General features: G+C 40.6%; 1 protein-coding gene and 1 pseudogene across 2 annotated transcripts; one reads left to right on the forward strand and one right to left on the reverse strand.

Annotated features, from left to right (window-relative positions):
- Nucleotides 1-34660: 34660 nt before the first annotated feature.
- On the reverse strand, nt 34661-37662 carry LOC307097600 (elongation factor 1-alpha 1-like; annotated as a pseudogene). The gene is made up of 3 exons: nt 37329-37662; nt 35616-36239; nt 34661-35376 (listed from the first exon to the last, which is right to left on the reverse strand). The product of its transcript is annotated as an elongation factor 1-alpha 1-like (transcript).
- KIF5B (kinesin family member 5B) lies at nt 37431-121626 on the forward strand. Its single transcript, XM_079768600.1, has 26 exons — nt 37431-37993; nt 55465-55552; nt 79591-79664; nt 80678-80782; nt 81275-81323; nt 83321-83376; nt 83467-83554; nt 83706-83830; nt 84021-84125; nt 85213-85358; nt 86009-86157; nt 86589-86782; nt 87610-87678; nt 90263-90469; nt 90899-91042; nt 102360-102548; nt 103169-103286; nt 103816-103881; nt 103977-104082; nt 104518-104619; nt 106465-106525; nt 106641-106712; nt 106882-106986; nt 111059-111275; nt 112387-112540; nt 115983-121626. The coding sequence occupies exons 1-25, from the start codon at nt 37868-37870 to the stop codon at nt 112518-112520; spliced, it is 2895 nt and encodes a 964-aa protein (XP_079624726.1). The 5' UTR covers nt 37431-37867; the 3' UTR covers nt 112521-112540; nt 115983-121626.
- The last annotated feature ends 9284 nt before the right edge of the window (nt 121627-130910 follow it).

The following is a 130910-nucleotide window of genomic DNA, read 5'->3' on the forward strand; positions in this document are numbered from 1 at the left end:
CCCTCTGTCGCATGCTCTCATCCCCCCGACCCCCGCACAGTGTCTTGCGTCCATTGGTTGTGCTTATATGCAAGCATACAAGTACTTCAGTTGATCTATTTCCCCCACTCCCAAACACTCCCCAGCCTTCTACTGTAATTTCACAGTCAGTTCGATGCTTTACTGCCTCTGTATCTATCTTTTTGTTCATCAGGTTATAATGTTCTTTATTTTCCATTAATGAGTTAAATCATGAGGTATTTTTCTTTCATTGCCTGGCTTATTTCACTTAGCATAATGCTCTCCAGTTCCATCCATGCTGCTGCAAATGGTAGGAATTTCTTCTTTTTTTATAGCAGCGTAGTATTCCATTGTGTAGATGTACCATAGTTTTCTAATCCACTCATCTGCTGATGGGAATTTAGGCTGTTTCCAAAGCTTAGCTATGGTGAATTGTGCTGCTATGAACATAGGGGTGCATATATCCTTTCTGATTGGTGTTTCTAGTCTCTTGGGATATATTCCTAGAAGTGGGATTACTGAGTCAAATGGGAGTTCCATTTTTAGTTTTTTTAGGAAACTCCATACTGTTCTCCACAGTGGCTACACCAATCTGCATTTCCACCAGCAATGCACAAGGGTTCCTTTTTCTCCACATCCTCGCCAGCACTTGTCATTTGTTGATTTGTTGATGATAGCCATTCTGACAGGTGTGAGATGGTACCGCATTGTCATTTTGATTTGCATCTCTCAGATAATTAGTGACTTTGAGCATGTTTTCATATGTCTCTTGGCCTTCCTTCTGTCTTCTTTCGAAAAGTTTCTATTTAGGTACATTGCCCATTTTTTTATTAGATCATTTATCTTCCTTTTATTAAGTTGTATGAGTTCCCTGTAAATGTTGGAGATTAAACCTTTAGCAGTGATAACATTTGCAAATATGTTCTCCCATACAGTGGGCTTTCTTGTTGTTTTGTTCATGGTTTCTTTTGCTGTGCAAAAGCTTTTTGTTTTGATGTAGTCCCATTTGTTTATTTTCTCTTTAGTTTCCATTGCCCTAGGAAAGGTATCGGTGAAGAAATTGCTTCGACATATGTCTGAGATTTCTCTGCCTGTGGCTTCCTCTAGTATTTTTATGGTTTCCCGTCTTATGTTTAAGTCCTTTATCCATTTTGAGTTTATTTTTGTGTATGGTGTCACTTGGTGGTCTAGTTTCATTGTTTTGCATGTATCTGTTCAATTTTCCCAACACCATTTATAGAAGAGACTGTCTTGGCTCCATTGTATGTTCATGCCTCCTTTGTCAAATATTAATTGAGCATAGTGATTTGGGTCAATACTGGGTTCTGTATTCTATTCCATTGGTCTATATGTCTGTTCTTGTGCCAGTACCAGGCTGTTTTGAGAACAGTGGCTTTGTAGTACAGCTTGAAATCTGGTATTGAGATCCCACCTACTTTGTTCTTCTTTCTCAGGATTGCTGTGGCTATTCGGGGTCTTTTTTAATTCCAGATGAATTTTTGAAGAGTTCTTTCTAGGTCTGTGAAATATGCCATTGGTATTTTACTGGGGAGTGCATTGAATCTATAGATTGCTTTGGGTAGTATGGACATTTTAATGATGTTCATTCTACCAATCCATGAACATGGTATGTTCTTCCATGTGTTTATGTCTTCCTCTATCTCTTTTTTCAGTGTCCTGTAGTTTTCCGCATATAGGTCTTTTACCTCCATAGTTAAGGTTATTCCTAGGTATCTTATTTTTTCTGGTATGATGGTAAATGGGATTGCTTTTTTAGTCTCTCTTTCTGTAAGTTTACTATTGGTGTATAGAAATGCCATAGATTTCTTGGGGTTAATTTTGTATCCTGCTACATTGCTGAATTCATTTATTAAGTCTAATAGTTTTCTGATGGAGTCTTTCGGGTTTTTTATGTACAATATCATGTCATCTGCGAATAAGGAAAGTTTTACTTCTTCTTTTCCAATTTGGATGCCTTTCATTTCTTCTTCTTGTCTGATCACAATGGCTAATACTTCCAGTAATATGTTGAACAGGAGTGGTGAGAGTGGGCATCCCTGTCTTGTTCCTGTTCTTAGGGGAAATGGTTTTAGTTTTTGCCCATTGATTATGATGTTGGCTGTGGGTTTGTCATATATGGCTTTTATTATGTTGAGGTATGATCCTTCTATTCCCACCTTGCTGAGAGTTTTTATCAAAAATGGGTGTTGGATTTTGTTAAATGCTTTTTCTGCATCAATTGATATGACTATGTGGTTTTTATCTCTCAATTTGTTTATGTCAGGTGTCCTCAAACTACGGCCCGCGGGCCACATGCGGGTGTTTTTGCCGTTTTGTTTTTTTACTTCAAAATAAGATATGTGCAGTGTGCATAGGAATTTGTTCAAAGTTCTTTTTAAACTATAGTCTGGCCCTCCAACTGTCTGAGGAATAGTGAACTGGTCCCCTGTTTAAAAAGTTTGAGGACCCCTGGTTTATGTGATGTATCACGTTTATTGATTGCCGATATTGTACCATCCTTGCATCCCTGGGATAAATCCTACTTGGTCATGGTGTATGATCTTTCTGATGTACTGCTGGAGCCGATTTGCTAGAATTTTGTTGAGGATTTTGGTATCTATGTTCATGAGGGATATTGGCCTGTAATTCTCTTTCATTGTGTTGTCTTTATCTGGTTTTGGTATTAGCGTGATGCTGGCTTCATAGAATGAAGTGTTCCTTCCTCTTGAATTTTTTGGAGTAGTCTGAGGAGGATAGGTTTTAGTTCTTCCTTGATGTTTGGTAAAACTCCCCTGTGAAGCCGTCTGGCCCTGGGCTTTTGTTTGCTGGAAGCTTTTTGATGAGTGCTTCAATTTCTTCCATAGTTATTGGCCTAATGAGATATTTAGATTCTTCCTGATTGAGTTTAGGAAGGTTGTATTTTTCTAGGAATATGTCCATTTCCTCTAGGTTGTCCAGTTTGTTGGAATAGAGTTGTTCATAGTATTTTTTTTTTTAACAATCCTTTGTATTCCTGCAGGGTCTGTTGTTATTTCACCTCTTTCATTTCTGATTTTGTTTATTTGGGTCCTCTCTCTTTGCTTCTTGGTGATCCTGGCTAGAGGTTCATCAATCTTGTTTATCCTTTCAAAAACCAGCTGTTGGTTTTGTTGATTTTTTTTTTTTTTTGGTGTTTGTTTTTTGGTCTCTATGTCGTTTATCTCCACTCTGAGCTTTATTATTTCCTTCCTTCTGCTTACACTGGGCATTTCTTGTTGCTCTCTTTCTAACTCTTTGAGTTGTAGGGTTAGGTAATTTATTACCATTGTTTCTTGTTTTTTGCAGTAGGGTTGTAGTGCTATGAATTTCCCTCTCAAGACTGCTTTCACAGCGTCCCATAGATTTTGGATTGTTGTGTTTTCATTGTCATTTGTTGCCATGATGATTTTTATTTCTTCTTTGATCTCTCTGGTAACCCAGTCATTGTTTAATAGCATGCTATTTAGTCTCCATGTGTTTGATTTTTTTGGATTGTTTTTATTGTAGTTGATTTCCAGTTTTATGCCATTGTGATCTGAGAAGATGCTTGATATGATTTCTATCTTCTTGAATTTGAAGAGACTTTGCCTGTGACCCAATATATGGTCTACCTTTGAAAATGACCCATGTGCACTTGAGAAGAATGTATATTCTGTGGCTTTGGGGTGAAATGTTCTGAAGATGTCAATTAAGTCCATCTGATCTAGTGAGACATTTAGGATTGATGTTTCTTTGCTGATTTTTTTTGTTTAGAAGATTTGTCCAATGGTGATAGTGGGGTATTAAAGTCCCCTACTATGATTGTATTGCTGTCAATCTCTCCCTTGATATCCTCCAGGAGTTTTTTTATGTATTTGGGTGCTCCTGTATTGGGTGCGTATATGTTTACCAGAGTTATTTCTTCTTGTTGGATTGCTCCCCTTAGTATTATGAAGTGGCCTTCCTTATCTCTTTTTATGTTCTTCACTTTGAGATCTAATTTGTCAGATATAAGTATTGCTACCCCAGCTTTTTTTTTCATTTCCATTTGCCTTAAAAACCTTTTTCCATCCCTTCACCATCAGTCTGTGTGCGTCTTTTTTTCTGAGGTGGGTTTCCTGTAGACAGCAGATATATTGGTCATGTTTTCTTATCCACTCAGTTACCCTATGTCTTTTGATTGGGGCATTTAATCCATTTACATTTAAAGTTATTATTGATAGTACTTGTTTGTCACCATTTTTATTCTTTACCCCTGTGTTCCCTCTTCACTTCTTATTTCTTCTTTTTACAGCAGACCCTTTAGCATTTCTTGCATTGCTGGTTTGGTGGTAATAAACTCTGTTAGTCCTTTTTGTCTGTGAAGCTCCTGATTTCACCCTTAATTTTGATTGATAGCCTTGCTGGGTACAGTATTCTTGGATTCAGACCCTTCCTTTGCATGACTTTGTATATTTCATTCCATTCCCTTCTGGCCTGATGTGTTTCTGTTGAGAAATCAGTTGCAAGTCTGATGGGGTATCCTTTGTAGGTAATTTTCTGTCTCTCTCTGGCTACTTTTAATATTCTTACTTGTCGTTGGTGTTTTGCCAATTTAATTATAATGTGCCTTGGTGTCAGTCTTTTGGGGTTTATTTTGTTTAGGACTATGTGAGCTTCTTGGATTTGTGGGGGGTTTTTCTTCCCTATATCAGGGAAGTTTTCTGTCATTATTTCTTCAAACAGGGTTTCTATTCCTTGCTCACTTTGCTCTCCTTCTGGCACTCCTATTATGCGGATGTCATTTCATTTTGTGTCATCCCAAAGTTCCCTTAGGCCCTCCTCCTGCTTTTTAATTTTTTTTTTCTAGAAGCTGCTCTACTTTGGTATTTTTTTCTATCTTGTCTTCTAGCTCACTGATGCAGTCCTCTGCTTCTTCTAGTCTACTGTTGATGCTTTCTATTGAGTTCTTTATAGCAGCAATGTCATTTTTTATTTCTTCTTGGTTCTTCTTCATTTCCTCTTGGTTCTTACACATATTGTCAAATTTGTCTTCCATTCGTTTCATCCACTTTATGACCATTTCTCTGAATTCTTTCTCTGATAGGTTGCTTGCCACCATTTTGTTTAGTTCCTTTTCTGGTGATGCCTGCTTTTCTTTCATATGAGGGCTGTTTCTTTGTCTCCCCATAATCTCTCATCTCCGAGTGTCTGGTTATGTAGTTCTCTCTCTCCTGCGTTGATTTTAAGTCACAAAATACAACACAACAAGGCACAACGCACAAGGCATTGAACACAAATGTATTCACGATATTAATAACCCCAAATAAAGGTGACCACCAGAGAAAGGCGAATTAGAGGATAAGAAAGAAAGAAGAAGAGACAAAAAAAAAGGACTGCAAAAATGAAATCTGAAAAAGGACAAAAAAGTAAGAGAGAAAAGACAGAGAATAAGAAAGAAGAGGGGACAAAACTATTTATATGGGGAGAAAACTCCAATAGAACAGCCACTAATCCCAACAAATGCAAGCAACAAGTACCTGGAGATGAATGCAAAGTACAAACAACAACTAATATCAAGCTAGGCAAGGGAAAACAAAAGCAAAAAACAAACAAAAACAAAACAAAAAAAAGAACAAGCAAAACAATCTCACAAACAAGCATAAAAATTCGATATAATCAACAATCAAGCAAACAACAACAAAAGGACAGAGAGAAAAATAATGTGGATAGTGAAGAAAGAGAGGAGAGAGGTGTGTATGGACTTGGAGCAGGGGATTTGAAATTAGATATATATATATAAGTAGGGCGAAATTTTAACAGGGGTTAAAAAGAAGGAATAGGGAAAATCTAAAGCAGGAATAGGGTAAGAGAAACAGGACAACCAAAGGGGAAAAGTTAGGAAGAGAGTGATGGCATAAAGGTAAAGTTGAGATAGAATAAAATGATGCTAAAGAAAGATGAAAATAGAATGTAGAACATTAATCCCAAAGTAAAATATAGAGAAAATAAAATGACACTTTTTTAAAAAAAGGTAAAATAGTGGTAGTAATAATGCTGTTTGAAAATAAAAATGTAATAATTAAAAAGGTAAAATCAAGTGTGGAAAAAAGAAAAAAATTAGTTTCTTAAGTAAAAGATGAAAAAAAAATGTGCAGTAGTGAAGGTCATTCACTCCTTCTACTGATCTGTTTGGCATGCCTGTTTCCTAGTCAGGACAGTATTGAAGTTCCCTGAGTTCCACTACTCCTCAGTGTTGTAAGCCAGTCCTGATTTTTAAGCAGGCAGTGCATCTTAATTTCTTGTATTCCTTTATTTGTGTTTACAAAAGAGTCAATTTGTGATTCAACCCCTGGGTGGCAGTGTTTCTGGATTAACCTCCAGGTCTATAGGTCCTCTCTATCCAGTGCTTAGATCCTGCTTTCCCTGTGGCACTCAATACCGATTTGTGGGAGTGGGTTGCCCCAGAGCTGATTCTCTGATGGTTATTCCCCGCTCTGATCCCCACGTTCTAGAAAAACAACTTTCCCCTGCAGTCTCTTAGGGTGTCCCCAATTGGGTGATCCTATGTATTGGGCTTAGTAATCAGAAGCAAGGATTTAAAGAGGAAAAAGACAAAAGGAAAAAGGAAAAAGAAAAGAAAAAAGAAAAAAAGAGAGCCAGCGTAAGTGTGTGAACTCTGGGGCTGTGCGCAAGTCTGTGCAGTCTTTTTTTCCCCTTGGGTCTAAGCAGCTGGCACACTTTAAAAATGTTTAGGCTGTTCTTTTGCATCAGATCAAAATGGGTTGCTTTTTAGAGTTCCCTTCTGTTAGCAGCTCTGAGGACCCCCTACCACATTCACGGATCACTCCAGTCCCAATGGATACGGATTTTTCTAGGCACAGACTTTCCCAGGTTCTCCAGCTCCTGCCATGCACACGTTTCTCTCTCCTGCCGGGACCACCAACCTCACCTTATCCCAGGCGAAATTTGACTTTTCCGTGAGGGAGTGTAGAGCTCCTCTAAATCCACATGCTTGCACCAATTGGGGACCGGTGTTCTCGGGTTCACAGCTGTTTGGTGGGTGCTGTAGTTGCAGATTCCCTGGGCTTTTCAGACGTCCGATAACATCCACTTTCCCCTTCAAGATGGTGTGGTCTCTGCGTCGAGCCGTTCGCTCCGGGAGGGAACCCAGCAGCAGTGGGGGCTGCCTGGTCAGGGGAGCCCCACCCAGCAGTCCCCCACAGTTCCCTGGAGTATAGCTGTCCCTCAACTCACCAACCAACACTCCCCGTGCGACCACACACTCTCCCTTTGTTTTCTCACTCACACACTATCTTGCAGTCTGCCTTCCTGTCGGCAGCCATCTTCTTCTCCAACTTTACTTAATCTTAATGACCACCTCCTTAAAGGCCCAATCTGCAAAGCTTCAACATTTGTATTTTAGGGGGAAACAATTCGGTCCAAAACACAAAAATTTTCAAAAACATAAACATAATATCATTGTCACACCTAAATTTAGTAACAATAATATCTTAATATCAAATATTTAGTGAAAGTTTAACTTTGCCCAGTTGTCATATCCTATATAATAAAACCCTAATATAAAAATTGACTAGATGGCAGAATGACCGGTCGCTATGATGTGCACTGAACACCAGGATCTCAACACAGGAGCTGTCCCCTGGTGGTCAGTGCGCTCCCACAGGGGGAGCGCCGCTCAGCCAGAAGCCGGGCTCACAGCTGGTGAGCACAGCGGCAGAGGTGGGAGCCTCTCCTGCCTCCACTGCAGGCGGGCAGTAAGGAGCAAGGGGTCCCAGACTGAGAGAGCCCCAGACTGCAAGAGGGATGTCTGACTGCCGGCTTAGGTCCAATCCCCCAGAGAGTGGGCCTAAGCCAGCAGGCAGACATCACCTAAGGGGTCCCGGACTGCAAGAGGGCAGGGGCCAGGCTGAGGGACCCCTTCCAGTGCACAAATTTCATGCACCGGGTCTCTAGTATTTTTATAATAGCTTCAAATTTTAATCTTTTTGATAGTATAAGAGAATATCTTGTTTTTACCTTTAAAAATCCATCAACAGCCCAGCCAGTGTGGCTCAGTGGTTGAGCATCAACCCATGGACCAACAGGTCACAGGTACCACTGAAATAAACATTCCCAGTCAGGACACATGCCTGAGTTGTGGGCTTGATCCCTAGTAGGGGGCATGCAGGAGGCAGCTGATCGATGCTGTTTCACTTTCATCAATGTTTCTATCTTTCTTTCTCCTTCTCCCTTCCTCTCTCTCTCTAAAACAAATGAAAAATAAATCAATAAAAACGTATTTTAAAAAAATATTTATTGTTTATAGTGTTAACATATGTCCCCCTTTTTTCCCATTGACCCCTTCTAGCTTGACTCCACCCACCACCTCAGTCCTTCATCACACTATTGTCTGTGTCCATGGGTTATGCACATATGCATACAAGTTTTTTGGTTGATCACTTCCCACCCACTCACCCTCCATTGCTTTCCCTCTGAAATTCCACAGCCTATTCTATGCTTCTATGTCTCTGGATCTATTTTGTTCATCAGTTTATTTTGTTCATTAGATTCCACATATGAGTGAGATCATATGATACTTGTCTTTCTCTGATTGGCTTATTTTGCTTAGCATAATATTCTCTATGTCCCTCCATGCTGTCTCAAAGGGTAAGAGATCCTTCTTTTTTACTGCTGCATAGTATTCCATGGTATAAATGTACCACAGCTTTTTTATCCACTCATCTACCGATGGCAGCAGATTGTGAAGGCTCCAAAGAACTAAGCTTTAATATGAAGCAGAAACTCTGGACACTAGCCTTTGTTTTGGCCTTGCTGAAGACACCGTTGGACTTTTTCTAGGGCAAGACAGACAGAGATAGGACACTGGAAACCTAGGGTTCTGCTTCCAACCAAATAATCCTTGCCACAACACAATTTCCAATGGGTTGCTCCATGAAATGCTTTTCTAGAGATCTTGGGGAAGTACCTGATTTCCACCAACACATAAAGATTATATTTCGTTTACAGAAACTGGCCTTTGTAGTCAACTGATTTAATACAGATATTCTGCAAAGCAGTATACATAACTATATTTCTGTATATAATTACATTTCCATATATAACTATATTTCAATACTAAAAAGAGATTTTAATTAAAAGTTTTAAAATGGCAAAATTACCATATGCATAATATAAACAATAGTATTCTGAGAGAGATACAGTGAAAGAAATTAACTTTGTAAATTGAAAAATAAGTTTTTCTGATATTTTCTAAAAATCAGTGTAAGTTTTAAAATTATGTCTTAGCCAATGCTATAAGATCTAATTATACAGACAAATGCTACACAGTATAAAGGAAATTTAACTCTAGTTATTTTTAGCTAAGTGGATTATAAAATAAATCTAAGACCTCATTGGAGGCCAAGTTTTTTGCAAAGATATAAAAATTGAGCTTTGGTTGGCAGAGACATATGTGATAGAATTTTGAGAAACCCCTCTAATCTATGAGTCAGTGCCTCTAGAATTCTGGAGAAGAAAGAATGGCAGTAATCAATGCAAGATGACACAAAGGCATGTCCTCTGTGAGCTGTTCCAAGTCTATTTTAGTAAGTGCACATGTTTCCAAAATGAAAGATGCTTTCCAAATAGTCAAATGGCATTTGGATCATACAGGGTCTTTAAAAAGTCTTTTCATATCATCTCACATCTAACTAGACTCTCCAAAACCTTTAGTAAAAGAAATAATTTTTAAAATTTAGAAAGGAATTTAAGTTAAAGGCTATATTGGGACTAGAGTTTTTCATATAAATATTGGCATTGTCTGTATTTAGTATTATTAATTGAGGATATTCCATAAACATACATGATTTTGATTAATAAAAAAGCAGAGAAAACAGACTACACCTGAAGTTATGATTTTGTTTGGTGATTTGCCAGAAGGATTCAAAAACTCAATGGCAAATTATACTCATGCCTGAAATTTATTACAGCAAAGGATATTTAGCAGAGGCAGCAGGAAATAGATGTGCATTAGTGGAGTACAGAGAGAGGTTCAGTATAGGTTTTTGATGACCTTCTTCATCTCAGGCCACACAGGAACACTTTCTCTCTGGTTATACTGTATGTGGAATGTCTCTGACCAGGGAAATCCATTTGAGCCTTTATAAGGGGCAGGTCACATTGGTTCATTTTGCTACACAACCAGCCATGACAACCAAAATGAAGACTCACAATAAACAAAGGTGCATGTAATCATTCTTGAAATTTGTGCAAACCAACTTGACAAGCCAGGATAGCATGGGCCATTCCTCTAATTGTATATAACAAAATGATCAATCGCTAACAAAGATTCAAGGGACCACATTCGTTGGTGCTGGCCAAGGGTCAATCATGGTTCCTTCAGAGGCATGTAAGGAATAAGCATACAGAACTGCAGTGATAACTCTTTCATCCTTTCATCAAGGATATTTTTTAATGAGCAAAGGGAGCAAGCTTGCAAGATGGTATTACTCCTGAGAGCATGTCTGGCATGCTCCACAACTCTGCCTTTCCCAAAGTTTCTCCCCCAAAAAGACTGTCCTCCACTTCATCTCCTCTCCTCATTTCCAAATACCACATGCCCTTCAAACTCCCAAGGTATTGGCTGATTACCCAGGGATCCATGTCCAGCTGGTAGCCATCATTTGGGCAGCTAGGACCAGCTACATAATATGTAGGGTCTGATGAAAATACTGGGGGGCTCCTTGTTCAAAAATTATTAAGAATTTTAAGGTGCTGACAGCAAAGCACTAAAGCAAGAGTAAGGCACAGCACATAGCCCTGTAAAACTACATTGGTTACAGATCCATGAAGTTAGTCCTGAGTGCAATGATTATCTTCTGCAGGTTTGCCTCTCCCAAGACACCAAATTATTGATCAAAAGATGACTTGGTGCCCTAGCCATTTTGGCACAGGCCTGAAGAGACCTGGGTTTGATTCTGGTCAAGGGCACATACCTCAGTTGCAGGCTCAATTCCCTGGCCCTGGTTAGGGTGTGTGCAGGAGGCAACCAATCAATGTGTCTCTCTCATCAATGTTTCTCTCTCTGTCTCTCCCCCTCCCTTTCATCCTCTCTAAAAAAAAAAATGTCCTTGGGTGAAGATTAAAAAAAAATGTTGACTTGGTGAGCCTGGAGTCAGATGAAGGTAATCAGGTGTTTCTGAGAAGCTGTTGGTGCCCCGTTAACTTAGTGTCATGGGTTTTCTACTGTGCCTGTTAGACAGCTAAGGGGCAGTGAAAAGTATGTTCATGTCAGAGTCAGATCACTCCTAGTTCTGCCCCTCACTGTGAGTGTGACCCTGGAAAGTCACTTGGCCTCTCAGACTCCATTATCTCCTCAATAAAACTGGAGTGATAATCATACTGAGTTTATGGGACAATTGTGAATATTGAAAGAGAGAATATACATGAAGGCACTTTGAAAATTAAAGTATTATGCAAATGTTACTAGCCTTCTCTCTAGTGATATTTTCATCTAGAAAATGAAGAATATTGGTCTATTATTTCCTCTTTCATGGATAGTACTGGAGACACCCTGACAAACACTTTTCCAACTTTGTCTAAGACATTAATGCTTCTGTCATTATGGCATTATCCTATGTAATAAAAGGGTAATATGCAAATTGACCATACCTCCGCTACACCCACAAGCCATGCCCACCAGCCAATCAAGAGCAAGCATGCAGATGAACCCAAACCAAGATGGCTGCAGCCACAGAGCAAGCAGGAGGCTTGGGTTTCCCCAGTAATGGAGGAAGCCAAGCTTTCTGCACACCCTGGCTGGCCTAGGCCTCCACTCAAGGCTACAAAGTTTCAATTATAGAAGATAAATAAATCCCAACAAAAATGGCTGTGGCCACGGAGCAAGCAGGAGGCTTGGCTCCGCTCAAGGCTACAAAGTTTCAATTACAGAAGATAAATAAATCCCAGATACCAGGGCCTCCGCTTGGGTCGCTGGGGGGCGTGGCCACCCTGCAAACCACCACAGGCCCCTCACTCAGGCCGCCCCATGCCCCAAGAGAACCCCCACCATGATCTGGGACACCCTTCAGGGCAAACCAGCTGGCCCCCAACCATACACCAGGCCTCTATCCTATCTAATAAAAGAGCAATATGCAAATTGACCATCACTCCAACACACAAGATGGCTTCTCCCATGTGGTCAAAGATGGCTGCTCCCATGTGGACACAAGATGGCCACCACAAGATGGCCAGCAGGGGAGGGCAGTTGGGATGGACCAGGCCTGCAAGGGAGGGCAGTTGGGGGCAATCAAGCCTGCAGGGGAGGGAAGTTAGGGGTGACCAGGCCAGCAGAGGAGGGAAGTTGGGGGCGACCGGGCCTGCAGGGAAGGGCAGTTGGGGGGGGGGGGACCCAAGCCTGCAGGGGAGAGCGGTTGGGGGGGACCAGGCCTGCAGGGGAGGGCAGTTAGGGGTGACCAGGCCTGCAGAGGAGGGCAGTTAGGGGTAAACAGGCTGGCAGGGGAGCAGTTAGGCATCAATCAGGCTGGCAGGGGAATGGTTAGTGGGTGATCAGGCTGGCAGGCAGAAGCGGTTAGGGGCAATCAGGAAGGCAGGCAGGCAAGCAATTGGGAGCCAGCAGTCCTGGATTGTGAGAGGGATGTCCGACTGCCCGTTTAGACCCGATCCCGGTAGGATCGGGTCTAAACGGGCAGTCGGACATCCCTCGAGGGGTACAAGATTGGAGAGGGTGCAGGCTGGGCTGAGGGACACACTCCCGTGCACGAATTTCATGCACCAGGCCTCTAGTACATAAATAACCTCATATGTTTCCCCAACTCACAAAATACAGTTACAGCTAATGTTTCAGGAAAGACTGATATACTTATATCATCCAGGTTGAGTAACTTCGACAGATGGCTAATCTTACATACTTTATGTTTTGTTTCAATTAACTTCAAATTCAGAGAGTGGCACTTGAAAAACTTGTCCCTAAATTGTGGGTCTGCCACATTATATAATACCTGCAGTCCCCTATATACAAAATACTCTTTGCTTTTGTTAGTCTCTTGGCTTCTTAACTATTGCTATGTGCACATAAAGATCTTGATAAATATTTGCTAAATGAATAAATTACTGAATGAATAAATGAAAAGAGCAGAAGATCATAGTCCAGATATACCAATGCTGAAACTTGTTTATAATAATCAGACATGATTTCTTTGATGTCAGAAATAATGGTTCCGCCGGGCTAGTGTGACCAGTGGTTGAGCGTGGACCTATGAACCAGGAGGTCATGGTTGAATTACCAGTCAGGGCATATGCCCAGGTTGCAAGGCTCGATCCCCCGTAGAGGGCATGCAGGAGGCAGCCAAGCAATGATTCTCTCTCATCAGTGATGTTTCTATCTCTCTCTCCTTCTCCCTTCCTCTTTGAAATATATATATAGAAATAATGGTTCTCCTAGTTGCTCCCTAAAGATTTCAAGCACAGTGAAATGCATCCAGATAGTTGCAATACTTCTCCCAGGAAAATGCAATTGTAGTGATAGCAGCTGCTGGGGCTGATGATGGAAAAGAATGGAATGACAGGAACCACTGATCAACCCACACACATAAGCCTTCCCCCAATGGGAAAAGAGCTTCAATCTTGGGGTTCTGAATCTGTTTCAATGTGGTTAAAGAGCATTCTGGGGCCAGATCTGGATGCAAGACCAATCCAGGCAGGGCCAGTCTAAAATGGGTCTTTTCACTTCATGACTTTACTCCTTACATTCTATTTCCCCCTATTCTTCCCTCTACTCTACAACAACCACACAATTATGGCTACTATTGATCTCTCCAAAGCCAGCTCCAAACCATGAGTCATCTCTAAAACTGTCCTAATTCCCTCGGAAATGAGTTGAACTGGTCCTCTTAGAGGAAGTGCAGCATGGCTCTGAAAGACTAGACTAGCTTTTGGAGGTGGATTAAAGGAAAGAAATAAATAGTTTCCATTTCCAAACTTCTATTTCCTATATATATTTGGGCCAGGTATGTAATAAAGATAATAAATGTGGGTTGACAAGTTGAATTGAGCTCCCACTCTGGTCAACTCACAGAAATTGAGTTCAGAATGTGACTGTGCTCTTCCAAATAAGTGACTTCATCTAGATATTGGAGGCAACCCAAGAAATTTCAATAAAAGTAATTGCTTGCTCTAAAAATTGAAGTATTCAATTTTTAATGTTATGAAAGAAATAAGTGAATGACTTTGAGCATTCAGCCTTTAAGATGATTGAGAAACACAAAATTATTGTGACACTAAGCCCTTAAATGAGAATTAAGAATCCTCTGCAAAACCTTTAAGCAAATTAAAATCTTTATTGTTTGTGCTCCCTAGGTCCCTAGAAATCAGAGTGAATATAATTAAAGCATGGTTTTTGCAACTCTGAGAGCACTCTAATTGTGAAGGTGATCTTCAGCTCCAGAGAGTTCAAAATGCTCAGTTATGTACTGATTTAATTAACTAATTAAATAAGTCAAAACATGTCATTTGAAGGAGCTCATGTTTACTGGGAGTGGATTTGATGAACTGAATTTTCAGCAGTTAGAATGAGATGTTTCTTCTTGTTGTGAGGAGTGTCTTTTCTCATGTAGACAATGATGGCAGTCCTACTGTAAGAAAGTAGAGTGTCATAACTTGGTATGTTAAAGTGAAAAAATTAGTTTGAACTTTTCACTTTAAAAAAGACATATTTTAGCTATATCATCATTAATTTTGGTCCCACAGCAACAGAAAAGCACATTTACTTACTACATCTTTTGCTCCCTGATACTATTCCCCACCAATAGGAGAAAGGACTTCTGGATGGTACCTGATTCCACGTCTTGGTGCCAGAAAAATCAGGATGGTTTTGGAACATCATGTCTTCAAAAAAACAAGAATGATTTGCCAATGTTATCACCGATAAGGGTTTAATTTCCAACATTTACAGGGAACTCATACAACTTAACAAAAGGAAGATAAACAACCCAATCAAAAAAATGGGCAATGGACCTAAATAGATACTTTTCAAAAGAGGACATAAGGAAGGCTAAGAGACATATGAAAACATGCACAAAGTCACTAACCATCCGAGAGATGCAAATCAAAATGACAATGCGGTACCATCTCACACTTGTCAGAATGGCTATCATCAACAAATCAACAAATGACAAGTGCTGGCGAGGATGCAGAGAAAAAGGAACCCTTGTGCACTGCTGGTAGGAATGCAGACTGGTGCAGCCACTGTGGAGAATAGTATGGAGTTTCCTCAAAAAACTAAAAATGGAACTCCCATTTGACCCAGTCATCCCACTTCTAGGAATATATCCCAAGAAACTAGAAACACCAGTCAGAAAGGATATATGCACATCTATGTTCATAGCAGCACACTTTACTATAGCTAAGCTTTGGAAACAGCCTATGTGCCCATCAGCAGATGAGTGGATTAAAAAACTGTGGTACATCTACACAATGGAGTACTACACTGCTCTAAAAAAGAAGGAATTCTTACTATTTGCAACAGCATGGATGGAACTGGAAAGCATTATGATAAGTGAAATAAGCCAGTCAAAGAAAGAAAAATATTACATGATCTCACTCATTTGTGGAATATAATGAACAACATAAACTGATGAACAAAAACAGATCCAGAGACAGAGAAGCATCGATCAGACCATCAAACCTCAGAGGGAAGGTAGGGGAGGGTGGGGTAAGGGAATGAGATCAACCAAAGGACTTGTATGCATGCATATAAGACTAACCGATGGACACAGATACCAGGGGCATGAGGGCAGGAGGGGGGTGGGGGGGGGGCAATGGGGTGATAAGGACACATATGTAATACCTTAATCAATAAAGAAAAAAAAGCAAGAATGCTTTTAAGGATGCCAGAAGCAGGGCTAAAGGGCAAAGTAATGTGCTTAAACAGTTTCCCACTGTGGATAAGAGCCTCAGCAAACAATAAATGCTATTATGAATGTAATCAGGACAAGTTGAATCTATGAGAGACCATAAGACCAAAGGACATATTAACATAAACTATACAAAATGCAATTGTAGTCCAAAAATGAGTAACTATAAAAGGATATGTTTTATTTGTATTGATTTTAATAAATAATAGAGAGAATGGTGTGTATTTTCTTTCATTCATTAAGTTTATGCCTATTTATAAAGTATGGATATATACATGCTTCTGTGGGAGTAAAAATGGTGAATACAAGATACTATAAAAAGTCCAGGAAATTGTAGAGACTATATAAAGGACAGGAAGGATCACTCATTCCTAGTGGTTACACATAACATTTAATCACTACAGGTAGTCACACTCAAGATGCACACAAAAAAAAGGGGGGGGGGCTCAGTAGAGATAAATGAACCAAATGTCCTAAAGAGGAAGGCTAAGTATGCATCTCCTAGGTAGTGAAGCCTCTTGATGATTCTACTAGTTATAATGAAATACTAATCTTACCTAATAACAGACAAACATGTAAATTGACTGCACCTCCGCTACACCCACAGCCAATCAGAGTGAGTATGCAAATTAGAAGGCCAAAGATGGCGGCCGCCCAGCTGCTCCAGGCGTGGAGTGGCCAGGTAGGACGCCTACTATGAGGGCGGGTGTAGGGAGGGGGTGAAGGAATCTACAGGAGTGGAGTGCTGCAGCGAAGACGAAGATGGCAGACTCCAGCCGGAGCGAAGGCCTGGGTCCTGGGTGCCAGAGGAAAACGGTGCTGGAAGCCAAGGAAAGGAAAGCCTATTGCATGAATCTTTTTGTGCAATGGGCCTCAAGTAAATAATAAATACAGTTTTAATAATGGTAACAGATGAGGTGAATATATCTTAATGGAAAAACATATCTAACACTAACCAAGCAGGACTTTAAAAGTAAACCATCTTGAAGTAATATACCAAATTGCAAAAAAAATCAGTGATCTTGAAAACTTTTACTGAACTGGTAAGTGGAGCATGACTGTAATAAGAAGCTCAGTCTGGATGCCCAAGGGCTCAGGTTTGACTCACCTCAAGTCCTGTATTCCCATCAAGGATTAGTTGATAAGCCACATCATATAAATGGTCTGGTCTGGGGAATATTCTTTTGGGTTTGGTAAAATTACTACAATCCTGGGAAAGTATTCAAATAAAGTTATGAAAATATAAAAATAAGAATATAACCCCAAAAAGATATAAAAACAAATACAAAAATAATGAAGAAACAGAGTAAACCGATTAGGTTGATGTCTCAGAAATAATTTAAGTGTAATAATATATTTTATAATACTTGTGTATGTTTTATCAACTGAAGGATTTGAAATGTTTTTAAAATCAGTAATACTAATACATATATTTATAATTACAATTTAAATTGTTTAAGGGAATATAGTTAATTAAATTTTATTTTTAAGTTCTCAAGAAAATTTAGTTTTCTGAGTTTTATTAATTATATGAATTTATTAATCTGGGCATTAAACAAAGTACAAATAGTGTGAGTATTCCTCTCCATGTCCCAAAGTCCCTGGGCATTAATGAATCTAAACCACAGTTGGGAGGAGTGATATGTGGCAGGAATAACTTGGACTGATGAAAACTCAGTGGGGGAGGTAGAAATCGGTGGGGAGGGAGGCCTCCCTTATACCAAGTTTATTACTTGAACTAGGCTTTTGGGCAAATAGGTGTTCATATTATTATGCTCTATACATTCTTTTGTGCTGAAATGTTTCAGAATAAAACAAATTTATAGTTGTACTTAATGGAAGAGAAACTGATCAAAAAGGTGGTCTTAGTCCAAAATGAATGACTAGATTGTTTCAAGTGACATTGAAAAACTTCAGTACCTTGTAATCTTACCTCCAAAGGCAGAATTTTGCAAGTTCAAGACCATTTAAACAATTACTGAAATTAGATAACCAAATTGCAATTAGCCTTAACATTTTATTCCAATGGCATTAAACATTGTATATATACTAGTGGCCCAGTGCACAAATTCATGCACATTGAAAGGAAATTAATTAGAAGAAATATTTTAATATTGCTATTTGCCACTTAAAATAATAGAAGTGTCAACCAAATTCACGACTGACAATTGCAGATCGAAATACACATGTGCGATTGGCACCAGTGAGAGCTTTATTTGTATCGCGTATGCACGAGTCAACTTAGCCTTTTATATATATACTAGTAGAATAAACTTGCCTAATTAGACCTGATTTCTGATTTAGCTAAACTTTTTCCAGCCCAGTGAAGCACCTCAACTTCTCTTTCAGGTAATTGTCAGCAACACAGCAGTAAATATCAACATGAAGCAGATTATTATGGTAGATCACGCAGGGAGAACAAAGGGTAAGATATTTAACTGCAGGAGTATTTGACTATATTCTGCACAGTGAGAAAACTTGAAGTCATTTTCAAGGTCCGCCATTTCCTCCTTCTTTTTAGTCGGGTCAAGTTTCTAAGCTTTCTAAATCTCTGTTTTCTGGCTAATAAAAAGAAAATAGGATTCCACCGAGTCTCCCATCTACCTACTCCAGGACTTCTGTGAGGATCAAATGAGATGAGGCTCGGGTAAACACTTCACAGACATTTGGTTAAAAGTGTAAAATGTTTCCACCTGGGTATAAAGCAAGTTGTGTTTCTGGGCTGAAGAAACTGCAAGGAGGCTAGTGGCTAGGGAGAGAAAGCTGGGCATTGCTACGTGATGTCACTACCCAGACGGACACTTAATATATTAACCTTTTATATATACAGATTAGTCTATAACATTTTAGATTTTCATGGCACTGCACGATATATTTTCTAGCAATTAAGGCATATTGCCTCTGTGGACTTTTGGCTTGTGCTGTGCCTTCAAACACCATATGTATTTGTGGGAAAACATTTACTGAACTAACAAATGTTCCATTTGTTGAGTTAAACAAGCAAGTTACTAGTAGTAAGTTATTTTTGCATTAACTTTAGGAAGCAATAGCATGATGGAAAACAAAAATGCAACTAAATCACGGTGATAAATGACTAATCTTTTAGTGCAATATAATATCTCTTCTCACAAGAGAAGAGAAATATAAAATATATAGGTCTAGTGATATCCTGTACCTAATGTAGAACTTTGCAATGGTCCCAAAGCTATCATGACATTGGCTGGAAATTGTGCAATCTAGGTCACCTACTAGGCCATTGTCAACACTGGTAATTCTGTGTTACTAAGAGCCACTTAAAATGGGTTCTTCCATAGCAGTCTTCAGAAGGAAACTCTGTCTAGAAGGCATTGGCAGGGCTCATGTATAAATCAAGAACTCAAAATCTCTGTGGTACATTTACACAATTCAATACTACTTGTCAGTAAAAAAGAAGGGAACCTTACCCTTTGTGGTAGCATGGATGAATCTGGAGAGTACTCTGCTAAGTGAAATAAGCCAGTAAGAGAAAGACAAGTACCATGTGATTTCACTCACATGTGGAATCTATTGAACAAAATAAACAAACAAACAAAATAGAAACAGACTCATAGGTACAAAGAACATGTACAGCTGTCAGAGGGTAGGGGGCTTGGGGAGCTGGGTGAAAAAGGTGAAGGGATTAAGAAAAAACAATAACTCATAGACAGAGACAACGGTATGGTGCTGACCAGAGGGAAAAGGAGGGTGGAGGGAGGTAGAAAAAGATAAAAGGGCGATAAATGGTGATGGAAGGAGACCTGATGTGGGGTGGTGAACACACAATATAATATATAGATGATGTATTATAGAATTGTAATCCTGAAACCTATATAATTTTATTGATCAATGTAGCCCTGATAAATTCAATTTAAAATTTTAAACCATAGCAATTAGACAAGAAAAGAAGAAGAAAGAAAAGAAAAGAAAAGGCATTCAAATTGGAAAAGAAGAAATAAAACTGTCATTATTCACAAGTGACATGATATTGTACATAGAAAACCCTAAAGACTCCATCAAAAATTTATTATACACTGAGTGGCCAGATTATTATGATATCTGAATGCATAATAATCTGGCCACTCAGTATATATATATTAGAGACCCGGTGCATGAATTTGTGCATGGGTGGGGTCTGGCCAGCCTGGCCAGGGGGAGGGGACATGGGCAGTTGGCCGGCCTGCCTGCTGGTCGAACTCCTGGTCCAGGGGACAATTTGCATATTAGCCTTTTATTATATATGATATACACTGAGTGGCCAGATTATTATGCGTTCAGAGATCATAATAATCTGGCCACTCAGTGTACTTAATAAATGAATTCAGCAATGTAGCCGCATACAAAATAAACAGTCAGAAATCTATGGCTTTTTTATATACCCATAATGAACTTACAGAAAGAGAAAAAAATTTAAAAATCCCATTTACCATTGCACCAAAAAAATTAAGATACCTAGGAATAAACTTAACTTTGCACCAAAAAAATTAAGATACCTAGGAATAAACTTAACTAAGGAGGTGAAAGACCTGTACTCAGAAAACTACAGGACATTGAAAAAAGAGACAGAGGAAAACATAAACAAATGGAAGAAAATATACCATGTTCATGGATTGGTAGAATCAACATCATTAAAATGTTCATACTACCCAAAGAAATATATAGTTTTAATGCAATCCCCATTAAAATACCAACAGCATATTTCCAGACCTAGAACAAACTCTTCAAAAATTCATATGGAATCAAAAAGACCCAGAATAGCCGCAGCAATCCGGAGAAAGAATAACAATGCTGGTGGGAATGCAGGCTGGTGCAGCCACTGTGGAGAACAGTATGCAGTTTCCTCAGAAAATTAAAATTGGAACTCCCACTTGTCTTTCTCTTACTGGCTTATTTCAGATATCAAGCTATATTACAAAGCCACTGTCCTCAAAACTGCCTGGTACTGGCACAAAAAACAGACATATAGACCAATGGAACAGAGCAGAGAACTCAGAAATCGACCCAAGCCATTATGCTCAATTAATACTTGACAAAGGAGGCAAGAGCATACAATGAAGTCAAGATAGTCTCTTCAATAAATGGTGCTGGGAAAATAGGACAGATACATGGAAAAAAATGAAACTAGACCACCAACTTACACCATACACAAAAATAAACTCAAAATGGATAAAGGACTTAAATGTAAGATGGAAAACCATAAAAATCTTAGAAGAAACCACAGGCAGCAAAATATCAGACATATGTCGTAGCAATATCTTTACTGATACAGCTCCTAGGACAATGGAAATTAAGGAAAAAATAAATAAAAGGGATTATATCAAAATGAAAAGCTTCTGCACAGCAAAAGAAACCAACAAGAAAGCCCAATGAATGGGAGAACATATATGCCAAAGTTATCTCAGATAAGGGTTTAAACTCCAACATTTACAGGGAACGCATATACAACTTAACAAAAATAAGATAAATAATCCAATCAAAAATGGGCAAAGGACCTGAATAGACACTTTTTCAAAGAGGACATCAGGAAGGCCAAAAGACAAAACATGCTCAAAGTCACTAATCATCTGAGAGATGCAAATCAAAACAACAATGAGGTAGCATCTCACACTTGTCAGAATGGCTATCATCAACAAATCAACCAACGACAAGTGCTGGCGAGGATGTGGAGAAAAAGGAACCCTTGGGCACTGCTGGTGGGAATGCAGGCTGGTGCAGCCACTGTGGAGAACAGTATGCAGTTTCCTCAGAAAATTAAAATTGGAACTCCCATTTGACCCAGTCATCCCACTTCTAGGAATATATCCCAAGAAATCAGAAACAACAATCAGAAAGGATATACACACCACTATGTTCATAGCAGCACAATTTGCAATAGCTAAGATTTGCAAACAGCCTAAGTGCCCATCAGAAGATGAGTGGATTAAAAAACTGTGGTACAGCCCTAGCTGGTTTGGATCAGTGGATAGAGCATAGGCCTACGGACTGAAAGGTCCTGGGTCGATTCCAATCAAGGGCACATGCCTGGGTTGTGGGCTTGATCCCCAGGAGGGGGCATGCAGGAGGCAACCAATCAATAATATTTTCTCATCATTGATATTTCTATATCTATCTCCCTCTCCCTTCTTCTCTGAAAATAATAAAAATATATTTAAAAAAACAAGATATAGAAACCAAGATGGCGGCATAGGCAAACACCTGAACTTGCTGCCTCGCACAACCACTTCAAAACTACAACTAAAAGATAAAACAGACATCATCCAGAACCACAGGAAGGCTGGCTGGGTGGAAATTCTACAACTAAAAGGAAAGAGAAAAGCACACTGAGACTCAGAGGAGGTGCAGAAGAAAAGTGTAAAGGTACAGAGGCGCACGCATGCAGGAAGGGGCTGGCAACTGAGTACATGGTTGTCTTTTTCAATCGGGAGGAAGACACAAGCTCCTGACTGCTCTGAACTCCAGTTCCGGGCGAGATTCTGGGGACCCAGACTCATACAGGGGGAAACTGGACTGTCTGGCATTGGGCAGAACACAAGGGCGGCTTTCTCTCAAAGGTGCTTGCAGTGATTACCGTGGGACACTGAGACCCGGAGGCCTCTTAGGGCAGGGCTGAAGATCAGCTATTGCTGTTTGCTCCACACTGTTGATTCCCTGAGACCCCACCCCACCCAATTTACAACCCCACCCCAGCTGTGGGCAGAGGTTTTTGCATATGAATGGCCTGGCCCTTTGAAATCTAAAATTACCTAACAAACTGCAGCTGGGTCAGAGAGACCCAGAACTTCCAAAAGAAGGCCCAAGGCTCCACAGCAGTTTGCATTGCTTCACAGCTGGGCCTCATCTGGGCACCTTCAAAACCCAAACAAAGAAGAGGAACCTGCAGATCTCTCCGTAGCTCCTGCTGTATAGCCTCAGGCAGAGGCTAAATTTGCACCTCCTTGGAGATCCAAGAGCCAGTGTACCCAGTGGTCAGAGTGGGACCATCCAGATTTCAACTCCTCAGATCCATAAGGGACACACTCAGGGGGCAGACTCAGTGAGCACCTAAGCCCCACTGAAGCAAGTCTTGCCCCATAAGGGTGTCTCCAGCACAGAAGTTCTCCCATAATAGACACAACTGATCCTCACAGCCATTGGCCTGGAGGTCAATTCCTCCCAGTGATATCAACAACATTCAAGGCTTAACTACAACAAGACTGTGCACACAGCCCACGAAGGGGTGCACCAAGAGTGTCCACCTCAGGTAACTGGGGAGGCTGAGCCACTGGGCCCTATAGGACACCTAGAACACAAAGCCACTCTATCAACACAGGGAAGCAGCCAAAATGCAGAGACCAAGAAATGTGTCACAAATGAAAGAAATGGAGGAAAGCAAACGACTGGATATAGAGTTCAAAACCACAGTTATAAGGTTACTCAAGAATCTTCTAGAAAAGGCCAATAAATTTAGTGAGACCCTTGAGGATATGAAAAAGGACCAACTAGAAATTAAGCATACACTGACTGAAATAAAAAATAATATACAGAGATCCAACAGCAGACTAGAGGATCACAAGAATCAAGTCAAAGATTTGAAATACAAGGAAACAAAAAACACCCAACCTGAAGAGCAAAAAGAAAAAGAATCCAAAAATGTGAAGATAGTGTAAGGAGCCTCTGGGACAACTTCAAGCGTACCAACATCCGAATTATGGGGGTGCCAGAAGAAGAGAGAGAGCAAGATACTGAAAACCTATTTGAAGAAATAATGACAGAAAACTTCCCCTTCCTGGTGAAAGAAATAAAATTACAAGTCCAGGAAGGGCAGAGAACCCCAAACAAAAGGAATTCAAAGAGGACCACACCAAGACACATCATAATTAAAATGCCAAGGGCAAAGACAAAGAGAGAATATTAAAAGCAGCAAGAGAAAAACAGTTACCTACAACGGAGTACCCATACAATTGTCAGCTGATTTCTCAACGGAAACTATGCAGGCCAGAAGGGAGTGGCAAGAAATATTCAAATTGATGAATAGCAAGAACCTACAACCAAGATTACTCTACCCAGCAAAGATATCATTCAGAATTCAAGGTCAGATAAAGAGCTTCACAGATAAGAAAAAGCTAAAGGAGTTCATCACTGCCAAACCAGTATTATATGAAATGCTGAAGGGTATTCTTTAAGAAGAGGAAGAAGCCGAAACCGGTTTGGCTCAGGGGATAGAGCTTCGGCCTGCGGACTCAAGGGTCCCAGGTTCGATTCCAGTCAAGGGCATGTACCTTGGTTGCGGGCACATCCCCAGTGAGGGGGGGGGTGCAAGAGGCAGCTGATCGATGTTTCTCTCTCATCGATGTTTCTAACTCTCTATCCCTCTCTCTTCCTCTCTGTAAAAAATCAATAAAATATATTTTTTTTAAAAAAAGAGGAAGAAGAAGAAAAAGGTAAAGATAAAAATTATGAACAACAAATACATATCTATCAACAAGTGAATCTAAAAATCAAGTGAATAAAAAAAATAAAATAAAATAAAAATCAAGTGAGTAAAAAGTCTGATGAACAGAATAAACTGGTGAATATAATAGAATCAGGGGCATAGAAAGGGAGTGGACTGAAAATTCTCAGGGGGAAGGGAGTGTGGGGTGGTGCGGGAAGAGAGTGGACAAAAATCGTACACCTATGGATGAGGACAGTGGGTGGGGGAGGGCAGAGGGTGGGGTGAGAACCAGGTGGAAGGGAGCTTGGTCGGGGGGAAAGAGGAACAACTGTAATAACCTGAACAATAAAGATTTATTAAACATAAAAAAAGAGAAAATACTATGAGCAAGTGTTGGAGACCAGGTGTAAGCTGACATGGTCCTTGCACCTGAAGGGGCTAGCAAGGCTAGCTCCCTACCCACACAGTTTTCCCAGACTTGTTTAGATGGCGATTATCAGTAGAATGAGAGTAACCCTTTCATGGCTTGCCAAGAAGTCTGTAACTATTTACTGAGAATCTGCCTGATTTACTGTACCAAGAATTTGTCCTTCTGCTCTGTCTCTCCCTTAGAGATTAAGAGGAACAAAGAGTACATTCCTCTTCACAGACCTCCTATTCAGTGATTTGTGTATAAAAGGCATTACAGAGTTAATAAACGCGCTACAGTCTCTCGAAGACTCGTAGACCTCCCGATCCCGTTGTCCTGTCTTTCTTTCTTTTCTCAAATCCCACCTCCCTACCTCAGCCCGGTTCAACCTGTTAGGCTGGCCCTGACAAGCAAGTATATGCCAACAACCTGGACAATGTGGTTGAAATGGACAAATTCCTAGAAAAATACACTCTCCAAAAACTTAATCAGGAAGAATCATAAAACCTAAAATAGGCCAATAACAATTGAGGAAATAGCAGCAGTAATCAAAAAACTCCCAGCAAACAAAAGTCCTGGTTTGGATGGCTTCACAGGGGACTTTTACCAAACATTCAAAAAAGAACTAACACTGATACTCCTCAAACTATTCCAAAATATCCAAGAGGAATTAACACTTCCAATCTCTTTCTATGAGGCCAGCATTATCTTAACTCCAAAACCAGATAAAGACACTACAAAGAAAAAGAACTACAGGTCAATATCCCTGGTGAACATGGTTGCTAAAATCCTCAACAAAATATTAGCAAATTAGATCCAACAATATATTAAAAGGATCATATACCATGACCAAGTGTGATTTACTCTGGGGATGCAAGACTGGTACAATATTCACAAATCAATAAAAGTGATACATCACATAAACAAACTGAAAGACAAAAAACACACGATCATATCAATAGATGCAGAAAAAGCATTTGACAAAATCCAACACCCATTTTTTATAAAAACTCTCAGCAAAGTGTCAATAGAAGAAGCACATCTCAGCATAATAATGGCCATATATGGCAAGCCTAAAGCCAACATCATACTCAATAGGTAAAAACTAAAACCATTTCCCTTAAGAACAGGAACTAGAAAGGGATGTCTGGTTTCCCCACTCTTATTCAACACTAGAGGCCCGGTGCACGAAATTCGTGCACGGCGGGGGGTTGTCCCTCAGCCCAGCCTGTACCCTCTCCAATATGGGACCCCTCAAGGGATGTCCGACTGCCCGTTTAGGCCCGATCCCTGGGATCGGGCCTAAACGGGCAGTCGGACATCCCTCTCACAATCCAGGACTGCTGGCTCCCAACTGCTTGCCACCTGCCTTCCTGATTGTCCCTAACCGCTTCTGCCTGCCAGCCTGATCACCCCCTAACCATTCTGCTGCCAGCCTGTTTGCCCCCAACTTCCCTCCTCTGCCGGCCTGGTTACCCCTAACTGCCCTCTCCTGCAGGGTTGATCACCTCCAACTGCCCTCCCTTGCAGGCTGGGTGCCTCCCAACTGCCCTCTCCTGCTGGCCATCTTGTGGTGGCCATCTTGTGTCCACATGGGGGCAGGATCTTTGACCACATGGGGGCAGCTATATTGTGTGTTGCAGTGATGATCAATCTGCATAGTACTCTTTTATTAGATAGGATAGAGGCCTGGTACAGGGGTGGGGGCCAGCTGGTTTGCCCTGAAGGGTGTCCCGGATCAGGGTGGGGTTCCCTTGGGGCGTGGGACGGCCTGAGCGAGGGGCCTGTGGTGGTTTGCAGGCGGGCCACGCCCCCTGGCAACCCAAGCGGAGGCCCTGGTATCTGGAATTTATTTTCCTTCTACAATTGAAACTTTGTAGCCTGGAGCAGAGCCAAGCCTGGGGCTCCCTCCGAGGCCCGCAGCCATTTGTGTTGGGGTTATAATTGAAACTTTGTTGCCTTAAGCGGGTGGGCCCGGCCAGGGTGTGCGGAAAGCTTTGCTTCTCCTGTTGCCGGCGGCAATCCTGGCCTGCTCTCTCAAGCTCCATTCTGCTGCCATTTGTTTGAAATTGTTTACCTTGTATAATTGAAACTTTGTAGCTTGAATGGAGGCTTAGGCCTGCAATGGCTGGTAGAAAGCTTGGCTTCCTCTGTTACCTAGGAAACCTTGCTCTCTGTGGCTGTAGCCATCTTGGTTTGGGTTAATTTGCATACTCGCCCTGATTGGATGGTGGGCGTGGCTTGTGGGCGTGGCTTGTGGGTGGGTCGGAGGTATGGTCAATTTGCATATTTGTCTATTATTAGATAGGATAGTACTGGAAGTCCTCGCCACAGTTATCAGAGAAGAACTAGAAATAAAAGGCATCCAAATTGGAAAGGAGAAAGTAAAACTCTCATTATTTGCAGATGACATTATATTGTACATCGAAAACCCTAAAGACTCCACCTAAAACTACTAGATTTAATAAAAGAATTAGGCAATTGTAGCAGGATAAAAAATTAATACCCAGAAACCAATGGCATTTTTATACATCAATAATGAATTCTCCGAAAGAGAAACTATACAAACATTCCCATTTACCATTGTAGCAAAAAATAAAAATAAAGAACAAGATACTTAGGAATAAAGGATATAGTAAAAGACTTGCACTCAGAAAACTATGGGACATTGAAAAAAGTGATAGAGGAAGATATACACAAATGGAAGAATATGCTATGTTCATGGATTGGTATATTAACATAATTAAAATGTTCTTACTACTCAAAGCAAGTTACAAATTCAATGCAATCCCTATTAAAATACATACAACATATTACACAGATTCTGAAGAAATACTCCAAAAATTTATATGGAACCAAAAAAGATCCCAAACAGCTGCAGCAATCTTGAGAAAGAAGAACAAAGTTGGAGGGATCACAATACCAGATATTAAGTTATACCACAAAGCCACTGTAATCAACAGTCTGGTACTGGCACATGAATTGGCATATAGATCAATGGAACAAGAACAGAGACCCAAGAAATCGACCCACGCCACTGTGCTCAATTAATATTTAAAAAAGTAGGCAAGAACTACAATGGAGACAAGAAACTCTCTTTAATAAATGGTGTTGGAAAATTGGATGTGCAAAAAAAATGAAACTAGACACCATTGTGGGAACCGTGCCAGGTCCCCAGATAGTCAAGGCCGGTGGGAGCACAGAGGTCTTGTTATCAGTACACCAGAATGGCCAAAGGCTGCTCTGGGCATGTGCCTACACAGGATGTTCAAGGACTCTAAGCCTGGGAATCCTAATCAGGTCAAGATACCATGAGCGGGTGCAAGGACACACGGTACACTGTGCCCTTCAGTAACCAATATGATTGATGTCACTATTGGCAGGAAGCCTTCTTTGTCTAAGTAGGGTCAAAGCAGGTTACTGACCAGCTAGTTTACTGGAGTATGGAGAGAGGGCAGCAAGCATGGTGTGTGTGAAGAAGTCTGCTAGAGAGCAGCTGGGCAGGAGAGACAGGAGAAGCTGCTGAGCTGGAGAGCTCAGGTATCGCCAGGATATGAGGCAGTAAGTCTAGGAAGCAGCATGTGGCTGCTCAGATAATAGCTGTGGGTACAGAGATTAATGCTGCTTTATGGGAAAGATATGTATTTACCAGCCAGTGTCCAGCTGCCTGCTTTTATGGACTTTGCTGTAAGGACTGTTCTTTTCTGATGACTATGTGGCCACTGGCTTCAGCAATAAAGACTCATTCTTATACACCCACAACTTCTCATGGCTTCTCTGTCTCCTAAAAGTCCCTGCCAAGCTCTACACAGACTCACAGCTACTCAGAGCACTAGAGCTCATACAGGGGCCTGGCTGTGCTCTGACAATCATACACAAAAATAAACCAAAATGGATAAAAGACTTAAATGTAAGTCATGAAACCATAAAAATCTTAGAAGAGACTATAGGTGGCAAAAACTCAGACATCTCTCCTAACAATATATTCCCGAATACATCTGGTAGGGCAAAGGAATCTAAGGAGAAAATTAACAAATGAGACTACATCAAAATAAAAAGCTTCTGCACAGCGAAAGAAACCATCATCCAAATGAAAAGGGAGCCCACTGTATGAGAGAACATAAATTGCAATGATACATCTGATAAAGGGTTAATATCCAAAATAAATAAGGAACTCATACAACTTAAAAAAAGAAGACAAATAATCCTATTAAAATGGATATAGGACCTAAATATACACTTCTCCAAAGTGGACATACAAATGGCTAAGAGACATATGAAAAAATGCTCAAAGTCACTGATCATCAGAGAGACGCAAATTAAAACAATAATGAGGTATCACCTCACACCTGTCAGAATGGCTACCATCAACAAATGACAAGTGCTGGCTAGGATGTGGAGAAAAGGGCACCCAAGTACACTGCCAGTGGGAATGCAGACTGGTGCAGCCATTATGGAAAACAGTATGGAGTTTCCTCAAAAAATTAAATATGGAACTGCCATTTGATCCAGCGATCCCACTTCTAGGAATATATCCTAAGAAATCCAATACACCAATCAGAAAGAAAGTATGCACGCCTATGTTCATAGCAGCACAATTTATAATAGCTGAGATATGGAAACAGCCCAAGTGCCCATCAGTAGATGAGTGGATAAAAAAGTTGTACATTTACACCATGGAATATGAGGCAGCAGTAAAAAAAGAAGGATATCTTATCTTTGACATGGCATGGAGGGACATGAAAAGTATTATGCTAAGTAAAATAAGGCAATCAGAGAAAGACAAGAATCACATGATCTCACTCATATGTGGCATCTAATGAACAAAATAAACTGTTGAACAAAGTAGATCCAGAGACATAAAAGTATGGAACAGACTGTGTACTCTCAGAGGGAAGGCAGGGGTGGGTGGGTGGGAAGAGGTCAACCAAAAAACTTGTACGCATTTTTGCATATTCCATGGACACAGACAATCCTCTCTAATAAAATGGTAATATGCAAATTAACCATCACTCCGCTACATAAGCCACGCCCACCAGCCAAGCCACGCCCACCAGCCAATCAGGGCGAGTATGCAAATTAACCCCAATCCAAGATGGCTACAGCCACAGAGAGCAAGGTTTCCCAGGTAACAGAGGAAGCCAAGCTTTCCATAGCCGTTGCAGGCCTAAGCCTCCACTCAAGCTACAAAGTTTCAATTATAGAAGGTAAACAAATTCAAACAAATGGCGGCAGAATGGAGCTTGAGAGAGCAGGTCAGGGTTGCCGGCGGCAACAGGGGAAGCAAAGCTTTCCGCACACCCTGGCCGGGCCCACCCGCTTAAGGCAACAAAGTTTCAATTGTAAGTTTGAGGCGAACGTGATAACCACTACACTACGGAAACTGCCAAAGTTTCAATTGTGGAAGGTGAATTAACTGCCACAGAAATGGCTGCCGGAGCCCCAGGCTTGGCTCCGCTCCAGGCTACAAAGTTTCAATTGTAGAAGGAAAATAAATTCCAGATACCAGGGCCTCCCCTTGGGTTGCCAGGGGACGTGGCCGGCCTGCAACCATCACAGGCCCCTCGCTCAGGCCGCCCCACGCCCCAAGGGAACCCCCACCCTTATCTGTGACACCCTTCAGGGCAAACCAGCTGGCCCCCACCCGTGCACCAGGCCTCTATCCTATCTAATAAAAGAATAATATACAGATTGATCATCACTGCAACACACACTATAGCTGCCCCCATGTGGTCAAAGATCCTGCCCCCATGTGGACACAAGATGGCCAGCAAGAGAGGGCCAGCAGGAGAGGGCAGTTGGGAGGCACCCGGCCTGCAAGGGAGGGCAGTTGTGAGGGACCAGGCCTGCAAGGGAGGGCAGTTGAGAGGGACCAGGCTTGCAAGGGAGGGCAGTTGGAGGTGATCAACCCTGCAGGAGAGGGCAGTTAGGGGTGACCAGGCTGGCAGAGGAGGGAAGTTGGGGGCAAACAGGCTGGCAGGGGAGCAGTTAAGCATCAACCAGGCTGGCAGTAGAGTGGTTAGGGGGTGATCAGGCTGGCAGGCAGAAGCGGTTAGGGGCAATCAGGAAGGCAGGCAGGCAAGCAGTTGGGAGCCAGCAGTCCTGGATTGTGAGAGGGATGTCCAACTGCCCGTTTAGGCCCGATCCCACCAGGATCGGGCCTAAACGGGCAGTTGGACATCCCTCCAGGAGTCCCAGATTGGAGAGGGTACAGGCTGGGCTGAGGGACAACCCCCTGCCGTGCACGAATTTCGTGCACCGGGCTTCTAGTAGGGTGATGGAGTGCAAGGCAGGCAATAAAGAATCAATGGGATATATATAATATTTTCAACAATAAACACTTTAAAAATAAGTAAATAAATTAATTAAATTAAATACCTATGTACTTCTCTTTATCTTCATGCATTTGAGGGTTCCTCTCTGTGTTTCTTTCTTTTTTTAAAGATTTTTAAAAATTATTAAATTTATTGAGGTGACATTGGTTAATAGAATCAAAAGGTTTCAGGTGTAAATTTCTATGTTACAAGATCTGTATATTGCACTGTGTGCTCACCACCCAAAATTAAATCATCTTCCATCACCATATATTAGGCCCCCTTTACCTCAAACTCCCCCACTCTTTTGTTTCTAATAGTGTATAGATTTTATTTTATTTTATTTTTTATTGATTTTTTTTAGAGAGACAGGAAGGGAGAGGGGGAGAGAGATAGAAGCATCAATGATGGGAGAGAATCATTGATTGGCTGCCTCCTGCACGCCTTCCCCCACCCCCTGGGGGGATTGAGCCCAAAACCCAGGCATGTGCCCTTGACTGAAATCGAACCTGGGACCCTTCAGTCTGCAGGCCAACTCTCTATCCACTGGGTCAAACCATCTAGGGCAGTGGTGTATAGATTTTAGATTTTACTTTTATGATGATAGCTTGAATAGATGGAATAAATTCTCTTGTATTTAACCCTATCTGGGTGGACATGTGATCATCTAAGTAACAATTCACACCAGTGAACCAGACCCACTGTTATATTCTTATATTTGTAAAGAATTATGGCAAGAGATTTAGTTATTGAAGGTTTAAACTGTATCATGTGGTGGAATCTTAGAGGGAAGGTGGAGGTGGGTGGGTGAGTGGGTTTGTCTTCCCATCCCTGGTTCAGCGTGAGATTTTTTTAAAGGGAGGGGAATCTCTTCCTTATATTTCTTCTTCTTCTTTTTTAATCCTCACCCAGAGATATTTTTTCCATTGATTTTTATACAGAGTGGAAGGGAGGGAGAGAGACACACAGAGAGAAACATTGAAGTGAGGGAGACACATCAATTGGTTGCCTCCTACACATGACTGAGCCTGCAACTGGCGTACCAGGTATGTGCCCTTGACCAGAATCAAACCCAGGACCCTTGAGTCTGCAGGCCTGCACTCTATTCTCTGAGCAAAACTGGCTAGGGCCAGAGTGAGATTTAAGGGGTTGGGGAAAACAAGCTGGTTTGCAGAAGCGCTGGCAGGGCACGTTTCAACGGCAGAACTTTGGAACTTGAGCATTTATGGTAAGACTAGTGGCCTGGTGCACGAAATTCATGCATGGAGGGGGGTTCCCTCAGCCCAGGCTGCACTCTCTCCAATTGGGGACTGCTGGCTCCTAACCGCTCACCTGCATGTCTGCCTGATCACCCCTAACTGCTCTCCCCTGCCAGCCTGATATCGCCCTCAACTGCCCTCCCCTGCTGGCCTGATCTTGCCTCCAACTGCCCTCCCCTGCCAGCCTGATCTCGCCCCCAATGGCCCTCCCCTGCTGGCCTGGTTGCCCCCAACCTGTCTCCCCTCCCGACCTGATCTCGCCCCCAACTGCCCTTTCCTGCCAGCCTGATCGCCCCTAACTGCCTCTGCCTGCCTGATCACCCCTAACTGCCCTCCCCTGCCAGCCTGATCTCACCCCCAACTGCCCTCCCCTGCAGACCAGATATTGCCCCCAACTGCTCTCCTCTGCTGGTCAATTTGGTTCTGATTGGTCGGTTTCTATGCAAGTCAGCATCAAAAGCTGTGCCTCCTGGGCCATTGGCTACTCACAGTTGACCCAGATTTGGTTCTGATTGGTCAGTTTCTATGCCAGTCAGCGTCTCTGGGCCTATCAACAGGGCCTGATCATAAAGGCGGGGCTGATCAGCAGCTCCGGTGGAAGCCTGGAGAGAAATGGAGGCATGGCTGCTGGCCCGGCCAGGAGAGAAAGAGAGAGGCAAGTGCTGATCAACAGTTGCCACACAAGCTACAGATCAGACCCTGCTTCTCTCTTCAGGTCTCTCTCCAGGCCTGATTTGAGCCCCCTCAGCAGTCAGTGCTGGGTCACCACGGCTGCAGGACTGACTTCCGGTTGGTCGAGCCTCCAGTCATGACGGACCCAGGGTTTTTATATATTAGGATATGGTAAGGGACTTTAGCATTGGATCTTCCTGGAAAACAGATTCTTAGCTTCTGAAAGGGGTCCTTTATTTCCTTGGGGGAGAAGAGGGGAGAAAGGTGAAACTTTGGTTCCAGGTGTTATCAGAGGTCAAAATTCCCTCCTCTACTTAAGCTTGTCCTGTTGTCTCTGAAAAACAACTCAGTATCTTGTTAGGAACAGAATAAGACCAGTTTGAACTGATTCTGCAGTTACACCTGTGGTGTTTTTTCTTCTTTAACACTATGAAAATACAGCTTCATTTAAATTTTTAAAAATATATTTTTATTGATTTCAGAGAGGAAGGGAGAGGGAGAGATAGAAACATCAATGATGAGAGAGAATCCTTGATCAGCTGCCCCTTACATGCCCCCATTGGGGATTGAGCCCACAACCTGGGCATGTACCCTTGACTGGAATCCAACCTGGGGCCCTTCAGTCTTCAGGCCAATGCTCTATCCACTGAACAAAACCAGACAGGGCTTAAATTTTATGTGAACGCCACACTTTCCCCCAAAACCCTATAATAACTCCACCTTTTCCTTTGTGAACCCTGAGGACTAAGAAGTGTTCCTGGTGGCTAACTTGGCAAAAAGAAAAAAAAAAGAAAAAAAAAAGAAAAGAAAGAAAAGAAAAGAAGGAAAGGAAAGGAAAGGAAAGAAAGAAAAGCAAAGCCTAGCAATAATTTCTGCACATGGGTTTTCTCAGCAAACTGCACTTTGCAGAGAAGCCTCTACACTAAGCTGACTGCCTCTGAGTTACTAAACTGTTTGCCTGAACTGGGTTTCCGAGCCAGCCCTTATAAAGAAGTTTCTGGAGTCCTAGTTCAACTCATAAGACTGAAGCTTTCCCCATCCAATCAGAGCTGTGAAACTCTGAACAATCAGAGCAGCTCTATTCTGACCAGTCAGGGATCAGGGGCCGGGACTTCTATCTATATAAGTCAGCTCCTTACTGGTTTGGGACCAGCTCCGGCTGGAGCTGGCATGCCTACTGAGAAATTTGAAGTGGGCCACACAGACAGACAAGCAGGTATGGGGTGGGACAGAGCAGAGCTGCCTAGCTGAAGAGGGGCCTGGCCCCAGGGACCCCTGGCCTGCGCTGTAACACTGCAGAGTATGGCAAAAACAGGTTTACAAGTGTGAATATGCAGATACAGATGTTTTTCTTTTTTCTTATTAAACTTGGTTTTAATGGTCACAAAATTCTGTGACAGATTTTGGTCAAGTCGTTTCCATTAAAAAGTACTGATTTTAAAAACTAACACCTTAAAAACTGTCCCCCCTCCCCCAACCCCACACACACCAAAAAAACACAAATGGTCCACAAAACTTTCTCTTTTCTTTCTGAAGGTTTTGTGATGCATTGTATTCAATAACCAGCCTTTTACTATTAAACTTAAATGCCAATTGAGAGAAACATTTCTGAGGCCATTCTTCCACCACTGATTAAGAATTGGTGTGGCAGGTACAGGGGATAATATTCATTTAACCTTCTGAGCTTTCTGGGCAGACTTGGTGACTTTGCCAGCTCCAGCTGCCTTCTTGTCCACAGCTTTGATGACACCCACAGCAGCTATCTGTTTCATGTCACGAACAGCGAAACGACCCAGAGGAGGGTAGTCAGAGAAGCTCTCAACACACATGGGTTTGCCAGGAGCCATATAGATGATGGCAGCATCACTAGATTTCAAAAACTTTGGGCCATCTTCCAGCTTTTTCCCAGAAAGATGATCAATCTTCTCTTTCAGCTCAGAAAATTTGCAAGCTGTGTGACAATCCAGCACAGGTGCATATTCAGCACTGATTTGGCCTGGATGGTTCAGGATAATCACCTGAGCTGTGAAGCCAGCTGCTTCCATTGGTAGGTCATTTTTGCTTTCACCAGCCACATTGCCATGACAAACATCTTTGACAGACATGTTCTTGACACTGTCCCCAGGAAGAGCTTCACGCAAAGCTTCATGGTGCATTTCAATAGCCTTTACTTCACTTGTAACGTTGACTAGAGCAAAGGTGACCACCATGCTGGTTTGAGAACACCAGTCTCCACCTGGCCCAGAGGGAGAGTAGGCATATCACCAGTTTTGTAGACATCCTGGAGGGGCAGATTCAGGGGCTTGTCAGTTGGACAAGTTGGTGGCAGGATGTAATCCAGATCTTCAAGCAGTGTGGTTCCACTGGCATTGCCATCTTTTTTTTTTTTTTTTAATATATTTTATTGATTTTTTACAGAGAGGAAGAGAGAGGGATAGAGAGTTAGAAACATCGATGAGAGAGAAACATCGATCAGCTGCCTCTTGCACACCCCCCACTGGGGATGTGCCCGCAACCAAGGTACATGCCCTTGACCGGAATCGAACCTGGGACCTTTCAGTCCGCAAGCCGACGCTCTATCCACTGAGCAAAACCGGTTTCGGCTGGCATTGCTATCTTTACAGTGACTTTCCATCCCTTGAACCAAGGCATATTAGCACTTGGCTCCAGAAATTAGCACAAATGGTACTGTGTCAAGATTATAGCCAATTTTCTTAATGTAGGTGCTGACATCTTTAACAATTTCCTCGTAGCTTTTCTGGCTGTAGGGTGGCTCAGTAGAATCCATCTTGTTGACACCAACCGTCAGTTTCACACCCAGTGTGTAAGCCAGAAGGGCATGCTCCTGGGTCTGCCCATTCTTGGAGATACCTGCTTCAATTTCACTAACACCAGCAGCAACAATCAGGACAGCACAGTCTGCCTGGTATGTGCCTGTAATCATGTTTTTTATGAAGTCTCTGTGTCCTGGGGCATCAATGATGGTCGTATAATACTGGCTGGTCTCAAATTTTCCTGGGGAGGTATCAATGGTGATATTCATCTCACATTCAACTTTCAGTTTATTCAAGACCCAGGCATACTTGAAGGAGTCCTTCCCCATCTCGGCAGCCTCTTTCTCAAATGTTTCAATGGTTCTTTTGTCAATCCCACTCTCATTTGTAGATCAGATGGCCAGTAGTGGTAGACTTTCTAGAATCTACACCTGTCCAATGATGAAGATGTTTATATGTGTCTTTTCCTTTCCTATTTTGGGTTTAATTTAGTGGGAGTTTTCACAACATCTGTGTTCTGGCAGCAAACCCTTTGCAAAAAAGCCACAAGTTTATTCTCATATTTTGTTCATAATTTACTGCATTATTTCCCATACAAACAACTGTAAACATACTTTTGTATTGAGCTGTTCCATAGCAGTGTTGTTTTCACAGCTATACTGTATTACTGTTGAGCTGTGGCACTAAATAAAGTTTTCTTCTTCACTGCATCCCAAATTGGGGGGTCCCATTGATATTGCATTGGCACCAATGACCATCGGTTGACACCTTCGTTTGGGTAGATGCCCCACAGATCCCCTGGTGAGACATTTCCCTCATTGTGGTGGATCAAACCTGAATCTGTTGAACAATGGTTTTATTTTTAGAGGTATTTGGATGATTGAGCAAGGGCAATGAGCATTGAAGGTTTTCATAGTCCGATCCTACACACAAAATCAGAACCAGAGGAAGGGTTTCTAGTTACCTTTTGCTGTTCTTTCATAGCACTTCAGAGCCACTTTCATGGGAGAGCCATTATGGCATCCTTCTAAAAATAGAAGGCAAAATCAACTGCGGGGTGGTTTTCTTTAGATATGTAACCCACAAATTTATCCCGGCCCTTTGAAACTATCTTTACACTCCAGGGTCCTCATTCCTCCGGTGTTGAAACTGGTAAGTTCCATTTGTTCATTACTGAAGAGGAAGGACCTCTGATTGAGAGCCTTCTCCCACCTCACCCTATTTATTCTTCCACATTTCTCCTCAGAAGAAATTTCTTTTCTTTTTTTCCCCCTGTCTCCCAAAACCACTCCCTCAGGAAAGAACAACTGTTAAACTAGCGAGCATGTCCCACCCTTCATTCAAATCTTCCCTTTTCGGGCAAAGGCTGGCTTGCAATCAATTTTATCTCCAGACCAAAGAGAAAGCAAACATTCCTTGTTGGAATATAGCATTTTCCTTAAACAAATGGGGGGGAAAAATGACAACGTGGTTTTAACAAATCTATTGTTCCCTAAAGAAAGCTAAGCGCGTCTGTCTGCCTTAGCTCGGGATGGCTGCCAGCAGGGGCCGGTGACTAAACTTGAGCGAGCCGCCAGCAAAACTTGAATCTGCGACCGCCGGGCGCGGGCCGGGATTGGTCGCCGAGCCGGGCCCCCGCGCCTGCGCAGTGCTGCTCGCGCGTCGCCCCGCCCGCCGCCGCCGCGTCGTGGGTCTGTGGCTCTAGAAGTGACGGGGTCAGCCGTCCAGCAGACAGCCGAGCGAGGAGGCGGTGGGCCAGCCTGCTCTCTCCAAGGAAGGAGGGGACCACTTTCCTGGTCTCCCAGGACCTGCAGTCTGTTCAGGCCGGTGAGGGGGAAGCTGAGGAGCTGCGCCGTGGACGCTCCACCCGGTGCCGCCACCGCCTTGGCTGCCATGATGGATCGGAAGTGAGCCTCTGGGCGAGGCTGCCGGCGCCGGCGCTCCCAGGCTCCGTCCCCCTCCGCCCCCTGCGGGGAAAGTGCGACCCCGGGGACTTAGTCTCTCGACCTTCGCGACCCTAGGCCCTCAGCCCGGGCCTGCTTCCTCCCGGACTGAGCGGCGGGGAGTGGCTCCCGGCCTCCGGCCCCGGCGGCGAGGAAGATGGCGGACCCGGCAGAGTGCAACATCAAAGTGATGTGTCGCTTCAGACCTCTCAACGAGTCTGAAGTGAACCGCGGCGATAAGTACATCGCCAAGTTCCAGGGAGAAGACACGGTCATGATCGCGGTGAGTTGCCGCCTTCCCGCTCCTGCGGGCCTGGCTGGGCCTGGGAGTTCCGGGGAGCGGTGGGGTGCAGAATGTAGAGGGAGCTGTCTTGTCCCCGACTGTTCCTGGTAGAGTTTTCCGGGTCAGATAACCCGGCCCCGGGAGACTGCGCTAGCTCCGCAGGTGTTCCTGGGTCCCCCCCACCCCGGTCTTCGGTGCTTCCGAGCTGGGTGACGGGAGGCGCCTGGGCTCAGTCGGGGACACTCCCTCACCTGGGGCGCTGGAGGAACTGTTTGGGGAGCAAGCTGAGTGTGTGTTTGCCTGTATTTATGTGTGTGTGTTTACTGTTGCTGGGGTTTTGGACTACCCCCAATTTATCATATATAAAATATCCAAGATTAAAATTCAGCTGGTAGCGTGGAGGTATGAGACCAACCCTACTGTATCTTAAATACTAAAGACAGTTTTATAGAAACTTATGTGTTGAGCCCTATTGTTTTCCCCGCGGGAGGAGGAAAAACTGCCAAAAAACCTACAAATAATACCTTTACCTCAAAATGTTTACCTACCCACCTTTTATTAACAATTGAGAAAGACTAATAGGAACTATATAAAAAGAAATAGTGAATTTTCTTTTAAAAATCGGAGTGGTCAATTTTGTTGCAAATGTGGCCACTTCAGATTGGGTCAAACAAGTGCTCAGAGAGACCCATAATCTCATTCTTGCTGGGTTTTATTTGGTAACAGTCTAGGTAAGAGTGTTAACTTTTTGTGTGTATATCAGAGTAATGTAAAAGGAAGGTTTTGTTTTTTTTAATGTATTTTTATTGATTTCAGAGAGAGAGGGGGAGAGGGAGATAGAAACATCAGTGATGAGAGAGAATCATTGATTGGCTGCCTCCTGCGTGATGCCTCGAGCCCGCAACCCCGCAACGTGCCCTTGACCAGAATCAAATCCGGACCCTTCAGTCCGCAGGCTGACGGTCTACCCATTGGGCCAAACCAGGTAGGGCTAAAAAGAAATTTTTTTTAAAAGGTAAAATTTGACCAATAAACTAGATTTCATGTTGGTATTCGATTCCTACTTCTGTAATTAATATCTACCCTCAAGAAAGTTGAGCCCTAGCCCGTTTGGCTCAGTGGATAGACCTTGGGCCTGCGGACCGAAGGGTCCCGGGTTCGATTCAGGTCCAGGGCACGTAGCTCGGTTGCAGGTTCCTCCTCGGCCTGGCCTCTGTTTGGGCTCTTACAGGAGGCAACCAATAGGTTGGCTGATCATTGTCAGGGAGACGAGAATGTAAAGTTGATTCTTTTCCTTTCTTTTCTTTTTTTGAGATCATCTCTGGTATTGACAAGTCTCAAATAGCACTCCCAGTTCAAGGAGGTTAAAATGGATACTAAGATACTGTATACAGAGCAGTGTAATTAAAAGCTAAATCTTTCTTAGTTATGCCATGTAGCAGGACTTTTTTCTACATTGTTATCATGGTACAAAATTTTAATGTTAATTTTTCCTAATTGCATTTCATATTTAACGTATTATTTGCACAGTTTAATTTGGAAATAGGACAAAGGATTCATGGGACAGTGATAATTAAAAGCGTTGGCATATTATACAGGACTAAAGTTTAAAGTTCTTTATAGTTTTTATGTGAAAGTTTAAGTCTAGTGAATGAATGTTGATCCATATTGCTTGTTAGGCATTTGACAAGTCATTAGGTTACTAACAACTGCCAGTTCTGTGTATAGACTGCAAGCTGGTTCTTTAACAAACTCCAGAAGAAAAACTCTTGTTATAAATGACATCATAGTGAGGCCAAGAAGTTAAGCACAGTAGTAGTCATCCTTTTCCTTTAGAATGATGTATTTTACATGGAATCAGAAGGCGTACAAGGCCTGGATTGTTAGTTGGCAAACGTGAGGCTACTAGTTTCTCGAGTTTGTGTGAGTACTCAACCTCAACAGTGCTTGACATAAAGCTGTTTTCCTTTTCGACTTGTATTAGGAATGATTTTTAGTGTGTGCTTACACAAATCTATAAGTATAACCAAGTTGGGTTTTTTTAATATTAGAATTTAGGATTCACAAAATGTTTTAAGATTAGGTTAGAAGGCAGCCCCAAAATGACAAAAGCTGAGGAAATAGTTAAAACAAGTGATTACCACAAGAAGCACATATTTATGCTTGGTTGTTGCCTTTGGATAAAGTTATTTAAGTGTCTTACATGTTTACTTAGTAATGTAAATATATATAAATAATGGATAGATGATAGAGCTGTGAAACAATGAACAGTTAAGTTGGCCATTAGGCAAGCATTTTAGTCTAGTTTTAAAAATTTGTCTAAGCGGAAATACATTACAACTGAGTGACAAAGCCTTTAGAAATATAAAACAATGTGTTTAGTTCATTATTTTCAGGAACTAATATTTTGCACATAGTAATATGTCATTAATTACTCAGGTCTCATTTTTGTTCACTTTTTAAAATGAATTATTTTTTAAAGGTTGTTTGGGAATTTATGAGGGCTACTGGGGAAAGTAAATTAGAAAGTCTCTAAATAAAATCTTCTCAGTTCATTTTGTTTGGATCTTGATCCTGATTCAAAATATATGGTTTAAGAAGGAATTGCTGCAATGCAGAATTTAAAACTAAATTATTCTATACATTTTTAAAGTTTTTAAAACATTTATTTCTATTGATTTGAAAGGGGGAGAGAGAGAGGAACATCAATGATGAGAGAGAATCATTGATAGGCTGCTTCTACCCAGGTATGTGCCCTGACCCAGAATCGAACCATGACCTCCCGCTCAACCACAGAGCCCCACTGGCCGGGCCATTTAAAAAGTTTTTACTGTCTTCTAGTTGAATCAAAATTTAAAGAATAAATATTTTGGTTTATAATGTTACTGAATTATAAGTATGATCAGTGCTCATGTAGAAAATTATTTTTAAGGATTCTGATTTTTGTCTAAGTTTGGTTTCCAATATTTTGTCCAAATTTTTTCCTGTTACTCAAGTAATTAGTTATTTTTAATACTAGAGTCCCTCAGCCTGGCCCGTGGGTATTGGGCTGAAACCGGCTCTTTGACATCCCCCGAGGGGTCCCAAATTGCGAGAGGGCAATTCTCAGGTGACTGCACCCCGGAATCGGGCCCCTTCCTCTCTGGTTCCGGATGTGTCACCCAAGAACTGCAGCTGCCAAGTCACCTCAGCTCTGCAGCTCCTGTATCGAGCGTCTGCCCCCTAGTGGTCAGTGCGCGTCATAGCTACCAGTCGGACAGTCGCTTGGGCTTTTATATATATAGATTATGTGACTGCATGGCAGGCAAATCTTGTAATCTTATTGTGTTTCCCCGTTTTGCCATTTTTCATACAGTTTTGTTTTTAGTTTGGAAAGTGCTATAATTATCACATATTAAATGAAGTAAGTGAATTCTTTTAGGAAAACCTTTAAATGATACAAGCAGAATATATTTGCTTTAAATAAAAAAACTTGATACCTCAAAAGGAGGATAGGGAAACTCCTTTTGCAATTCTCATGAACCTGCTGAAAGATGAAAAAAAATCAATCGAAAAAAATTATTCCTATATTTATGTGTTATAAAAGTGAAACATTTACACTTGTGTTAAGTGTCTTTACTAATGATTGTTCTTTATATAGTACTAGAGGCATGGTGCATGAAATTCGTGCACTGGGGGGGGGGTCCCTCTGCCCAGGCCTGCGCCCTCTCACAGTCTGGGAACCCTCAGGCGATGTCCGACTAATGGCTTAGGCCCGCTCCACCCTGGGAGCAGGCCTAAGCCGGCAATTAGACATTCTTAGCACTGCCATGGAGGCGGGAGAGGCTCCCGCCACCACCGCTGCACTGGCCAGCCATAAGCCTAGCTTCTGGCTGAGCGGCACTCCCCCTGTGTTGAGCATCTGCCCCCTGGTGGTCAGTGCACATCATAGCGACTGGCCGTTTTGCCGTTCGGTCAGTTTGCCTATTAGCCTTTTATTATATAGGACTAGAGGCCTGGTGCACGAAATTCGTGCACTTGGGGGAGGGTCCCCTCAGCCTGGCCTGTGCCCTCTCACAGTCCGGGAGCCCTGGGGGGGATGTCCGACTGACGGCTTAGTGGGCCTAAGCCGTCAGTTGGACATCCTTAGCATTGACATGGAGGCGGGAGAGGCTCCCACCACTGCCGCTGTGCTCGCCAGCCGTGAGCCTGGTTTCTGGCTGAGCAGCGCTCCCCCTGTGGGAGCACACTGACCACCAGGGGCAGCTCCTGCGTTGAGTGTCTGCCCCCTGGTGGTCAGTGCACATCATAGTGACTGGTCATTCCAGCATTTGGTCATTTGCATATTAGCCTTTTATTATGTAGGATTCTCGGTAGATGATGCCCCCTAGAACCATAAGAAATGCAAAAAATTCACTGTAAACTCATTCTCAAATTGCCCTCATTTAAAATCAAATACCCCTCCCCCCACCCTCGTAGGGTGTTTGCTGCATCTTGGGAACCAGTGGGCTTGACACTTTTCCTCTCTGAGCTTCATTTCTGAATACATACCCATATACCACAGGAATTGTAATCTCTTCTCTGCCTACCTCACTGGGTTGTCATGAGGAGGTTCTGAGCTAATAAACCTAGAAATGTTTCATCAAGTAAGTGATGTCTAAACAGGAAGGGATTGTTATTTTTAAGCTCACGTGTACCCTCACAGGTAGCAGGTGCTGATTAGGAGAGGAGGGCATGATTGTTTCCTGGGATTGTAGCTATGGACGCTTTGCAGAGGGTTCCACAGGCCTTGGAGGGGGGGCTCTGGCCAGCAGCCCTGTAGCGGTGGTCGTCCCTGGAGGCGCTGGGGGGGGAGGCAGGGAGTTAGGGGGGCGCTAGGGGGGGTGGCGAGGCTGAAGGGGAAGTAACTGTCAAACCTTCCCACTTGGCACCATTCTTTAAATTGTACGTGGCTGTTTCGCAGATGTAGCTGCTCAGGGCGGGGCTCCAATCTCTTGGAGCGGGGTGGGGGCAGAGCCAGGTGGGCTAGGAGGGCAGGTTTAGCCACATCCCCAGCGAGGTTCAGCACGTTTCCTCTGCGGAGACAGCGCTGCTGCTGTCAGGGGGAAGGGTCTGACCCTGGAGGGCCGCTCAGGCCTGCCTCCACCCAGGTCTGGAGTTGTAGGGAGGAGAGGCGTGCCCAGCCCCAGTGGAGGGGGCCCCTGGTGCCTTGGGGGCGCTGACGGGTGGTCGCCCGCGTGCTATTGTTGTGGGTGCCCCTGGTGGGAGTGGTGGGGGAAGAGATCGGGAGTCGGAGGTGCAGGCTGCAGCTACCCCCAAGGCTGGGTCTTCTCCCTATCCAGTCAGCCTCCCCGTTCTCCTGGGGGTGCGGGGGCTGGGTTGGGGTGTCCATGCAGGGAGATTGGAAGAGCTCCCCGTGGCCACTTTCTCTTCCTTCTTTGCAGTCCGGGCTCCTGTCAGGAACTGTCCTCAGACCCCTGGGAATTTGGCTCCGGCTGCCCACTCCCTGCTGCACGTGCATCAATATGCAAATAGGTTGTTACGGGGGACACCGTCATGGACAAATTAGCATGTTACCTCTTTATATATATAGACTAGTAGCCCATTTGCAGGAAGAATCCTGCAAGTGGCTGCTGCGGCCGCATGCACTGCCGCTGCCGCCGCCGATGCGGGTGCCGCACCTGCACCCACGTGCCGCTGCCGCCCGCCCGCTCCGCCCCGCCCCGCCCGGGCTTTCCCTCTGGCAGCCACCTTGCTTTCCGCTTTTCCTCCCTCTTCCTTCTAAGTTGTCTTCAGTCTTCACTCCTCCCGCCCTCAGTGTATGCAAATTAACTGCCATCTTTGTTGGGTAATTTGCATACTCGCCCTGATTGCTGGTGGGCATGGCTTTGGCTGGTGGGCGTGGCTTGGGCGTAGCGAAGGTGCGGTCAATTTGCATATTACTATTTTATTAGGTAGGATACTGTATAGGCTGCCAGAACCAAAAACAGGCTGTTGTACTTTAGTTCATTGAAAGTAGAGAATAAACCTAATTAGATTATCTTGCCCAGTTTCTTGCCTTCAGCACAATAGGATTTCCCTTTTTAAGTGAATGATGATTTGGTGTTTGATCCTGTTTACCTTTTTTTCAAATTTAAATTTGTTGAATTTAGAGAGAGAAAGGTAGAGAGAGAGAGAGAAACATCAATGTGTTATCCCACTCATTTATGCATTCATTGGTTGATCCTTGCTGCCCTGACCGGGGCTCAAACCCACAACCTTGGCAAATCAGGGGGACATTCTACCCAACTGAGTTCCTTGGCCAGGGCTGATCCTGTTTACCTTAACAGTGAAAATTAAAAGAGAATAAGGAGCCATCTTCTCATACCTTTACAATTTGGGATGTTAGCCCATAATCTGTGTCAAACTAAGGAAAATATAGTATCCTATAATCTCTCGTGATTACTATTCAGAATTCCAAAAAGGGGTATATCCATGCCAGAAGGGTTCCTTTGTAATCTGATTTGGTGTTTAGCCTAGTCTGTGCAGACTCAGACAGGAACCACTTCACTTAAAAAATCTAAGGTATGGTTGCAGTTCAAATAAACATTTCTATTTCATTTTGTCCCCTTGAAGTCTAAGTCACATGTCAATGAATCTTGTGACTTGGAGTGTCTCTGAAGATACATAGAAATAGAGAGTATGTTTCAGTGCCAAGAACCAGGTTTTAAAGTATAGATGTCAAAAAAAATTTTTTTAAGAAAAAAAAAACATATAATATACAGATTAGTTTGGAAATGTGCCTTAATTATAGACCATTAGAAATAGATTTTGTTTCACAAGTCGCATTTTTCATCCCAGGAAGCCAGGGTCAGTTAGTAACTTTATGGCTAGATCTCTAATAAAAAATTTGCCTCAATAAAATTTTAATTTAGCCTTGGAATTAAAATTTCTTGACTTGATACTAAGCACAAAGTTTTTATTAAAGAGGATATAATTTCTAAACAAATCACTCAACCTCGGCTTGATTATTTTTGTTTGCATATTCATAGTCCTACTTTAATAAGGTTGTGTAGGTAGTTTGCATTTTTGCTATGTGGTGATTCCAGAGTAAGTAGCTACATAATGTATTTTTGAGGCAGGCTTTACTATTACCTATTATTTTTAGCATATCTCTTTCTAAATAGTTTATAAGAACTGTTGTGTGTTTTTAATTGATGTAAAAATGGAGATAAGGAGTTAAAGTTCAGTAGTGTTCTTTCTGTTTTATTAGATGTTTATTTTAATAAAATTTTGTTATTTGATTTATTTTGGAAGGATCAGCTGTCTTCATGCTTTATCTTTTCTATTGATTAACTTGTTTCTTGCAAGCAAAATTAGAATTAGTGATTAGAATTTTGCTTTCATACTTTTTTTTTCTACATTTGTTATTAAATGTATATTTGGCTAGTTGCAATCTATTCTTGACTCCTTTCCAGGTTGTGAGATCTTTAAAGCTAGAGACTATCTCCATTTCAAGTCAGTTATCATTACTTGATCACTTATATTAATTAGTATTCAAGACTATTATTATCCTCTATTCTTTGAACTCTACAGTCTATACTAAAATATTATTTCTAAAGTTATTATTTACAGTATCTGTTGCCTTCTAGGTGCTAAATAAATGTTTGCTGGATAAATGAAGAGGGGAAATTATTTTCTTTTTGCATAGAAAAAAATAGCATGGTTTATCACTGGGTGGTGATTGTTCTTTTGAATGTATTTGTTTTGTGTTTGTTTCCAGAATTGTTTATTATGAATACATCTTGTATAATCAGTAATAGATTGGCGCTTTTGTGGTTTTTTGTTTTTTGTTTTTTTGCCACACCTGTAGGCTTAAATGTTAATGTCTCCGGGGTATCTTAGCAAAAGGACACTTTTATGTATGTCTTAGCTAAAGAGTAATCAGACATTGAGATGCTTTTTAATTGACGCCAGAGCTGATCATCTTAGTATATCCGTCAGGAATGCTTTCAGTTGCAGAGTGAAAACAAACAACAAAGAGAGGTTTAAATAAGAGGTTATTTCTCTCATAAAAAGTTTATATATAGGCCTTTGCTGCTACTACTTATTGATTCTTATCCTTTGTCTTCCTTAGTTATTGACTTTTCATCATTTTTATCATGTTTGCAAAATGGATGTTACAACTCCAGACATTTATTCCAGAAAGGAGAAAGGGCAGTCTCAGCTGAGAATGGTTCTTTTCATCAGGAAAACAAAACTCTTCTCCAAGACCTTCCAGCAAACCATCACTTACTTCATAGTATCCAGAACTGGGTCAAGTGGCCACTAGTTGCAAGGAAACTAGGCTAACAAGTGGTTAGCTTTTCAGCCTATCTAATGGAAATTGGTAAGGGGAATTGGGAATGGCTTCACATAGCCTTCATTCTTACTTTGAGGAGGGGGATTGTGGAATAAAAAGTAAGGTTTGGGGGTGTGTGTGTATGTGTGTGTTTTAAGATAAGACCCAGGAAGTATTCTATAATGTTAAGGATTTTTTCTGGAGTCATGATTATTTTGTATATTAGGGTCCAGCTCCCTTCTCTTTTCATCTATAGATGCTTACTTTCCTATATCAGTAGCTTGTTCTTTTGAGCATTAAAACTTGCTCAGGTCTTGCCCATCTTTAAAAAAATATCTTTCTTAGATCCACAGCCGGATAGAAATCTACTTGGTTACCTTCCATTCTTTTTTCAACCCATTACAATCTGATCTTTGTCTTTTGATACTTTTCAGTTTTGTCTTGACCTCACAGCTATATTTGACACAAGCAGTCCCTCCTTGAAAGTTCCTCCTTGATTTGCATGGACATTAAATACTCTTGATTTTTCATTCTATGTCTCTTGCTCCTCAGACTACATAAGCAGTTCTCTAAATGTGGTCCCCAAGGTGGAGTCCCCAAGATCCTTTCTGAGTGCCCACAAGGTCAAAACTATATTCAAACACTGAGATGTTACTTGCCATTTTTACTGTGTTGGCATTTGCATTTGAACTTTGCTTCTTAGACTTTAAACTAGAGGCCCAATGCACAAAATTTGTGAACAGGTAGATCGCCTTGCCAGCGATCAGGGCCAATCAGGTTGGCGATCAGGGCCAATCAGGTTCCCTGCCTCCCCGCCTCCTCCTTCCCTTGCTCCCTCAGCACCCCACGGCCACCGCTGGTCACCCGCCCTATTCTGCACTGCCCCTTGGTGGTCAGTGCTAGTCATAGCAAGCAATCAAACTCCTGGTCTCTGGGTCAAACTCCTGAGAACGTTACTTCGTTTGGTTTCTTTCTCTTTTTTTAAAATATATTTTTATTGATTTCAGAGAGGAGGAGGAGGAAGAGAGAGATAGAAACATCAACGATGTTTGCACACCCCACACTGGGGATTGAGCCCACTACCCAGGCATGTGCCCTGCCTGGGAACCAAACCTTGACCTCCTGGTTCATAGGTCACTGCTCAACCACTGAGCCACACCGGTCGGGTGTCATTTGGTTTCTTGAATGCTACAAGCTCCTTTATACCTTAGGATCTTTAAGCATCCTATTCCCAGTGCCTGGAGTACTTACCCAAACTCACCCTCTCTCATGACTAACATTGAAGAGAGTGACAGTGAGCTCTAGGTGCTTTTTATTCTGCAGTTCTGAAATATCCCTTCTCCATTATTTTCCTGATATTCTTAGGCCTTCCCCCAGACTCAGGTTTCCTTTAAAGGCTTTCATAGTGTTGTGGCAGAATGCACGGGAGAACGATCTGTTAGCACTGAGGGAGGAAAGTTTTAACCTTTATTTCGCAGATCTGCTAGTCCAGGGGAATTCCGGATCCAAAGCCTGAACTGAACTTGTGGGGAGGCTCTGACCTATATATCTCCTCCTGTGGTGGGCCCCTGAGGGTCCCTGCAGCTCCTCCCAAGTCAGTCTTGGTGGGGTCTTGAGGGCATGCTCCGCAGCTCCACCCAAGTCAGCTGTGGTGGGACCCTGGGGTTAGACTCTGCAGCTCCACCCAAGTCAGTCAGAGTGGGGAAGTAAGAATACAGTTTTAACCAGATACTGAACTAGGTTGCAAGCTCCCCCCATTTTCCTTTTCATTCCCTCCTCTTGTTCCACAAGCATTTCTTAGCCTTGAGGATTACAAAAGACTCAGGAATTGGGGATAAGGTCAGCGACCACTCTAGCTACTTCCTGCTAAGGGTGGGGTGGGTGGGACAAAAAAGTGGGTTCAGTATCCCGAGTCTTCACCATCTTCCCCAAGGGGGTCGTTGGAGTGCAAGGGCAGAGAAGTTCTCCTCCCAGTAGCAGTATGAGGTTCCAGCAACACTTGTATGAAGACAGAATAAAACTGTTAGGAAAAAAACAAAAACAATAATTATCCAGCTAGGAGGGGATAAGGAGATTCAGGTCAGTCAGCCGGATCCGCCATCTTCTGGATGCTGATTGTCCAGTTGGTGGGCTGCTTTTACCCGGGAGTGGTGGATCCAGGGTTCAGTCCTGCAACTTTGAGAGCTGAGGGAGTGGTTAGTATGACTGGACAAGGTCCCTTCCAGGTTGGCTTAAGGGGTTCCTTTTTCCAACCTAAACCTGGTGCCCAGGCTTGTGAGGGTGCACAGCTGTTCCTAGAGAGATGGGCAATCGATCAGTAACCCATCTGTGGACTTCAAGGGTAGTTTTCCCAAGTCCTTATAGCTGTTTCTGAATTTCTAAGTTCCCTATTTCCCCCAAATCTCCCTTTGGCTGAATTAAGGGAGGGTGTCTGCCATATAGAATTTCAAATGGAGAGAACCCTACCCTGGCTCTCAGGAGCAGAAGTGGTAAGATATCTGTCCAGGGTAAGTTCATCTCCTGGCATAGTGTAGCCATAGCCTGCTTGAGAGTCTGTTTCATGCGTTCTACTTTCCCTGAACTCTGGGGCCTGTAGGCTGTATGTAAGTTCCACTTAATTCCTAAGGCCTTAGCTACCTGCTATACTACCTCAGCTATAAAGGCTGGGCCATTATCTGACCCTATGGTTAATGGCATTCCATACCGCAGAATTATGTCCTTCAGTAACGCCTTAGTGACTTCTCGCCTTCTCCGTGCGGGTAGGATATGCCTCAACCCACCCTGAAAAGGTGCAGACAAAAACTAAAAGATATTTATTTCCTCTACTAGGCCCTATTTCTGTAAAGTCTACCTCTAGATCTTTAAAGGGAGCCTGCCCACAGCGCTGAATTCCTATCGGTCCTACAGGCCCCTGCCTTGAATTGTTCTGTGCACAGAGGAGGCAGTGCTGAGAGACTGAGGTGCATAAGGAAGGGAGACGGGCAGTTAGATAGTATCTGCTTAACAAGTTTTCTAGAGCCGTCTTCCCTAAATGGGTAAGTTCATGCTGCTGGAAGACTACTCTATGAGCTAACTGTTCTGGAACGTAGACCTTATGATCTGGGAATATCCACCAACGTTCCTTTGTCCTTTTACCCCCTTCTCATTGGGCCCATTTTTCTTCTTGAAGGGTGTATTTCGGAGGTTCAGGTAATTCAGGAACCAGCATGATCCGCGATGGCGCCGCCCGCTCCTTAGCAGCTAGCCTTGCCGCTGTGTCTGCGAAAGAGTTCCCTTCTGACACTGAGTCTCTTCCTTTTTGGTGTCCTCTACAATGGATGACTGCTACTTTCTTGGGCTCCCAGACTGCTTCTAGTAACTTCAAGATCTCATTCTGATTTTTTCTTTTCCTCCGGACATCAGGAGCCTCCTTTCCTTGTACATGGCCCCATGGATATGCAGGGTAGTGAAGGCATAGCGCAAGTCAGTGTAGACATTGGCGCGTTTATCCTTAATGAGATTTAAGGTTCTGACTAGGGCCCAAAGTTCTGCCCTCTGCACTAACCATCCTTCAGGCAGGGTCTGTGCCTCTGTTATCTCAAAGTTTGATACCACTGCATACACGGCTCGTCTTTTTCCTTCATCTAGGAAGCTACTGCTGTCCATGAACAATATTAAGTCTGGATTCTGTAGAGGCCTTTCTGTTAGATCTGGCCGGCTGGAGTAAACCTCCTTTAGGTCTTCTAGACAATCATGCTCAGGGGTACCCTCTGCGATGGGTAGGAAAGTGGCAGGATTAAGTGTTCTTACTGCCTCTAATCTTATTTGTGGATTTTCACATAGGAGCCCTTGGTATTGAGTCATCCAAGCATGAGTCAGCCAGTGTTGCTCCTTAGCTTCCATTAGGGTGACAACAGTATGAGGCACTTAACATTTAAGTTCTGTCCCAGAGTGAGCTTGTCTGCCTCTTTGAATAATAAGGCCGGGGCTGCAAGGGCCCTGAGGCATGAGTGCCACCCAGAGGCAACCATGTCAATCTGTTTGGAGAGGTAGGCTACTGGCCTCTGCCAGGGTCCCAACTCCTGAGTCAGAACTCCTAGGACTACCCCATTGTTCTTGTGAAGGAAAAGGTTAAAGTCCCTTGTCGCATCTGGGAGCCCTAGGGCTGGCGCCTCGGTGAGCTTTGTCCACGAAGGCTTTTTCCTGTGCAGGATCTCAGTTAATGGGTGCCTTTTCCTCTCCTTTTAAGGCTTCATGAGGGGCTTAGCTAGATCTGAGAATCCTGGGATCCAAATTCAACAGAAGCCTGCTGCCCCTAGGAATTCCTGAATCTGTCGCCGGGTGCTGGGGACTGGTATGGCACATACTACCTATTTTCTTTCAGTCCCTAGTCTTCGTTTCCCTTGGGTAATTAGGAAACCTAGGTATTTGACTTCCCTCTGATAGATTTGAGTCTTCCTTTTGGACACCCAGTAACCTGTTTCAGTTAAGAGTCTTAGAAGGGTTTGTGTTCCTTCCCAACTCTGAGTTCACATGGAGCTAGCCAGTAGGAGGTCGTCTACATATTGGAGTAGATTGCACCCCACGTTCTGTCCTGGAAATTTGGACAAATCTGCTGCTAGTGCTCCACTAAAAAGAGTTGAGGAGTTCTTGAACCCTTGTGGCAGTCTGGTCCAGGTGAACTGTTCCTTATTCCTGTGTTTGGGTTTTCCCCCCGCTCAAAGGCAAACAGAATGACTGGAGGGTGTCAGCTGAAGGCAGAAAAAGGAAGTTTTACAGGCTGTGCCCCAGGCTTCAAGTCAATTAGCACTGGGGCGTGGTCCGTGGGATTTCCTTCTGCCCAGACCAGCAAGAATTCCTTCTCTACTTCAGGCTCTAATTGTGAGTCCTTTGACTGGGAGGTATGAAGTCTTCATTCTTCCTCCCTAAATACTGCTAAAGACAGAATCATTGGAGAGGTCTCCTCACCTAAGTGCAGTTGTGCTGAGCCGACGGGGCAAAGGTGGTTTCTGCTCCCATTTTGGCTAAAAGGTCTCTGCCCATTAGAGGGACCAGGCAATCTGGCAAATACAGGAATTCATGAACCACCTGGTGGCCGCATAACTGACATCGGCGGGGGCGGCAGAATGGTCTGGAGGTGTGGTCCCCGGTAGCTCCAATAATGATGACTTCCCGTCCTGAGAGAGAAGCTACTTTCTGAGTAACTACCGAGTGCTCTGCCCCTGTATCAACTATAAAGTTCACAGTCTGGCCTCCGATTTTCATTTCGACCATGGGCTCATGAGGGCCCAGTTGGAAAGAGCCCAGTCTGTCCTAGTCGGAGTCAGATGCCACCAGTCCGATGAGGTCTGCCTCAGGCAACTCTGGCCGATAGTGGCTGGGTGGTTGGATGGCCTTGCCTGCTTCTTCTGGCAGCTCAGGTATTCATTCTTCCAATGTCCTACTTCTTTACAATAGGCACACTGGTCCCATTTACGATTTGTCCTTCCTTTTCCTGACTTGGCTCCTTGCTGTCTCCCTTTCCTTTTTTGGGAGCTAGCTTCTATAACAGCCGTAGCAATCAGAATTGCTTTCCTTTTTAGTTTCTCCTCAGCCTCCTTTTTTAGCTGCATTGTCCCAATTAATGAAAACCTTGTTTGCTATTTCTAATAGCTCGGTTGTATTCTTTCCCGCAAATCCTTCAAGCTTCTGTAGCTTTCTCCTTATGTCTGGCTGAGCCTGACTAATGAAGGCTGCATTGACCATAGTTTGATTCTCTGAGGCCTCTGGGTCAAAGGGAGTGTAAACTCGATATGCTTCACAGTGTCTCTCATAAAAGGCTGCCAGACTGTCATCAGTCCTCTGGAAAACCTCAGAGGTCTTGGCCATATTAGTGGGCTTCTTGGTCCCATCCCGGAGCCCCTGGAGGAAGGCCAGCCAATATATCTCTAATCTGGCCCTCCCATCCTCCGAATTTGGGTCTCGACTGGGTTCCACATCTGGGAGAACCTCCTTGGCCCATCTGTCTGTGTCTAATGTCCCTGGCGGGGCCTGGGTCTGGAGCCATTTCCAAGCTTCTATTATTATTTTCATGCACTCCTCAGTGTTAAAGAGCGTGAGAAGGAGTTGCTTGCAGTCGACCCAAGTGGGCTTTTGGGTCTGAAAGATTGGCTTGAGGTTTTTCGGAATAAGCGGGAGTATGGTGCTTCCAATTTAAGAGATTGGTCGTAGTGAGAGGCTGGTAGTAAAAGACCAATCCCCCCTCTTGTGGGATCCTGTTTTCTCCAAATATATGAGGACCCTGCATTTCTTGGAGAGGCATCTGGAAAGCTGGGAGTGATTTGGGTCCCTGACCAGCTGAGCGCAAACATCGTCCAACTGGCTCTGGAGGGTCTGGTTGAGGGGAGACGGAAGGAGGTGGTATATCTAAGCTTCCCTGGCTAGGCAGAGGCACTGGGTACCGCTTGAGGCACGTATAGAGGTGGTAGAACTGGCAGGGCTTCCTCAGGGGGTTCCTGCAGAATAGGAGACTTATTCTCCTTCTGAAGAGCCTGCCCTTTTTCCTTATATACACAAAACCAGATCCAAAGCGGCTTAATAGCCACTGGTCAGTATAAGGGAACTGGTCAGGATGACCTGAGTCGCCTGTGATAATTCTGTGAACATTCCTGATTGTGGGGACATCCAATGTGCCCTCCGGTGGCTATCCTACTCCAAAAGATGGCCAGTCTATTTCACACATCCTTTTTAACTCCCAGGGGACTAGTTTTACTCCGTAGTCCCCAATAAACCCCCTTTTAAAATTTCTTAACATACATTCTAAGACAGTAGAGTTTGAGGAGGAGCTATTACCCATGTTGCAGGGAGGGACCGGGTTGCCTTTTCTAACTTCATTTGTCCTTGGGTGTGGACAGCAAATGACACTAATCAGATTTCTATCAGTCTCCTTGAGTACATTGACATAAACTATTTAACCTCTGTTTAGGGAGGCAAGTGCAAATCATTTACTCCCAAGTGTCCTTGGTTTAGGGAAGACAGGATTTCTGCTCAGTTTCCCTATTCTACTTGTCCAGGTTTACTGGCTTGTCATCCATTCAACTTTCAACATTTCTCTTTACCTTCCTCCATTACACCAAAGCCATACTTTCCAGTTAGTTAGAACTCTTAGCCTTAATTTTTAGGTGACATGTAAATACTTAACATTTCTCAAATTAGCAATACACTCATATTTTTTTAAGAGACACAAACAGAAATTTTACTAGCTAAACAATTTTAAACAACAAAGAGACATATTTAAACAATAAAGACAGATAACATTCCCCACTAAAAACTTTGAATCACCACAGAAACTCGGGAGAGGTTTAGAAGGGTTTTTAAAAAACAAAACAGAAACAAACAAACATAAAACACTTTTACACCTGCGCACCACATTTACACCACAGAATACCACCAAATCAGTTTCAATTGCGCAGAGATACAGAACAAGTTCTTGAACAGAGGTAGTAGAAAAGTGCCTAGGAACTCTTCTCTTCTACCTTTTTGTTTTAAAGATAGGCCAGACTCGAACCCTTAGCCAGTCCGAGTTTTTACTTCCCTCCTGGGAAGTCCCAGAGATGGTGAATACCATCTAGAAGCTGTTCCTCCAGATGATCTGAGCTATCCTGAGGTAAATAATTACCTAGGTAGGGGCCAGCTACCTCTTCTGTCCCATAGGACAGGCCAGAACTCAGACCCGTTTCTCTGGGGGAAAAACTTACAGTTTCAGACGTCTGATTTTGACTTCCCTCCCAGGGAGTCCCAGAAAGGTGTTGCCTGCCTCTTTGGGTCCGATGGAGCTGCAGTTGCTGCAGTCCCTCCGGGCCTTGTGAGTTCAAGAACCTGTGAATGTGCGGGTGGCGTGCCTTCCTTGGGTCCTGGAGCCTGAAGCAAGTGCCCAGAAGTCCGCTCTTGTCAGCAGTGGCCTAAGAGCCAGCTCAACTGACGTTTCCCAGTCAACGCACCAAACGATCAGTCAGCACTCTGAGGGAGGAAAGTTCAACCTTTATTTAGCAGTTCTGCTAGTCCAGGGGAATTCCGGATCCAAAGCCTGAACTGAACTCGTGGGGAGGCTCTGACCTATATATCTCCTCCTGTGGTGGGGTTTTGGGGGCATGCTCTGCCCCAAGTCAGCTGTGGTGGGGATCTGGGGTTAGGCTCTGCAGCTCCACCCAGGTTTAGTCAGAGTGGGGAAGTAAGACTACAGTTTTAACCAGATGCTGAACTAGGTTGCAAGTCCTCCCATTTTCCTTTTCAATAGTATTTTCATAACACTTTGCTGCCATGAGTCAGAATTCTAGTCAGAATTAATTATTTGTCTGATGTTGATCCCACTATTACTTATGTTCCACTAAAAGAGAGCTTGAATCTGTCTTGGTTGTCATTCTCGCATGTCATTCTAGTATCATAGGCATTCCATAAATACTTTTTCAATGAATGAATAATTGAAAAGCTGTTGCAGTAAACTGTAGAGCTGAATGGATTAATGGAAAGAGCCCTGAAATGAAAGACTAGAGATTTGGGTTTGAATTTTAATTTTGTCCCAATTTTTGTATATTTCAGGATTCGAATTTTTTTATCTGCAAATTTTTATTAGTATTTTTTTAACTTTTATTTTTTTAGATATGTTTTTATTTATTTCAGAGAGAAAAGGAGAGGGAGAGAGATAGAAACATCCATGATGAAAGAATCAATTAGCTGCCTCCCACCAGCCCCTTAATGGGGATTGAGCCCACAACGTGGGCATGTGGTCTAAAAGGGAAATCGAACTGTGACCTCCTGGTTCATGAGTCAATGCTCAACCACAGCCACATCAGCCAAGCATGATATTAGTATTGAAAATATAGTCTCAACCCCTGCCAGCATAGACACTCATCAAATCAGAATTCACTGTCAGTATTCAGGTGAGTTGAGCTACCATAATAGTGCAAATTATCATTAGTGTGCTAGGCCCTGGATATATAACAAAGACTAAAGCAGACATTCTCATTTTTGTAGAGTTTATTTTAGTGGATTTGTACTTGGTGATCCCTAAGGTTTTTGCCACAAAGATTCTATGACATGAAGTGATGCAGAATAGGTATTCTGTTGTGAAGGTTAAATATATGTTGATATCTTTAAAGGAGCTTAGAAATCCATTTTAATTTGTGTAGTTGAAACTTTTGTTTTTGTTTTTCAGACCAAGCCTTATGCATTTGATCGGGTATTCCAGTCAAACACATCGCAAGAGCAAGTGTATAATGACTGTGCAAAGAAGATTGTAAAAGGTGAATATGTTTAATCTGCTAAGTTGTCCCAGCAATAAGTAAAATTTTGTTTGCAATCTTACCATTTACCCAACATTCTCTTTTTCATTTTAATGTCCTTTTTCTTAAACAACTTTTTTTCAGCAATTAACTAGTAAAAAGGTCAAATGCAATTAGTATTTGCCTAAATTCCATGACTTAATTTATATACAGTACCTAGTGCATGGTGTTGTTATCCTACCTAATAATAGACAAATATGCAAATTGGCCATACCTCCGCTACACCAGGCCACGCCCACCATCCCAAGCCACGCCCACCAGCCAATCAGGGCGAGTATGCAAATAAACCGAACCAAGATGGCTACAGCCACTGAGAGCAAGGTTTCCCAGGCAACAGAGGGAAACAAGCTTTCCACCTGCCCTTGACAGGCCTAAGCCTCCACTCAAGCTATAAAGTTTCAATTATAGAAGGTAAACAAATTCAAACAGAATGGCGGCAGCCACGGAGCTGGAGAGACCAGGCCAGGGTTGCCCGCGGTAACGGAGAAAGCAAAGCTTTCCGCACACCCTGGCCAGGCTCAGGCCTCTGCTTAAGGCTACAAAGTTTCAATTATAGAAGATGAATTAACTCAAACAGAAATGGCTGCCAGTGGAGCATGCAGGAGGCTTGGCTCCGCTCCAGGCTACAAAGTTTCAATTGTAGAAGGTAAATAAATTCCAGATACCAGTGCCTCCGCATGGGTCGCCAGGGGGCGTGGCTGGCCTGCAAACCACCACAGGCCCCTTGCTCAGGTTGCCCCATGCCCCAAGGGAACCCCCACCCTTATCTGGGACACCCTTTAGAACAAACCAGCTGGCCCCCACTCCTGCACCAGGCCTCTATCCTATCTAATAAAAGAGTAATATGCAGATTGACCACCACTCCGACACACAACATGTCTGCCCCCATGTGGTCAAAGATCCTGCCCCCATGTGGACACAAGATGGCCACCACAAGATGGCCAGCAGGGGAGGGCAGTTGGGAGGCACCCAGCCTGCAAGGGAGGGAAGTTGGAGGTGATCAACCCTGCAGGGGAGGGCAGTTAGGGGTGACCGGGCCAGCAGAGGAGGGAAGTTGGGGGCAAACAGGCTGGCAGGGGAGCAATTAGGCATCAATCAGGCTGGCAGCGGAGTGGTTAGGGGGTGATCAGGCTGGCAGGCAGAAGCAGTTAGGGGCAGTCAGGAAGGCAGGCAGGCAAGCAGTTGGGAGCCAGCAGTCCTGGATTGTGAGAGGGACATCCCTCGAGGGGTCCAAGATTGGAGAGGGTACAGGCTGGGCTGAGGGACACCCTCCCCTCCATGCACAAATTTCGTGCACCGGGCCTCTAGTAAGAATTATAATATTATACTGTACTTTTTTTTTTTTTACAGTTTTTTTTTCATTTTTTTATTAAGGTATTATATGTGTACATATCTTACCATTGTATACTGTACTGTTATTGAAAGATGCATTTCTATTAGATATTCCTAGGATAGTTTCTAAGGTAACAATTATAGAAATACAGCAGCATGAGAATGAAAATAAGATAGCTAGATGGGTTTCTAAAAAATAGTCGATAATGACAGTCATTCTTCCATTTCATTGTTATTCCTTCTGTAAAGACTTGTAGTCAGCAGAGAAATCCTTGAGTAATTTAACCCGAGTCATCAGGGGTGAGAAAAGTATTCACATTCCAGGTAATACTGTTAACTTATACTAGGATATTTTTCAATTTCATATTTTCTAAAACCATAGAACTCTAGAGCTGAGTGGGTGTTAAGTGATTATCTGGACTTCTAGTTACATAAATCCCTTTTCTCAAAGAGATCTTACAGTTAAGTAGCCATTATTTTATGATTTATTCCATTTTTTGAAAGCTCTAATTGTTAAAAAGTTCTGCTTAAATTGGGGCAAAATTTATCTTTTTTGTAGCATTCACCAGGGTAGGGAAGTTGGGATTCAGAGGTTAGGATTTAGAAGGAGCGCAGACAGTAACAGGAGAGAAGGTCGAGTTTGTTGATAGAAGTAGGTTTATAGACGTGATGGAGGGAAAATTTAGATGTTCTCTTCATATTAATTTCATTTTGTCTATTATATAGAAAGCAAAGTCATCACAGAGTGAGGATGGGGGAGGAGGTTCAGGAAAAGGTATGAAGTCAGCTGTCTATCAGTATAGAAGTGAGTGCATTAGGAAAATATGGAAATATTGCCAGGTAGCATTAAGGGCTCACTTGAGGTTAGCTTCCAGAAGAGTTGACTTTACTCAGTTGGGGTTTTGCCAGGTGAGTACAAAAGGGGAAAGAAGGACAAGAGAATTGAAGATGTTGTCAAGAGAGTAATGATAATGGTGAACCATGGAATCTAAGGTGGGTGAGAGGAAGGAGGACATGAGGGAGGCAGATATGAGGGAAAGGTGGTGTAATTGTCGCAGTAGAGTAAAAAATTTGTTGAAATCAGGGTCCAAGAAGGAATAATGGGAGGTAGATACTTGAAATTGAGATTAGGGAGGCAGTACAGTTAGTAATGAAAAGGTCCTACGCCATAGACATACGGTGTGACTGTAGAGTTGGCATCTGAGGGAGTAAAGAATAAGATCCCGGGCGGGCAGGTGGTGGGGTGGGGGTGGTGGGGGGAGAGAGATCATGGAGAAAATTGGATTAAGTATCTGAAAATCCAGGGTATTTTAGTGGAATCATCTGTATTGACATTGAAACCACCAAGAATTAAAATAGGAATGTTATTGATGGGAGACAGTGTTCTGGATGCTGAAATCTTCATAAAAAGAGGGAGAATTAAGTTGTGATTCTGTAAATGATTGCAACAAAGGAATCAGCAGTGTCAACTTTTGTTGTAATCATCAAATGGTTTTCCATGATGGAACACAATTATATTACATTCTTTGTGATAACATTTGTTATCAGTAAAACCTAAGATTACATTAGCTTACAAAGTTAATGATTCAGATGAACTCTTGGACAGTTTAAATGTTCAGGTCTTTTATTTTTTTTAAAATATATATTTTATTGATTTTTTACAGAGAGGAAGAGAGAGGGATAGAGAGTCAGAAACATTGATGAGAGAGAAACATCGATCAGCTGCCTCTTGCACACCCCCCACCGGGAATGTGCCCGCAACCAAGGTACATGCCCTTGACCGGAATCGAACCCGGGACCCTTGAGTCCGAAGGCCAACGCTCTATCCACTGAGCCAAACCGGTTCCGGCATGTTCAGGTCTTTTTTACATCTGTTTTAACCAACATGAAACCCCAATCCACATTTGAATATTGACGTTTTTAATCTAAGTGCAGGTCTTTTAGGTGAAAATTCCAGTTCATTTTAACTCTTGATGATATTGAGTTTTATTTTTATAATTATCTTTCTAGGGATCTAAGTCGGCTATCAGGATATTTGATAAGTCTATTGTCGTGTCAAGGACATTGAAGGTGGTATTTTTTTTTTTTAAGTATGTTTTTACTGATTTCAGAGAGAGGGAGGGAGAGAGAGAGAGAAACATCAGTGATGAGGGAGAATCATCAATTGGCTGCTCCTGTACGCCCCCGTGATGGAGCCTGCAACCTGGGCATGTGCCCTTACTAGGAATTGAAACATGACCTCCTGGTTCATGGGTCGAACCTCAAACACTGGGCAACACCGGCTGGATGAAGGTTGTTTTTATTTTAATAAGGTCTTCATTTAAGGACATTGAAGCTTGAAAAATGTTACTCTTAAGTCATTTATAAAATGCTTAATGGACCATGGTCCTTAGCCGAATCTTCTAAAAACTGGACAAGATTATTGTCAATTAAATAAATCATACTTTATATTCAACCACCTTCAGATTCTCTCCCCTATACAGTTGTTTAGTTCTTAGCTTGTCAACATATCCACAAGAATATGATGAAAAATTTGGATTCTTTTATGAAATTGTGGGACACGACTGGTATTTCTCCAAAGTACCAATTGTGTGATTCTATCCAAACAGGAAATGAGGTTAGTTCATCCATAGCTTTTCCTTGGTGAAATTTTGATATTTTGTCTGCAGTGCCTAGAATAATTTTCCCTTCTTTTGAAAGAAGTATAATATTTACAAGGTACTCATCTTGTGTCTATGGCTTCTAAATCTTACATACAGTAGCTGTGAAATTTTTGTTTATTCTCTTATAATTAAAAACTTTGATTCATTTAAAACTATTATTTGACTGTCCTACCTCAACCTGAAAGTCTCTTTACAGTGTTTATCCTGTTCCACTTTCAGAAAGTGTTGTAGAAGATAGTAATAAAATAGGAATACCTCTTCTGTTAATATTTTATCACCTTTTCTAGGTAATGAGGGTTTCATTCATTATTCTTTTTCTGCATATTTTGAAAGCTCTTTTTAGGGCCTTAATTTTTGTTTTATTTTTATAAGGTACAATTATAGTGGGTTTTTACCTTTCTTACACTATTTCATGGATTTTTATCTCTTTTGTATATCCTCAATTATATAGTCTTTTCATAATCGCATACTTAACTTTTTGAGAACTCTTTGAAATCTATTGTCCTGAAGTCTAGAGTACATATTTCTACTCCTTTTGTTCTGTTTTATTACTGTTTATAATTCTAAGGTGAAATCATTTTTTCCCCCCCTGAATTTTTCCTCCTTTTCTCAAAATGGTCTCTTTTACTTCACCAGCAAGTACCTGATTTCCTGTTTGGAATCAAGTTCTGAACAGCGGTTCTCTTTCTTTTACTTATTTAAACTTAACTTTTTAAAAATTATTTTAAAATTTTTTATTGTTGAGAGTATTACAGATGTCCCCCTCTTTCCTCCCTATTGACCCCCTCCATCAAGTTCCCACCCAACCCTAGGCCTTCACCACCTTATTGTCTGTGTCCATAGGTAATGCATGTATGCATATAAGATCTTTGGTTAATCTTTTCCCAGCCCAACCCCTATGAGATTCCTCAGTCTTTTCCATGTTTCCATGCCTGTGATTCTATTTTATTCATCACTTCCATTTTGTTCATTCGATTTCTTGTTCGTTTATTTTGATTTTTAGATTCAATAGTTGCTAGATATGTATTTATTCCATTTTATTGATCTTCTTCTTTACCTCTTCTTAAAGAATACCTTTCAGCATTTCATGTAACACTGATTTGGTGGTGATGAACCCCTTTAGCTTTTTCTTGTCTGTGAAGCTCTTTAATGACCTTCAATTCTAAATGATAGCTTGACTGGGTAATCTTGGTTGTAGGCCCTTGCTCTTCATCACTTTGAATATTTCTTGACACTCCCTTCTGACCTACAAAGTTTCTGTTGAGAAATAAGCGGACAGTCGTATGGGCGCTCCCTTGTAGGTGACTAATAACTGCTTTTCTCTTGCTGCTTTTAAGATTCTCTTTTGTCTTTAACCTTTCACATTTTAATTTTGATTATCTTGGTTTGGGCCTCTTTGGGTTAATCTTGTTTGGGACTCTGCTTTCTGGATTTGTAAGTCAATTTCTTTCACAAAGTAGGGGAAGTTTTTTGTCATTATTCAATAGGTTTTCAATATCTTGCTCTCTTCTCCTTGTGGAACCCCCATGATGTGAATGTTGGTACCTGTGAAGTTGTCCCAGAGGCTCCTTCCACTAGCTTCATATTTTTGGATTCTTTTTTCTTTTTGCTCTTTTGCTTGGGTGTTTTTGCTTCCTCATATTCCAAATTATTGATATGATTCTCAGCATCCTCTACTCTACTGTTGAATCCCTTTAAATTATTCTTTATTTCAGTTAGTGTATGCTTAATTTCCAACTGGTCCTTTTTCATGTCTTTGACATTCTCACTAAGATCCTTGAAAGTCTCACTTAAGTCCCTTGCAGCTCTCATTAAGTCCATTGAAGCTCTCATTGAAATCATTGAGTAACCTTATAACCATTGTTTTGAACTCTGTATCCAATAGTTTGCTTGCTTCCATTTCTTTCATTTGTAACATGTTTCTTTGTCTCCCCATTTTGGCTGCTTCCCAGTGTTTGTTTATATGTACTATGTAGAACTGTTATATCTCCTAGAATTGGTAGAGTGGCCTTGTGTATTAGGTGTCCTATAGGGCCCAGTGACTCAGGCCTCCCCAGTCACCTGAGCTGGGCACTCTAGGTTCACTGCGCCCTGGTGTAGGCTGTGTGCACAGTCTTGTTGTAATTGAGCCTTGATTGCTGTTGGTGTCACTCTAGGCCAATTGACTATGAGGACCAGCTGAGTCTACAGTGGAAGAGCTGCTGTGCAGGAGACATGCCAAAGAGTTGGACTTGCTTCAGTGGGGTTTTCTTTGGTGCTCACTGAGTCTGCTCCTTGAGTGTGTCACTGTGGATATGTAGAGTTGTAATCTAGTATGGTCTGAAGCTGTCCACTGGGTGCACTGGTTCTTGGGCCTCCTGGGAGATACAAAGTCAGCCACTGCCTAGGGCCACCTGGGAGGACCTACAGAGAGATCTTCAGATGACTGCTACTTGTATTATGCTTAGAAGTGCCCATGTGAGGTTCAACTGTGAAGCAAGGCAGGCTGTTGCTGGTCCTGGGTCTTGAGCCTTTTATTGATAGGTTCGAGGCATGCTAATTCCAACTGCTGCTTGGTTAAGAGATTTTAGCAAAGTCTGAAGCCTGAGCCAAAACTGGCCATTCATATGGAAAAGCAGCTGCAAACAGCTTGGGTGGGCTGCAAATTGGATGGGGCAGGGTCTCGGGGTATCACCAGGATGGAGCGAACAATGTGGCCGCACTGATGGAAACTCAGATATGACTGCCAATTAGCTCTGTGATGGGGGAGATCCAAGCACAGAAACAATGACCCTTGCATGCACCTAGGTCTACGAGAAAGCTGCCCCCAAGTTCCTGCCCCAATGCCAGATAGTCCAGTTCCTCCTCTTATCCCTGGATTCCCTCAAAGCCACCACCTGGCACTGGAGCTCAGAGGAAGCAGGATCTTGTAAGTCTGTGTTTAGGCCCTTTAAGAGGAACACCTGGGACTCCAGCAGCTTTCATGTAATTCAGCCACAATCCCTGCTGGTTTTTACAGCCCAAAGTTACCGGGACGTCTCTTCCCACTCTGAAACCCTGGGCTGGTGGTCTGGTGTGGGGCTGAGACTGTCTGCTTCTCACAGGAAGCCTTGGAGATATCCCTCCCAATTAAGAAAACGCCACATGTGGGTGTTATACCAGAATGTTCCGTGCCTGCACCCCTCTCAATGTGCTTTCTTCTTTACTTCTCTAGTTGTAGGACTTCCATTCAGCCAGATTTCAGGCAGTTCTGAATGATGTTCTGTATTTTAGTTTTAATTTTTATGTGGTTGTAGGAGGTGGCGAGTACTGGGGTTTTCTTACGCTACCATCTTGGTTTTCTTACATTTCTCTTCTTTGCACTATGGTTAAGCGCACAGGCTTTGGAATCAGACAAACCTAGATTTAAGTCCAGGTTGGCCACTTTCTAGATGTGAGACTTTCAGCAAGTTACCTAACCTTTCTACGCCTTTCTAACTCTTCCTTTCCTCTTCTGCAAAATAAGGGTATTGTGGGGATTTGAAAAGATGATTCTGGAGAAGTACCTCACCCAGGGCGAAAGTAAACACACAACAGATGTAAATTGCTACTTTTTTCCCTCCATCTTCTAAGAAGGAACATTATTTTTAATTTAATCAATCATAATAGTACTTAGGGCAAAGCATAGCCTACGATGTTTTCACTCTATAAAATTAGACTTCAAGTATTTGTTACAATAGAAACTTTCTCTCACTGTCTCTATCCTGCTTCTTTGCCAGCTTTGTAATTTATACTAGAAAAGTATCACATGGCTATGACTTTTTCCTTTTATCTTCACCCAAATACTCTCTTTTATTTTGGAAGAGCCTGGATGTAGTAGCTAGTGAATCTTGTCCTGGATAAGGATATGAATGTGGTGGAGTTACCAATTAAATGCATAGGTATAAGGAGAGAGATGGGGTAGAGGTAGGTGTTGGGGGTCTGGTGAGGTGTGAGGACAGTAAACCAATTAAATACATGGTAGGTTGAACTTGGGACAGTCATTGGTGAACACATCAGGTCAAAGGGCAAGGTTAGTAACTGTCGGTAGGCAAAGATCAGCAGAATGATGGGCTGTTGGTATTTCATCTGAGTTAACGGATTTGATGAGCAAGTTACCAGGAATGACCTGAAAGCTGCTAGTACTCTCTGGGCCCCTGACAGTCCACTGAGGTTGCGTTGTTTCATCATCCTACATAATAAAATGGTAATATGTAAATTACCATCACTCCGCTACGCCCACGATTGGGCGCGCAGGGGGCGGGACTCAGGGTGGCCGGGGTAGCTGATTGGGCCAGCAGGACGCTGAGCCGGAGGCTTTTGGAAGGCCTGGTGCACCGGCGGACAGCCGGCCAGCTCCCCCGCGATCAAAAGCCAAAGCGGGGGAGCTGGCCGGCTGTCTGCTCCGGCACAAGGCCTTCCGAAAGCCTCCGGCCTGGTGCACCAGGTGCATGATTAAATCATGCACTGGGCCTCTAGTTTTCTGTATAAGTGTGTAACTTTATGTAGATTCATTAGACAGATTTTTTTTTTTAACAAGGCTTACCGACTTGTATTCTCTTTTGAATTCAGAATCTGAGTGTTGTCTGCAAATTTGTATTCAGTGCTTGCTATCTGCCAGACATCATATCAGGCCTTCATACATTCCTCAGTTTCCAGCCATGGTTTCCTGACCTGGACTGTCTACCACTGAATTCACATTTAATTTTTTCAGATGTAGCTTGCCATATATTTATATAAGTTCTTTGTTACTTGATAAAATTATAGTGGTTAACCCTTTGCACTTGCTTGTTTTTTTCTCGATTCCTTTATTCTACTCGGGATTTAATTTTTTAAATACCCCAGATTTTACAAAGCGTGGCAGTAGAATAAAAAACTGGAGTTTCTTTTCATACAAACTTACTTATTTGGATTTTTTTATATTTCAAATTATTGATACATTCAAAGAGTATAAAAAGAGCTGCTACCGATGCTAACCGTGTCGAGTTACACTCAACATCCAAGTGCAAAAGGTTAAGAGTCTTTATGGGTTTACATCCCAGCTCTATCTTACTAGCTATGGAACTATAGGCAAGTTATTTAATCTCTTCATGCCTCAGTAAAATGTTACTAACTAAAAATATCAAATAGTACCTTGCACAGGGTGGTGTAAGGCTTAAATACATTGCAATATGAAAAATTATTTGAGTCTGGCACATTGTATATTCTAAATGTTAACATTAATAATTTTTTAAAATATATTTTTATTGATTTTTTCCAGAGAGGAAGGGAGAGGGATAGAGAGTTAGAAACATTGATGGGAGAGAAGCATTGATCAGCTGCCTCCTGCACACCCCCAACTGGGGATGTGCCTGCAACCAAGGTACATGCCCTTGACCGGAATCGAACCTGGGACCCTTCAGTCCCCAGGCCGACGCTCTATCCAGTGAGCCAAACCAGCCAGGGCAACATTAATAATTTTATATAGTGACTTCTAATTCTTACTTTTCCCCTAAACATATATTTTGCTAATGAGGAAGGTAAAGTTCAGAGAGATTAAGCTACTTTTAGAAAGCGATATGCTGTTGTCTCACTTACTAAATATGTTTTTATTGTTTATAAAGTATGAAAGAAGTAATATTGTTCATAATTGCCCTCCTCTGTTTTTCACAAGAATGGCAAAAGTATATTTAAAAAGGGGAGGGAGCTTTAGAAAGATGCTGTGTGTTAGTGATGATAATAATCATTCAGCAAGCATTTGAGTTCCTACTAAGTGCCAGACACTGTGCTAGGAATTAAACACACGCCAGCCTCAAGGAGTTGACACTCTGGTGAGGAAGGCAGACAACTAAAGTGACAGTTGCAACAGACAGCAATAAGTATTATGATTAAATCAGATACCATAAGAACACAGGATACCTAGATTTATTTGGGGTTTGTTATAGAGTTGGGTTGGAGGAAGGTGTAAAGTCTGAGCTAGTCTTTTTTATCTATCTATCTATCTATCTATCTATCTATCTATCTATCTATCTATCTCTATCTATCTATCTATCTATCTATCTATCTATCTATCTATCTACCTACCTACCTACCTACCTACCTACCTACCTATCTACCTATCTATCTATCTATCTATCTATTTTATTAAATTGTTTGGGGTGACATCAGCCAACATGAACATAGAGGTTTCAGGTGTGGGTTTCTATGTTACAAGATCTGTATATTGCACCTTGTGCCCACCACCCAAAGTAAAATCTTATCCTGTCACCTTATATTAGTACTGACCGGATGCATGAAAATTAATGCACTGGAGGGGGCATCTCTCAGCCCGGCCTGCCCCCTCTCACAGTTCGGGAGCCCTCAGGGCGGGAGGCAACCTGGCAATCGGGGGAAGGTGACGCCCCCATCACACCTCTGCTGCTACCACTGCCGGCAGCGCAAGCCTCGGCCGGTCCTGGTTACCTGAGCCTCGGGCAGCCCTGGGCAGCTGGGCAGCTACCATCCAAGGCTTGCCTGCGCCTCGGGCTGGCCCTGGGCGGCTGGGGGGCTGAGGGGACTGGGGGGCTTAGGAGGCAGGCTCCCCGGCGGGGCTGAGGGGACTGGGCGCTGCCATTTTGTGGCTGTGGGTGCCGCCATTTTTGAGGACGTGGCAGTCAGTTAGCATATTCCCTCCTTATTGGCTGTGGGCGCCGCCATTTTGCGATGGCATGAGGGTCAATTAGCATATTCCCTCTTTATTAGATAGGTTCTCCTTCTCCTCCAGACCCCTTCCCTCTGGCAATCACCACATTGCTCTTTGTGTTCATGAGTTTCAGTTTTATATCCTACATGAGTGAAAGCATAGAGTTCTTAGCTTTTTCGGACTGACTTACTTCACTTAAAATACTGTTCTCTAGGTCCATCCATGTTGTTGCAAATGGCAGTATTTCATCCTTTATTATGGCTGAGTAGTATTCCATTTTGTATATGTACCACATCTTTTTTATTGAGTCCTCAGTCTTGGTACACTTTGGTTGTTTCCATGTCTTGACCACCATGAATAATGCTGCAATGAATATAGGGATGCATGTATCTTTTTATATACATAAATTCGAGTTTTTCGGGTATATACCCAGGAGAGGGATTGCTGGGTCATATGGTAGCTCTCTTCTTAATTTTTTGAAGACTCGCCAGAGTGGTTTCCATAATGGTACAACCACTACATTCCCACCAGCAATGACTGAGGATTCCCTTTTTTCTACAACCTCACTTGTTATTGCTTGTTTTGTTGATAATGGCCACTCTAACAGGTGTGAGGTGGTACCTCATTGTAGTTTTGATTTGCATTTCCCTAATTGCCAGTCAGGTTGAACATCTTTTCATATATCTATTGGTTATTTGTATGTCTTCTTGGGAATGGTGTATTTTCAGGTCCTGTGCCCACATTTTAATTGGATTTTTTGTTTTGTGTTGAGTTTTACAAGTTCTTTATATATTTTGGAAATTAAACCTTTGTTGGAGCTACTGTTTAGGTCTGTGAGTAGTTCTATATATTTTGGAGCTGTCTGGTTGTGTGTGTGGGTGTGTGTATGAAGAAGTTTTATGTATGTTTTATTGATCTAGTGTCCCCTTTATCATTATAAATTGTCCATCTTTGTCCCTTGTTGTCTTGCAATCTATTTTGTCAGATGTAAGTATGGCTAAACCTGCTTTTCTGTGAATGTTATATGGAGAATTATTTTCCACCCTTTTACTTTGAATCTACCTTTGTCTTGGTAGCTTAGATGTGTCTCTTCTAGGTAACATATGGATATGGTTGGGTTTTGTTCTTTTTTAAATTATTATTATTGTTTAAAGTATTACAAATAGTAGTAGATGGGTTTTGTTTTTTGATCCACTCTGCTACTCTGTACTTCTTTATTGGTGAATTCAGACAATTTAAATTTAGGGTAATTAATTGATGTATGAAGATTTAGCCATTTTATCTTTTGGTTTTCTGGTAGGTCTGTGCGTCCATTGGTTTTTTTTCCTTTATGTTTCTGTCTGTTGTTTTTATCTAGTAGTATTCAGTACTTCTTTCCTCTGTTTCCTCTTTTTTTTTTTTTTTTTTTTTTAGCTATAAGCCCTGGTTTGGGGATTCTTGTGTGTGGTCAACATCCTACCTAATAATAGACAAATATGCAAATTGACCATACCTCCGACACACCACAAGCCATGTCCACAAACCACGTCCACCATCCAATCAGAGCGAGTATGCAAATTAACCCAACCAAGATGGCTACAGCCACAGAGAGCAAGGTTTCCTAGGTAACAGAGGAAGCCAAACTTTCTGCCTGCCCTTGCCAGGCCTAAGCCTCCACCCAAGCTACAAAGTTTCAATTATAGAAGGTAAACAATTTCAAACAGAAATGGCGGCAGAATGGAGCTTGAGAGAGCAGGCCAGGGTTGTCCCTGGCAACAGGGGAAGCAAAGCTTTCTGCACACCCTGGCTGGGCTCACCCGCTTAAGGCTACAAAGTTTCAATTATAACCCCAACAGAAATGGCTGCCAGCCACGGAGGGAGCCCCAGGCTTGGTTCCGCTCCAGGCTACAAAGTTTCAATTGTAGAAGGAAAATAAATTCCAGATACCAGGGCCTCCGCTTGGGTTGCCAGGGGGCGTGGCCGGCCTGCAAACTACCACAGGCCTCTCTATCAGGCCGCCCCACGCCCCAAGGGAACCCCACCCTGATCAGGGACACCCTTCAGGGCAAACCAGCTGGCCCCCACCCCTGTACCAGGCCTCTATCCTATCCAATAAAAGAGTAATATGCAGATTGATCATCACTTCAACACACACTATAGCTGCCCCCATGTGGTCAAAGATCCTGCCCCCATGTGGACACAATATGGCCACCACAAGATGGCCAGCAGGAGAGGGCAGTTGGGAGGCACCCAGCCTGCAAGGGAGGGCAGTTGAGAAGGACCAGGCCTGCAAGGGAGGGCAGTTGAGAGGGACCAGGCTTGCAAGGGAGGACAGTTGGAGGTGATCAACCCTGCAGGAGAGGGCAGTTAGGGGTGACCAGGCCGGCAGAGGAGGGAAGTTGGGGCAAACAGGCTGGCAGCGGAGTGGTTAGGGGGTGATCAGGCTGGCAGGCAGAAGCGGTTAGGGGCAATCAGGAAGGCAGGCAGGCAAGCAGTTGGGAGCCAGCAGTCCTGGATTGTGAGAGGGATGTCCGACTGCCCGTTTAAGCCTAAACGGGCAGTTGGACATCCCTTGAGGGGTCCCAGATTGGAGAGGGTACAGGCTGGGCTAAGGGACAACCCCCCTCCATGCACAAATTTCGTGCACCGGGCATCTAGTTAGGTTTATAAAAAAATAGAGGTCCGGTGCACAAAATTCATGTATGGTTAGGGTGCCCAGCCTGCACCCTCTACAATCTGGGACATCCCTCTCACAATCCAGGACTGCTGGCTCCCAACTGCTCGCCTGCCTGCCTGCCTGATTGTCCCTAACCGCTTCTGCCTGCCAGCCTGATCACGCCTAACCACTCCCCTGCCAGCCTGATCAATGCCTAACTGCTCCCCTGCCAGCTCAATTGCCCCTAACTGCCCTCCCCTGCCGGCCCGGTCACCCCTAACTGCCCTCCCCTGCTGGCCTGGTTCCCCCCAACTGCCCTCCCCTGCCAGCCCGGTCACCCTTAACTGCCCTCCCTGGCCAGCCTGGTTCCCCCTAATTGCCCTCCCCTGCAGGCCTGGTTCCCCCCCCCCCAAACTGTCTTCCCTTGCAGGCCTGGTCCCCCCTAACTTCCCTCCCCTGCTGGCCCAATCACCCCCAACTGCCCTCCCCTGCTGGCCTGATCACCCACAACTGCCCTCCCCTGCCAGCCATCTTGTGGTGGCCATCTTGTGTCCACATGGGGGCGGCCATCTTTAACCACATGGGAGCGGCCATCTTGTGTGTTGGAGTGATGATCAATTTGCATATTACTCTTTTATTAGATAGGATGAAGCTGCATATATATACCACAGTTGTTTTTTCTTTTGAGTACATCTGATATTCACCTTCCTTTGCCAGTTCAGAACTTTCCCCCCTCCCCTTGTAGTATTTTGTTGTCACAAATTATCCTGTTCATGCTGTAAGTTTTTTTGGTGATCTTATAGAGTTGTAACTTTATGTGCTTTGTTTTAGGTAGAATAACTCCCTTGAGTATTTCCTGCAATGAAGGTTTTCTGGTGATAAAATCCTTCAACTTCTGGATATCTGGGAACTTCTTTATTTCTCATTTATATTTAAAACATAATTTGGCTGGATATATTATTCCTGGGTTGTAATTTCTCTCTTTCAGACATTTGAATATTTGGTTCCACTCTCTTCTGGCTTGTAGAGTTTCTGCTGAGGAGCATTTAAGTCTTTTACCCATTTTGAACTTATTCTTATGTCTGATATAAGTTGATGGTCTAGTTTCATTTTTTTTGCATGTACCTGTCCATTTTTCTCAACATCATTTATTGAAGGGACTATCTTGACTCCATTGTATGCTGTTCCCTCCTTTGTCAAGTACTAATTGAGCATAATGGCTTGGGTCTATTTCTTGGGTCTCTGTGTTGTTTCATTGATCTATATGTCTGTTCTTGTGTTGGTACCAGGCTGTTTTGATTATGGTGGCTTTGTAGTATAATTTCATATCTGGTATTGTGCTCCCTCCAACTTTATTCTTCTTTCTCAAGATTGCTGTAACTATTTGGGATCTTTTTTTGGGGGGTTACATATAAATTTTTGGAGTATTTGTTCTAGATCTATGCTGTTGGTAATTTAATAGGGATTGCATTTAATCTATAGATTGGTTTAGGTAATATGGACATTTTAATGATATTCTCCCAATCCATAAACATAGTATATATTTTTCTACTTTTTTATATCCTCCTCTATATCTTTTTTCAACATCCTGTAGTTTTCCGAGTACAAGTCTCTTACCTTGTTGCTTAAGTTTATTCCTAGGTGTCTTAATTTTTTTTTTATTTCTATGGTAAATGAGATCGTTTTTTTAGTTTCACTTTCTGAGAATTTATTATTGGTGTATAAATATCTGGGTGTTAAAATTGTATCCTGCTACATTGCCAAATTCTTTTATTAAATATAGTAATTGGTAGAGTCTTTAGGATTTTTTGTGTACAATACCATGTCATCTGCGAATAAGGAGAGTTTTACTTCCTCCTTTCCAATTTGGATGCCTGTTGTGTTTTCTACTTGTCTGATCTCTGTGGTAGAAATTCCAAGTACTATGTTGAATAAGAGTGATGAAAGCGGATATCCCTGTCTTGTTCCTGTTCTAAGGGGAAGTAGATTTAGTTTTTGCCCATTGGGTACATAATGTTGGTTGTAGGTGTGTCATATATGGTCTATATTATGTTGAGGTATAATTCCTGTATTTCCACTTTGCTGAGGGTTTTTATCAAGAAAGGGTGTTGGATTTTGTCAAATGCTTTTCCTGCATCTATTGATATGATCATGTGATTTTTGTCTTTCATTTTGTGTATGTGATGTATCACATTTATTGCTTTGCAATATTGTACCAGCCTTGCAGCCCTGGAATAAATCCCACTTGGCCGTGGTGTCTGATCTTTTTAATATATTGTAGACCAGATTTGCTAATATTTTGTTGAGGATTTTAGCTTCTATGTCCATCAGTTATTGTCCCATAGTTTTCTTTCTTTGTATTGTCTTCATCTGGTTTTGGAGTTAGGATAATGCTGGCCTCATAGAAAGAGATTGGAAGTATTTCTTCCTCTTGGACTTTCTGGAATAATTTGAGGATAGGTATTAGTGGTTCTTTGAAGGTTTGGTAGAACTCCTCTCTGAAGCCATCCGGACCAGGGCTTTTGTTTGCTTGGAGTGTTTTTATTACTGCTTCTATTTCATCAGTTGATATTGGCCTATTCAGGTTTTGTGATCTTTTTCCTGATTCAGTTTTGTGAGATTGTATTTTTCTAGGAATTTGTCCATTTCATCTACATGTGCAGCTTGTTGGTATATACTTGGTCTTAGTATTTTCTTACAATCTTTTATATTTTTGTGGGGTCAGTTATTACTTTACCTCTTTCATTTCTGATTTTGTTTATTTATCCTCTCTCTTTGTTTCTTGATGAGTCTGGCTAGAGGGTCATCAATCTTGTTTATCTTTTCAAAGAACCAGCTCTTGATTTTATTGATCTTTTGTATTATTGGTGTGTGTGTGTGTGTGTGTGTGTGTGTGTGTGTGTGTGTGTGTCTACGCCATTTATTTCTGCTCTAATCTTTATTATTTCCTTCCTTCTACTTATTCAGAGCTTTTCTTGTTGCTTCTTTCCAATTCTTTAAGTTGTAGGGTTAAATACTATTGATTTTTCTTGTGTTTTGAGATAGGCCTGTAGTGCTATGACCTTCCCTCTCAGGATTACTTTGGCTGTATCCCATAGATTTTAGGTTTTTGTGTGATCATGTTCATTTGTTTTCAGGAAGTTGTTTTTTTTTTCTTTCTTGAAATAATTGGTAACCCATTCATTGTTTAATAACATGCTATGTAGTCTTCATGTGTTGGAATGTTTTTGAGGATTTTTACTATACTTGGTTTGTAATTTCATTCCTCTATTATCTGACAAGATGCTTGATATGATTTCGTCTTTGGGAATGACCTATGTGCACTTGAAGAATGTATATTCTGCACCTTGCAGTGAAATGACCTATAATGGTCAATTAAATCCCTCTGATCCAGTGTGTCATTTAGAGTCACTGTTTCCTTGCTCATCTTTTGTCTGTAAGATATAACCAGGGAAGTCAGCAGGTGTTTACGTCCCCTACTATGAATGTATTGCTGTCAATCTTTTTCTTAATGTCCTCCAGAACGCTTTATATATATACTAGTAGCCCATTTGCAGGAAGAATCCTGCAAGTGGCCGCTGCAGCCGCGAGTGCTGCCGCTGCCGTTGCGGCCGCCACGCCTGCACCCGCGTGCCGCTGCTGCCCGCCCCGCCCCGCCCCGGCTTTCCTTCTGGCAGCCACCTTGCTTTCCGCTTTCCCTCCCTCTTCCTTCTAAGTTGTCTTCAGTCTTCATTCCTCCCTCCCTCAGCGTATGCAAATTAACCGCCATCTTTGTTGGGTAATTTGCCTACTCGCCCTGATTGGCTGGTGGGTGTGGCTTTGACTGGTGGGCGTGGCTTGGGCATAGCGAGGGTGCGGTCAATTTGCATATTACTATTTTATTAGGTAGGCTACTAGAGGCACAGTGCACAACATTCGTGCAAGGATAGGGTCCCTAGTGGCTGCCGGCCAGGGCCTTCCTTCGTTCTGTGCCGCCCCCTGGTGGTCAGCACACATCATAGAAGTGGTCGAACTCCCGAGGGGACACTTTGCATGTTAGACATATATATATATATATATATATATATATATATATATATATAGCTTTAGGTGTTCCTTTGTTGGGTGCATATATGTTTACCAGGGTTATATCCTCTTGTTGGCTCAATCCCTTTTGTATTATCTAGTGACTTTTATTGTCTCTTGTGAAGGCCTTCATTTTGAAGTCTACTTTGTCAGATATGAGTATTGCCATCCCAGGCTTTTGTTTTCATTTGCATGGAAAAACTTTTCCCATCCTTTCACTCATCCTGTGTGAGGATTTTGTTCTAAGGTGGTCTCTTGTAGACAGCATATATTTGGGTCATGTTTTCATGTCCATCAGGTACCCAAAGTCATTTGATTACAGCATTTAACCTTTTGCACTCGGATGTCGAGTGTGACTCGACACGGTTAGAATCGGTAGCAGCTCGAGAAAAAAGCAAGCGAGTGCAAAGGGTTAATCCATTTATATTTAAAGTTATTACTAATATGTACTTATTTATTGCCATTTTAATTCCTTAAACCTGTGTTTCTCTATATATATTTCTTATTATTATTACAGCAGTCCCTTTAACATTTCTTGCAGTTCTGATAAGCTCCTTTAAGCCTTTTTGTTTTTCGTCTAAGAAGCTCTTTATTTCCCTATCTATATTTGGAATAATAGCCTTGTTGGATATAGTAATCTTGGTTTCATAGCCTTCATTTTATTACCTTGAATACTTCATCCCATTCCCTTCTGGCCTGTAGAGTTTCTGATGTGAAATCAGCCGACAGCCTTACGGGAACTCCTTTGTAGGTAAAAAATGGCTTTTCTCTTGCTGCCTTTAAAATTCTCTTTCTTTCATTTTTGGTATTTTAATTGTGATGTGTCTGTGTGGGAGGCTGTTTGTGTTCTCCTTGGTTGGGACTCTCTGTGCCTTCTGAATTTGTGTGACTTTTCCCTTCACCAGGTACGGATGTTTTCTGCCATTATTTCTTCAAACATGTTCTCTATGCCTTGCTTACTTTCTTCCCTTTCTGTCACTCCTATTATGAGAATAGTTTTACATTTTCTGTTCTCCCACAGTTCCCTTAAGCTGTCCTCCTGTTTGTTTTTCCTTTTGGTTCTCTGATTGATTGATTTATTTTTTCTACCCTGTCTTCTAATTCCCTGATCCAACCTTGGCTTCCCCTAATCTGCTGTTTATTTGTTCCATTGTGTTTTTAGTGCTGTGTCATTCTTTATATGCTGTTTAGTATCTTTAACATCATTATGTTGAACTCTATGTCTGATAATTTCTTATCTTCATTTCATTAGGCTCTTCCTCTGAAGAATCCTCTTATTCTTTCAGTTGGTGCTTTTTTTTCTTCCAATTTTGGTTGCTTGTTTGCATTTGTGACTATGTATTAGGTAGATCTGCAATATCTCCCAAGCTCTAGTGCAGGACAGTTTCAGATGCTGTTACTCACTGGCCCTGTGTATTCTGTTTAGAGCTATCAGTAGCATTGGTTCCTCTGCTGGGGCTGGGTGCATTTGGAAAGGACCGTGATGTGCTTGCATCAAGGTGTGCTTTTCCCAGCCCAGGGCCCCGAATTAGATCAGGCAAATCCTGCTGTCTGATAGTTACCAGTCTTGATCAGCCTGTGGCTATCAACCACAGGGTGGGGTGAAAGGATTCACAACAGGGTGGGGCAATTTCTTCTGCTTGCAGGCTGATTATTATTCTCAGTTTCTTAATGGGCCTCAGAAACTCCACAGGATGTTGTACAGGGTCTTTTAAAGCATGGAGTAACTGCTTTTCCCCCAGGTAAAAACCACCTGGATAGCAAACATCTGCTGGAGAAAGATGTCCTCCTCAGTGTGAGGGAATATCTCAGCACGGGAAACCAGGGTGCTTGCCTTCTGAGGTCTAATTCAAGAACCCCCAACCCTGCCTTCTGCTCACACAGCTGCAGTCCACAGTCCTCCCTTTGACAAACCCCAAAGTGAGTGCTGTACATGAAATGTCACATGCATTGGCCCTTTAAGAGGGTGCCTGCATTTCCCGTCATCTCTCCCTGACAGATAGCAACCCTGCTGCTTTTCAGAGCCAACTATTATATGGGCACATTTCTCAGTTGTGGTGTTCTGGGCTGGATAGACCATCTTGGGTTGTAGACTCCAGAGTTCTCAGTGGAAACCCCTCACAGCTAATATATCCCTCCAGAACTTTACCTGCTGCCTTTGGAAGCCTGTCCAGCCCTTTAATGCCTCTGCACTTCCTATCAGTTTCTTTGTGGTCTCTGCTTTCCATCTTTGGTTATCAGGGTTCTCTCCATCTAGTCTTCAGTTGATTAAGGTTGATTTTTCTTTTATTTTAATTGTTTCTCCATTTTGATCCCGGGAGTGTGTCAGTGTGGCATCCACTTACTCCAGTGCTTTATTGGATTCCCACTATTATTCCCATTAATAGACCCTCCATCTCATGTTTCTTTTCTTTCTCTTCTGCAATGCCTATAGTTCTAATATTGCTTTTTGTGATGGATTCAGATAGGTCTTATAGAGCTCTTTTTAAAAATATATATTTTTATTGATTTCAGAGAGGAAGGGATAGGGAGAGAGAAATAGAAACATTAATGATGAGAGAACCGTTAATCAGCTGCCTCCTGCACACCCCCTACAACCTGGGCATGTGCCCTTTATCGGAGTCGAACCCAGCACCCTTCAGTCTACAGGCCTTACTATCCACTGAGCCAAACCAGCTAGGGCGAGTTCTTTATTTTTCTTTATGCTCAGCTCTATTTTTTCCTCTGTGTCATTTCTTGATTCCTGTCTTCAGTATCTCTAAATCTTTCCTCTATCAGTTTGGTTCCATTTTCTATGCTCAGTTCACTCTTAATCTCATGCTTTATTTCCAAGATTTCTGATTGATTCTTCATTAAAGTTTCATTCTCTTTGGTGAAGTACTTTTGTTCGTTGATTTATTTTCTGAATGCACTGAATTGCCTGTCAGTATTTTCTTACATCTTGTAGAGCAGTGGTTCTCCACCTTTTTAATGCAGCGACCCTTTAATACAGTTCCTCATGTTGTGGTGACCCCCAACCATAAAATTATTTTCGTTGCTACTTCATAACTGTAATTTTGCTACTGTTATGAATCGTAATGTAAATATCTGTGTTTTCCAATGGTCTTAGGCTCTACAGCGCTGCACATTGGAAAACACAGATATTTACATTACGATTCATAACAGTAGCAAAATTACAGTTATGAAGTAGCAACGAAAATAATTTTATGGTTGGGGGTCACCACAACATGAGGAACTCTATTAAAGGGTCGAGGCATTAAAAAGGTTGAGAACCACTGTTGTAGAGTATATTTAGAACTGCAATCTTAATCTGTCATTTATATCACATATTTCCATGTCTTCCAGCTTGCTTTCTAGCGATTTTTCATTTTCTTTCTGGTCATCCTTATTACTGTGGTTTTCATGGTGTATGCTGGTCTCCTTTGATTATACATTTATTTCTTGAGTTCTTTCTACTACTTTGAAATATATGGTTCTGAATCTCAAGACTTTTTACTTCTGTGATCTCCTAGTCTTGAACCTCCGTTGCTTCCATAAGACAATACAGCTGCACTACTTGTGATGGGGTTTGTTTGGCTATCACCATAATGGCGATTCCTGACTTCTATCTTGTCCCCCTCCAAGCACCCCTTCAGGAGATCAGTCACAGAAGGAACAGTGTTCCTACTAAAATAACTCTTTGTTTAAAGTTAATATGGTCCTGGTCCCGACACCTAGGGCAAAAGGAGGCAAGTTTTGAGAGTCTTAGTGGCAGCAGGGCTCTGTTGTTCCATTTCTTTGTCTAAAACACCACTGCCAGCCAGATAGTGGAGAGCTGCATGGTAGAACCCAGTGCTCTGTCAGGCATCTGCTGACTCTGACACTGTTTGCTTCCTTGCCACTGGGCTGCCCTCCTGCAGCTCTGTTCCTCCCAACCGAAGGAAGAGCCTGCTACCTCGGCTTTTTCCCTCTCCCCGCCAGCCAAGCCATGAGTTCCCGGCTGCAGGGTTGCACTTGCTGTGGTCTGCACTTTCCTCCCTTCTCGTCTCCCCGTTATTCCCGGTTGTCCAACTTTAGATGTTTCAATGAGCGGGTCTCTCAGGCATGTGTCTGTGTTGAGAAATGATTTCTTTGTTGAATTATAGTTGGTTAACTTGTTGAAATTTCAGGGACAGAGAACAGGTGTGCTCTCATACCTCCATTCCTCTGACTTCACTCCTCAAGAATCCTGAGCTAGTCTTAAAGATGCATAAAGAGTAGGGACTAAGAGGTTTGCCTTCCATGAAGAGAGAGAGGTCACATGGGTTAATGCATGCCCATATGAGAAGGGTATCACCTGTGGGGGGAACAGTATACATTATGGTATGACTGTGAAGTTGAACCATATGAAATTGTCAGATTTGTCCATTATTATCAACAAAAATAGTAATGTGAGGGAAAGGGTGGTGAGATGGAGCTGAAAAAGAGCCAAGTCAAAAAGTGACTAATTTTATCTGATTATAGATATGTACTCTACTTGAGTACATATCTTTTTCAGGTAGATAATTATTTTTTAAAGATCTATACTCAAAATAATGTGCCCTTCATTGTATGTAAATTTCGCAAAATGTATTTTTATTGATTTCAGAGAGGAAGGTAGAGGGAGAGAGATAGAAACATCAATGATGAGAATCATTGATTGGCTTCCTCCTGTATGCCCCACACGGGATCAATCCCACAACCTGGAAATGTGCCCTGACCGGGAATCAAACCATGACCTCCTGGTTCATAGATTGATGCTCAACCACTGAGCCACGTTAGTCAGGCTCATTGTATGTAAATTTTACCTCAGAGGAATGAAACTGTAAAATAGTGAATTCTAGTTAATAGTACATGCAAAGCAAAGTATGTAGGTGGAAGTCTGCATTTTGAGATACATTAAAAAATAAGATGGAAGGCCAGGTACATGGTTAAGGCAAACAGTAAAATAATAAAATGTTAATGGTAGAATCTTGGTGATGATTAAATACCAATGTTCACTGTAAAATTCATTCAGTTTTTCTGTGTTTAGATTTTTTAAAATTTTGGGACTTAAATTACTATAGAAATAAAAATCAGGGATAGATATTAAGTTAGACAAAAAGGGATTATTTTTCTAATTGATACAAATTTTATTACTTTGGGTGATATGTGACATATTTAGGAATCACCTAATCAGTCATTGTTAAATCCCCTGTACCCAGAGCAGAGCCTAGATTGTAGCAGGTGCTCAGTAAGTATTTGAATGTTGCATATTCCTAAATCTCTATAATCATATAAAATTCTTGAAGTTGTATTTGAAGTCCCAAATACAATTGTGATACATAAATTTATTATCCTAGAAGCCCTCATATAATACAGTTTCACGTAATAAAAATGTACTATCTCTCTCTATATATAAAAGTCTAAGCGACCGTTCCACCAGTAGCTATGATGCACATTGACCACCAGGGGGCAGACGCTCAACGCACAGGCATGGAAACATGGAACAGACTGATGAATCTCAGAGGGAAGAGGAGAGGGGGGAGGGTGGGAAGAGATTAACCAAAGACCTTATATGCACACTAGAGGCCCAATCCGTGCACCGGTGGGGTCCCTAGGCCTGGCCTGCGGGGACCGGACCTAAACCGGCAGTTCGACATCCCCTGGGGGGTCCCGGATTGTGAGAGGGCAATCTATTACCTTGTTAGTTGTGCCCAGTGTTGGGACAGCTTTTTCCCCTTTAAAAACAATCAGTTGAAAAAACAAGGATTGGCTTGTTTACAAATTTACTTTTCACTGTTACCATCTCCTATTTACAACAGAGGCTTCTCTTTACTTAGGCTTCCTTTAGAATAGAATGTAATTTCATAATACTTTCCTTGTCACCAAGACAGAACAAACTGAATCCCTGAAAACTGGAAATCAAAAGGTCACCTTATTTATTCTTTTTCCCCCTTCATCCTATTGGAGGAAGATACTTAGATGTTAATAGTAGATTTGGGGTAAACAAAGGGCTAGAAAATATGTTTTTAATTTCACAGCAAACTTTCTTATAACTGCTTTTGAGGGTAGGACTGGGCTTGTTATACTTTGTGTATGAGGAATGTATAGGTTTGTGAGATTTAACCAGTTAACCACCAATTATTAGTCCTATTTCTTAAAACTCATTCATATCTGCATGTAAATAGGCAGAAAATTATTTTTCTTTTAGGTCATATAAAGCTTTAGCATACAGATGTAATGACAAGAACAAAGACTCATTTCCCACATTTGAGATGTACACTTACATAAATGATTATAAGCAACAGAATATAAAATTTGTTTCTTGTTAACCACAGAAAGTAATCTGGGATGGAGAGAAAGTAATTGCTTAGATTGATCATCACTAAGAAAGTTACTATTAAGTATATTATTTATTTTCTTTAATGTCTTTATAAATCTTTCATGTACTAAATTTTTACTTTCATATTAGCATAAAGAAAATCTGAAATCTTCCTTACCATTCTTCCCACGAATAGTTTATTATGTTTATGCATGGATAAGGAATAGAGTTAATGTGTATGTGTGCTTTTTTTTAAAGAATATTTTCTAACATTAAGTAATTTTTTAAGAATTTTACTTGAGGAAAAGAATTCCCTGAAGTATGAAGTCTCTTACTATCTTATAGATGTACTTGAGGGATACAACGGAACAATATTTGCATATGGACAGACATCCTCTGGGAAGACACACACAATGGAGGTAACATTTTGTAGTGTATACTTGGATATAGTTTGCAGTACAGACAGTACATTCAGTCATTATTTGTGAAATAACTTAGCCATGCTTTAAACAGTTTATTTACTCTCCTTATTTATTCTTTGTTTTCTCTCACATGGTAGTACATGAATAACTTCATTGATAGAATCTGGTTCTTTCTTGAGTTTGAATAGTGATGGTACATATTTTAAATATCTAGCTTTCTTTTATCAGTTAGCATAACCATGAAATTATGAACATTTTAGAATTAAACAGGAATTTTCCGTTACTTTATAATGGGAAAATTTGAATGTTTGTGTGTTTTCAATTCTATTCAGATAATTTAATTTCTTCTCTCCTTGATCCCTTCTTCCCCCTATACCTGCTATTCTTTTCTGATAAGAACGTTTCTATAATTATCATTGCTGCTATTCGTAGATATAGACATGTTTGAGCTTTGCTTCTAGAAGACTTTTACCACTGTTGCAGAGCTTTTACTGCTGCTACAGAGCATCTGCTTTTATCATTTATCTGAGCTTACTATATAAAGTAAGTGACAGCTTATTCAATTCTGATAACTCATTTTCATAAAGTCCGAGAACAAGGACATTTAGCATATCCAGGAATTTGACTTGAAGTAGAAGGAACAGTGCAGATATATAAAGAAGCTAGACACTTTTCGTAGAAGATGATCATTTACAAATGTGGATAACCTAAATCTAAGGATTAAATAAAAGGCTAAGATTAATTGGTAACCCATGTGGTTATACAGTTCTATATGTAACTTACCTAAGTTTGTATATGTATTTATATACAATATTTACATGTAACTTATAAAAATATGTAAATTGTTGAATTGAATTGGTTTTTTTAGATACTTGTAGTGCCATTTTCATCAGAAAATGACAATCATTACAATTCCTATTTTCTATTGACTATAATTATACATTGAAATTTTGAATTTTAATTCATAATTTACAGTTTATTTAAGAAGTCTAGTCTTGTTTTCTATTTAGGGAAAACTTCATGATCCAGAAGGCATGGGAATTATACCAAGAATAGTGCAAGATATTTTTAATTATATTTATTCCATGGATGAAAATTTGGAATTTCATATTAAGGTAAAATCCTTGGGGAAAGGTTGTATTTTATTTTATACCTAAAATAATTCTGTTATAAAAAATAATAAATGCTAATTTTCTTTTTAAAACATTTTAAAGTATTTGAGAATTATTTTTTGGACAAATATAGTTAATTCATCTGTCATTAGATAACCTTAAACAAGTTAGCCAAGTCTCTTTTGCCTTATTTTTCTTCTCTGTAAAATAAAGGAATTTATTTTACTGTGGAACTTAAAGGTTCTTCTCTATTCTAGTTCATATTAGATGAAGATATATAATGAAAATTGCTTTTTAGTTATATAAGCAGGTTAGTAAAATTAGGTCTTCTGATTAGAGTATGAGCTATGGCTGAGTTGTTATTGATAACTCTGTCCCCTTAGTCTAGATGATGTCTGGCACTCACTCTTCAATACATATTTAATGAGTAAGTGAATAAATTATTTTGTAACTTTAATTGGTTGATCTTTTTTCCTTTATTTATTTGCCTTTTAGGTTTCATATTTTGAAATTTATTTGGATAAGATAAGGGACCTATTAGATGGTAAGTTACCTTCTTGCCCTTTAATTATTTTAAAATAGCATATGTTCTTTTTGTTTGTTGGTTTGGTTTGGTTTGTTAATCTTTACCTGAGGATATTTTTTTCCATTGATTTTTAGAGAAAGTGGTGGGGTGGGGGGCGGACAGAAATATTAATGTGAGGGAGACTCATTGATTGGTTGCCTCCTGCACTCGCCCAGACTGGGGCCAGGAATCAAACCTGCAACCCAGGTAAGTGCCCTTGACTGGGAATCAGACCCGAGACCCTTCAGTGTGTGGGATGACGCCCTAACCACTAAGAAACATCGGCCAGGGCTATTATTTATTTTTAATTGTAGATGTGAGAACATTTTTTAGTTACCTATATGAAATTGACTTAAGTTATAGGAAACAGACATTGAATATTTTTTCTTTTAAAGTTTTAACTACATGTCATTTGACACATGGGAGTAACTTATTTAAAGCAGCTATTTATCGATGCTTCTTAATTATTAATTAGAGCATTGAACTTGAGTTAGAGATCCTGAGTTCTGGTTTTCCATCAGCTGTCAATTAGTTAGATACACTAGAGGCCCGGTGCATGAAATTCTTGCACGGGTGTGGTCCCTAGGCCTGGCTGGCGATCGAAGTGCGAGCGTCTGGAGTGGAAGGGCAGATCCCAGCTGACCTCTGGGCCCTGGGAAGCTCCTGGGCCCCCGAGCTCCCACACACCCCCTCCATGTTCCATTTCCTTCCCCCTCACCCCCCCCCCCCCCCCCGGTGGTCAGCACACATCATAGCGAGCACTCGAACTCCCAGTCGAGGGGACAATTTGCATATTTGGCTTTTATTATATAGGACTAGAGACCGGATGCATGAAATTCATACAACATTAGGCCTTCCTACTCCCAGCTGCCGACACCAGCTTCCCTCTGGCACCTGGGACCCGGGTTTTCCTCCAGCCGCCGGCAGGCACCTGGCACCTGGCACCTGGGCTTCCCTCACAGCCCTGGCTTTGTCCAGAAGGTCATCTGGAAGGACGTCCAGTCTAATTAGCATATTAAGCTTTTATTATTATAGACTAAGGGCCCAGTGCACGAATTCATGCACCTCGAAAGGAACTATGGTTCACAAAGCTGCGGTGGGCACAGGGATGGGTCTCGGCCCATCCTCTGTGACCCCGCCCACCCCCTCCTGCGTGGCCCCGGTCCCGTCTGCCAGCAGTCCCACTCCCGCCACCACCACTCCCACGCGCTTACGGCGCTGGCCCCACTCGCACCTGCTGATGGCATGGAGCTATTGGGGCATGCACTAGCAGCGGGTGCAAGCGGCAGCTGCTGCCCTAATTGCCCCGCAGGAGCAGGGGGAGGTGGAGAAGCCCTGAGGGGTGATCGGGGCCAGCAGAGGGTGTGAGCAGAGGCTCCAGCGCCGGCAGCGGGTGCAAGCAGGGCTGGTGTTGGCAGCAGGTGTGAGCACTGGGTGGGACCACAGTGCACAGGAGCAAAAAATTTTCAGTAGCCACCAGAGGCTCGCCCCAACAACAGCAACCAGTGCCTCACCTTGGTCTGGTGGCCTCACTCACCTGCTCCACCATCCCGCAGTAGCCAACGACGCCTGCCATGTTCCACACGCGCCCCCTGGTGGTCAGCGCACGTCATAGCGACCGGTTGTTCCACTATTCGGTCTATTTGCATAATAGGGTTACATATATATATATATGCAGCAATATAGAATTTTTTCTTTTGGGGCAAACCATTGAACCACTCTGGCTTAATGTTTTCATTTTCAACATGTGGGTGGTAGGTGGAGGTTGGACTGGACCTAAAATTCTATATTGCTGCATTGGATTCTATATAAATCTCCTACTATTTCTATAGGTTCTTATTTTAATAGTGACATTTTCATATTTTTAAAGTTTACCTATTATTATCAGGCTGATTTGGGAAACAAACAATTGAATTTCATAGCCAGTGTTAAAGTTTAGGAAAGTGTTGCTAATATTATTTCTTTTTCTTTTTCAGTTTCAAAGACCAACCTTTCAGTTCATGAAGATAAAAACCGAGTTCCTTATGTAAAGGTACTAATAAGATAATATAGAATGATTATTTAGGAAAGCACTGAAATAAAAATTTGTAAGGATATCAACATACTTAAAATTATTTTATAGGGGTGCACAGAGCGTTTTGTATGTAGTCCAGATGAAGTTATGGATACCATAGATGAAGGAAAATCCAACAGACATGTAGCAGTTACAAGTAAGTCAAATACTTATTAACACTAGTTAAGGTACAAAACTGCCTTAAGTTACCTTTATCAAGCTGATTAGTTGTGAGATTTTTATGTTAATGCTTTAGAAATTAGTAAAGGAAAGCCATGTTTATTTATACTTATGTAATTTCATTGCAGATATGAATGAACATAGCTCTAGAAGTCACAGTATATTTCTTATTAATGTAAAACAAGAGAACACGCAAACGGAGCAAAAGCTGAGTGGAAAACTTTATCTGGTTGATTTAGCGGGTAGTGAAAAGGTAAATCTTTTTACATATCTAAGCATTTTTGAGAGTTGCAAGCGTTCATGTCAATACTTTATGATTACATAAACTAAATAATCAGTTCAAATCACTGTTTTGCTGATTATTGATGACTTCTGAACTTTTTAGAAAATTTAAAAATTCATTTTAACCTTGTAATTTTTTTTTTTTTTAATCTTATGGATAGGTTAGTAAAACTGGAGCTGAAGGTGCTGTGCTGGATGAAGCTAAGAACATCAACAAGTCACTTTCTGCTCTTGGAAATGTTATTTCTGCTTTGGCCGAGGGTAGTGTAAGTATGTCCTCTATTTCCCTATTCTTATGGGGAATTACTGAATTACTTAAGAGTGTGGGTGTGGATGTGATTCACTGTATTTGAATCTATGTGTGAATTCGTTGTCTCTTAGAAATTTATTTTATAGTATTAGTATGTATATCCTCATTCTCATCTTAATATTAAATAAACTAGGGACCCAGTGCACGAATTCATGCACCTTGAAAGGAACTGTGGGCCGTGAGGCTGCGGTAGCCACAGAGTGGGTCTCGGCCCATCCTCCGCGCCCCCCCCAAACCCCCATGGCCACCAGTCTCCTGTCTGCCAGCAGCTCCACTCCCTCCACTGCCACTCCTGCACACTGATGGCGCTGGCCCGGCTCACACCCACTGAGGGCATGGAGCAATTGGGGCCAGCGCCAGCAGCGAGTGTGAACGGCAGCTGCTGCCACGATCACCCCTCAGGAGCAGGGGGAGGTGGAGAAGCCCTCAGGGGTGATCAGGGCCAGCAGCCACCACTCGTACCCACTGATAGTGCTGAGCGATCGTGACCGGCACCGGCAGCGGGTGCGAGCGGCGGCTGCTGGCCCCGATCTCCCCTCATGAGCAGGGGGTGGTGGAGAAGCCCTGAGGGGAGATTGGGGCCAGCAGCCGCTGTTCACACCTACCGACAGTGCCGAGTGATCGGGGCCAGCAGTGGGTGTGAGCAGTGGCTCCTACGCTGGCAGCGAGTGCAAGTGGGGCCAGCGCCAGCAGCAGGTGCAAATGCTGGGCAGAAATGCTGCAGGTGGGAGCAAAGAATTTTCAGTGACTGCCAGAGGCTCACCCCGATGACAGTGACCAGCATCCTGCCTTGGTCTGGCGCCCCTACTCACCTGCTCCACCATCCCACTGTGGCTGACACACGCCATGTTCAATGCACACACACACACACCCCCCCCGGTGGTCAGCACATGTCATAGCAACTGGTTGTTTGGTCTATTTGCATATTACCCTTTTATTATATAGAATAACTGAAGTCACTTTGTAGTTTTTTTAAAAATAGCATATTTATGTAATAGATTTTATTATGTAGAAACCCATTGCTATTTTGTTTCTATATGTAGACATATGTTCCATATCGAGATAGTAAAATGACAAGAATCCTTCAAGATTCATTAGGTGGGAACTGTAGAACCACTATTGTAATTTGCTGCTCTCCATCATCATACAATGAATCTGAAACAAAATCGACACTCCTTTTTGGCCAAAGGTTTGTTGTTAAGCAATTACAAAGTCTGAACGTAGATATGCCTTTTATTGATTAAATCTAGGAAAATGTTGATAGATATTGTTCACATGAGTACAGGTCCATTTTTTAGACTGCTTGGATTTGAATTAAGTTTTAGCACACATTAAAGTAAAATGTTAAATGTAGTCAAATTTATGTAAGAAGCTGCAACTCAGCATAAAAGAAAATAAACATTTGAATCACGTAATACAGTACAAAGCTGATATATATATAATCCTATGCTAAACCTGTTGGTATAAGTGACAGGATTCAAATAACCTGTATAATATGATTAGCTTAAGAAGATAATGATGGCTTTATCTTTAAACTTCAACAATTTCCTTTCTTAATTCAACCTTGCAAATAAATTGGAAAATATAGGCCCTCGTGTTTTATCCTCATCAGGTTGCTGATTTTTCTTTTTAAGCTATTCACAGATGTTAGGGTTGACCCAAATTTAGTTGGGGTGTGAATAAGTACTATACTAATTATAGCTCCAAGAATAGTTAAATTAACTGTACAAGAAAAGTTAAATTACTTAGCTATATATACATACATTACCTAGAGAAATTCGATGTCAATTGAAAATAATTTCAGTCACATTCTTTTTTTCCCCCAATTACTTTTCTTAGGGCCAAAACAATTAAGAATACAGTTTGTGTCAATGTAGAATTAACTGCAGAACAGTGGAAAAAGAAGTATGAAAGAGAAAAAGAAAAAAATAAGACCCTCCGTAACACCATTCAGTGGCTTGAAAACGAACTCAACCGATGGCGTAATGGTAATAACTTAGGAAGTTGTCATTTTTAGTTGTTGGATAAAGATTTAGAGCTACTTTATAAATTTGAGACTTAGGTATAAATATAAATAAAATAACAAAGCATATCCATTTTCACTTTTTAGGCATTAGGGATCATCAAATAAATATGAATAAAGTTTTTACATTAAATTCTGATTTTACCTGAAATAATAAATAGAGGCACAAAGGCCAACTTGGTACTATAAAAGTCACAAGATGGCAAGGTGCCTAGATTAGGGTGGAAGGAATAAAGATTTGATGACTGGATTACAGGATGGGGAAATAAAGGTAATTGCATCTTTTCAAATCTCAGGGACAGAGCAAATAAAGCTGGTTAGGAGCTGCTGAAATTGAATAAAATTGAAATTAGTTTTAGACAGATGAGTTTTATTAACTAATTTGTCTCATTTTAGGAGAGACAGTACCTATTGATGAACAGTTTGACAAAGAGAAAGCCAACTTGGAAGCTTTCGCAGTGGATAAAGATATTGTTATTACCAATGATAAACCAGCAGCCACAATTGGAGTTACTGGAAACTTTACTGATGCTGAAAGAAGAAAGTGTGAAGAAGAAATTGCTAAATTGTACAAACAACTTGATGACAAGGTAGTATTGTTCATGTTCTATTTTGTTGTAGAATATTATCGCTATAGGTATTTTTATTTTCTAATTTAATGTATATTGGTCCTCATGATTCTATGCATCTCTCTTGATATCTGTTAGCCTTTTGACAATCATTGTATTAAAAAAAAAATCACAATCTGTTTCTATGCAGAAATTGTATGAGTCATGTTTCCCCACCACCACCTCCTCATTTTTAAGCTAAAATAACTTTCTAAAGGAAATTTGGTACTGGATCATGGGAGAGACTTAATAGAATGGCCTCTTAGAATCAGGGATCTGAAGACTGATAAAGATAATGTAAAAGATTAGATAGTGGAACTTAACGGTGAAAATATCTTCCTGCATTGGTTATTATCAGTAGTGTGAAAAATAACGAATTACGAACCAAATAGAGAGGAATTGGGGGATGGAGAGCAATAAGAGACTCGAAGAAAATAATTCTAGTTTTGCTTTTTGTTCTTAGGTGGTATATTTATGTATTTTAAACAGAGATGGCAGGTTTGATGTGGCTGCATGGCCATTATTTTCAGTAATAACTTTGAACATGTTAATTACTTTTTGCATTTAAAATATTTAATGGATAGGTTTTTTTCTTATTGCATGATAAATATGTTTATCAGCTTCTTACTGCAAAAGAAGTGTTACAATTATTGATAATTGAAAGAAATTATATCTGTTTCTGTATTTTCTTAAGTGATTGGAATAAAATTTGGTTTTGAAATAATTTGGAGGGGTGATAGTTATCTTAATTTTGTGTTAGGAAACAATTACAACCAGCTTGTGAGCAACTTGTTATATTGAAATTCTAGGATGAGGAAATTAATCAACAGAGCCAGTTGGTAGAGAAATTGAAGACACAAATGTTGGATCAGGAAGAGGTAAGTTGAATACTTTTCATGTTATTTTCAGAAAAGATTTATAATTTGTCATTGAAATTGAAGACACAAATGTTGGATCAGTAAGAGGTAGTTGTGTGCCTTTCATATTATTTCCAGAAAAAGACAAATCTACAGAGCTCAAAATATACTAAGTCCATTAAAAAAGTGTTTAATATGTGAATGCTACATTGTGGCTATCCTATGAGATTGATACATCATGTGCTTGAAGCATAGAATGACTTTCTCGAAAAGTTTAATGTTGAATTTTAACTAGAGGGGAGAGGATAACTTTTTAAAAAATATACTCTAACATACGTCTCCTGAATTTCTTTTTAACTGTCTTCTACTTTACTTGCTTAAGGTACAATGCTGTTTTGTCTCCTTATTCTCCCCCAAACATTCTTATGATCCTTGGGAAAGACTTTTACAGTGAGCTGTAACAACTTTAGACTCCCTCTCCCTTAATGAAAAGTACAGTGTTTACAGTGAAAATGAGGAAAAGGATATAAAAACAGTGTTTTAGTCTCATGCATTCACTTCAACACAGAGATATAGGTTAGGTCTAAAGGTTAGGTCTAAATATTGATTTCTGAGTCCCATTGACTTTGTCTTTAATAATTGCATAAGTTGGGGTATTACTGGGGAAATGAGAATGTCAATGAATAAAGTCATTTTTTATATCTTCTTCACATTTCTACCCTCATCTAACCTGTTGCTCATTTCTGCCATCTTTACTTCAGAGTTTCTCTTCCATAGTTTGTCACCTAGCTTGGACCCTCATTTTATCTCACCTGCAAAGCAGGGGAATAATTTTAAAATGGTCCATTTAAGATTTGTTTTGGGGAAGGGTAGCAAAGACTGTACAGCTTCAGTAAGAAAGAAATACCCACCGTCAATCAGACGATCTTTATACTGATTTCAACTATAGCATTCTTTTTCAAAGGGCACTGGTAAAAATTATCTAATTCTTTCTTTTTTTTTTTTTTGGTACATTTTTTATTGTTTACACTATTACAGATGTCTTCTTTCCCCCCTGCCTACCTCTACACAAGCCCTTGCCTCCCCGCCCCTTTCCCTATGGCCATATGCCTACTTCTTCATTATGTTTGTCTGTCTGGTGCATTGTAGTATTTTTTTAGCATCCCTGGATCCTGCTTCCAAGTGCCAGTAGCATTCTGCTCCTTTATTAATAATCCCCACACATTTCCATATGCCATTACTTAAAAACCACTGACTGACTGGATAATTGCAATGTCCTCCTAACTGCTAGTCTCTTGGCTTCTTTCCAGTTGAGATTTTATATACCACTAGAGGCCCGGTGCACGAAATTTGTGCAGGGGGGGTGTCCCTCAGCCCAGCCTGCACCCTCTCTAATCTGGGACCCCTAAAGGGATGTCTGACTGCCCGTTTAGGCCCTCCCCTGCAGGCCTGGTTCCCCCCAACTGCCCTCCCCTGCAGGCCTGACCGACCCCAACTGCCCTCCCCTGCAGGCCTGGGTCCCCCCCAACTGTCCCCTGCTTGCCTGGTTGCCCCACCTGCCCTCCCCTGCAGACCTGGGTCCTCCCCAACTGCCCTCCCCTGCTGTCCTGGTCGCCCTCAACTGCCCTCCTCTGCTGGCCCAGTCACCCCTAAATGCCCCCCTCCCTGCAGGCCTGGTCCCCCCAACTGCCCTCCCCTGCAGGCCTGGGTCCCCCCCAACTGTCCTCCTCTGCTGGCCCGGTCACCCCTAACTGCCATCCCCTACAGGCCTGGTCTCCCCCCAACTGCCTTCCCCTGCAGGCCTGGTCGCCCCCAACTGCCCTCCCCTGCAGGCCTGGTCCTCCCCTGCTGGCCTGACCGCTCACAACTGCCCTCCCTTGCAGGCCTGGTCCCTCCCAACTGCTGGCCATCTTGTGGCAGCCATCTTGTGTCCACATGGGGGTGGCCATCTTTGACCACATGGGGGCCGCCATCTTGTGTGAGTGACGGTCAATTTGCACATTACCTCTTTATTATATAGGATAATATTAACACCCAAAAGTCTATGGGTGTTAATAGAAGCATAGCTCAGAAGCTACCCCAAAATCTAAATTTTAAAGCAAATTTTCTAAATATCTATTAATTTCTTTCTTTTCTATGCACACAAGTCATGAGGCTAGAATGCCTTTGTCTTTTTAGTACATTAATTTGTACTTGACTAAAATCTACCTATCTTTGGCACCTTCTCCATTCCTTCTGCTTTCCCTACAAAAATATCATCACCCCTTTTATTTACTACCAAGCTCTTCGTTTGTCATGTCCTGTCCCTCCTTTATGGCTCCTACATATCATCTTGTATTCCATTTATTATGTACATCTTCTCATCTATATTCCTCAATGACAAAGTTTTTATTTTATTACAGTTTTTAATGACAATGTTTTTATTTGATTTTCTTCCACAGTGTCTAGCACTGTGCCTACACATAGTAACATTCAGTAAATCTGTTGAATGAATTAATGTTTCCACACTTAATAGCGTCCACATTTCCTCCCCTTTGTGCTTAACTAATAGGTTTGTTTTTTTATAACTGATATAGTACTTTGGTAACTTGACTCTTTCATGTAGCTTCTGGCATCTACCAGAAGGGATCAAGATAATATGCAAGCTGAACTGAATCGCCTTCAAGCAGAAAACGATGCCTCTAAAGAAGAAGTAAAGGAAGTTTTACAAGCCTTAGAGGAACTTGCTGTCAATTATGATCAGAAGTCTCAGGAAGTTGAAGACAAAACTAAGGAATATGAATTGCTTAGTGATGAATTGAATCAGAAATCAGTAAGATATAGTTTTTTCTTTCTTAAGACTTGATAAGTAGGTATATAGAAGGCAAAAAAAATACATACCAACTATCTAGAAAATTGTCAGTTCCATTAATTTGCTCAGACTTATGGCAGTAAATGAAAATGGAATCTAATTAATTTGGAAGTTGGCCATTTCAAGGCAGAAAACATTACTCAATCTCTAGTTAAGTAATACAGACTACTGTTCTTAATGGAGCACAGTATGGCAACTTTACATTGTCTATTAAGTCTAAAATATGTTGTAAGTTTAAACTGGTAACTATTCCAGAACTAAATAGTTCAAGAAAATGAAAGCAAAAAAATAATGTTTTGAGAGTGTTAGACATGTCAATACCTGTTGATATTTGAATTGATCTTTCATTTAATAGATTAACTGTAACTTTCATTTTTGCCCATCTACTAGGCAACTTTAGCAAGTATAGATGCTGAGCTTCAGAAACTTAAGGAAATGACTAACCACCAGAAAAAACGAGCAGCTGAGATGATGGCATCTTTACTAAAAGACCTTGCAGAAATAGGAATTGCTGTAGGAAATAATGACGTAAAGGTAAATAATAATAACCAAACAGTAAGTGTAATTATCTGGGTGCAGCTCATTCTTTTGTTTATTTCTTATTACTTTTTATTTCTTTACAAAGTTATTTTTCTAAAAATATATATTTTTATTGATTTCAGAGAGAAAGGGATGAGAGAGAATCATTGATCAGATGCCTCTTGCACACCCCTACTGGGGATCAAGTCCGCAACCCAGGCATATGCCCTGACCGGGAATTGAACTTGTGACTTCTTGGTTCCTGGGTTGACGCTCAACTGCTGAGCCACACCCGGCTGGGCCAAGTTTCTTTTCTTACCCATTATCTCATCCTCATAATAGTCATGTGTAGTAGAGGGATGGTATTGTATTCATTTTAAATAGATGAGAAAAGAGAAAAAATAGATGAATATTCAGTAAGTAGCATTTATTTGAACCCCAAGTTTAATTCTATATAAAGATTTTGCACTTAGAAATTATGCTAGTATATTACAATGCATGACAGTATATAATTGGAACAACAGTGAAGATTAGCTCAGGGAATAAACTCATAAATGAATTGGCCTGTAGTTGCTTTTCCATTTAAAAAGGAAAAGATGAGCACTGCTAATTAAATTTTTTCTTTAATTTTTATTATGAAAAATTTCAAACATATAACAGAATAATACTGTGAACCTCAGAGTTATCAGTCATCAAAATTTGGCCACACTTGTTTTATCTATGCCTTTTTCTTTTCTATTACATTATTTTATGGATAATAATATTGGTATGTTATCACTAGGCATGTGATAAAAAAATAAAATTGAGTGATCTGGTAGATTTTGAAACTTAGACCAAAAATGTAAACTAAGACTATATAACATGAAATATTTGTATATTGCATTAAGTATCTGTTTGGACTTCACCTTTTTTCATTAAAACCTACTTATAGTTACAAACAGAACAAATTTATACTTGGGTTTATAGTGAGAACATACTAAAGGCCAAATTTGAGAAGAATTGGAAATGAAGTAAAGGTTTTCAGTATGGAACTTACATTCCTTCTATTGGTTGTTATTCAGAGCTGCTGTCTATTGATGGAGGCAAAGATTCTTTTTTTTTTTTTTTTCAGTTGTATTTTTCAGTTCTAGATGTTTTTATTTAGCTATTTTTTTAAATTTTTATTTTATTGTTTAAAGTATTACAAATAGTAGTACATATGTCTCTTCTCCCCCCCCCCCCCATTGACCTTCCCTTGCCCTCTCCTACCCCCCGCACATGCCCTCCCCCGCGCCAGTGTCTTTCGTCCATTGGTTATGCTTATATGCATGCATACAAGTCCTTCGGTTGATCTCTTACCCCACCACCCCCAACCTTCCCAGCATTCCCGCTGTAGTTTGACAGTCTGTTTGATGCTTCTCTTCCTCTGTATCTATTTTTGTTTATCAGTTTATAATGTTCTTTATTATCCATACTTGAGTGAGATCATGTGGTATTTTTCTTTCACTGACTGGGTTGTTTCACTTACCATAATGCTCTCCAGTTCCATCCATGCTGTTACAAATGGTAAGAATTCTGTCTTTTTTACAGCAGCGTAATATTCCATTGTGTAGATGTACCAGTTTTCTGATGCATTCACCTGCTGATGGGCCTTTAGGCTGTTTCCAAATCTTAGCTATTGTAAATTGTGCTGCTATGAACAAAGGGGTGCATATATCCTTTCCTATTGGTGTTTCTGTTTTCTTGGGGTATATTCCTAGAAGTGGTATTACTGGGTCAAATGGCAGTTCCATTTTTAATTTTTTGAGGAAACACTATACTGTTTTCCACAGTGGCTGCACCAGTCTACATTCCCACCAGCAGTGCACGAGGGTTCCTTTTTCTCCGCATCCTCTCCAGCACTTGTCGTTTGTTGATTTGTTGATGGTATCCATTCTGACAAGTGTGAGATGGTACCTCATTGTTGTTTTGATTTGCATCTTTCATATGCTTAGTGACTTTGAGCATGTTTTCATATGTCTCTTGGCTTTCTGAATGTTCTCTTTCAAAAAGTATCTATTTAGGTCCTTTGCCCATTTTTCGATTGGGTTGTTTATCTTTTATTATGTTGTATGAGTTCCCTGTAAATTTTGGAGATTAAACCCTTATCGGAAATAACATTGGCAAATATGTTCTCCCATGCAGTGGATTTTCTTGTTGTTTTGTTGATGGTTTCTTTTGCTGTGCAGAAGCTTTTTATTTTGATGTAGTCCCATTTGTTTATTTTCTCTTTAGTTTCCATTGCCCTAGGAGCTGTAACAGTAAAGATATTGCTATGACAAATATCTGCTATTTTCCTGCCTAAAAATCTTCCAAGATTTTTATGGTTTCTTATCTTACGTTTAAGTCCTTTATCCATTTTGAGTTTATTTTTTGTATGGTGTAAGTTGGTGGTCTAGTTTCATTTTTTTTGCAAGTATCTGTCCAGTTTTCCCAACACCATTTATTGAAGTCACTGTCTTGTCTCCATTGTATGCTCTTGCCTCCTTTGTCAAATATTAATTGAGCATACTGGCTTGTGTCGATTTCTGGGTTCTCTGTTCTGTTCCACTGGTCTATATGTCTGTTCTTGTGCCAGAACCAGACAGTTTTGAGAACAGTGGCTTTATAATATAGCTTGATATCTGGTATTGTGATCCCTCCAACATTGTTCTTCTTTCTCAAGATTGCTGCAGCTATTCGGGGTCTTATTTTATTCCAGATGAATTTTTGGAGAATGTGTTCTAGGTCTGTGAAATAAGCCGTTGGTGTTTTAATGGGGATTGCATTGAATTTATACATTGCTTTGGGTAGTATGGACATTTTAATGATGTTAATTCTACCAATCCATGAACATGGTATGTTCTTCCATTTGTTTATGTCTTCCTCTGTCTCTTTTTTCAATGTCCTGTAGTTTTCCAAGTACAGGTCTTTTATGTCCTTGGTTAAGTTTACTCCTAGGTATCTTAATTTTTTTGTTGCAATGGTAAACGGGATTGCTTTTTAATTTCTCTTTCTGTGAGTTCATTTTTGGTATATAGAAAAGCCATAGACTTTTGGGTGTTAATTTTGTATCCTGCTACATTGCCAAATTCATTTATTAAATCTAGTAGTTTTTTTTATGGAGTCTTTGGGGTTTTCTACATACAATATCATGTCATCTGCAAATAAGGACAGTTTTCCTTCTTCTTTTCCAATTTGGATGCCTTTTATTTCTTCTTCTTGTCTGATCGCAATGGCTAGTACTTCCAGTACTATGTCGAACAGGAGTGGTGAGAGTGGGTATCCCTGTCTTGTTCCTGTTCTTAGGGGAAATGGTTTTAGTTTTTGCCCATTGAGTATGATGTTGGCTGTGGGTTTGTCATATATGGCTTTTATTATGTTGAGGTGTGATCCTTCTGTTCCCACCTTGCTGAGAATTTTTATAAAGAAAGGATGTTGGATTTTGTCAAATGCTTTTTCTCTATCAATGGATATGATTATATGGTTTTTATCTCTCAATTTGTTTATGTGGTGTATCACATTTATTGATTTGCAGATATTGTACCATCCTTGCATCCCCGGAATAAATCCCATTTGGTCATGGTGTATGATCTTTCTTTCCTTTTTTTTTTTTTTTTTAAATATGTTTTTATTGATTTCAGAGAGGAAGGAAGAGGGAGAGAGAGATGGAAACATCCATGATGAGAGAGAATCATGTATCGGCTGCCTCCTGCAAGTTCCCCACTGGCGATCGAGCCCACAACCCAGGCATGTGGCCTTGACCGGAATCGAACCTGGGACCTTTCAGTTTGTAGGCCGACGCTCTGTTCACTGAGCCAAAATGGCTAGGGCATGGTGTATGATCTTTCTAATGTAATGCTGGAATCGATTTGCTAGAATTTTGTTGAGAATTTTGGCGTCTATGTTCATGAAGGATATTGGTCTGTAATTTTCTTTCTTTGTATTGTCTTTATCTGGTTTTGGGATTAGGGTAATGCTGGCTTCGTAGAAAACTTGGAAGTGCTCCTTCGTCTTGAATTTTTCTGAAAAGTCTTTGGAAGATAGGTTTTATTTCTTCCTTGAATGTTTGATAAAACTCCCCTGTAAAGCTGTCTGGTCAAGGGCTTTTGTTTTTTGGAAGTTTTTTGGAAATTACTGCTTCAATTTCCTCCATAGTTATCAGCTTATTCAGATTTTTTTATTCCTCCTGGTTGAGTTTTGGAAGGTTGTATTTTTCTAGGAATATGTCCATTTCTTCTAGGTTGACCAGTTTGTTGGAGTAGAGTTGCTCATAGTATTTTTTTAAATGTATTTCTTTATTAATTTCAGAGAAGAAGGGAGTGGGAGAGAGAGAGAGAAACATCAATGATGAGAGAGAACCAGCTACCTCCAGCACGTCCTCCACTGGGGATCGAGCCTGCACCCAGGCATGTGCCCTTGCCCGGAATCCAACATGGTACCCTTCAGTCTGCAGGCCAACGCTCTATCCACTGAGCCAAACTAGCTAGGGCGCTCATAGTATTTTTTAACGATTCTTTGTATTTCTGTGGTGTTTGTTGTTATTTCGCCTCTTTCATTTCTGATTTGGTCCTCTCTCTTTGCCTCTTGGTGAGCCTGGCTAGAGGTTCATCAATCTTGTATATCTTTTCAGAGAACCAGCTCTGGGTTTCATTGATCTTTTGAACTGTGTTTTTGGTCTCTGTGTCATTTATTTCCGCTCTGATCTTTATTATTTCCTTCCTTCAGCTCACACTGGGTTTTTCTTGTTGCTCTCTTTCTAATTCTTCCAGTTGCAGAGTTAGATGATTTATTGCCAGTTTTTCTTGTTTTTTGAGGTAGGCCTCTAATGCTATGAATTTCCCTCTCAAGATTGCTTTCACTGTGTCTCAAAGATTTTGGATTGTTGTGTTTTCATTGTTGTTTGTTTCCAGGATGTTTTTTATTTCTTCTTTGAACTCTTTGGTAACCTACTCATTGTTTAATTATATGCTATTCAGCCTCCAAGTGTTTGAATTTTTGTGATTGTTTTTACTGTAGTTGATTTCTAATTTTATGCCATTGTGATCTGAGAAGATGCTTGATATGATTTCAGTCCTCTTGAATTTGTAGAGACTTTGCCTTTGTCCCAATATGTGGTCTGTCTTTGAAAATGTCCCATGTGTGCTTGAGAAGAATGTATATCCTGTAGTTTTGGGGTGTAATGTTCTAAAGATGTCAATTATGTCCATCTGGTCTAGTGAGTGGTTTAGGATTGATGTTTCTTTGCTAATTTTTTGTCTAGAGAATTTATCCAGTGATGTTAATGGGGTATTAAAGTCTCCTACTATGATTGTGTTGCTGTCAATCTCTCCCCTGATATCTTCCAGAAGTTTTTTTATGTATTTGGGTGCTCCTGCATTTGTTGCGTAAATGTTTACCAGAGTTATATCCTCTTGTTGTATAGATCTGTTTAGAATTATGAAGTGGCCTTTCTTGTCTCTTATTATGGTCTTCACTTTGAGGTCTATTTTGTCAGATATAATATTGCTACCCTAGCTTTTTTTTTTTTTTCATTTCCATTTGCCTGGTAGATATTTTTCCATCCCTTCACTTTCAGTCTGTGTGAGTTCCTTGTTTTAAGGTGGGTCTCCTGTAGACAGCATATATACAGGTCATGTTTTCTTACCCATTCAGTCACTCGATGTATTTTGATTGGAGCATTTAATCCATTTATGTTTAATGTTATTATTGATAGGTACTTGTTTGTAGCCATTTCTGTGCTTTATGCCTGTGTTCCTTCCTCCCTTTCTATTCTTTTTACAGCATTCCCTTTAGCATTTCTTGCATTGCTGGCTTGGTATTGATAAACTCCCTTAACCTTTTTTTGTCTGTAAAGCTCCTGATTTCCCCTTCAATTTTGAACGATAGTCTTGCTGGATCGAGTATTCTTGGATGAAAGCAAAGATTCTTACAACCTCTCTTCTCATATGTCATTTCTTAATGTCAGCTCAACCTCACTGAAAAAAAGAAGAGTGTTATTGTTAAATACTGGGTGACTTCACTTGATCTCTTTATTATCAGTCTGAATATTCTGTCCTATCCTTTTCTTGATAAAGTAATGGGAGATGTTGGAGCTATTTGGGAATCTTTGGGGATGGAAATGTAGATTTATTTCATATCATTGAACACTAGAAAGGTGGTGTTCAAAATTTTCTTTGTAGATTTGCAACTTCTTTTTAGAAAAATCTTTTTGTTTCATGTTAAAATAATCTTAATTTAAGTGGAAAAAGTTGTAACGACAGAAGATAAAGAGTGGAATGGCTTATGTGTAGTCGCCAAGTGATAGAATACAGGTTTCCTGACTCCTAGACTCCTTTCTCCTCCCACTATTAGAGCAGTATTTAAAAGCAGGTCATCCTTGCAAATAGGTTCTTTAAAAAGAAATCTATGGATCCTCAGTATTTTTGTCATTTGCACGTAATTCTTTTCCTGTTAACATCATCAGTTAAACCCTGCTGAGGTCTACTTAACTTGTTTTGTGATTTTTACATTATGATTCACTCTTTGTGTGTACAGTTCTAAGGATTTTGACAAATGTATAATATAGAGTCACCATTACAGTATCATAGCATAGTTTTACCACTTAACATCACCTATCATCTCCTTTGCTTTTTCTATTCACCCCCTCCCCTAAACCCCTAATAACCACTGACCTAAAAAAATTCTCAATAGTTTTGCCTTTTCCAAAATTTCATATAGTTGGAATCATATAGTATGTAGCCTTTTTAAACTGGCTTTTTTTCACTTAGTGTTCATTTAAGGATTCTTTCATGTCTTTTTGTGGCTTGGTAGCTTATTTTTATCACTGAATAATAGCCTGTGGCAGTGGTCGGCAAACTCATTAGTCAACAGAGCCAAATAGCAACAGTACAACGATTGAAATTTCTTTTGAGAGCCAAATTTTTTAAACTTAAACTTCTAACGCCACTTCTTCAAAATAAACTTGCCCAGGCCGTGGTATTTTGTGGAAGAGCCACACTCAAGGGGCCAAAGAGTCGCATGTGGCTCGCGAGCCGCAGTTTGCCAACCACGGGCCTATGGTATGGATATACCAGTTTGTTTATCCATTCACCTATTGAGGAACATCTCGGTTACTTTTTTTTTTTTTAATAATTCTTTATTGTTCGTATTATTACAGGTGTTCCTCTATTTCCCCTCCATAGCTCCCCTCCACCCAGTTACCACCCCACCCCATGCTGTTACCCACCCACCCCACCCCCGGCACGGTCCTCATGCATAGCTGTAAGATTTTTGTCCAATCTCTTCCCGCACTCCCCACTCCCCCTTCCCCCCAAGAATTGTCAGTCCACTTCCTTTTAGTGCCCCTGATTCTATTATATTCACCAGTTTATTCTGTTCATCAGGTTTTTTATTCACTTGATTTTTAGATTCACTTATTCATAGATATGTATTTGTTGTCACTTTGTTGTTAATAATTTTTATCTTTTTACCTTTTTCTCTTCTTCTTCCTCTTCTTAAAGAATACCCTTCAGCATTTCATATAATACTGGTTTAGTGGTGATGAACTCCTTTAGCTTTTTCTTGTTGGTGAATCTCTTTATCTGACCTTCAGTTTTAAATGATAGCTTTGCTGGGTAGAGTAATCTTGGTTGTAGGTTCTTGCTATTCATCACTTTGAATATTTCTTGCCACTCCCTTCTGGCCTGCATCATTTCTGTTGAGAAATCAGCTGATAATCGTATGGGTACTTCCTTGTAGGTAACTGACTGTTTTTCTCTTGCTGCTTTTAATATTCTCTCTTTGTCTTTTGCCCTTGGCATTTTAATTATGATGTGTCTTGGTGTGGTCCTCTTTGGATTCCTTTTGTTTGGGGTTCTCTGCGCTTCCTGGACTTGTAAGTCTATTTCTTTCACCAGGTAGGGGAAGTTTTCAGTCATTATTTCTTCAAATAGGTTTTCAATATCTTGCTCTCTCTCTTCTTCTGGCACCCCCATAATTTGGATGTTGGTACGCTTGAAGTTGTCCCAGAGGCTCCTTACACTATCTTCATATTTTTGGATTCTTTTTTCTTTTTGCTCTTCAGGTTGGGTGTTTTTTGTTTCCTTGTATTTCAAATCTTTACTTGATTCTTGGGATCCTCTAGTCTACTGTTGAATTTCTGTATATTATTCTTTATTTCAGTCAGTGTATGCTTAATTTCTGACTGGTCCTTTTCCATTTTTTTTGGCATTCTCACTAAGATCCTTGACGGTCTCACTAAGGTCCTCGGAGGTTTCTAGAAAATTCTTGAGTAACCTTATAACTGTGGCTTTGAACTATATATCCAGTAGTTTGATTTCCTCCATTTCTTTCATTTGTGACACGTTTCTTTGTCTCTGCATTTTGGCTGCTTCCATGGGTTGGTAGAGTGGCCTTTTGTAGTAGGTGTCCTATAGGGCCCAGTGGCTCCGCCTCCCCAATCACATGAGGTGGACACTCTTGGTGCACCCCTTTGTGGGCTGGGTGCACAGTCCTGTTGTAGTTAAGCCTTGATTGTTGTTGGTATCACTGGGAGGAATTGACCTCCAGACCAATTGGCTGTGAGGACCAGCTGTGTCTACAATGGAAGAACTGCTGTGCTGGAGATACCCTTATGGGGCAGGACTTGCTTCAGTGGGGCTTTGGTGCTCACTGAGTCTGCCCCTTGAGTGTGTTGCTTATGGATGTGAAGAGTTGTGATCTGGTATGGTCTCACACTGACCACTGGATACACTGGCTCTTGGATCTCCAAGGAGGTGCAAAGTCAGCCACTGCCTGAGGCCACCCATTAGGAGCTACAGAGATCCTCTTTGTTTAGGGTGTGGAAGTGCCCAAATGAGGCCCAGCTGTGAAGAAAGGCAGGCTGCTGCTGCTGGGGCTTGGGTCTTCTTTTGGAAGCTTTGGAGCTCTCTGACCAAGCTGCAGTTTGTTAGGTTTTAGGCTGCGAGAAAGGACAGGCCATTCATATGCAAAAGCCGCTGGGCACAGCTTGGGGTGGGGTTGTAAATTGGGTGGGGTGGGGTCTCAGGGAATCACCAGGGTGGATCAAACAGCAATGGCTGCCTGTCAGCCCTGCACACGAGAGGTCACCGCGTCTCTGCGTCCCCACGCAGGAACAGTGATCACTGCGAGCACCTCTGAGAGCTGCCCTTGCGTTCCGGCCCGGTACCAGACAGTCCAGTTTCTTCCCGTAAGAATCTGTGTCCCCAGAGTCTTGCCCGGAACTGGAGTTCAGAGCAATTGGGAGCTTGTATCTCCCTCCCGATTGAAAAAAACAACAGCGCACCCAGTTGCCAGCCTGTTTTCTGCTCACCTCAGCACCTCCTACCCGTCTCAATGCACTTTTTTCTTTCCTTCTAGTTGTAGTACTTCCACTCAGCCAGCTTTCCTGTGGTTTTTGATGATCATTGTTTTGTCTTTTAGTTGTAGTTTTGATGTGGTTGTGAGAGGCAGCAAGTACAGGTGTTTACCTATGCCACCATCTTGGTTCTCTCTCATCTCGGTTACTTTCAGTTTTGGCAGTTATAAATAAAACTGCTGTAAACATTCATGAACAACTTTGTCTGTGAACCTAAGTTTTCAATTCAATTGGATAAAAATACCTAGGAGTATGATTATTAGATTGTATGGTAAGACTATGTTAGCTGTGTAAGAAACTCCCAGAGTAACCATACCAGTTTGCATTGCCATCAACAATGAGTAAGAGTTCCTGTTACTTCACATCTTCACCAGTACTTGATGCCATTACTTTTTGGTTTTGAGCCATTCTGATAGATTTCTAGTGGCATCTCATTGTTGCTTTAATTTGCATTTGGGTTGCATATATTTCTCCCAGTCTGTGACTTATCTTTTTATTCTTCTCATAACAGTGTCTTTTACAAAGCAGAAATTTTATCAAAGTCCAACATACCAATTTTTTTTTCCACGGATTATGTTTCTGATGTTTCTAAAAACTCATCTCCAAATTCAAGTTCACCTAGATTTTCTCCTGTGTTACCTTCTAGAAGTTTTTTTAGTTTTGCATTTACATTTATGTCTGTTATCTATTTGGAATTAAATTTCCTGAAAGGTATGTCTGTCAGAACTCATTGTTTTACATGGGGATGACCACTTGCTCCAGCAGATTTATTGCAAAGACTATTCTTTCTCTATTGAATTGCCTTTGCCCCTTTGTCAGAGATCAGCTGACTGTCTTTGTGTGCATCTATTCCTGGGCTCTATTCTGTTCCAGATGTCTATTTATTTATTCTTTGACCAATATCACATCATTTTGATTACTGTAGCTTTATGGTAATTCTTGTAGTTGGGTAGCATTAGTCTTCCAAAATTGCTCTTTTTTTAAATATATTGTTGGCTGTTTAGGGTCTTTTGCCTTTTCAGGTAATCTTTAGAATCTATTTGTTGATATCCACAAAATAACTTGCTGGGATTTTGATTGAGGTTCTATTAAATACACAGATGAACTTGGGAAGAACTGATATTTTACCAGTATTGTCTTCCTATCCATGAATGTGGAATATCTCTATCTATTTAGTTCTTTGATTTCTTTCATCAGTGTTTTATAGTTTCCTCATAGAGATCTTACACATATTATATTACATTTATACCTAAATGTTTCTTTTTGGCACTGATGTAAATGGCACTGTGTTTTTTCATTTCAAATTTTTGTTGTTTATTGCTGGTAGAAAAGAAAGGAAAATGATTGACTTTTGTATGTTAACCTTGTATCTGTGATGTTACCATAATGGCTTATTAGTGCCTGGAGTTTCTTTAATAATTATGTCATCTGTGAACAAACAATTTTATTTGTTCCTTCTCAAGCTCCACTTAATTTTGACACTAAATATTATACTGGAATTTTATAATGAAAGTATAGAATGTACAGTGACTGCAGTTCCTCTTTGGTGAACTTCAAAGTCATTTCTATGACACCTAAACATCCTTATCTATTAAGTTTTAAACTGGGAGTTACATGTGATTAACAATAAATTTACTGAAAAGAGCCTGTGAAGAGGAAATCCAAATATTGAAAGAGGTAGAATTGATCAGTGGTTTTTTGGTATGTTTGTTAGGTGTGTGTTTCTTTTTTTCATGTAGACATATATTAGCATTAAGTTTAGAAAGGAAGGAAGGAAGGCAAAAATTAAGCTCTATTTTATTTGCCCTTTATTAAAAACAAGTATATTTCATAAAAGAAAAAACTCCAGACTTCCTATGAATATTGAGTAATGTTAAAATATAGTTAATTTTGTTTTAAGATTTTTAGAGTCTAATTTGGTAATCACACTGGATATTTTTTTTTATTATTTTTTTTAATTTCACTGTTTTCTCATAGCAGCCTGAGGGAACTGGCATGATAGATGAAGAGTTCACTGTTGCAAGGCTCTACATTAGCAAAATGAAGTCAGAAGTAAAAACAATGGTAAAACGCTGCAAACAGTTAGAAAGCACACAAACTGAGAGTAACCAAAAAATGGAAGAAAATGAAAAGGAGTTAGCAGCATGCCAGCTTCGTATCTCTCAAGTATGTATTAACAAAAAAAAAGTTTCTATTTTTTAATAACCACATATAAGTTTTATTTACTGTAAAAATTTTAAGAATAACAAACTTACATAGGTTATTTTGAGTAATAAAATAGGTTAATTTTATCAGTTTTTCCTAGTCTAGCTGTATTAATAATAACATGAATGATTTGACTGGGCTGTATTTGCTAACGTGTATATGTTAAGTATATAGATTTACTAGAAAGATGTGACTGTTGAAGAATCTAGAGGAATTCTGGGGTGGACAAAACTGCAGGGCCAATTTTTTTGCTTTTCCAGTTGAATAAATGAGGCCAGTCACCAAGAATAGGAATTGTAATATGGAGGGAAGAAGGTAATATATCATATGGAGAAAATAATGTCTCTTTTTTTCAGCCTTTAGTGCCTTTGCTTACAAGTGTTTTAAGCTATACAGGTGACCATTTTATTGATTAAATTCTTTTTCATTGTAAAACTGGCCCCTGAACATTTTAGGTTTGTATCTTTAAGTGTATTATATATTAATACATGGATAAAACTTGCTTATTTTCAAATATTCTTAGCAATGAAAAGTGTACATGAGAATTTTTCCACTTCATATCACTACATTTTTCCCAAAAGCATGAAGCCAAAATTAAATCATTGACTGAATACCTTCAAAATGTGGAACAAAAGAAAAGACTGCTGGAGGAATCTGTTGACTCCCTCAGTGAAGAACTAGTCCAGCTTCGAGCACAAGGTATTAACTTATAATTATTTGAGTTATATCTTTATTAATTTATCCTTTAATGTAATTGTTAATTTATATTTGCACTGATAATGAATAGTAGGAATCTGGATAACTTGAAATAGAGAACAAATAATATGTTTTAATATGGCTTTGATACATTTTTGAAGTTGTATTTGAATATGGAAGTAGCCAATCTGGGAATTTCCCACTAAGTTACGAGGTCACACATATATATGAAGTTTATACACACACACATATCTTAACATAGGAACTTACAAAGCTGTCTCGTTTCCCTACCATGCCTTAACCCATTTGTTCTGGGATTAGGTAAAGAAAATAAAGGTAACCATAATATCAATCAACACAAAGGATCTAAGTCAGTATGTTGAGCTTAGCAAGATTTACTGTGTGGCATTTGGATAAGTTAAAGTCAAGAACTGCTAAGGAACATATCCCTCGTAAAAGCCATTTTCTCCTTGGTTTATCTGAAGAACTTTAAGGTTTATTTCCTCTTTGTTTTCTCTCCCTGTCCTAACAGAGAAAATGCATGAAATGGAAAAAGAGCACTTAAATAAGGTTCAGACTGCAAATGAAGTTAAGGCAAGTTTTATGTTATTGGATTCTAATGGCTTTAATCCATCAATATTTATCTTCATTAGTCTGATTTAATATCCTTTCCCCCGAAATAATTTTAGCAAGCTGTTGAACAGCAGATCCAAAGCCACAGAGAAACTCATCAGAAACAAATTAGTAGTTTGAGAGATGAAGTTGAGGCAAAAGAAAAACTTATTACTGATCTTCAAGAGTAAGTATATTTTTCTTTCCTCTAAATATTAAAAACTAACTCAGAAAGATTGACTCTTTAGGTAAAAGGAAATAATTGGTTACTGGTAGATAATATGTTCTCATTAGATACCTGCATTTTTTTAATTGAAATTGTAATTTTTGACTTGACAATAAATTTGTTCATTTATAACTTCTAAGTTCCTGGTGAAAATATTTTTGGGGTCTTTTGATGTAACTATTCAGTAAAAAGAAAAAAAATATTTAACCGTTATTACAAATAGAAACCACAGTCTCCTTCAAATCATTTCATTCCTTTTAAAAAATATTCTTAACTGAGAAAACTATATTGGAAATGTGGGCTTTAAATTTAAGAGTTTGAAAGTCTTAATGACAACATTCAGAAAATGGTGGTGTTGATTGATATTGTAGGGGTTTTTTTTCTTTCTTTTGTCAGCCAAAACCAGAAAATGATGTTAGAACAGGAACGCCTGAGAGTAGAACATGAGAAGTTGAAAGCTACAGATCAGGAAAAGAGCAGAAAACTACATGAACTTACGTGAGTTAATGTTTTAATTCATGTTTTAAATTTAAAACTAAGGGATTGTGGGTATTACTGTCAGATATATTCAGTGGGTACATTTTTTCATGTTGTGTTTTTCTTCATTGGTTTAATATATACCTAAAAACTTGCAGTGTATCCTTGTACTTAAGTAAAAGCAAGGTCTTGTAGTTCAGTGATGATCAAGATTTCTGATTCCTATTTACTGTTTCTGTGCCACCATTTTACTTCAAGATCTATCATAAAAACTGAATTTTTGTCAGAACTGATCCTATATAATAAAAGACTAACATGCAAATTAACTGAACGGTGGAACAACCGACAGAATGACCAGTCACTATGATGCACACTGACCACCAGGGGGCAGACGCTTAATGCAGGAGCTGCACCCAGGCCCCAGGCCAGCCAAGGCAGGTGCCCCCCAATTGCCCCACCAGTCGCCCCACAGAGGGAGGTGACTGGCAGAGGTGGCAGGGGATGGGGCCAGCAAGCAGGTGGTGCCAGCGAGAGGGTGGTGCCAGGCTGGCCAAGGCAGGTGCCAGTGGAGGCCCCGTGATCGCCCCGCAGAGGGAGGGGACCGGCTGTGTCAGCAGGGCGTGAGGCCAGCAAGCAAGTGGGCGGCGCCAAGGCAGGTGCCAGGGGGGCCCCCTCCTCCCCCCCCCCCCCCCCCACCCATCACCCTCCTGGTCGCCCCACAGATGGGCCCTGATTGCCGGCCAGGCCTAGGCCTGAATTTCATGCACCAGGCCTCTAGTCTTGCATAAAAGGACATTATTATTTTAGCCTTGCCTCTTGAACAGAGGTTTTTTACCAATTGCTTTTTTTTTTTCTAATTTTCTAAGAGTATATTTAGCCCTAACCGGTTTGGCTCAGTGGATAGAGCATCGGCCTGTGGACTCAACGGTCCCAGGTTCGATTCCGGTCAAGGGCATGTACGGAAGGGCATGCATGCAGGCACCTCCCCAGTAGGGGGTGTGCAGGAGGCAGCTGATTGATGTTTCTAACTCTCTATCCCTCTCCCTTCCTCTCTGTAAAAAATCAATAAAATATGTTTTTTAAGAAAGAGTATATTTAGTCAATGCTCAGTTTTCTACAATCTGAGCAGACAAAACTCAGGATTATAATTTTTCACATGCCTTGAATTTTTAAGAGATAACTTATAAATGAATTACTATTGTTAAAAAGGTAACAAGGTAATACCATCTCAGAGTTGATTTTATAAATATTCTGCTGAAACTTAGCCATAATTTATTGAGAATAATTTTAAATAAAATATGTAGAATATTTTAATTTCAATAATTTATTTAAATTTTTTTAAATTTTTATTTATTGATATTAGAGAAAAACATCAATTTGCTGTTCCACTTATTTATGCATTCATTGGTTGCTTCTTGTGTATGTCCCCTGACCAGGGATCATACCCACAACCTTGGCCTATTGGGACAAGCTCTCACCAACTAAGCTAGGGTTTCAGTTATTTATAATCTCCATAATTACCAGTTAATCAGAATATCTTGAATAAAAGCAGTGTGCTATATGTGACATATTCTATAATATAAAAAGAGCCACTCCTTATTCTTTGGATTCTGCCACATTTTATTTTATCTCTTCCATTGCTATATAGGAGAGTTTTCTTCTAATAATGGATTTAGAAGGATTTATAAAGCATTATAAAAATTTCTTTGAAAGACACAACATGAGTAAACTTTTAAAAATGAGTGTCTTTTATTTGAATTGAAGAATTTCTTTGAGAAAAATATTTGCATCAAGTCTTGTGCTAAATAAAACTAGAATTTTATGGACTCATAGGTGAAAATATATGTATATTCTTCCTCTGTCTAGGATTATGCAAGATAGACGAGAACAGGCAAGACAAGACTTAAAGGGTTTGGAAGAGACAGTGGTAAGAAAAACTTGAAAATAAATAGGATTGGGGAATGTTTAATGGGGTTTTTTTCCCCTTGGTTATATTAAATTTGAAGTCTGAACTCCAAAAATACTGCTGTTCTTAATTCAAGGCAAAAGAACTTCAGACTTTACACAACCTGCGGAAGCTCTTTGTTCAGGATCTAGCCACCAGAGTTAAAAAGGTAATAAAACTATACTGAGGAGTGGGCATTTGAATAAATGGGGTCTATAGTGTGTAATTCTTTGCATGCATAAGCGAAACGTTTTATGTTGTCTTAACTATTTTTGTTTAGTTAAGATTAGTTTTTTTTTTTAATTTGTTCATAGTATTAATCAACCTTCTTTCCTTAGAGTGCAGAGATCGATTCTGATGACACTGGAGGCAGTGCTGCTCAGAAGCAAAAAATCTCTTTTCTTGAAAATAATCTTGAGCAACTCACTAAAGTCCATAAACAGGTAAAAAATATATATATATATTTTGTGATTGTTGCAAGAATTGAAAAATTGAGAAGTGGCAATTTTTTCATTGTTCATACTCGGAACCATTCCATTATCACTAACAATTTGTAGGGAAGTTAATATTTTTAACAACCCTTTATCAAAAGTCCAATGAAAACCTTTTGGGGATTTTAAATCTGTCAGTTTTCTTAATTTAATCAAGGTAATTAAAATACCTCTGGTAGATAAGTCTTTGCAGCTGAAATACAAATTTTTTTGGTTCTTTTACATTTAATGCCCCAAGTTCATGAGGCAGTTTTTGGTTTTTGTTTTTAACATATTTTTATTGATTTCAAAGAGGAAGGGAGAGGAAGAGAGAAAAACATCAATGATGACAGGGAGTCATTGATTGTCTGCCTCCTGCATCCCCCACACGGAGATCGAGCCCGCACCCCTGACATGTGCTCTGACCAGGAATTGAACCATTATCTCCTGGTTCACAGGTCGATGCTCAACCACTGAGCCACGCTGGCCAGGCCAGTTCATATTTTTTTCAAAAGTACTGCTTACTATTTCTTATTTTTTATTATAGTTTGATACACAATTTATTTACTTAAATTATTTCTTATCACACTGAATTGTATATCTTTGCTATTGTAAACTTGATGTTTGCACTAGAGCAGTGATGGCGAACCTATGACACACGTGTCAGCACTGACATGCGTAGTCATTTCTGATGATACGCGGCCGCTAGGGCAGCCGCATGCCGAGGATGAAACATTTGCTGCTCCTGAGGATGAAACATTTGCGAAATAATGTTTTTTCCTCAAAGTGACACACTACCCAAGTTATGCTCAGTTTTTTGGTGAAGTTTGACACACCAAGCTCAAAAGGTTGCCCATCACTGCACTAGAGTAAGTTTACAGAAATTTTAGCCTTTTATGCTTTCAAAAATATTAATAAGGGCTTGCTAAATTTATGGGTATTTGTGGGTCTAAAATGATATTCATTTCCATCAGATGAATATATGTCCTAACTTATTGTCATTGCCTAGTAGGAGGAAAGAACAATCCACTCACACCATAATTTAAGTGAAATTAAATCTTTGTGAGAAATATATGTGTATGATATATACGAATATATGAACTTCTTGCTTGTTGCTAAGCTACTTGGAAAACCTTAAAATTAAATTTCTAAAAATATTCTCTTTTCTGAAGAAATTATGAACAGCATATTTTCTTTTTTTTAAAAAACCTTATTTTTGAGAATATTACAGATGTTCCTCTTCTCTCCCCCCCCCCCCCCCCCAATAGCCCTTCTCCACCTGGTTCCCACCCAATCCCAGGTCTTCGCTATCCTATTGTCTGTGTCCATAGGTAATGCATATATGCATATGAGATCTTTGTTTAATCTCTTCCCACCCCCCTCACCCCTTTTCCCTCTGAGAATCGTCAGTCTATTTCATTTCCATTCCTCTGATTCTATTTTATTCTGTTCGTTAGGTTTCTTATTCGTTTATTTTTAGATTCAATTGTTGATAGGTATGTATTTATTGCCATTTTATTGTTCATGTTTTTTATCTTTTTCTTTTTCTTCTTCTTAAAGAATACCCTTCAACATTTCATATAATACTGGTTTGGTGGTGGTGATAAATTCCTTTAGCTTTTTCTTGTCGGTGAAGCTCTTTATCTGATCTTCAGTTCTAAATGATAGCTTTGCTGGGTAGAGTAATCTTGGTCCTTGCTTTTCATCACTTAGAATATTTCTTGCCACTCCCTTCTGGCCTTCATAGTTTCTGTTGAGAAATCAGCTGACAGTCGTATGGGCGCTCCCTTATAGGTAACTAACTGTTTTTCTCTTGCTGCTTTTAACCTTTTGCACTCGGATGTCGAGTGTGACTTGACACGGTTAGCATCAGTAGCAGCTCTTTTTATACTCTTTGAATGTATTAATAATTTGAAATATAAAAAAATCCAAATAAATATGTTTGAAAAGAAACTCCAGTTTTTATTCTACTGCCGCGCTTTGTAAAATCTGGGGTATTTAAAAAACTAAATCCCAAGTAGAATAAAGGAATCAAGAAAAAAGCAAGCGAGTGCAAAGGGTTAAGATTCTCTCTTTATGTTTAGCCCTTGGCATTTTAATTGTGATGTGTCTTGGTGTGGTCCTCTTTGGGTTCCCCTTGTTTGGGACTCTCTTTGCTTCCTGGACTTGTAAGTCTATTTCTTTCACCAGGTAGGGGAAGTTTTCTGTCATTATTTCTTCAAATAGGTTTTCATTATCTTGATCGCTCTCTTCTCCTTGTGGCACCCCCATAATTTGATATGCTTGAAGTTGTCCCAGAGGTTCCTTACACTATCTTTATATTTTTGGATTTTTTTTCTTTTTTCCTCTTCTGATTAGGTGTTTTTTTGCTTCCTCATATTCCAAATCGTTGATTTGATTCTTGGAATCCTCTGCTCTACTGTTGAATCCCTGAAATTATTCTTTATCTCATTTAGTGTATGCTTAGTTTCTGACTGGTCCTTTTCCATGTTTTTTGCACTCTCACTAATATCCTTGAAAGTCTCATTAAGTCCCTGGAAGGTCTCATGAAAGATCACTTTATAACTGTGACTTTGAGCTCTGTGTCTATTTGCTTTCTTCCATTTCTTTCATTTGTGACATGATTCTCCGTATTTTGGCTGCTTCCCTGTGTTTGTTTCTATATATTGGGTAGAGCAGCTATGTCTCCTGGAGTTGGTAGAGTGGCCTTGTGTAGTAGGTTTCCCATAGTACCCAGCTGTTCACTCTAGGAGCACTCCTGTGTGGACTGTATGCACAGTCTTGTAGTTGAATGCTGTTGGTGTCACTGAGAGGAGTTGACCTCTAGGCCAACTGGCTGTGAGGACCAGCTGCAACTACAGTGAGAGAGCTGCTGTGCAGGAAACACCCCTATGGAGCAGGACTTGCATCAATAAGGCTATGGTGCTCACTGAGTCTGCCCCTTGAGTGTGTCACTTGTGGATGTATTAGAGTATGGTCTGAAGCTGTCCACTGGGTGCACTTGCTCTAAGGCCTCCAGGGAAGTGCAAAGTTACCCACTGCCCGGTGCCAGCTGGCAGAAACTACAGAGAGATCTGCAGATGGCTGCTATTTTGTATTGGGCTTGGAAGTGCCCAGGCGAGGCCCAGCTGTGAAGCAAGGTAGACTGGTGCTGGTGCCAGGTCTTGGGCCTTTTATTGATAGGTTTGGGGCACACTGACACCAACTGCAGCTTGTTTGAGAGATTTTAGCAAAGTCTGAAGCCTGAGCCAAGACAGGCCATTCATATGGAAAAGCTGCTGCAAACAGCTTGGGTGGGCTGCAAATTTTACAGGTTGGGGTCTCAGATACATAGGGTGGAGCAAACAGTGTGCTCTAGGTTGATGGGGACTCAGATTGTTTGCCAGTCAGCCCTGGGACAGGGTAGGTTTCAGCATAGGAACAGTTACCTCTATCTGGTAGAAAGCTGGCCCCAAGTTCCTGTCCCGATGCCGGACAATCCAATTCCACCTCATATTTGTCTAGGTCCCCCAATGCCCTCTGGCGCCGTAGCTTAGAGAAAGCAAGTCCAAGTATGTTCCTCTTGGGCCCTTTAAGAGGGACACATGGGTCTCTGGTAGCCTGCATGTCCCTTAGCCACAATCCCCATTGGTTTTTACAACCTGAAGTTATGGGGACTTTTTTCCCATCTCTGGGACCTTGGACTGGGGTCTGGTATGGGGCTGGGACCCATTGCTCCTCATGGCAGTCCCACAGGGACAATTTCCCCCTGGGTTAAAAAAAAAAAAAAAAAGGCACACATGGGTATCAGACCAACCCATTCTGAGCCTGCCCCACGAGTAGTCTCAACATGCTTTCTTCTTTACTTCTGTAGTTGTAGGACTTCCATTCAGTCAGCTATCAGGCGGTTCTGAATGATGGTTGTTCTGTATTTTAGTTATAATTTTAATGTGGTTGTGAGAGGTACTGGCATTTACCTACACCGCCATCTTGTTTCTCCTGAACTGCATATTTTCTTAATATTCTTCTTATAGCTAGAATCCTAACCTTATTTATGTACCTTTAGTTGGTACGTGATAATGCAGATCTTCGCTGTGAACTTCCTAAGTTGGAAAAGCGACTGAGAGCCACAGCTGAGAGAGTGAAAGCTCTGGAGTCAGCACTGAAAGAAGCCAAAGAAAATGCATCTCGTGATCGCAAACGCTATCAGCAAGAAGTAGATCGTATAAAGGAAGCAGTCAGGTCAAAGAATATGGCCAGAAGAGGGCATTCTGCACAAATTGGTTAGTAGAACACATAAAAACCTTATGTGTTGTAGTGGTGGTATTCGTCTGTTTTTATCTTCTAACTTTCCAAAGAGCTGCATTGTTAGGAAAGCAGCACAGAGTTGAGTAATAATCACATTAAGACAGTGGTCGGAAAAAAAAAAAAAAAGACAGTGGTCGGCAAACTCATTAGTCAACAGAGCCAAACATCAGCAGTACAACGATTGAAATTTCTTTTGAGAGCCAAATTTTTTAAACTTAAACTTCTCCTAACGCCACTTCTTCAAAATAGACTCACCCAAGCCGTGGTACTCTGTGGAAGAGCCACACTCAAGGGGCCAAAGAGCCGAGCCACATGTCGCTCGCGAGCTGCAGTTTGCCGACCGTGGCATTAAGAGAACAAGAAGATAAATAAAAACTAGACACGCAAGCAAGGATGGTCAGGGGTAGGAAATAAACTATAGAGCAATGTTATTAAAGCAAAAAGAATGGCAAAAAAGTAAGTTGTGTAGACCCTAAATGCCTAGCCTTTGAAACCCCTTAAAATGCAGGTTCCAGGGTATGCGCTCCTTCCTGAAAACTGTAGAGTAGAACCTCATCTCCAGGGTGACCTTCCCCCTCTCCCTCTCCTTCCCCAAAGACATGCATCTCCTAAACTCTAAGGGACCCCATGAGGCTTACAACCAGGACGGCAATAGGCAGTTCGTCCCAGGCAAACTCCCTGAACCTGTCCCCAAAGGCCCCCTTTCCTCTGGCTTCTTAACCAAAGCAGCCCAGCCTGGGCTCATATCTCCACCTAGTTGTTCTCCTGTTATCCTAGGTCCTTCCTTGTTTCACTGTCCCTAGCTTTAATAAACATAATCTAAAATTAAAAGAAAAGTCATCAGCACTATTTCATGCTTTAGAATAACCATTGATGTAGGAATAAAGTGTTAGAGAGGCTAAGGATTGTGTAGGTCTTGGAGAAAAAGATGTAACTGAAAAATGAGAGAGAGGAATTTAATGATAGAAAAAAAGACAGAAAAACAAAACCCAAGAATTTGTGGTAAGTAAAGAGAAGAGACCTAAAAAATAGTTACAGGCATGTTTTAAGACTTATTCTAAAGCCAGTTTTTGGTTTTTATATTAGCTAAACCTATTCGTCCTGGGCAACATCCAGCAGCTTCTCCAACTCATCCAAGTGCAATTCGTGGAGGAGGTGCATTTACTCAGAACAGCCAGCCCGTGGTAGTAGTACGAGGTGGAGGAGGCAAACAAGTATAAGCATTACACATTACCTACAGGTTTGTAATTTATATCTGGCTTTTGAATTATAACTATAAATGAAAATGTTCAACCATTGATTGTTAAACGTTTTTTTTAGATTCTCACTATTTTTATATATTTTATTAATTTTGAGAGAAATAGAGGAAGGAGGGAAACATCGATGTGAGCATAAAACGATAGGCTGCCTCCTGCACGCGCTCATCACACACACACACACACACACACACACACACACACACACACACACACGACCAAGCCCACAACCCGGGCATGTGCCCTGACCGGGAATTAAATCGCAGCCTCCTGGTTCATAGGTCAACACTCAGTCACTTAGCCATGCCAGCTGGGCCAAATTTGGATCACTTAAAAAAGATACTGCTATTAACTGTTTTCTTTTACTGGACATGTAATTTAAGTGTTAATTTTTTCCATTCTTAAAATTTTTATATATGAAATTCGAAGTATGATTATCTTTTTTACACCCTCTTATCTTTTAGATTATTTTCAGAAGATTCCCAAGAGTGGAATTGTAAAAAAAATGTGAATATTTTTAAGGCTCTTGAAAGATTATACCAAGTTGCATATTAGCCAAGGACACTGTCCATTTTGTTGCTTCTTTGCAGGATTGAGTATTAATAATTTTTAAGCTTCTGATGTGATAAACCAACAAGCATTTCATTGGTTGATTAATGAAGTTGGTTTTTTTCCCCCTATATTTATTGCCCACATATATTTTCTTTCTTATGAGTTATTTCTGTGTCATTTTCCATTTACCTATTGAAAGTGATTTTTCAAGCAGATGTGTGAGTTCTCACACTTATTTGTTTTTAACTATGTAAGTAATACTTGTTACTTGTAGGGGATTAAAGACTATTACAAAGTAGAAAGATAAATATCTCTAGAGATACCACCCAGTACATTGTGTTTATCTTTCTAGAGCTTTATTTCATAAGTTTTAAATTAAAAGGTTTAAATTGTTGATAAATATTTAATAACATACTATTCCTAGTCTATATATGCTACTTTGTAACCTGCTTCTTTATCTTTGTAATATATTCTGAACATTTTTTTCTACAACTTGATTAGTTAATAGCTGCTTGATATTTCATCATATGGCAGGAACTCAGATTTTAATTATTTAGGAAGTCCTGGATGTATAGGTGTTTTGGAAACTAAAAGTACTAGATAATTATTAGGTTTAACTTGTTTCTGGTGAATATTAAAATCTCTATTTTAATCTTTCTTGTTTTTACTTTCACAGTTTGTATAACATTGGTTTTCAATTTGAATGGAGAATTAAGCAATATTTTGGAGGATTCACATTACAATTTAATATAATTTTTTTGTCCACACCGTATAGGATTTCTAAGATAGTGAAAAGAGCTAGAGTGTTGAAGTTCTGAGTTTGAATCCTGACTTTTCAATTTTCATGAACTTTGTTACTTTTTAAATAATTTTTCTCATTTTGACTCCTTTTAAAATTTGTTTACATAAAAGTAAATTATGTATTCATGACCTGTTTAATGTATCTTTAAAACATAACATTTTTCTTCATAGCCACAATATTATCACCAAAATATTGTTAATCAACTAGCAACTAAAAATATTTTTAATATTATCTAATACCAATCTATATTCAGATACCTCAATTTTTTAAAATTCTCTAGACAAACCAGTGATTTTCAGCCTTTTTCATCCCATGGCACACATTAATAAGCTAATTAATAAAATTCTTTGGCAGACCAAAGAATCTATTTTTTGCCAATCTGATAAAAAAAATAGGTATAATTTTGATTCATTCACACCAGACAGCTGTTGCTGTTTTGGCTGTTGTCATTTATTAATTTGACAATATAAGGGAAAAGAGATCAGTGCCCCTGACTAAAGAGTGATTGCATGTTTTAAAAATTCTTGCTGTGCAGGCGGCACCTGATCGATGTTTCTCTCTCATCAATGTTTCTACCTCTCTTCCTGCCTTTCTAAAAATCAATAAAAACATATTTTAAAAAACACAACAAGAGTTAAGTTCATATAGCATCTCAGCAACATTATAATGAAACAGTGTTGAAAAAAATGTTATTCAGTGTCCTGCTATATTTATTTTTGAGCCCCTTTATTAGTAAAATGTAAGTCATTCTTAAGAATTACACAAGTTAAAGTGTAATTACCTACAGGTACTTTTCTGGAAGTGGGAGGTGGGCAAGGAGCTTTTTAAAGCACAAATATAGATGAAAGTTTATCCTTTTTTGATATTGTGCTCAGATTAAAATTCATATGTAAACTTTGAATTCATATCTCATTAGCAGAGAACATATACCATGGCCTTTGTTCAATATAGCTAGGTTTTAGCTTGAAAGTAGAGTTTTAATAAGGCAGTTTAAAATACGAGTGAGATAGCTAACGTGAAGTAATTATAAAAGTATAAAGTTTACAGGCTTGTCTCCTTGCTGGTCCAAAAGATAGTAGTTCTTTTGTTTTTGTTTTGTTTTTTAAATATATTTTATTGATTTTTCACAGAGAGAAAGGGAGAGGGATAGAGAGCTAGAAACATCGATGAGAGAGATACATCGACCAGCTGCCTCCTGCACACGCCCCACCGGGGATGTGCCCGCAACCAATGTATATGCCCTTGACCGGAATCGAACCTGGGACCTTTCAGTCCACAGACCGATGCTCTATCCACTGAGCCAAACCGGTTTCGGCTCTTTTGTTTTTTTAACACTTAAACCATGATTGGGGAACATATGATTTACTTAAGTGATAAATGACTGGAAATTTAAAAACTTTGTAGAGAAATTTTTTATTTTTTTAATTATCAAGAAAAACATTTTAAAACACTGGGTTTATTTTAGGGAATGATGTCAGTGTATTAATATTACTGATACCTTTACTACCCAATTTTATATGGCTGGTCTTCTATCTTATGAAATACTTTGAAAGTTGAATTTTCTTTTAAACATATAAGTAGGTAGTTTAATACAAGGATGCCTCCAGGTAACAACTGATGAAATTGTTTATTTTATAGACCATATCCCTATCCTTCTACCCCTCTTTTTTTTTTTTTTTTTAATAACTTCCATGTATATAGCATTTCTCGTTAAAGGTCCTTAGCTTAAGAAGGTCACTGACACTGTCTACACCTTCCCATCTTTTAAAAAAGTATGTTATTCATGCATCAGCTTACTCATATCTCTCTTAGGAAGAATAAAAACAAATGAAGGGTGGGGCTGACCTCTTTTAAACATTGTACTGCTCATAAGTACTTATGAAGTAATTAAAAGAGAAGAAATCAAATCATTTATTTTCTTTTTTTAAAATTTTGTGGAACGTGGTCATAGCTATTAGCCAAAGTGTTTTTAAACTATTTGTATATTTTATCTACTTTGTTTCTTTCATGATTTTCTCAAACACAAGTTTTATGCAAATGAAAATATTTCTTTTGTTTTCTCCCATTTTCAGGTGTTGAGAGTAATTGAAGTATGAAGAAGACATAATATCAAGCAGAGTCATTCAGTAACTATAAAATTTACCCCTGGGAATTGTAGAATTACAGCTATTTTAAATGTATAAATTATACCTGACCTGTACGGCTGTTTTCTGCTCACTTTTCTTGTAACTCTGCTGCTTCCCAACAAAACTTAGAGTGCAATTTTGGCTTCTTAGGAGGGAAAAATGACAGTTTACAACTGTGGCCCTATTTATTATACAATTTGTTTTTTGTGTCTTGCATTTAGTCTTCACTGTGCCAATCTATCATATAGGATTATGCTTTTTGTACTTGTTTCTTTATGTGTGGTTTTTAATCTCAAATTACCTAGCTGCTGTTGCTTTTCATTTCTTTTTCTTATTAAAGTGTCTTCCTTATTTTAGGGGAAAATGTAAACACATTTAGATTAAATTTCTTAAATTTTACCACTTACAACACTACATGCCCACACAATATATCAGGTCAATACTACAAATTATTTCAGAGTCAAATTTATTTGTATCTTTTCTGATGTTTGCTTCTGAAAACTACTGTTTGAGCACTGAAACCATAAAACTGTCTAAGTAGTCATTTGAGACTGAGTAAGGCTACTTCATTGTTATTTCATGAAATTCTTGTTGCTGAATTTTCTTGAATAGAAATATTTTACAATATCAAAAACTAATCTCAGTTTGAAAAAGAGTTCGGAAAAGGAATTATATTTGCCTTTTTTCCAATTCTATAATCAACATAGCTTGATGGAATGAAAATTTCCTGCTTCAGATTTTGGAGGATCCACAGAGTCTGTGGGGATCGGTCATGGCCCAACACCCTGAGGCCACAGACAAGTACACGTGGCCCCACTGTTGCAGCCCAATGCCCCAGGATGTACAAGCCTGATGCTACCCAGCGAACCTGAACCTGTGCCCCTGACAACTATCCCACTGACTTGATGGGGCGCACCTGGCCCCACCACCATGATCTTACTCTCCTGGATGCACCAGCTGGCCATCACGATCCAGCATGTCTGACCCAGTACCCCTTGGACAATCAGCCTTACATCCTTACACCAGGCCACACTGTCATTACCTGGCACCCCTGGAAGACCCAACCCTGCCATGACCCAATACCCCCAGTGGACCTGTCTCTGTGACCTAACGTGCCTGATCTGGTGCCCTAGAAGACTGGACCCACTAAATAGGGAGACAAAGAAATAATCCCCAAGAAAAGGAAGAATCGACACAAAAGGAACTAAATGAAATAGAGGCAAGCAATTTATCAGATACAGAGGTCAAGGTAATAGTGATAAGGGTCCTCAAACAACTTAAAACTTCAAGCAACTTAATGAGAACTATAAGGAACTCAGTGGGAACTTCATAAGCATGAAAAAGTATGTAGAAACCATGAATAAGACTCAATTGGAAATTAACAGTGACATAGCTAAAAGGAATACCCTGGAAGGAATCAACAGATTAGAAAAAACTCAGGACCAAATAGGCAAATTAAAGACAAGGTAGAAAAAACATCCAAACAGAATAGCAATTAGAAAATAAAAATAAAAAGGATAATTTAAGGGAGCTTTGGGACAACATAACACTTCCAAGAGCTTTCTTATGAGACTTTGGAATTATCCTAATTCCAAAACCAGATAAAGACACTGCAAAGAAAATTAGTTGGTATCCTTGATGAAAAGATGCTAAAACCCTCAACAAATATTAGCACATCAGATCCAGCAATATATTAAAAAGACCATACACCATGATCAAGTGAGACTTATTCCAGGAATGCAATGCTGGTACAGTATTTACAAATCCATCGATTTGCTATCCTATATAATCAAAGCCTAATATGCAAATCAACCGAACGGCGAAACGACTGGTCACTATGATGCGCACTGACCACCAGGGGGCGGATGCTCAACTCAGGAGCTGCCCGCAGGCCCCAGGCCAGCCAAGGCAGGTACCAGTGGGGGCTTTCCAATTGCCCCACAGATTGGTCCTGATCACCAGCCAGGCCTAAGGACCCTACCCGTGCACAAATTATCTGCAAAGTGGGAATAAAACGATCATATCTCAACATAATAAAGGCCATATATAACAAATCTACAGCAAACATCATACTCAATGGGCAAAAATTAAAATCATTTCCCTTAAGAACAAAAACAAGACAGTGATGTCCACTTTCACCACTCTTACTCAACATAGAACTGGGAGTCTTAGCCACAGCAATCACACAGTAAGAAGAAATTAAAAGGAATCCAACTTGGAAAGGTGGAAGTAAAACTCATTATTCACGGATGATATGATATTGCTTAGAAAACCCTAATGACTCCACCAAAAAACTCGATTCAATTAATAAATTTGGCATTGTAGAAGGATACAAAGTTAACACCCAGAAATCCATGGCATTTCTTTATTCACCAATAATGAACTCTCAGAAAGAGAAACTAAAAAAACATCCTTTTACCATTGCAACAACAAAAAAATTAAGGTACTTAAGAATAAATTTAACCAAGGAGGTAAAAGGCCTATATTTGGAAAACTACAGCTTTTGAAAAGAGAGAGGAAGATATAAACAAGTGTAAGAATATACTGTTCATAGATTGTTAGAATTGAAATGTCCATACTATCCTAAGCAATCTATAAATTCAATGCAATCTATTAAAATATCAACAGTATATTTCACAAATCCAAAACAAGCACTCCAGAAATTTATATAGAACCCTAAATAGCCACAGCAGTCTTGAGAAAGAACGAATTTGGAGGTATTGTAATACCAGATATCAAGTTATACTACAAAGCCACTGCATTCAAAAGAGCCTTCTACTGGCACAGGAATAGGCATATAGATCAATGGAAAAGAACCAAGAACTCAGAAATTGACCAAGCCTTTACACTCAAATAATACTTGACAAAGGGAGCAAGAGTATACACTGGAGTAACAATAGTCTTTTCAATAAATGATGCTGGTAAAATTGGATAGGTACATGCAAAAAAATGAAACTAGACCACCAACTTACATTATACACAAGAATAAACTCAAAGTGCATAAAGGACTTAAATGTAAGTCGTGAAACCATAAAAATCCTAGAAGAAACCACTGGCAGCAAAACCTCAGACATCTCTCATAGCAATATGTTTGCCAATACATCTCCTAGAGCAAGGGAAACAAAAGAGAAAATAAACAAATGGGACTACATCAAAATGAGCTTCTGTGCAGCAAAAGAAACCATCAAAAAAAATGAAAAGGGATCCCACTGTATGGGAGAACATATTTGCCATTGATACATCTGATAATGGATTAATTTCTAAAATATATAAGGAACTCATACAACTCATTCAAAAAAAGAAAACAGTCCAATTAAAAAATGGGCCAAGGACCTAAATGAACACTTCTCCAAAGTGGCCACACAGCTGGCCAAGAGACATGAAAAAATGTACAAAGTCACTAATGAGAGATGCATATTAAAACTACAATGATGTACCTTCTCACACCTGCCAGAATGGCTGCCATCATTAAGTCAGTAACGAGCTGGTGAGAATGTGGAGAAAAGAATCCTGGCACACTGCTGGTGGGAATGCAGACTGGTGCAGCCACTATTGAAAAGTGACTGTACCAGTTTCCTAAAGTTAAAAATTAAACTACTCTTTGACCCAGTGATTCTAGGAATATACCCTAAGAATCCCAAAGCGCCAATCAGGAAGAATATGTGCACCCCTATGTTCATAGCAGCACAATTGACAATAGCTAAGATTGGCAACAGCCCAGGTGCCAATCAGTAGACAAGTCGGTAAAAAAGCTAGTACATTTACACAGTTCAAGACTATGCAGTTGTAAAAAATATCTATATTACCGTTTGAGACAGCATGGAGGAACCTGAAGATGATTATGCTAAGTAGAAAAAGCCAGTCAGAGAAAGACAAGTACCACATGATCTCACTTATATGTGGAATTTAATGAACATAATAAACTGATGAATAAAATAGAACCAGAGGCATGGAAACATGAAACAGAGTAATGAATGTCATAGGGAAAGTTGGAAGGGGGGGAGATTAACACCTTGCTTCATTTCACTGAGCCTGGTAGTTAACATGAGAATTGAACAAATATTAATTTGTCCACTTAATATAGTGAAATGAATTGAGATGTTATATAATTAAATAATTTTATATTGTCTACTGTATTGGCTGATTTAAGTTTATAGACTGGAAGTTTAGAAAAAAGTGGAAGAACCAGACAAATATATGGTAAGTTTATAAATATGTAGGTAATTTTTGGTCTCAAGTTCTTGAAGTAATTCTAACCTCCTACACTAATTCATACACTATAATTTATATCTTACTTAGCCTGGAAATAGTAAATTGTTTGCAAGTCACTAATAATCCTTAAATTATTTTGTTTTATCCCATAATTTTATAATTAGTACTAAATGTACCTGTTTTTGCCACCCTTTCCTCAGTTGATAAAACTAAGTCAACAGTTTATTTTAGGGAGCTATAAAAGTAATAGGGAAGGAGATTTCAATATTTCCTTCATCAATGGGGTGGTGACTCCCAACTGTTTTAGCAGAAATTTGCCTAGAATGGTGGGGATATAATGTTTTCAGTCAGCAGAGAAACTTGGAAAGTTCTGTGTTAAGATCTCGCTGGCAGAATTTACTTTCTGAAGAAGTTTTATACATAGATATTTGTAATAAATTTGGAGCATAGTCAGAAGACTCAGATCATAATTGGCTTATTTTTCTATTTCCTTAACTATTGTAATTTCCACTTTTATATAATTTTGATTTAAAAGGTAAATTTATTTATTTTTTTAATAGTAAAAAATTTTTGCTGTTGTAGTCTACATCCTTTAAAGTGATTGTGTTCCTTTTAGGATTGATCAGAAGAAACACTCCAAAAATTGACATGAAACATTGCAGCAAGATTAAAGTAATGCAGTTAACTTTATTTTGTTTTCAAATGAAAACTTGCTTCTTAGGCAATATTCATCAATGAAGCAGAATTTTTTTCCTCTTTTGTCTGAATATGGGAATTTCATTCTTGTTAGATGTATCACGGGTATTGGAGCTGTGTAACTGAATTGTAGCTAGCATGTGGTTCAGATTATACAATGTTAGGTTTTTTAAAATATCTGAATTTTTTTATTTATAATTTCAAACTTTCACAGCAGTGTACAGAGAATTTCATAAATTTGTTTTCAGTGAACTGCTCTTTTTGCTATAGGTTATTAGACATAGTGTTTACTCTTATAAATGAAAATTTCTGATAATCTAAAACATTGACACTTCAATTTGCAGTGTTTTGTTTTGTACTCAATATATTAACGTTCCTCTGAATGGTATTGATAAATGGTTCAGAAGAGTAATTCAGTAAAGTAAAAGTAATATTTATTCATGATAAGCAATTAAATTATTTGCCTAACTTAAGAAAACTACTGTGCGTAACTCAATTTGACACAAGGCGATAGAAGAGTCTGAGTTTACCTGTGGAATATGTTGGTTTATTCTCAGTGTTTGAAGATACATTTGAAGATAATTGATTTGGGAAGATGCCATATAATCTTACTTTTTTTTTTTTTAACCTGCATGCTGTAAATGTGTTTTATGTTTAAATAAAGAGGAAAAATTTTATGAGATGTAATGACTTTTTTAAAACTTGCTTTATGAAGTATTAGGTTGAGTTTGGCCTTTTGTCTTGACAGAATAATGACTAATATGTCATATTTGTATATTTTGTTTCCTAATGTATTACATTCTTCGGACAGCAAGTACCTCTGGTGTGAAAGTGGGCTAAAAAAGATTAGTTGATATTCTACTTAGGACTTTCAATTTAATCCCAAGATAACCTCTTCAAGATTGTACAGCATGATAGCTGCTTCTCAAACTGAAAAACACGAACAGTTGAGGATGGGAAACAATACTGAAAACGAGTGTGCCAGTTACCAATTTTGTCTCCTCTCCAAATCCACTCTTCATTAATATTATAGGTTGAGTTGTATTTCTCCAAACTTCATATGTTAAAAGTCCTAAACCCCAGGACCTTTCTTGGAGTTAGGGTCTTTTCAGAGATAATCAAGTTGAAGATAATCAGGGTGGCCCTAATCCAGTATTGCTCACCTCATAAAAGAGAGATTTGAACAGAGATACAGAGGGAAGATGTGAAGAGGCAAAGGTAGATCATGGTCTACAAGCCATGAAGAGAGGCCTGATCATTCCCTCACAGCCCTCAGAAGAAACCCACCTTGCCAACACCCTGAGTTTGGACTTTAGCCTCTAGAACTGTGAGACCATAAATTTCTATTAAGTCACCCCATCTGTGGTACTTTGTTATGATAACCCTAGCAAACTAATACAATTGCCTGTTATAATGAGCTGACCCTCTAAGCATTTCTCCTTTTTTACCTCTGGCATGCTTTGTTTGCTTGGTATTATCATCCAGTTATCAATGGAGTTTGGATAGGGGTGGGCATATCCAGTGGCCCCAATGTACATAGTCACAGTGAGCTCAAAGCCCTGGGCCCGGCCCTGTGACGGTCTCTCTAGCCAGTAAGTGGGTGCCCAAAGTTCTGATTCCCTGGGTGAGACTCATCTTCAGTCTTGTGGAGAGGTACTTCCTGCCCCCCTGTCTTCTGGAGAGGTGTGCCAGCGTTGGCCCATCTGTCAGTGAGGTATTTTCTTCCCAGTCCCAGCTATGGTTCCCAGCTACCAGACTCAGCCTGAGAGCACCCCAGAGAGACACTTCATGCCTGCCTGGGCACTGCCTCAACTCTAATCCAAGTAACCTATCAAACTTCACCACCCAATAGCTGCAGCCACACCTTTGTCAATGAGATCTGAGTCCCAGACATAGGGTGGAGAACTCCCTTCTAAGTTTGTGCCACCCTTGGGTACTCTCCCTTAGCCCTAGATTATTCTCTAAAGTTCTTTGTACCCATTTATAGTTACTCCTTGGACCTTGACTGATACAGAGGGTAAAATGACATTTTATAATCAGAATTTTTAGAATCTCTGCTGCCCTGTTCCCTCACTTGGATATCTGAATGCTGACATCCAGGCTTATGGTCTCCAGCCAGGAAATTAGAAAATTCTTCTGAGAAAACTGTGACAGCTGACATGGGGTAAACACAAGGAAGCAGTACAGCTTCAGAAATGCCAGTTATCCTCGCATGAACCAATTGCTTCTAGTCAGCTTTTTCGTGTCTCCATCTTAAATATGTGCAATCTAGCAAAGATAACCAGGCATTTGAGGAAGTCTCTAAGGTGAAAGGATCAATACAGAAAAAAAAAAAAAGAAAGTGAGACCATAATGGAAAGAGAAACGTTTTAAAGAACTGATGTCCTCAGGTGTTGAAATAGTTTAAAAGTTTTCCTCCATTAAAAATATAAAATAGGAGTATCCAAGATGGTGGAATGTACATTCCTCCCAGGACGAAATTGGAATTACAACTAAATTATAGAAAAATCAACCTGAATAACCATCTGAAGACTAGCTTGAGAGAAGCCTTGGACTTAAAAGAAGAAACCACATCGAGTCTGGTAGGAAGCGTGGAGGTGCAAGAGAGCTGCCTAGGTTCTCACAGGTGGCTGCTGAAGTTCCAGAGGGATATCTCAGCTGGGGAGCCCAGAGCACCAGATCCAGAAAAGGTGCCCACATAACACCTGGCTGTTAAAAGCAGCGGGGTTTCTGTCTGCCAGGGAGAGATGGTTAGAGATGCAGGCACCCTCTTAAAGGGCCAGTGCACAAAATTTTGTTTGCAACCACTCATCCTCGGCTCCAGTGGAGGGAGGGCAGAGTGGATTAGAGCCATGGGAGGAGAGTCTAGGACTGGTGGCTCTGGGGAGAAACCTCTCAGAAAACCTCATACTGCTAAAACCATCTTTCTTGGGCAGAGCATTCCACTTTGCAGCATCAGCCTGGGGTGGGAGGACAATAACCCCACCTACTGGAATGCCTTTCACCCCACCCTGTGGAGCGTAAGCCTTGCTGAGGAGTACAGGTACAAGCTCTTTCAGTAATTAAGCCTAATAGGAACCTGCGGTCAGAGGCAGACTTCTAGGTGCTTGAGACTTTTGTTGACTGGCCCATGGTGCTGGTAAAAGCTGCCCATGGTGTGCAGCTTGAACCTTTCCACATGCACCCAAGCCCAGCAGAGGGATCCAAAAGCTGCACATTGCAGATTACTCCAAACAAGTTGCCCAGGGCTAGACACAGGCAGTGTCTGATATAGCTCTGCAACAGAGTTGCCCCAAAAAGGCCCAGAACAAATACGAGCAGTGGCCAACTTCAGACAATATAGCAGGATCCAATAAAGTTCACAAGTCCCAGGTTCGATTCCAGTCAAGAGCATGTACCTTGGTTGCGGGCACATCCCCAGTAGGGGGTGTGCAGGAAGCAGCTGATCAATGTTTCTCATCGATGTTTTTAACTCTCCCTCTCCCTTCCTCTCTGTAAAAAAAAGTCAATAAAATATGTATATTTTTTTTAAAAAAAAAAAAGGTTCACAAGCAGCCACAGGAAAATCTAGGCCAACACCAAACCCTGCTGAGGCTAATTTCGTTTTGTGTAATCAGCATCTGCACAGCAGCTTGCATGCTGTGTTGGTCGAGCCTCGCTGTTAGCCAGCCTGAGAGTCAATCCCACCCATGAATGGGCCAATAGAAATCAAGACTCAATTACATCAGGAGGGCCCACATGTGCTCAAGAAACATTCATAAAGCACCCAGTCAGGTGAGCATAAGTGTGCCACTGAGTCCCACAAGAACATCTGTATAAGGTCACTCTACCAAGACTCACTATGTAACAGTTACATGGTTAAAAAAATAAAAGTGGTCCAACTGGTGTGCCTCAGTGCTTGAGCGTTGACCTATGAGCCATGAGATCATAGCAGATCTGTCCAATGCATAGAAACAAACACAGAGGCAGCCAAAATGGGGATACAGATAAACATGCCCTAATTGAAAGAACAAAGGATTCTCCAGAAGAGCTAAATGAAATGGAGGCAAGCAATTTATCAGATATAGAGTTCTAAGTAATGATTATAAGGATGCTCAACAGAATGAAAAGACATAGAAGCCATAAAGCAGGGCCGGTCAGAAATGAAGAATGCAATATTTGAAATAAAGAATGCACTGGCAGACTTTGGTTGATGTGGCTCAGTGGTTGGAGCATTGGCCCATGCATTGAAAGGTCATGGGTTAGATTCCTGGTCAGGGACACCTACCTGGGTTGCAGGTTCAATCCCCAGCCCCAGTTGGGCACGTGTGGGAAGCAATGGATTGCTGTGTCTCTCAATGATGTTTTTTCTCTCTCTCCCCGCCCTCCCTCCCTCCCACTCTCTACAACTCATTGTGAAAAATATCCTCAAGTGATGATTAACAACAAAAAAAACACTGGCAGGAATATACATAGGTAGGATCGAATCAGCAATTTGGAAGACAACGTTGAAAAAAACACCGAATAAGACCAGAAAGAAAGAAAAAAAAGAATAGTTTAATGGACCTTTTGGACAACGTGAAGCAAGACAACATCCACATCATAGGGGTACCAGAAGAAGAGAAAGAGTAAGGAACCTATTTGAGAAATAATGGCTGAAAACATCCCTAACCTGGTTAAGGAAAAAAGACACACATGTCCAGGAAGCATAAAGAGTTCCAAATGAGATAGACCCAAAGCAGCCCACACTAGACACATCATAACTAAAATGGCAAAGACTAAATGGAAAGAATCTTAAAAGTCCCAAGAGAAAGGCAGCTAGATATCTACAAGTTAGCTCCTCTAAGACTTTCAGCTAATTTCTCAATAGAAACATTTCAGGCCAGAAGAAATTGGCATGAAATATTCAAAGTGATACAAAGCAAGGATACTTTACCCAGCAAGGCTATCATTTAAAATTGAAGGAGAAATAAGAGCTCCTCAAACAAGAAAAAGCTAGTGGAATTTGTTACGACCAAACCATTATTACAAGTAATGTTAAAGGGTTTGCTTTAAGAAGAAGGAGGAGGAGGGAAAAAACAGAGTTAGATAATTAAAAAAATAAAAGTGGTCCAGCTGGTGTGCCTCAGTGCTTGAACATCGACTTATGAACCAGGAGGTCATGGTTTGATTTCAGGTTGTGGGTTTGATCCCCAGTTGGGGGCGTGCCAGAGGCAGCCAATCAATGATTCTTGTCATTGATGTTTCTATTCCTCCTTTTCCCTTCCTCTCTCTAAAATGAATCAAAAGCATGTTGAAAATAAAATTAAAATGACAATAAATATATACCTATCAGTAATCACCTTAAATGTAAATAGCTTAAATGCTCCAAACAAAAGACATAGGGTAGTTGAATGTATTGGAAAACAAGACCCATATATATATATATATGCTGTCTTCAAGAGATCCATCTCAGAATGAAAGATACATACAGAATAAAAGTAAAGGGATGGAAAAAGGTATTTCATACAAATGGAAAGGAAAAAAGGCTGGGGTAGCAATACTTGTATCTGACAAAATAGACTAAAACCATGGCTATAGTAGGAGACAAAGGACACTAGAAAATTATAAAGGGAGCAATTTGACAAGAGGACATAACCCTTGTAAATATTTCTTCACTCAACATAGGAGCACCTAAATATATAAAGCAAATCTTGATGGACATAATGGGAGAGATTGACAGTAATATAGTTAAAGTAGGGGAATTTAACACCTCATTGACATCAATTAATAGATCTTTCAAGACAGAAAATCTATAAGGAGACGGTGGCCTTAAATATCATACTGGATCAAATGGATTTAATTGATACCATCAGAGCATTCCACCCTAAAGCAGCAGAATATACATTCTTTTCAAGTGCACATGGAACATTTTCTAGGATAGTCCACAGGTTAGGACACAAAGCACATCTCAATAAATTTAAGAAGATTGAAATCGTATCAAGCATATTCTCTGACCTTAATGCTATGAAACGTGAAATCAATCACAGAAAAAACTGAAAAACACACGAAGACATGTAGACTAAATAACATGTTACTAAACAATGAATGGTAACAAAGAAGAAATCAGAGACCTTGAAACAAATGAAAATGAGAATACAACAACCCAAAATCTGTGGAACACAGGGAAAACAGTCCTAAGGGGGAAATTCATAGCCTTGCAGGCCAATCTCAAGAAAAAAGAAAAAGCCTAAATAAACAACCTAACTTTTCAATTAAAGGAGCTAGAAAAAGGAAACAAAAACAAAACATAGCCCAAAGTTTATATAAGGAAGGAAATGATAAAGCTCACAGCAGAAATAAAGGAAATAGAATCTAAGAAACAATACAAATAGTCAATGAAACCAAGAGCTGGTTCTTTGATAGGATAAACAAGACTTAAAACCTTTAACCAGATGTATGAAGAATTAAAGAGAGTTGATCCAAATAATTAAAATAAGTAAGAACTTTCACCACAGAAATACGAAAGATTATAAGAAAATATTACGAACAACAATATGGCAAAAAATTGAACAATCTGGGCAAAATTGGTAAATTCCTAAAAATATACAATATTTGAAAACAGGCTGGAAGAATCAGAGAATCTGAATAGACAGATTACAACTAGTGAAATTGAAACAGTAATGAAAAAGCTCCCAATAAATAAAAGCCCTGGACCAGATGGCTTTACAATAAATTTTACCAAGCATTCAAAGAAGAACTAACACCTATAATTCTCAAACTATTCCAAAAAATTCAAGAGGAGGGAAGACTCCCAAACGCATCTTACAAGTCCAGCATTATCCTAATTCCAAACGACACAGTAAAGAAAGAAAAATTATAGGCCAATATCCCTGATGAACATCGATGTTAAAATCCTCAACACAATATTAGCAAAATGAATCCAGCAATACAATGAAAATATCATACACCATGATCAAGTGGGAATTACTCTGGAGATGCAAGGTTGTTACAATATCTGCAAAACAATAAATGTGATACACCACAAAAAAATAAAATAAAATGAAGGATAAAAACCACATAACCATATCAACGGATGCAGAAAAATCATTTGATAAAATCCCACACCCATTTATGATAAAACCTCTTAGCAAAGTGGGAATAGAGGGAACATACCTCAACGTAATAAAGGCCATATATGACAAACCCACAGTCAATATCATACTCAATGGGCAAAAACTGCAAGTGTTCCTCCTAAGATCAGGAACAAGAAAGGGATGTCCGTGTTCACCACTCTTATTCAACATAGTACTGGAAGTCCTAGCCACAGCAATCAGACAAGAAGAAGAAATAAAGGCATCCAATTTGTAAAGGAGGAAATAAGTCTGTTACTATTGCAGATGACATGATATTGTATATAGAGAATAAAAATTCCACCAAGCCGAAACTGGTTTGGCTCAGTGGATAGAGTGTCGGCCTGCGGACTCAAGGGTCCCAGGTTCGATTCCAGTCAAGGGCACGTACCTTGGTTGCGGGCACATCCCCAGTAGTGGGTGTGCAAGAGGCAGCTGATCGATGTTTCTCTCTCATCGATGTTTCTAACTCTCTATCCCTCTCTCTTCCTCTCTGTAAAAAAAAAATCAATAAAATATATATATTTTTTTAAATTCCACCAAAAAACTAGAACTAATAAATGAATTCAGTAACTATTAGAACTGATAAATAAATTCAGTAAAATATCAGGATACAAATAAATATCCAAAAATCAGTTGCATTTTTATACACCAATAATGAATTACCAGAAAGGGAAACTAAAAAAACAAAAAAACAATCCCATTCGCAATTGCTTCAAAAAGAATGAAATATCTAGGAATAAATTTAACTAAGAATGTAAGACTTGTACTTGGAAAATGACAAGATACTGAAGAAAGAAATTGAAGGAAATACAAATAAGTGGAAACATAAACTGTGTTCATGGATAGAAAGAGTTAATTAACATCATTAAAGTGTCCAAAGTACCCAAAGCAACCTCCAGATTCAATGCAATTCCTATTGATACCGAATTTTTGGACTGGAACCCGGATTCTTTGTCCGCCGGAATCGAAGAATGAATCCACAGACAGAAAGTGGTATAGCATAGGTGGAGATTTACTGAAGAACAAGTACAGACTCCCACGTGGGGGGAGGGAAGAGTCCCACAAAATGGACTCCCAGGAAGGGAGGGGGAAGAGTCACACTGAATTCCTCTTCCCATTGGCTTATAAAGGCTGCAGATCCTGGTGCTTTGATATCCCCTCTGATTGGTCACTATTCCCTTAGACTGGTTACTATAGTAACTCCTGGGCTCAAAGGTCAAACCTCACATCTATATACCTGTTGCTGCCTCCTTGTCTTATGGAGATGTAACTGCACCTGGCTTCCTTATGTTATGGAAATGTACCTTCTCCCAGTCTGTGGCCCTGTGTTTTATTTTCCCCTGTGGACCCTAATTCTAAAAAATCCCTAAGCTTGCCTATATCCCCCTAAAATTCCTGCTTCAGTCCCCCCCTCCGATTAGGAAACCCCAACCGCCGTTGGGGACAGGGGATGCCGTGTCTTTCTGGCTGCTTCCTGCTGGCAAAGGGGTCATAGTTTGGGGCGGCAGTCAGATTCCCATTGGAAGTGGGCTACTAAGGGTCCACGGAAGATGGATGTAGCATCCTCCATTTACTGTTCCATGCAGAGGACCAGTTGCAGCTTTAGGGCTTCAAAATGGGAGAATATGAAACATAACAAGCAATGGTTAAACATGAGTAATAATAAAACAGTATAAACCAAAGCCTGAGGAAGTGGTTTTGATTGGTGGTAGTGGTGGCATAGGTTGTCCTATAGACCAAGATTTAACACATTTTACTCTGAATTGGGCTGCTTATAATATACTTAGTAGTTAGGGATTTGGGGAGCCAGTATGGCTTGAGAAATTTACTGTACCAGGGTTACAGAGAGAGGCTATAAGTAGGAGTATCTTGTGGTGTTTCTGGGTCCTGGTAAGGACAGAGAAGGTTTCCTCCAGGTACAAGCCTAGGGTTTAGATGACACTTATAAAAAGACAGAATAAGAATTGTTAAAAAGATTAAAATACTGATTATTTAGAAATACCAGAGTATGTTACTTATTTGGCATTCATTGTCTTCCCAGGATCCCTTTGAAAGAGAAGTTTCAGGTCCTGTAGAGGCTCACATGAGTAAAAGTTTGTTGATCTAATTGATGGCAATGCAGCTTCATCCTCCTCCTGTGCTGTCATTCAAGGCTCACTGGAGACAGATTTAGGAATTGACACTGCTGACCTGTGGGAGACTTAAAGACGGTACCTGAAAAAGAGCCTTTTGGGCTGTTTAAAGGCCTGCCTAAATAAATGAGGGCTATTCCCGAAAGGTCTGGAGCAGTAATTGACCATATTAACTGACTGCTTTAATTATTAAGATCTTTTAAAGGTGAATAGGAACTGTGAGTTAGGAGGCAGGGCTATATAGAAAAGGCATCCTTGAGATCTAGGACTATAAACCACTTTGTGTCCTCTGGAATCTGGGCAAGTAAAGCATAAGTGTTAGGGACACTTGTCTGGATAGGAATTACTGCCTTATTTACTAGTTACTAGTCCTCCCCCCTCTATTAGGCTCTTGTAACCCTAAAATGGGGTATTGTAAGGACTATGTCAAGGTTTCAATAAACCTTGGGCCTCCAAAATAGATGGCCTGTTAGAATATTGAGTCCTTCTAGAGCCTTAGAGGTGAGAGGATAGTGTTTCTGATGTGAATGTGAGGCTTTTTGCAGGGTCAGGAAGGCGTGGGAAAGGAACAACTTACCCCAGCTACGCCCTAAAGGCTGAGAAAAAGATCTCTTTCTTGGCTTCCCAGACCTGCCTGTAACAGCTACAGCCTCTGAGGATGATTTGCCAGAGTCTGGAGGAGTTCAGAGAAGGTGGCTCCAGCATCGAGAGCAGGAAATTAATTTCCTTGCCTCCCCACT

Source organism: Cnephaeus nilssonii (assembly GCF_951640355.1).
Source record: "Cnephaeus nilssonii genome assembly, chromosome: 4".
NCBI lineage: Eukaryota > Metazoa > Chordata > Mammalia > Chiroptera > Vespertilionidae > Cnephaeus > Cnephaeus nilssonii.

What these genes read in the sequence shown, in the direction of transcription:
- KIF5B (XM_079768600.1), top strand. Translation starts at nt 37,868, where the DNA reads ATGGCGGACCCGGCAGAGTGCAACATCAAAGTGATGTGTCGCTTCAGA. An exon ending in ACACTCCTTTTTGGCCAAAG is followed by an intron (nt 85,359 to 86,008) that starts GTTTGTTGTTAA and finishes TACTTTTCTTAG; the next exon opens with GGCCAAAACAATTAAGAATA. An exon ending in AGGGCATTCTGCACAAATTG is followed by an intron (nt 111,276 to 112,386) that starts GTTAGTAGAACA and finishes TTTTTATATTAG; the next exon opens with CTAAACCTATTCGTCCTGGG.